General features: G+C 34.4%; 6 protein-coding genes and 10 pseudogenes across 14 annotated transcripts; 4 read left to right on the top strand and 12 right to left on the bottom strand.

Annotated features, from left to right (window-relative positions):
* Positions 1-6,823: 6,823 nt before the first annotated feature.
* LOC143593925 (uncharacterized) lies at positions 6,824-9,541 on the bottom strand. Its single transcript, XM_077073388.1, has one exon. The coding sequence runs from the start codon at positions 9,368-9,370 to the stop codon at positions 6,932-6,934; it is 2,439 nt and encodes an 812-aa protein (XP_076929503.1). The 5' UTR covers positions 9,371-9,541; the 3' UTR covers positions 6,824-6,931.
* Positions 9,542-11,842: 2,301 nt separating this feature from the next.
* LOC143593912 (putative serine/threonine-protein kinase PBL15) lies at positions 11,843-14,405 on the bottom strand (annotated as a pseudogene). Its single transcript, XR_013146221.1, has 5 exons — positions 13,498-14,405; positions 13,282-13,417; positions 13,065-13,201; positions 12,734-12,857; positions 11,843-12,613 (listed from the first exon to the last, which is right to left on the bottom strand). The product of XR_013146221.1 is annotated as a putative serine/threonine-protein kinase PBL15 (transcript).
* An 11,939-nt stretch (positions 14,406-26,344) lies between these two features.
* Positions 26,345-27,771, top strand: LOC143593911 (cadmium-induced protein AS8-like). Of its 4 annotated transcripts, none has more exons than XM_077073379.1 (3): positions 26,345-26,483; positions 26,991-27,237; positions 27,320-27,770. In XM_077073379.1, the coding sequence occupies exons 1-3, from the start codon at positions 26,481-26,483 to the stop codon at positions 27,562-27,564; spliced, it is 495 nt and encodes a 164-aa protein (XP_076929494.1). In that variant the 5' UTR covers positions 26,345-26,480; the 3' UTR covers positions 27,565-27,770. The 4 variants fall into 4 exon arrangements, with proteins under 4 accessions (XP_076929494.1, XP_076929493.1, XP_076929495.1 ...); XM_077073378.1 differs by having other exon boundaries at positions 26,357-26,483; positions 26,985-27,237; positions 27,320-27,771; XM_077073380.1 differs by having other exon boundaries at positions 26,357-26,483; positions 26,979-27,237.
* Positions 27,772-28,099: 328 nt separating this feature from the next.
* On the bottom strand, positions 28,100-32,238 carry LOC143593923 (growth-regulating factor 4-like). Its single transcript, XM_077073383.1, has 4 exons — positions 31,963-32,238; positions 29,724-30,120; positions 28,274-28,701; positions 28,100-28,192 (listed from the first exon to the last, which is right to left on the bottom strand). Exons 1-4 carry the CDS (start codon positions 32,156-32,158, stop codon positions 28,185-28,187), a joined length of 1,029 nt encoding a protein of 342 aa, XP_076929498.1. The 5' UTR covers positions 32,159-32,238; the 3' UTR covers positions 28,100-28,184.
* A 4,806-nt stretch (positions 32,239-37,044) lies between these two features.
* Positions 37,045-39,126, bottom strand: LOC143593917 (AAA-ATPase ASD, mitochondrial pseudogene; annotated as a pseudogene).
* Positions 39,127-44,906: 5,780 nt separating this feature from the next.
* LOC143593919 (AAA-ATPase ASD, mitochondrial pseudogene) lies at positions 44,907-46,544 on the bottom strand (annotated as a pseudogene).
* A 7,578-nt stretch (positions 46,545-54,122) lies between these two features.
* LOC143593920 (AAA-ATPase ASD, mitochondrial pseudogene) lies at positions 54,123-55,737 on the bottom strand (annotated as a pseudogene).
* A 7,550-nt stretch (positions 55,738-63,287) lies between these two features.
* On the bottom strand, positions 63,288-64,911 carry LOC143593921 (AAA-ATPase ASD, mitochondrial pseudogene; annotated as a pseudogene).
* A 6,326-nt stretch (positions 64,912-71,237) lies between these two features.
* On the bottom strand, positions 71,238-72,292 carry LOC143593913 (AAA-ATPase ASD, mitochondrial pseudogene; annotated as a pseudogene).
* Positions 72,293-81,322: 9,030 nt separating this feature from the next.
* On the top strand, positions 81,323-82,769 carry LOC143593924 (cadmium-induced protein AS8-like). Of its 4 annotated transcripts, none has more exons than XM_077073385.1 (3): positions 81,323-81,457; positions 82,012-82,258; positions 82,341-82,769. In XM_077073385.1, the coding sequence occupies exons 1-3, from the start codon at positions 81,455-81,457 to the stop codon at positions 82,583-82,585; spliced, it is 495 nt and encodes a 164-aa protein (XP_076929500.1). In that variant the 5' UTR covers positions 81,323-81,454; the 3' UTR covers positions 82,586-82,769. The 4 variants fall into 4 exon arrangements, with proteins under 4 accessions (XP_076929500.1, XP_076929499.1, XP_076929501.1 ...); XM_077073384.1 differs by having other exon boundaries at positions 81,326-81,457; positions 82,006-82,258; XM_077073386.1 differs by having other exon boundaries at positions 81,327-81,457; positions 82,000-82,258.
* A 351-nt stretch (positions 82,770-83,120) lies between these two features.
* On the bottom strand, positions 83,121-87,248 carry LOC143593922 (growth-regulating factor 4-like). Its single transcript, XM_077073382.1, has 4 exons — positions 86,984-87,248; positions 84,745-85,141; positions 83,295-83,722; positions 83,121-83,213 (listed from the first exon to the last, which is right to left on the bottom strand). The coding sequence occupies exons 1-4, from the start codon at positions 87,177-87,179 to the stop codon at positions 83,206-83,208; spliced, it is 1,029 nt and encodes a 342-aa protein (XP_076929497.1). The 5' UTR covers positions 87,180-87,248; the 3' UTR covers positions 83,121-83,205.
* A 3,429-nt stretch (positions 87,249-90,677) lies between these two features.
* Positions 90,678-92,705, bottom strand: LOC143593918 (AAA-ATPase ASD, mitochondrial pseudogene; annotated as a pseudogene).
* Positions 92,706-95,305: 2,600 nt separating this feature from the next.
* Positions 95,306-96,984, bottom strand: LOC143593916 (AAA-ATPase ASD, mitochondrial pseudogene; annotated as a pseudogene).
* Positions 96,985-111,796: 14,812 nt separating this feature from the next.
* Positions 111,797-113,333, bottom strand: LOC143593915 (AAA-ATPase ASD, mitochondrial pseudogene; annotated as a pseudogene).
* Positions 113,334-123,688: 10,355 nt separating this feature from the next.
* On the top strand, positions 123,689-125,594 carry LOC143593910 (protein NEN4-like). The gene is made up of 5 exons (XM_077073377.1): positions 123,689-124,246; positions 124,378-124,441; positions 124,550-124,636; positions 125,074-125,244; positions 125,327-125,594. The coding sequence occupies exons 1-5, from the start codon at positions 123,768-123,770 to the stop codon at positions 125,414-125,416; spliced, it is 891 nt and encodes a 296-aa protein (XP_076929492.1). The 5' UTR covers positions 123,689-123,767; the 3' UTR covers positions 125,417-125,594.
* A 9,344-nt stretch (positions 125,595-134,938) lies between these two features.
* LOC143593914 (protein ENHANCED DISEASE RESISTANCE 2-like) lies at positions 134,939-141,940 on the top strand (annotated as a pseudogene). Its single transcript, XR_013146222.1, has 25 exons — positions 134,939-135,107; positions 135,220-135,559; positions 135,642-135,716; positions 136,449-136,502; positions 136,649-136,714; positions 136,835-136,938; positions 137,020-137,087; positions 137,179-137,292; positions 137,395-137,435; positions 137,529-137,629; positions 137,718-137,813; positions 138,567-138,631; positions 138,722-138,793; positions 138,886-139,040; positions 139,141-139,352; positions 139,426-139,459; positions 139,538-139,691; positions 139,791-139,893; positions 139,959-140,003; positions 140,081-140,221; positions 140,318-140,413; positions 140,509-140,610; positions 141,297-141,420; positions 141,522-141,573; positions 141,656-141,940. The product of XR_013146222.1 is annotated as a protein ENHANCED DISEASE RESISTANCE 2-like (transcript).
* Positions 141,941-144,179: the final 2,239 nt, after the last annotated feature.

Raw genomic sequence — 144,179 nt, 5'->3', positions numbered from 1 at the left:
TGCTCATTCCTTCAGGTGACATTACTGAATTATTTTGAGAGCTAAGTGCCTTGTGCGTGTAGCCTTGCTGCGCGGGTGACCTTCCCTGATGGCTTGTATCCGCAGCTGCGGGAACAGGCGGAGTACTTCACCATTGGGAGGCATTTCCTGCGGGAACAGCTTGCGTACTGCGCGTAAGGACGTCACGTCTCTGAGCATGGTGGGTCCTGCGGATCCAGTTGGTTTCTGCGCAGACGTCTCTCTTCAATGTGAGTCCTGCGGGTCCAACTGGGCTCTGCTGGGACCTACCTCTTCACTATGAAATATGCAAGAATTTATGCTTTTAAATTGATGAGTGAATAAAACTCACCGCATAGTTATAAGATAAGTATGGAAAGACTCAGTAGATATTAGGCTAAACGTAGTGGGCGAGAAAGTGAAAGTGTTGGGGCGATTTTTTGGAGAACACCGCCGCCCCCCTCCTCCCCTGGGCGATAATTGGGCGGAAATGGGCGGGGGCGGCATATATTTGTCGCATGTGGGTGTTTGAAAATAATAATAAATTAATAAATGGACCGTTGTGAAACGGTCAAATTTAAAAAAAAATAAAAATAAATAAACAATATATATATATGTAAACATACACCCTTCTTCTCCATTTTATATCCATTTTATACACAAATCATACCCAATTTCTTACAAAAAATAAACAAAATGAATCCTAGAAACAACCCGAACCAACCGAACTACCAACTCCCTGCTTTCGGTCAAGCGTATGGTTCACAATCGAGCCAACCGAACCACCAATTCCCTGGTTTTGGTCAAACGTATGGTTCGCAATCGAGCCAACCGAAGCAACCGAACTACCAATTCCCTGCTTTCGGTTAAACGTATGGTTCGCAATCAAGCCAACCGAACCAACCGAACTTACAATGGAACCAACCGAGCCAACCGAATCAACCGAGCTATCCGTATCAATTTTCCGACCCGAACCTAAACATGTACGCCAACTTTCTCAGCCCACCGGAGTCGGAGCCGGTACCGGATACGCAAACGTTACGGGCCTCCGGTTCAAGCAAAAAGCCGACCCGTAAACACAAAAAAACAACAACCGGGGGAGACGATGTCGCAACATGATCCATACAAGCATTGGAACGAGGAGGAGGAGGTGGCCCTTACAAGGGCTTGGATTAACATTTCGGAGGATCCTGACGTCGGTAAGTTTTTTAATATTAAGTATTTATTAAAAATGTATTTAGTGTTTATTAAAATATATACTAATTGTTACAAATAAATTTAATTGTAGCTAACTTTCAAGCCACCGGGGTGTTTTGGAAGAAAATATTTGAAGCTTGGCTCGCGATAACCAGTAAACCCGAAGACTACCGGGGAAAAGAAGCAGTTCAAGCCCACTGGAAGGGGCTTAACGCCGATTGTCAGAAATTTGCCGGGATAATTAACCGGTTGAAGGATTCCGGCTAGCGTAGCGGAAATAACGACGTCGACATTATAGGTCAAGCCTTGAGCGACTTTCGAGCTCAGGGTCACACTGTTGAGCGGCCCGGGAAATCGTTCAAGTATTTGAGTTCTTGGGAAGAGCTGCGTCGTTGCTCGAAATGGAATGTGGTACCAACCGTTCCGGCCACCCGACGAGCCGGCTCATCCCGGCCTTCAAAAAGGTCGAAGACATCGTCGTCGACAAATCCGAGCACACCAAACACACCCTCCGATGCTCGTAGCTTCTTCCTCGACGACACGCTCAATTTAGCCGACGATGTTGATACCCCCCGACGACGAAGAGGTAGAGGAGTTGCCTCGACCACGCGGGAGATCGAGGAAAAATAAGGGGGAATGTTCGTCGTCAACACGATTCAATACGGAGCCCGTTGAAATAAACGAGTTGGTCGGTCGTTTGGAAACAAATGCCACCGTAATTGGAGCCGACATTCGAGCATCCAACAAACAACAAGAAAAGCTGAACCAGACGTTCGAATTAAAACAAATGAAAGAAGACTACGAATCCCTCAAAGCGGAGGGGTTTCACGAGGATGCCGCATTATTGATGCAACGCCGACGTGAAAAAATGCGAGAATATTACAAATATTAGTTTCTTTTTTTTAGTTATGTTTTGTTTTTATTTTTTTCTTTAGTTATGTTTTTTAATATTTTTAGTTATGTATTTTTTTTGTAGGTATGTTTTTTTTTTGTATTTTTTTTTTAATTTTAATGCATTTTTATTTAATTATTTAAATAAATTGGTTTTTATTTAATTAGTTTAATTATAAAAAGAAAATAATAAAAAAAGACACTGTGGGCCCAAATTGTAGCCCCTACACCATTATACCCCAAAAACAAATTTCCGCTTCATGCTGACTGGGCGCCACGTGTCACAATTCGCCCTCAATTGTAGCCCATCCACTACACATAGCCTTATATTATAACATTTAAGATTTTAAGAAACTTGATATTACACAAACCAAAACAATAATTTAATAATAATAATAATTTTAATAATTAAGAATGTAGGTAAGAATCTTGAGTTTCTCGATGGAGACTTAAATTCAAACCCTACTAATAACACTTTTGAGGGGCATGAGTTACTTAGTGAAGAAAGACTGAGATCTTTGTAACTTGTCGGGTGGATTTTCTCGGAACTGGAGATAACTTGGAGGCGCTTAAGTGGTTTTTTGCCATTAGGTCACCTCGTATGGAGTACCTAGACAATTTTGTGTGTTGGTCGTTCAAAAAAAAGGTAACATAAAAAATATTTAACCATTAACTTGATATAGCATGCCTTACAACCAAAAGATTATGAATTTTAGTCTTACTTGAAACATAAAATGAAAGATGGAAAAAGAATTAGTTGTTAAAAAAAATCATTTGTTCGATGGATTAACACTATGAAGAGAAGTAGGCATGTAGCAAACTCGAAGACTATACGCAAACACCATGTCTTTTAGGAAGTGTAAATCAAACTCTAGATTTTTGGCATGTTAGTGAGAAACTAAATTGGTTTCACACCATAGAGTGAGTGGACTAGGTAGGGTGAGGTTAACCTCTTGAAGTATAAACATAATCGCATGAAGCACCACTGCTATGTGTGCAAAGAGCACATTATATCGTGGTAGATTGATTATGTTATTTCTTGAAACTCCAATAGATAAGATCAGGCCCAAGAAAAACACACGTTATGCGGTGGTAGATGCGCGGTCATCTCAAATGCATTGCATTAATAAGTTTGAAATCCAAGTTACTTATCACATACACCGAAAGATTAAAAACTTTATATAATTTCATTACAAATTCTAAAACTTTCGAATTAATGAATTTCTACAACTTAGGATAGCCTAAAACTTTCTTCTCAGGTAAGGTATTCAAAGATGTCGTGCTTACTTGCTATTAAGCCTCATCATAAGACACGTACTCTCAATACAATGAAATTCTACCTCTCTAAACTAAAGAAATGTTTTGTTTTTTTGGTGTGTTTTCGAGTTATAAATATCTATTTAATTAGTGGCGGCCCTAAGAATTCACGTGCCTCGGCTGAGCCAGAAAATATGTCCCTTAAACCTTAACGAATTAAATAATGTAAACTACTTTTTTCTTCAAATGACGATCAAAGTTACAGCAATAAACATAGTTAGCAAAATCATGGTATTGCTATGACTTTATCACAGTCAGCTTATAAGTGTTCCGAGCATTTTAAATATATATATATATATATATATATATATATATATATATATATATATATATATATATATATATAACATAGGGAATTTTTTAAAATTTTTGTGCCCTCCAAAAAACGTGCCTCAACAGTCGCTCACATTGCCCCTTCTTGGGTCGGTCGTATACTTAGTATAGGTGATCATGATATATGTTGACATGTTGTCTATGTATATATGATTGTTTTTAATGGGACACGATTTAATGACACTATAGAGTTAGGTTTTATATACAAATAATTACATTGTGTGTTTTCAAATTGACTAGTTATGACACAGTTAGAACTACGGTTCCGAACTTCCAATCTTATATGGTAAGTTTTATTGAACACAGTAGCTCCGAAGATTAAAAGTGAAATGAGTCGATTAAATTTGGATAACAAACCAAAATGTCAGCAAGAATTTGAAAATAACACCAAAATATCACATATTAAAATGTCTGAACAAAGAGACAATATTTGCATATAAATATTTCTGTATTTTTTTTGGCTTTTAAGAACAAAAACTTTATTATTAGTAAAATCAGGTTTGCTAACTTAAATTTATTATTTATTTTTTTAAACCACTGATGTTTCCACAACCATGTAGTTGTAATAAAGTAGTTAATACCATACTAAACCAACCGAAAAAATAATAACAATATTATTATTGTAATATAACACTTACTCCGGTAACGATATTATTTATTATTATTATTATTATTTTTTTGGAAATGTTTGGCCTTGTGGAATGGTCAAACTATTTGAAGTGGGATTTTTATGGAATGGCTACCTCTGTGTTTGACCCACTTAGACATTATGATAGCATATTCTAAACACTATCAAACTCTTACAGAGTTACAGTTGCATATGTGAATAATAAACCTACCATAAATATACATGTATAGTTGAATGAGCTTACTATAAGTATATGTATGTAGTTGAATGAAGTTATTATATTCATATCTAGCTTAATTAATAACAAATCAAATTTATGCTGCCTCTCTACAAATCAATGTTAAAGCAATAGATAGAAAACCACAAAAAGACAAGGAAACGAAACTTGAAAGAGAAAAAAAAATAAAACCTTTGTTTATAAAAACATATAAAAACAATCTTTTTAAAAATAATTTCCCTTATAAAAAGCGAAACAAAAAAAAAAAGATACTTAAATAACACTTTAAGAATTTGACAACAAAACAGAAAAAACAAAAAATAAAACTCTGTCGATGATAAAAAACAATGAATTATTGTAAACAGAAAAAAAAGAAAAAAATAATTATTGTAAAAAAAATGAATTATTGAAAGCAAAAAAACAAAAAGAACACACTAATTGAATAGAAGTTTAACTAAATGAAAAAAAGTGCATAATGCCATAAACTAAGAAATTGGTGCAGGTACACTAGAGGTGCACAACAAAATCGGGTAATCCGACTTGTAGAAGTGAATTAGGGTTGGTGTATTTAGCCGGGTTGAGAGGGTAGTACATTTAGGCAGTTTACGTATCTATTTCTTTTAATCTGTTGCCAAAAAACCTACTAACTGGATACATTCAAATAAAAACCAATGTCATGTCTTTCATCTAACATGTCACTTGATGCATTAGAAAAAAGGTCAAGAAAACCTGGTACAAAACTTTAAAAGACCAATATATACAACAAAATGTGTAAAGCTGAATATATTTTGTTATAATTAACCTTTTGACTAGAAGTTGGACTGAGTAACTTGAATTTTTGACCAGAGACCAGACCGATTAAGCATACTTAGTTCAGTTCTCGGTCTTAATTTTAGTGGTGAATTTAGGTCAGGTCCAGTTAAGGTTAAATCCAAATAATGAAACACCTTAGCATAAAGAATTCATATTCTGTCCTGACTCAACCCGAAAAGACCGAGACTGGCAGGACCACATACTGGTCCAGTCTTCAGTTTTGATATTCCAGAAATTTTGGGTTCGGATCCAGTTTGGTTTCAACAGAAACACACCCGCATAGGCTCAAGCACAAGTGCACAACATGTTTTTTACTCCAATAATCTAAACAATGAAGCCTAATGTCTCAAACCATGATTTCAAGAACAAATTTATCACAATTTCCTGTAACTGCTTTGCAGTGATCTTTAACAAACATGAAAATAAATGGTGTTTCAGAACTAAAAAGATTTACATGTAAGTTTGAAAGGATCTATTTCCTCAACCCAAAGAATGAACGAAATACTGAATCTATTAACTACTTGAAAGATTAATCAATATTATGCACAGTTTAATCAAGGCCAGGTAAAACCGTAAAGTAATTATAATAAACCAGAACATCTGTTGGCCAGTTTGTGATGATGCTGATTCAAGGTCACAGAAGCAACTCAATACTCGAATTTCAACGCGTGCCTTAAGACTTCCTGGTTGAAGCAATGAACAATATTTGATTCTTCATGATCAATGATGTATAATGAAAGCGGAAACATACAAATATGCCAAATATGTGTGTGTGTGGGTGGGTGGATTCTTACTTGGAAAAGGAATAATCTTTACATCAATCAACCAGCAATAGCATCACTCTACATGTATATATCATGGATCTTGAATATTTGATATATCTCACCAAAAGCTTAATCCTGAATATTTACAAAGAAGAAACAAAAACATATATATTAATAGACACAAAATATCAAAGTTTCTTATATATAAGACCTTGGCTTATAGTCTGGCCCCAAAAGCCACGCGCGCAACACGCAAGTGAGACGAGCGTCTACAACCAAATAAGCTTTATTTACAACCAAAAATAGGACCACTCCGAACATATTCGAATTTCGAAATAGATCACAAGTTTGTGTAATTTCACATTTTTACCCTTTGTGTGCATGTGTGTAATCTCTCATTATCGGAATACAAATATTGCATTCAAAGTATTGAAGATGACTTACCGAGACAAAGAAACATGACCAATGCTGTACTTGTAGCACATTTATCATCACCAAAACATGTCATGTTACTGTCTTATTTCCTGTGAACATACAACAACTTGTTACCCTGTTTACAACAACAAATACCCAACATATAAACCCAAATGAATACGAATTTCATATCTTTCTAATCTTTTATACTCTTGTTCCAGAAGTACATTGCAATTAGCATGAAACAATCAGAAAGTGTGTATATATTTTCATCCACTTATGAACCAACTTACAAACTCAATATCAGTCTCAAAACCTCATCTACAAAAAATCAAAAACCTACCCTTTAAAATTCTTTAATCATTCTCGACTCTTCGCGTCCAATTTCTCGCCCCACCGATGAACTAAACTAGTATATGTTATTTCATCTAACTCCACGCCTCTTTGAGACATTTCATCAAACAGTTGGAGTGCATTCTCAACCTTCCCTTGTTTTGAGAACCCATCAGCCAGCGCGTTATAAGTAACAATATCGGGAACAACCCCCTTTCTTTCCATCTCATCGAAAATCTTGGCAGCCACTTCCGGTTGCCCAATTTTGCAATACCCGTCAATTATTGCCGTATACGTGATTTTATTAGGGTTTATACCGTATTTTTCCATTTCTTGCAATGTACTTACCGCTTTATCCATCTCACCCGTCTTACAATAACCCATGATTAACGCAGTATAGCATACGACATTTGGTGTTAAACCATCTTCCCTCATTTGATCCACAACAATCTTTGCATCTTCAACACGAGCATTGTTTGCATACGCGTGAATCAAAGAAGAAAATGTTTCACCAGTCGGCTGAATACCTATACTTTTCATTTCGTTAAAAAGCCTAACCGACTCTGCCACGTCACCTACTGTTGAATAACCCCTAATTAGCGTGTTGTAGATAAACGAGTTGACTTCCGTTTTCCCGTTGACCAGCTCGTTAAACAAATCTTTACCCTTTTGAACTTCATCATTCTTACAAAACCCTTCGATTAAAACTCCGTAAGTATGGAAGTCAGGAGTTAAACCTCGGGATTTTAACTTATTCAAAAGCATTACCGCTTCATCCATTTTACCCTTTTTGCATAGCCCGTTTATTAGTGACGTATAAGTCAAAGTATCGGGTGAAATCCCGTGTTTGACCATTTCTTCACTTAACTTTAAACCTTCCTCAAATCTTGCATCTTTACAATGCCATGATATCAATGTGTTGTATGTTATTCTATCCAAACAAAACCCTTTATTTATCATTTCTTTTAATATCTTTATCGTGTCCCCAATATTCCCGGACTCGCATAGACCGTGAATTAACGCGTTTGACGTCACAATATTGGGGTAAAATTGTCTTTCAACCAGCTTAAACCAAAGATTAACCGCTTCCGAATGCTTACCGTGCTTACAAAGCCCGGTCACAATCGTCGTTAACAAACTATCGTTCGGTCTTAAATCTCTTAACAACATTTCATTAATGTAATGAACCACTAAATCCATTTTTGAACACTTACATAACCAGTGGATAACGGTTGTAAACGAACCTGCGTTTATGGTTAAACCGAGTGATATCATTTCTTCTAGAAGCTTTTCAGCTCGACCCATTTGATTGGTGTTGCAGAAACCCTTTATAAGCGTGTTAAACGTGACCGAATTCGGAACCAATCCTTTTAATGACATGTCATCCCTAACATTTAAGGCTTTCTGCATATCGCCCGTTTTACAGTACCCGTTTATTAACGTGTTGTAAACAACCTCATTTGGGTCAAACCCATTGGCTGTCATCTCGATCAACACACTACCCGCTTCATCAAACTTTTCCATCTTCAAACAACCATTAATAAGCACGCTGTACGTAACAAGACTCGGTTTTACACCTTTCTTGATCATTTTCTCTTTAAAGGCGAAAGCTTTTTCCAAATCTCGAATCTTGCAAAGACCATGAATAACATTATTATACGTCACAACATTCGGCAACACACCAACTTCCTCCATTTCCGATAATACAGCCATCGCATCTTTAACCTTCCCTTCTTTACAAAACGCGTTAATTGCAGTCGTAAACATATAAACATCCGGTCGAACACCCTTACGCAAAAAGCTAAAAACTTGCAGACTTTCTCGAAACCGCTTCGACTTCACAAGCGAGCTCATAACAAAATTACAAGTACCCAAAGACGGAAACACATCCTTTTCCGTTATCAACCGAACCACATCGATCGCAAGATCAAGACCGAACCCTTTAAATTGCGTACAATAAACATGAACCAAAATATCCAACGACCGTACACCTAAACCCGAATCCGACATTAAACAAAAATCCAACAATCCATTGGCAATCTCTATATGTTTGTTTTCTAAATCTTGACCTAAAGCCGGGACCTTGTTATCAATCAACTGAATTAATAGTAACCTAGCGGGTGCTTCTAGCTTCGAACAAACGAGTATATGAATCAAAGAACAATAAGATTTGATGGTGAATTTGAATCCACAAGATTTGGAAGCATAATAAAAGAAAGTTAAAGCGGTCGTGGGCTTAACAGAGGACATAATATCTGAAAACAGAGTGTCAAATGCATGTGGGAATAGATGTGTGATAATATGTTTACATTGAGATGAATCTAGAGATGGGTTTGAGAGAACAGAAGTTACCGACTTGATAAAATCTTGGTGTTTTGGAGATGGGTTTGAATGGGTGGATGTTGATCGGAAATGGGTTGTTTTGAATGGTGAGAATTTGGGGAATTTGAGGGTTTTTAAATCCATTGATGAAAGGAGGTTAATTTGGGGGTGAATTGGTTATATGGAAGATTCATGATGATGATGTGGTGCCATGGGTTTTGTGGGTTTGAAAGAGGACACGAGATCTTAGATGGGTGTCTGGTTTTGGTGTTTGGGTTGAAAACCGCAAAACCCTGGTGTAGGGTTTGGGTGGAGGGAGAGTGTTTAGGGGTAAATGGTAACTAGGAAATATAAGATGTAGAAATTCTATAAATTTGGAGTGTTTTTTTATTGAGAACTACTAGGTGCGGTTTGTTTTTTTTTTTTAAGGTTTTGGTTTGTATCACGCAGACCCATTATAAACATTATCATTTACAGACTGTTTTTTGAAGCGTTTAATTAAAAAACGTCTGCACAAACTTTTTTTGATGCATACTTTGACTCATCCACTTCTAAGATCTTCTAAAGGTATGCATACTTTGACTCATCCACTTCTAAGATCTTCTAAAGGTATGCAAAGGGTTAAACACCACCAATCCACCATCTACAAACACTCAATGTCCACCACCGCCACCCAATCACCCATCGTCCGCTTCCACCACCACCATCACCGTCCACCACAACCACCCACCGTCTGCCACCACCACCACCACATTAAAGGTTTACAATATCTCATTAAGTGAAAAGGTTTACAAGAATCTAGGCAGAGGCTGAAACAAACCCAAACAAAAATGATTAAACGTATAAGAAAGGATAACAGAGAAAATAGAAAATGAGGGAATGTAGAATCATAAATCGTCTACATTAAAGTTAATAAGGGGTTATATAATAACTCTATTAAAGTTGATGGCAGGAAAAGAAAATTATTTAAATTCAGAAGGCATATGATAATTATATTAAAGTTTATGTGTTCAAACGTAAACTATAAAAAAATGAACCAATTACCACGTGTCATATGACAATTAAAAGCTATTCATCAGCTTAAACTTTAAGCCGTTATAAAACCGTAATATACAACCATATTCAATAATTAATTATAATATTTAGCAAAACCTGAAATTTATCATATAAGCATGCATTAGACGGTAGGCGTGTGCAAATTAACCGCCATAACCATTAACCGAACCATAACCGACAAAACCGAACCGATTTTAACCGATAACCGACATAACCAACGGGTCGGTTTAATGAATTTTTGAAAACCGCTAAATACGGGTGGGTTTTGGTTAAAGATAATTTCAAACCCGCCAAAATCGAACCGCCCCATTTACAAGATTCTCAACTTTATGGAGTATGATTAGACACACGGTTTATAATTTGGAGAAAATTAAAGAAGGTAATAAACGAATAACTCTCTCATTTATATACTATATGATTTAATTTAACTAAAGAGTTAATCCATTTATCGTTTGTTTGATGAATATATATTATTAATATTAAAAATTATATATTTTGTTGAACTATGTCATGTCGTTTTTATTTTTTTAGTACCAAAGTTTTAGGCTCAATTATATACATTGGTTTGTGATGGTTAACCGACCCATAACCGACTCGCTATAACCTTCAAAACCGATTAACCGAAACCGTCATAACGGATCGGTTATGGTTATGAATTAATCGACATATTGGTTATGGGTTTGACCTAAAACCGCCCCAATCCGACCCATGCACACCCCTATTAGACGGGATGGAGTGTTGTAGCATGTAGATCAATACTTGTGTAGATTGACGAAACATGTCCAATACATATTGGTTTAAATACTATACTATTTAAGTTTTTGAATTGAAGATACACTCTCAACATGTTTTATGGTAATTAATACATTGGGATCCAATGTGATAGAACCATATATTAATTGGAGTATTGAGAACAGCCGAACAAGAATACATATGGTCACTATGTTACTTCACCGCTAAACTACCCTATTAAAATTAGGATACATACATCGATGTATCATAATTTGGGTTATTCGGGTCAACTCGAATAAGGGTATTTCAACCGAAATACCGTCCCGAATATTTTATCTCGGGTTGGGGTTAGGAGTTTAATTGGTTCGGGTGAATTCGGATTAGGTTATTCGGGTCTCGGGCCGCTTCGGTTCGAGTTCCTTATTTGGGTACGGATAAAAAACACACCCTAGCTTAAAGTGTTTGTATAAATTTTTGTTTTGTTCCAATTAACTAATTAAGATCGGAATTTCCATAATACTAGTTATGGATACTTTTTGAAAAATGGCATATTAATGCCATGCAATATAACCTTTAAGTTAAGCTTAAAACTTTACTTGGTTCAAATTATTAACAAGTCGATTTTGAGTAGCTTTCGAGCAACTCAACTTGATTAAATTCTAGTTATTTCTAAAGGTAAGATATTCTCTCTTTTTCACGTTGACACGTCAAACTTTTACCTCCCTCTCCCTATGAACGTGTCTATGATCTCCTCCCTCTTACATAACCTGTTATGTCCACCCTTAGTTCACCCATTCTTTCTCCTTAACTTTCTTCTAATCCGCCGTCCCTCCTCCCTCGCTCTTAACTTCGGCCCACATATGCCAACAAAACACCCCCTTTGGGCATGCTCTAAAGTTAGCAAGGTGGTGCTGTGCTTTATCCAATCAAGTCATTAAATTAAAACTATAACTCCAAAAACAAGTTACAAATAACATATTCTGTAACTAAACAAACAAGAGAAAGGCCATGAAACAAAAGAAATGGGAGTGTACATATTTATACAATCACACATTTATCAAAATTTAAATGCATATAATATAGGTTTTTACAAATAAGTAGGAGCATACATATATATAGTTATTACTTATTGATTTACGTTTTATCCTTTCAACTTCAAGGTGTTAACAGGAGTTTGTTTCCAATATATGTGACCTCCATTCATTTGTCTTGTTCCTTTTGGAGTGAAAACTGCACCCCTTGTGGTCTTTTGTGAGCCTACAGGCCATTGCCCACAACTGATAGCCATGTCGTTCAAATTCTGTATCCTTTCAAGGGTCTCGATTATCTCCGTCATCTTTGGCCTGTCTTTAGGGTTCAAACTCACACAATTTAAGGCTAAAAGAGCCATCTCCTTGGATCCCCTGATCGAGTATTGACCCGCCAATTTCGGGTCAATGATGCAACGCAATCTTCGGCTACTAGTCAGGTACGGTTTTACCCAGTCCACGAGATAGTGTTCTTTCTTGGGCCTAGATTTGTCCATTTCCCTTTTGCCGGTTAGTAGTTCCAGCAAAACCACTCCAAAACTATAAATGTCACTCCTTGTGGTCAGATGACCTACAATAATACGTGCATTAGTACAATCATTAGCAAAACGCAAACATAATACTTATGTAGTGAACGATTTTTTTAATGACTATGTATATTGTGTGTGTTTGTATATATTGAGATAAGTACCGGTGTTGACATATTCAGGGGCTGCATAACCATAGGTACCCATAACTCTAGCGGTCACATGAGTGTTTGATCCCTCGGGACCCATTGTTGCCAACCCGAAGTCTGATAATTTTGCATTAAAATCCTGCGAGTATAAAAAGATCTAATTTAAATAAACCCAACTAATCAACTATATAGTATATATAGCGTAAATATAACGAAATGTGTAATGCTATCTTGTACGCTAAAAACCTATAATAGAGGTTATAGTAAACTATATATGACATCAAACTCAACAACTAAAGCAAAGTTTTTGTCTTGTAACGAACATTTATAAAGAAAATAAACATACCGAGTCAAGTAAAATATTAGAGGTCTTGAAATCACGATAAATGACTGGCTTGTCAGCACCATGCAAAAACGCGAGTCCTTTGGCTGCACCTATCGCTATCTTAATTCGGTTTCCCCATGGCAGGCAAACCGACATCCCTATATAACAACCAGACGTTCTTAACTTACAACATTATAAATTATTATGTCACACTTCAACAAATAAAATATAAACTTACTTTTAAACAAATGATTTTCCAAGCTTCCACGAGTCATGAACTCGTACACTAGCAACCTTTCTTCATCTTCACAACAATATCCAATCAATTTCACCAAGTTAGCATGCCTAAGTTGCCCCAGAAATATCACTTCAGCCTTCAATAATTTCCAACAACAATTATATAACATAATGTCATGTAATGTAACATATATATTTTATATTTATACAAACTTACAAGCCATTCACGATGTCCTTGCAAGCCTTCAATGTCAAGAAGCTTAACCGCAACGGCTTGAGCCTTCAATCCGGACCTCATGTTCTCATCAATGTAACCCTTATGAACCGTACCGAACCCACCTTCTCCAAGCAAGAAATCAGTTGAGAAGTTTTGAGTTATGGCTCGTAACTCGCTGAGTTTGAAATCAAACAAGTCAGGACCAAATGTTTGGGCTATGTCTTCGTGTATGCGTATAGACGAAGACTGGCTAATGTCCGAGAAAGATATGTGCCTAAAAGATGGCGATTGACTGACACTCTTTGAAAAATCGGACCTTGAAGTCCTACACCTACTAAAGTTGTCAAAGACCGTATGATCTTCGATCCGAACAGCAATTTGCGATAAAGGGTTGCCAAGATTTTGAAGATTTTGGTGAGTCTTTCATGATTAGTGAAGAGGATGATTTTGATGAGTCTTTCATGATTAGTGATGAAGATGATTTTGATGAGTCTTTCATGATTAAAGATGAAGGTGATCACATATTGAATGAGAGTGGATTGAAGGAGTATAAGTATTGGTCATGGGGATCTTTTGGTTACCATTTTCTTATTGTGTACCAATTCCTCAACCACTATGCCAAATTTGGGTGTTTTGTTACAAACCTTTAGGGGTACTTAATTTTGACATTAGGTGACCATGTATATTGTGTGTATATGACACTATTCAACTTATGTGACATAGTGGAGAAGATATGATGCTATTGGTTCATATTTGGGGTGGATCCTACCTCAAGAAATGTCCCCAAAATATGATCTCTCAAGATCTAAGTTTGCTAAAATAGTTGGAATTTGTTGAGAATGATATGATGATTTTTATGGCTAGATGTTATATTTTGTATATTTTGGATGATTCTAATTGCATAAGTGTGATTCAAAACTTATACTTCAACCTGTTAATTATCTATCATATTGCTATAGTTGAGACGAATAAAAAATTAACATTATAACCCAAGTTGAAAAGTTATAGTTTAAATTCAAGTAGCCTTTGATATGTGACTTTTGTTTGATAAATATGAATATACACTTGAAAATGGTTTTGATTACGAACACATATAACCAAGTAATTGATTTATAAAATTTTAAGAAACAGATGAAAATATGTTTTTGAATAAAACATATATGGGCCAATCAGAAATATAATATTGGGAAAAGGTATGTAGGAGTGGTTTGAATGGATTGGATCATAATGCTACAATGGATTAGGGAATCTTGATTCATTCCTACTCCACTTCCAACCTACAAATCTTGAATCTCATTTCCTTTTTTATGACAATAAAATTAATCACTAAATATCTTCTAAACATAATAACTTATTTTTTTCAGAAAACGAAACAAGTATACGTATTTTTATACATAAAGACATAAAGTTGAAAATGATCAAGTGTATTTGAAGTGAAGGATATTTTCATAAGAATGGATATCAATTACATCTTCTTAAAATAATTTATTAAGAAAGCTTTTAATCTTCAGGTTATTTATTTTTTGTAGTTTCAATGTCAAAAGCCATGAGATAGTTTTGTTGGCAACACAATTAACAATTTTAACTGGCATAATACAGTAGAAACTCGATAAATTAATACTCGATTATTTAATAAAATTTTTAAGATAATAATTTTTGCCGGTCCCGGCTCGGGGATAGGGTGCTAAATTAATAATTCGCTAAAATTATAAGATAATACATTTTTGATAATTTCTTTATACCCCATATAAAATATAAATTAATAATTCCTTATATATAGCATATTACATGAAAGATTTTTAAAGGTTTCTTGAAAAATGACTAATTGTCTTTTGTTTTTTGTTGAAATCAATTTCACATTGAATCTCGTCTCTAATTTTTCTTAGCATGGTAAGAACTTCTGATGTTGTTTTCTCATAGCTCAACAAGAAATTGTTCAATGTGATTGCCGCTTTAATAGCTTCGTTTCGCGAAGGGGGCTCCATTGTAGAACACAAGAAGCATAATAAGGTGGGAGATTGAAGGTTTCTTTCAAATTAGGTCGTTCATTTGATATACATGCATTGTATACAATAATTAAGTGGAAGCTTGAAAGATGTTTGTAAACTAAGTATTCTATGATAAATTATAAAATATTAATTAATATATAAATTATTAATTATTAATTTATCAATTAATTAATAACTTTTTTAATTAATAAATTTTGATGGTCTCAAGTGTATTATTTTATAGAGTTTCTACTGTATAGTCCGCCGATTGCAACAAGTTGTTTTTGATAATTGAAATGTAGATAAAGAAAACACTTCGTAACGATATATTTGGAAAGCACGTAACAAAAAATATCTAGATGCCATATTAAAATAAAACAAAGGACTAACAAAATATAATTATATATATATATATATATATTAAAAAGACAGATTTTATCACTCACAAAAATAACTATTCATCAAAATAATAAATCTCAACAACTTATTTCATCCTCTCATTAAATGACTATTAATCAAAGGATCAAATTCCAACCACTCATATTTTGTAGTTACAACTAGAGGTGCACAAATCGGGTTTTTTTATAATACCCGGGTTCGGGTATGGACCGGTTTTGGGTATGATCGAGTATTAAAAAATCGGGTATTGAGAGGAATCGGGTAGGGTTCGAGTAGGGTATTGAGGAGAAAAACTCAACCCTATGTATCCAAGTAGGGTATGATCGGGTTCGGGTATAACCGGGTATTGGAACCGAGTATGTGTCCGGGTATGACCGGATATTAATACCTGGTTTTGAATTTGTAACTTTTTTATTCATTTTTAAATTTGTTTAAAATTTATATTTGCTTTGTAATTTATAAAAACAATTAAAGTATATTACAAAAACTATAAATTCACTTAAATACAAATTATTTACTTAATAATATGCATTTTAAAAAAACTTTAACATAAAAGTTGTGAAGTAAACATAAAAATATATTATAAAAACTCATGTATTATTTCGGGTATTAGAAAACTGGTATCGGGTATCGGTTATAACCGGGTATGGGTATAGGGTATGACAGGTTCCGGGTATTTACGGGTATAAATCGGGTACGGTTCCGGTTCCGGGTATTGAGCTCAAAAAGCATACCCTATCCATACCCTACGGGTAGGGTCGGTTCCGGTTTTGGGTATAGAATACCCGGGTATAAAAAAACCGGTTCCGAGTATTTTTTTCGAGTCCGATTCTAGGTACGGGTTTTTTGTGCACCTCTAGTTACAACATAATTAAAAAGTTTGCACATTTTAGTTAAATAAATTTTGTTATATCCTTACCCATATGGTTAAAAGAAGATTTTAGATTATTAGTATAATATGTTTGATGTTGAAAATATAAGTGAAAGTATAACATGTGAGTCTTCTAACAATTTTTAAACATGTGTTATGCTATTTGTTAATTGCTTTCTGTAACAACTCGAATTTTTTTTCAGTTAAAGATATTATTCGAAACCGACCCTTTTTATATTCGGAAAATTTTATCAATTAAAATAGCGCATTTATCGAGTAAATTAACTATTATTATATTATTGTTTAATTATTTATATAATATATAATTACAACTTTCACATTATAACCCAAACTAAAACTATTAACTCAATACATTTTCATCTTTAATGTCCAAGGACTGATATGCAAATATTATTATCATTATTCATATTCCCAACCCATAACCTGAATTCCAAACCCAAACCCGTTTACCCGTTTAATGCCTTGGACCATAATCTTCGCCCTAATCATGGAATTGATTATTGGAGATTGTTTTTACGTGTAATCCGCACCACACCGACGTATCAATTAAAGAATATGATCACAAAACGATCGGGTTTACTTATTTATCAAACCGTCCTAACCCGTCAAGCATTATACCCTAAAAAGAACATCATAATGCAATTAACTGAGCCTGCACAAGACTCTACCCATCGCCAACTAAACCCCCAAACTTAATTATACTTTAACAGCCATTTGATCGTTGGGTTTGACCTGTTTTTAGCCGTGTGTTCTTGGGGCTGTTTATCAGCGATTATGCAGCAAATAAGGTAATTTTTTATACCATAGTGATCGTTTTTAGTCATAGATCGTTACCCCTATGGTTAATTTAACAAATATACTCAGGATTAATCGATTTGAAAGTTAGGGTTCTTATGGTTTGAATTGGGTTGGAGTTTGTCTGCTCATAAGTTTTCTGTTTCTGTCATTAATTGACAAGTTGGCCAGGGGATTGCGTTTAAGATTTGGAGTGGCTTGGGGCGTGGGTTCTAGCCACCTAGCGAGATGGTTTTTGGTTATTAAACTCATTCTTGTTTTATACAAACTCTTTTAACAATTGATATTATAAAAGTTATAAATATTAAAATAATCAATATATTTGCAAGACCGAGACAATAACTAGTCATTTTCCGAATCATGATTAATACCACATATATATAATTCCTTAATAACAATCAAAGTATTTAAAAGCATCATCCATATTTGATAAAACCTAAATGCAAACAATTACATATCTGCAAAATACATGTTTCATATGTGTAAAACAAAATTTATCAAAATGTACAGGCATCTTTGGCTAAGCTTATGGAGAGCTCCTTATAACGTATGGAGGGGTAAAAAGACAAAAATGCCCCTCCATAAGTCACTATAAGTAAATGCAAACAATTACATATATGCAAAATACATGTTCCATATGTGTAAAACAAAATTTATCAAAATGTACATGCATGTTTGGCTAAGCTTATGGAGAGCTCCTTATAACTTATGGAGAGGTAAAAAGACAAAAATGCCCCTCCATAAGTCACTATAAGTAGGTAAAAAGACAAAAATGCCCCTCCATAAGTCACTATAAGTATTACAGTGAAAATAACTTATATGATAACACAAATAACTTACTCTTCCGCATAAGTCGTGCCAAGGGGAAGGATAATGACAAGCTAGTTGTGACTAATGCAGAAGAGTAAGTTATTTGTGTTATCATATAAGTTATTCATGATGATAGTACAATTCTTAACAAGTAAACTATTTTGAATGTAGCGCGGAAAGGCAAAAGTTTTGGAAGATAAAATGGAGTCCGTTGAAGAACAAAAGTAAGTATTATACTGTTAATAAATTGTAGACTATTAGCTGTTAATGGTATGGATAAAACCATACATGTTAATGTTATGAGTTATGTAACCATGTAATAAAAGTGCGTAGATATGGTACATACGTGGTTCGTATTACATTTATAAGACATGTGTGGGATACATATGTGTATAATAGTATCTTATTGACTTAATTTGTAACATGATACATATAAGAACCATAATTTTGTAGTGTCAATGTAGGACACATATGTTGACCAAATAGGTGTTGCTCTATGTTTTTTTTGTTATGAGAGTTGTAACCATCATACGTATATGTAAAGTAAACATAATTATGTAATATTTGTTAGTAATGATATTTGCAATCACTTGTGCAGTAATGCAATTTTCTTGACAAAATTTGGGATATTTATACCTAAAAATGTTCTTAAAAGCCTATTACCTGGTGAGGAGGTATCTACTAGGGTAATTGATTGTTGGGCAGCAGTGTTATATCATGAGGAGAAACACTTCCCATTTGTAGTACATTCAGCCATTGTTCCACAAAAAAGAAGTATGAAATCAATTTTGAACATATTATCATTGTCATACCGATTATCCAATATTCTGTTTCTAATTTCCGCAGGAGTATACTTAACACTTACAAATACATATGCATGACAAAACAGTCGATAATACTTAACACTTACAAATACATATGCATGACAAAACAGTCGATGCTTCGAACTCTGGCTTTTGTATTTCTCCTCATGATATAACACTGCTGCCCAACAATCAATTACCCTAGTAGATACCTCCTCACCAGGTAATAGGCTTTTAAGAACATTTTTAGGTATAAATATCCCAAATTTTGTCAAGAAAATTGCATTACTGCACAAGTGATTGCAAATATCATTACTAACAAATATTACATAATTATGTTTACTTTACATATACGTATGATGGTTACAACTCTCATAACAAAAAAAACATAGAGCAACACCTATTTGGTCAACATATGTGTCCTACATTGACACTACAAAATTATGGTTCTTATATGTATCATGTTACAAATTAAGTCAATAAGATACTATTATACACATATGTATCCCACACATGTCTTATAAATGTAATACGAACCACGTATGTACCATATCTACGCACTTTTATTACATGGTTACATAACTCATAACATTAACATGTATGGTTTTATCCACACCATTAACAGCTAATAGTCTACAATTTATTAACAGTATAATACTTACTTTTGTTCTTCAACGGACTCCATTTTAGCAAGAAAGCAAAACTGAACATGTTAAGATAAAAATATGCAGCGGGGATCTTATCGTCAGAAGAAAATATTAACCTTGATAAAGTTATCATGGAGGCAGAACGATCGACACTGAAGTAGCACTTCGGATTCGTTGCATATATTATGAAGTTTAAGTTTTTTTTTGTGGCACTTTGAATTCGTTGTTTAGCTTTTTGTTTATTTTTTACTTGGAATATTATAAACTTGTATGGTTATTATTGGATGTTGAAATTGTTTAAACTTTTCTTTTAGGCTATTGTGTTTTTTTATGATGTGTTATGACCGTTTTTTTAATATGTAAAAAGTAATACTATATCGATTAAGTTTTTGCTCAATAATATCACAGAATAAACATATATATATATGTGCAACTGAACTAAAAATAAAGTATTACGTATCCTGGAACCCACTGCTCTCGTATGTCAAACATATTAGTTAACCAACTATTAAAAAAAGGATAAAAGCAATTACTTATGTGTCTGATATGTTGCATCAAAAGCCAAGACATCACTAAAAGCATCATAGTTACACTTTGAAACTCCATCAGCCCAGAACATCGCTATAAGCTCACCACGAACCACTTGGTGTAGAAATGTGAAGTTTTCCAAGCAACCCAGATTAGTTTTAACCGATCAAGACCCGGCTATGAAGCAGACGTTTAGTAGGGTTCTTGACAAGGCAACCCATCGTCTTTGTATGTGGCATATAATAAAGAAATTCTTGTTAATGGTATGCATATATGTATACATAGTATAGATATATGATAAATAAGTTTCACTTTACATATATGTTTAATAGCATATATGTAGGTCTGTAAATTCCATCTTTGTACCAAGACGGGATACATATGTGTAGTCATTAAATATTTGGTTTTGTGAATTTTTCCTTTTCAGATTTCAAGAGATTTGTTAAATAATACGAAACTTCGAAGGTCAATACATAAGTTGGTTTGGAATGTTTACATTAAGCCATCTACGTTCGAATCAAGATGGAATACACTAATGAATGAACATGGGTTAACCGAACATACATTTTATATATTTTACTTTTATTATATTTACTTTTGTTTTTTTATAGGTACAACATGATTTTTGTACCGTTCACTGGTGTTGATCACCACAAGAAATGTGTTACTTTTGGTGATGGGATATTGTATAGCGAAACAATTGAGTCATGCGAGTGGCTGCTGAAAGCATTCACGTTCCTTCATGTATGCTACAACCATTTCTGCGTCTTTCAAACCTATCGCCTGGTCTATATCCCTGGCCCAATTCTTGAATCCAGTTTTTGTACCTCAGACCATATGATGACCCCCTTTTAATACGGTCTGCAACCTAAATGCTTTTGTTGGGCCAACATTTTCCAAACGACATTTGGCAATATACTCCATTTCAGAGAAATTTAGCTTATTTCTCTTTTTGTCAAGTCTAAATTGTAGGAACTTACAAAACCATGGTTGTGATTCTCGATAAATCCATATAGTTCAAAGCGTGTGCCACCTTTTTCAAAGCCAAGTTTTATACGTGCCCTACAATTTGTAACTTTGAAATTGCTACGACGAACAGTCTAAATTTTGAAAGTTACAAAATTTTATGCTTCTGGTCAACAAATGTTTTATGTAATACATCACAACAAAATCAATAATAGCAAGGTCCCACCAAAATCCCTTATATGCTGCCAATGAAATATAAAAAAGAAAACATTTATTCACAATCATATATATCTTTTGTAATAATGTTTTATAATGAATTCAAACAAATATAATATCCATATTTTTTAATTAACAAAAATATACACTGCGTATTGAAGAAATCTGTTGACGCACATTCATGATTGTGAATATATTATGATGTATTATTTGATTGCCCATCTGAATACCAATAATGTTAATCGAGCATCGATTATCCATTGAATTGAAATCTCATTAACTGCAACATAGAGGTTTTTTGAACGATTAAATCAATTATTCTTAAAGGAAAATAGATAACATCACGTAATTCGTACCTGCGTCTTTAATCGGTTGTGGAATAGACTTTTTTGTGATTGCGAATATTTCAGCGTCTTGTATTTTAATGAACGTGAGAAATAGGATGTTGTCAAATTACAAAAATAACCTTATAGAAAAAAAGGAAAAATAAAAAGAAACTTTGTGATTGGTCCATAGAAGTTTTCATAGTTTTTAACTTAAGGGGTGGTTTTCATTTGAACCCTCCCCTATATATATATACGTATGTATGTATATAAATTAGATTATTAAAATTGATAAAAGTTTTAATATTAAAAGAAGGAGTTTTAATCTAAAATACTTATTGGATGTAATCTTGTTAGCTAACATATTAGAATCTAGTTACAAGTATTTTATAAAAGTTTATATTTTACAAGAATGTTATTATTTATTATCTATTATTTGCGAAGGTTAATTTAAAAAAAAAATTTATTAATAATTAATATATATATATATATATATATTAAATGTATTTTAGTTTAAAATAATTATTTAAAACAAATATTTTCATATAATTTATTGGAAAATTATAAATATTTATTTATTTAAGTATTTTGTTTGTTGTTATAACTTTATTAAGGATAAACTATTGATAAATAAAAGTAACAAAATTGATAATAAAATCACCATAACAGTAACCGTGGAGTTCAATCGATCAATCAAGAACCGTCCTAATCCCAACCAAACTTAAATCCATCGAGACTCTAAAATCCTTTATATGTAATATATAAGTTGCCATTAATTTATATTATATTATTTAACTATATGAATCCTTGATGGTGTATTCCGAAGGATTTATCTTTCTCACATTATCGCTTATAATTTCGTTAATCCGATCATGTGAGTATCACATTCCCCCTTTTAACTCATTTTTATCGTTTTGGGGGCGTATGCGTTACTATTTATTTCCTTACTATTTAATACACAAATTTACAACTGTTGTCACTTGTGTTTAACAATTTATACCTTACTTGTTATGTGTTTATATGCTTTATTTGAATCGCATTCGGAGAGGTCCAACATAATCTCATAATAGTATATGATCATACGACAGTCGTAATAGCCATCGTCCAGTTTATCTAGCATTGTGCTTATCGACAACTCATTTATTTACTCATTTGTTGAATTGGTTATCTCATTTGACTTTGTTGCATATTTATTTATTTATTATATGTACATCAAAACTGGTGTGTTACTCACCCAACCTCGTGTTGACAATTCTATTGTATTTTTAACGCATACGCATGTTATCGTGTGATGTGATGTTCAAACAAGTTTGGAAGAAAACTTAGGATTGCAAGATAGAGAAAAATAAACAAGACTTTTAATCTTTGATATATTTGTTTGCTGACTTATTTGATTATGAGATGTTGTATTGAATATTTTGGTTTTATTTGAATTTAAATTAACAGATACTGTCACATTTAATATTGCATGATAGTACCTTGAAAGCTGTGAGCAATTAGCTCACATCCTGACATTTTCACCGTAGGTTGGCGTGTGACACTTTCTTCAATTGAAAATTTTGTCAACCCACTAACAAAACAAACAAGAGTTCAAAACTCCCTAAATAGATTGCCACTAGTTAAATTTGTTGCTTCTTTTTCTTTGCCAAACAAAAAATTAAGAACCGGACATACACAAAAATAAAACGCAAAATATTAACTCCGCAACAAAACACGGGTAATTATACTAGTTAGCATTAAAACACAATAATGAATTAAAAAAAACGTGGGCTTTGTTTTTATAAAATAATTATTTTTGTGGTGTAAACAAATAAGAAGAAGTCTAAAATTCTAAATTTCTTGTTTAATATTTCAAGAATACTATATTTAACTAAAATATTAAATTTAGCATTTCAATATATTTTAAAATAACAATTACTTGCAGGGATTCCAATTAACTGATCTTAAAATTACCTTAAAAATTACTTCAAATTTCTAATACATAAACACATCTCTAAAAATCTATAATTTAGTAACCTATAAATTCTAATAATTTTGAAAACGATCTTTATATATTTTAAACTTTTTATAATAAATTAATTTAGTCGGTTTTAAAGCATGTAAATAGATACAAGAATAGTGCTAGATGTAGGATGGGCAAATTCAGTATTGGTATCGACTGGTAATCGGCATCGGTATCAAAATCGGTACCGCTTACCAAAGTTTTGAGTTTCGGTATCGGTACGGTACTGGTATGCTACGGTACGGTATCGGTATTTCCTGAATTTGACCTTCAATACCGGTACCAAACCAATACCATAACGAATATTTCGACACTGGTTCCGGTATCAAGAATTTGCAATTTTCAGGATCAGGATTTTCGGTACCTGTACCGGTATGATACCAATCTCGTCCCTAGCTAGATGTATGAATTTAGGAGTTGGTTTTGACTTTTGAGGTTTGTTAGTAGACCATCTCTATTGGTGGTTTTTGTATGGTTCAAACCAACCCAAAAACCAAATAACATTAGAGAGCTTGGTTTAAACCAAAAACCAATGTTTCAATTTTGGTTTTTTGAACTACCAAAAACCACAAATTGTGAGCCCTAACATCACATCTTTCAACCCCATACATATTTATATTTATAAACTATATTAAAATATTATACATATATACAAATATGTATTTTGTTTGTTTGTCTATTTTTTATGTAATTGCAAGTTTAACGATTACATTTTTTAACGGCTTCTTTTTTAACGATTTTATTATCTATTCACAACGTTTAAATTGAATAAAAAAACATTACAAGAAATCCTAGAAAAAAAATGTTACAAGAAGCCCTAAACATTACAGAGTCCTAGAAAAAAAACGTTACAAGAAATCCTAGAAAAATAGAACGTTAAAAGAAGTCCTACTTATCCAAATCAACGTCATCCAACCCGTGTTTCGCCATTATTTTGTCACATACTTTCCTAGTATCTTTGGGTCCATATGTGAACGATCCGCAAAAAGTATGTTCATATCTTAATTAAATATTTTATAGTATTGTGAAATTTTTATTTAAAAATAAATGATGTTGTGGAAATGTAAAAGTAAGTGATGTTGTGAAAATGTAAAGATGACTTGAGAATATGTATTGTTGGAGTTAAAATGTAACTTTTAAGAAAGCTCATGTGGCTGGTTTGAACAAAAACTGTTGAAGATGGTCTTAGTTTCCCGTTCAACATATAACATATAAGCTAGACCCATGAGAAGTTTTATAGCTAGTCTCATATACATCGGATTTTAAATTTGAGTTGTTCTTCCATAAAGTGATCTCTCTCTTAAATGCATAATAAATTTGAACTGTATAAACCCAACCATTTGTGAAGCATCTATTAACACTTTTGAGGCACATGTTAAATGCAAAACATGATATAAAAAGAGACAAAATAGGCATATACATCACTTGTATCATGTACTTGTTATCAAAATAATATCTCAAAATCCTTACCATGTTTTTCAGTATTTGTGTGCACGAACAATTTAATCTGCTTTACTTGTGATACTTGTTCAAAACCGGGTTAAGTAATTTCAAGGTGTTACGGATATAATTTTTTTACAAATCATTAGACACTAATCAATAAATCAAACTAGCACAAAACAAAAGGTCTTGTATATAGAACAAATCAGCAAAAAGTCAATAAACCAATTGATTTACATAAATTTGTTTGTTTAGTAAATGTCTTAATAATTAATTTCTAGAGCACTCGCTTCAAAACGAAAAATATGTTGAAAACTATAATAACTACATGATATACTTGTACGTAATGCTTTGAAGTTTGAATGTATCATATAAGATGACTACCCAACCGCCTTACTTTCTCTCCTGTTACTTTGGTTATATCTATTCAACATGTACTATGATAGCATGATGTGATTAATGTGATTTTCAACATATAATCTCCCTAGCAAATACACGATCTGCTTGTGGTGCGCGCATATAATGCATGTATATGTGGGCCCTCAGGTGCACAAAAGTGAAATTTCACTTTTTTTGACGTTATTTTACTAATTTTGTGAAAATAACATTAAAAGTGAAGGAAGGTCCGAAAGACAAGGGTGCATGTCCAATGCTTGATGCAAAACTACTATCGAGTCGGGAGTCTCATCGAAAGCAGTCTATCTATTCATACGTGGTAGAGGTAACTGGTAAGACTGCATACATCTTACCATTCTCAGACCCTATCATAACTTTTTTATTAATGAAATTTACTGAGTATGATAACGATGAATCTACCTGTTAAATAAATTAATTCGATGCTAATACGAGGATATTTAATAATTTTTCTTTATACCAAATGACCTTTGTCACAACGGGGTAAGATTATATCTTTTCTAGTGACAAATTATAAAATTTTGTTTGTTTAATTTAAAGTGTGAGCTTTTTTTTTTTTTTTTGGTTTTTAAATAATTGTAAATATTGTGACTTTATCTTGTAAATCTAAAAAACAATCAAATCCAAATCCTATGACCAAAACAAAGCCACGTTAGTGTGCTGTTTACTGCCGAAGCTACTTCGGTACCTCGTGATCTCCACACTCTTGTAAGTTGTGTCACCAGTTCATAACCAATCACCAGTTTCCTTCAATCTGTTAATGGTAATACTTTACTTTATTTTATGTTATTAATTAAAATCATCACTTATGTGCTACACTTATTGTGTTCTTCAAATTAATAATTTTATTATAAAAATATGTACTAGTTTGATAATATGGATAGTTGTTTGCAAATCGAAGTGTGTTTTAAAAATGTGCTTTCTGTGTTGGTTTATTTCACCTTTAAGCTTACCTGGAGCTAGGGCTGTAAATGAATTGAACGTTCGTGAACCATTTGGCTGAAAGTTCGTTTAATAAATGAACAAGGCCTTGTTCGGTTCAGTTTGTTTGCAGCCTGGATCAAATTTCAGTGTAAGATTGCCTGGTGAAATCTGTTTGAATCCTGATTGCTTTGTTCTTGTTGTTAACACCAATCTTTGTTAGATTCATTAAATTTTAATAGTTTCTGAACAAAGTGATATGTACAGTGTTTCATATTAACTCTGAACCTGATACAAACAACAGAACACATAGATCGCCAGTTAAACCATTAATTAGTTATAGTTTCAGGTACCAATGATTATAAAAGGGTTGTTCAGAAGATATGAGAGATGGAACCCTGTGCATCCTACATCTGGAGCCTTTTGGGGCATGGGCATAGGGTTCGGTTGTGGCATCGGGTGGGGTCCCGGGTTCGGGCCTGAAGTCATCGGTTATGTTGGTGCTGGTTGTGGTGTTGGATTTAGTGTCGGTATCACTCTTGCTGGTGTTGGCGTTGGTCTCCCTGCAAATCGCCTCCTTAAAGTTCCTTTTAGTGGTACATACACTTTTCTCCCTTTTCATTCCAACTCGATTTGGGTTATGTTTTGTTCTTAACGGGTTAATAAACTAAACTGCAGCTTTGATGGCTACAAGAAGTGGTGCAGTGGACTTTGCTCGATCTAGTGGTCTACTTGGCGCGAATGGTGTTAATGATGGAATGGATATAACGGGCGTGCAAAGATGGGTGTCAACTTTCAACCATGAACAGAGTGTAGACAAAAGAGTACATTTTTCGGGTGCGAGCAGATTCATGTCTTCTCAGGCAAAGTTAGTTTTGGATTATTTTGATGGACTTAAAAGTCGGGTTAACCATCCTCGTTGAGGTATGAAACACGAGTATCAAGATTCAATCCTCTTGTTAAGAATAAAATGGAGGTCATATTTTGTTTGAATCATTGTTAGAAGTTTTAGGAGATTTGTTTATATGTTCTTGTGTTGCTTTAGGTTACAAGTATTGAGTTTATGGTCTTTCTTAAAGCAGAAGATAAAATTGTTGGTTCATCACACTTTTAACTTTGAAGGGTGCAAGTTGTTGTATATTGAGCTTTTAAAGCGTTTTGAGGGTCTTATTCGGTCGGTTTTGATGAAAATTATGCATCAAACTATTAACTAGATTTTGCGAAACAAACCAAACCGGCTAGGTTGGATAGAAATGATAACCGTATTGTTAAACTGTCAAAATCGAACTGTGTATATTTTAATCAAGTTTTTTTAAATAACTATCTTACATGTTTTACAACTTAAAAATAAACAAAAATAACATATTAATGTGCAATTTAAAATAGTCCTCAACATTTATTGCTGAAAAGTTGCTCAAACAAGCATCAACATACATTAAATCAGTTACATCAACTTCATGTAATAATCCAACATCATACAAAACATAATCAAATACACACCACCTTTGGCCACAAACTTGCATCATGACTGCATCAGCCATTCTTAATCAGCTGCACAACATAAATTAAAAAGATTCAGTTTGTTTCCAAACTTACATAACCAACCACATACAGTTTTCAGTTTTCACACACCATTTGCAGTGCAGTTGTTTCGTGCAGAATATTCATGAACCGTAGACATGCATAACTGCGTTGTGGTGCCACTAGCGCCATCCAGACTCGACCATGGCTCCCTCGGTTCGGGCCACTCATCAAAAAACGGACGCATCATGTGTTGCTGCTCATGTTTGACTTTAACCGGTGACTCAATTTTGCTGCCAAATAAGCAATGTTGTTGTTGACTTGGCTTTGAGCCGGGTGTAGTAGCATCAATCACAGGCTCGAATGCATTAACCATGGTTAGCTGTGGAGATTTGGTTTGTAGATACGAGTCGGTTCTTGATTCCATTAAAGAAGTTGAAGACATTTGAGTAGGCACCAGACGCCACGAACTTTCTGCACTTGATGCTCCAGAAGAGTAATTTATATCATCCACATTGATAGTTAGCCCTTGATCATACCTGCATGTTATTATACGATGAACCAAATTTTGACACGTTTCCATTATAGCAAAAAAAAATTTTTTTAGATATTTTACCTATTAAGTATTAACAATAAAATACAACTAAAAGTATAGACGAGCCGAGGACAGAGCCCAAGGTTAACTAGGCTCAAGTCCAGCTTGTTTAACTTCCCATAGCTCAAGCTCGGCTCGTTTCAAGCTCTATTTCTAAAGCCAAAGCTTGACTCTTTTTAAGATCTATTTTTTATACTCGAGCTCCACTATTTTTGAGCTCTTTAAAAGCTCAAGCTCGGCTCCATTTTAGCGCTATTCTAAGGCTCGATCTCAGGCAGTGAGTAGTATTTCAAGCTCAAGCTCGGCTTGTTTAATATTTTATAATTAAGTTACATACATTTTTGTATTGTTTTATATATATTTTAACTATAATTCTTATTTTACAATAATTTAACTATATCTATAATTATTATACCTATATATATAATATATTAAATAAAAAATATAAATATATAAGTCCCGTTTAGGCTCGCAAGCCAGCTCATGCTAGATAAGTGAAGCTCAGGTTTGTTTATTGAACAAGCTTATTTCAGACTCGAGCTCAAGCTTGGGCTCGTTTACGCTCGCTCAATTCGAGCTTTAAACAAACCAATCGCAAGTAGCTCACGAGCGGCTTGGCTCGTTTACATCCCTAAATGTAACTTGACCCGTTTTATTATGTAAGTTTAATAAGGTTCTTTCAATGAGAAAATAAAACTCACATAAAAAGTGAAAGAAGCCATTCACATTATGACATTACTCTTCTTCCACATTAAATTACAACTAACTTTATAAATTCACAGTGTACTTGTGTTTAAATCATATGTATCGTATCATATAGTTTATGGGCCCATTTCAAAGGCTCTGAATGCATATAAATTAAGAAATTTGCATACTTTAGCGTGTATTTGGATGTATGTTTTAAAAGTGATTATGATATAGTGATATACTGAATAACCAGTAACAAATAATGTGGTGAAAAGGTACCTAAAATTGTTGTTGATACCATAGGGACTAGCATGCACCTGCAACTTTGATGCATTACTCCCAAAATCAATAGTCCCCGAGCTCGAGGTGGGATACAAGTGAGAGTTCTGGAAGCTTCCATTGCCAAGATTCTGGAAACTTCTATTGCTATTAGTACCACTGCCAGTGCTGCTGCTTACAGTGGTAACACGTGACACTGCAGTTGACAATGACTGAGAAGCAGACTGGGATTCCACAGGCTTTCTTGAACGGTTTCTGCCACGGTGCATGTGGCGCTCACAGTACTTGGAGTCCGGATACGCATCTTTGGCGCATCTCCACTTTTTGCCATCTGTCCTCCTGCACCTTCCCGGCTCCGGGTCAAACTTCTTCCCATAATATGAACAATATCCCAATGCTTTGAAAAATATCAAAATTACAGCATAAGATTAGTACAAAAGTAGAGAACAAACTGATAAATCCAGATGATAATCTATCAGCCATTGTAATGATGTTATCTGTGTGTGTGTATAATATAACACAAACCCAAAAACCGTGATAGTCAGAAAGTCACTCGAATCGTAACACAACATGAGTATTGCGGGGTGACACAGACACGATTTAACCGATTTTTTCCTCTAATCTGTTTTTGCATATTAACTCTATAAATTTACAACCAGATACACATGTATATAAGTTAAAATACAATTAAGTTTAAACTATAAAATACAGTGCTCATTTTTCTTTTACTAATATATATTGGCATAAAATTCTAACAAGTTTTAGTTATGACAAAACTACATTTTTAAAAAAGTTTAAAGCATAAAGAAGTTACTAAAAAACCCGCTAAGTCAACCCATAGTTGTCAAAGACACAAGGCGTACTCAACGCGTAAAGGGTGAGCTTTGGGCCTAGGTGCAAGGACTTAAAAAAGCGAGGGCCCGAGATAAGCAAAACACATAGCATAAACTTATCATTTGTGGGGTTTTAAACATGTGTTAGGCTTGTTTAGGGCTAGTTTAAACTGATTTTAGACCAATTTGGGATGTTTCAGACCAGTTTTGCCCGGAATTTACATAATTTTACCAGGATTTTCATGATTTCGAAAAAATCTGACCAAAATCAGGCTGGAATCTTGCCCAAATGGCAAGCGCCTCGCCTGAGAGCCTAGGCGTGCGCCCAAAGGGGTTTTGACAACATAGAGTCAACCTAAACAAGACCTACTTAACTAAACATGTATGCTGGTTCAATTCAAAACTATTTAGACTAAACCTTAAGTCCTGAAAAGTATGTTAGGTGTGCAAGTCTAAAATGAATTAAATAAATAAGAACCCAATGCATCATCATTCATGAATAAATTGACAAACACATGCTCAAAAATTAGAGTATGTGTTTATGTGTTTGTCAATTTAATAATGAATGCATTGGATTCTTGTCTATTTAATTCATTCTAATCTATCACACCTAACATACTGTTGACTGTTGAGGTGTAAGAAGTTCAATAAATTTATTGCTGTTCACTTCATTTCCATATCAAATTAATAATATGAGTCTCAAAATATTAACTTCATTGAACAATAAAGATTATTAATTGAGCAATAAAGATTATCAAAAAACCTAGCAGATAGGGCTTCCAAGTTCCTTCTAATGGGAACAACAAGATCATTTTTACTTACAGAAAAAAACACATTTTAAAAAACTAAGGGGTCACTAACTAACCCGTCAAGTCGACCAAGATACAACCCGCTTAGCAAAACAAGTATGTGGGCTCAAACGGAAACTGGCCCTAACCCGTTTAGACAAAACTCATAATAAAACAAATTTAATTCCTATCGTCTCGTAACTTCACATTTCAACAGTGTATCAGGTGTTCTAGATTAAAATGAATTAAACAGATTAAACCCTATGCATTGAAAATTTGAGTATGTGTTTGTCAATTTATTCATAAATGCATAAGATTCTTGTTTATTTAACTCGTTTTAATCTAGAATACCTAACACACTGTTGAGGTCACCTAACAAATTTATTGTTCATATCAAATTAATAATCTGAGTCTCATATTATTAACTAACTTGATATGAAATTGAAATGAACAATAACTTAATTGAAAAACACATCTAAAGATTATTAATTGAGCAAAAAAGATTGTTAACTTAACAAAAAAAATAATATCTTGAACAATAAAGATTACTAATTTCACAATAAAGATTGTTAATTTAACAATAAAGATAATAATAAGACAGTTTATAAAGACACTTACAGTTGGAATAATTAAAGAAGGTAGCAGATAAGGCTTCCAAGCTTCTTCTAATGGGAAGAACAAGATCATAAGGAACAGGAACACCTGCAACTAAGTATTTGTAAATGAGAGCTTGATGTTCCAACTCCTGCCACTGCACCGGCGTGAATGGCGGCCGGAATCCACTGCCACCGGCCACTGTGGTGCTGCCACTCATATCTTTCTCTTCTGGTGGGTGGGTCTTGTTGTTTAAACTGCAACACCAACACCAACAGCAACAGCAACAGATGATGAGACAAGTAACAGATAGATTTAAGGTTTGTTTGTTTTGTTTGGTTACCTTTGAAGAGGCGGGCAGATCTAGGGTTTGAACATGCTTGGTTGCAAAGGAATCCAGATGTGGGTGGGGATCAAATGTTTTGACAACTTATAGTATTTAACATTTTTGTTTTAAGTCTTATAAAATCTTTTCTATTATATCAAATATATAAGTTCAAAAATATAAAAGTTCAAATGACCAACCTAATTATCATTATCGACTGAACTGGAGTAAAATATATACCAGGTACGGTTACATGTTATTCTCAAAAGATAGAATATATGAGTATAGGATTTATATAAAGTTCTAATGAGCAACCTAATTATCATTATCAACTGAATCAGAGTATGTTATTCTCAAAAGATTGAGGATCACAAAATAGTGTAAGTGTATTGATAATGATAGGTTTACTAGTGGAGTATGCGATTGGTGGTGAATTATCATGCGCTCCACACAACTTGTCACATAGACGAAGTGAGGTGGGTGAACCTGGCATAATCTTAACCCAGAGGTCTAGATATCGTTGGTCAAACCAACCTGATATACCGGGTATAATATTATATCGTTTTGATATTGATTGGTTGAAATTGAGGAAACCGTTTTAAATGGGTAAGTTGTCTGATTTAGACTTTGTGTGGTTTAGTTTACGTTTTGGAACTCGAAATTGACCATATGAATCATTCAACTAGCTCTTTATCTTTATAATTTGTTTAATTTCCGGTTTTCGAAATATATTGTTATGCATGTGTATCCTATTCGTTAACTATAGTAAGATTTACAAAGAAAATGGATACAAACCAACAAAGTTCGGTTCAAATCAAATCACTCTCATTTTTATCGCGTGATAATGTTTAGAAACCATGAAAGCATCATGCCATAACATCTTTGGCATAAATCAAAATTGTGGATATGTGGTACATTTATAAACAACTATACTGACAAGCCCCAACTTTCTTTTAGGAGATAAAGCATAGTTTCGCGTGCAATTTTTGTGTGAAACAAAACTTTTGTGTGTAAACTAAAAACTTCATGTGAAAGTTTCAAACGAGACCAAACTTTCTTGTGAAAACAGGAAGTTGCGTGTGCAAAAATCTGTATGAAAATGTTTAAATCTTCAACAAAAGTGATAGTAAAATTGATCTTCAAAGCTTTAAAGGTGAATAGCAAAAATTAAATCGATCATAATTCGATGAAAATTGTGGAAACAACTAGAAGATAAGGTCTCTAATGCGAAAGGAAAACAAAGATTGAATAAACGATTGAAATACAAGAATCGATCACACAAAAGAATGAGTTCGATGTAGCATAGAAAAAACTACGAACAAAAGCAAAATTGAGAATCGAAATCACACAAACCAACAATTCATTATTTATTAAGCATCTAAATATGAAGTGTTTACATCAAAACAGAGGGCAAACGGGCAACAAGTTGCACCGCACACACTTTTTAAATAGCAAACAGTAACGCCATTGCTGGGGGATCCTTAGTTGATGTGGCACCAAATAATCAATGAACGAAATGAAAACCGATGATAAAATGATGAATTAATGCGGAATCAAATTAAGAATAAATTGAGTAATTCGCTCCGGCCCATATAAGAACAGAGACAAACACTTACAACATTTTCCAGTTGATTTTGATAACTTGAAACAAGCTTACAACGTTGTTTGTATACAAAATAGAAACATACGAAACTTTTCTAACTAAACGAAACTTGCAAACTAAATGTAACTACAATTCACATACACATTTTCGTTCGAAGGTTTCGATGACAAACTTAACGTTATTTATAAATACACATAGTAAGTGGTCTTTCTTATTGTTAGGATCATGGGTCATAAGAGGTTGGTCATGTTAGGATGGCAAACTAAACATTTTCGTTCGAAGGTTTTGATGACAAACTAAGAGCATTTCCAATACTTTGTGATGGTTTGAAATTCAACCATCTTAATCATCCACTCAAATTCTTTTTTATTTCATTCTCACTCCTTCATCCTCTCACACACATCTTACAAACCATATTGAAATTCCAAACTCTTTCCACTCTCTCTTCCACCTAGTATTCAAACCTCCCAACAACACACCATTAGAGATGCCCTAAACATTATTTATAGATACACAGCGTAAGTGGCCTTTCTTATTGTTAGGATCATGGGTCATAAGAGTTTGGTCTTGATTAATCAATCAAGACATCTGTCTAATATTGTTAGGGTCATGGGTCATAAGAGTTTGTGGAAAGTAAGCAACAAATTTAGATTAGGCATAGATAGAAATTTGTTGATTGGATTAATGTACACTAGTTCCAAATTAATTAGATCGTTGATTTTTCTTGAGTTTCCTTGAATACTTATAATGTTCAATGGCTTATGATTGCGATAAATTTAATTATATTCATTCTAATTTCTAAAATTGAGCATTCATTCCCCATGTTTATACTTATGAATGGATCAGGTTATGTTTATCTCAAATTATCAAATCGATAAAATAAAAATAATTCATGTAAAAATAATACACGCCAAGTGAGTAAACATGTAAAAAAATTTATCGTCTAGATTAATGTTGCAACATTTAGGTTTGATATGGTAATGACTTTGAGATTCCTAAATGTCTATTTAACATAATGCCAACAATGGTACTAGGACTACAATGGTGGTTTTATTTTAGTTGTTAACTAGATTTGAATCAAAAGAGTAGATTTTCAAAACGTTAGTAGTTTTCTTCAATCAGACGACAATTTCTTCAAGGCACGTTAATCGAGATATGTACAAGGACTGATAGTTACCTATAATTATGATTTATGACTATGCGTCTATAATATGTGTCATAATAAAATGTTAGTTTTATATGAAATGAAAGTTATGTAAAAGTAGCATTTTGTGAGTAACATAGTTCTTAGATTATAAATGATTAATGCATTCATTTTATATATAATTCTCGTTCATGCACATCCAAGATTAATGGAGATTCTAAAGTGTTCATAAATGCGGATTTTTTTTATTATTATTTTTGAAAGGCAAATCTACCATACTCCTACATGGCTACACCTATACTATCCAAACTAATATATCTCATGCCCGAGTTTGAATCCGAGACCTCCCAGAGTCCTATCTAAGAGACAAGAATCTCAATCAAGTGACGGGCTAATCCCACACGGCTTCTTATTATTATAAAGATGAAACTTTAAGGTATGGATACAGATGTGCTGATGCTGATTGTGTGCAAAGCAGCAGCTTCAAAACTACTATGTCGAGTGATTGGATCGAATTCCAACTGGACAAGGAATCCTCAAAAGCTTGGTTTACATATTGTCTTGTGGTGCCACGAAGAGTCAAAGATGCTTAAAAAAGCACATCACACACACCTGCTACATTTAATTATATTTTGGATGATAGTAAGCTAACGGATGATTCAATAAATCTTCAATAGTACTTTTTGACAATCAATATGAACACTCATGAGAATGACATCATGGTATATGCATAATTTATTTCTTCGAAATAACATTAAGTGGTCCATTTGATTGAGAAAGTTTTTTGTTAGTCTGGTTAAAAAAAATTAGATGTCCATAAATATTAGTTCACACTTGCTTTTTCTTTTAAAAAAAAAGTATTTAAGATTTTAAAGATATAATTTTATAGAAAAATTCCTAATAGATTCAACAATAGATGTGCCATGTTGAGGTTAGTGGGTTGGAGGGTTGAATTGTTCCTAACCACGAACCATTTTTTTATTTGTGTCAAAAATACAAGCCTTAACCCATAGACTTAAAATTGTGTAACTTGAACCCAATTTGTTTAATCTATTTGTTTAAATGCATCTAACAGGCTGACGATAATAGTCAAGATGTAATCTTTTTAAATTAGTTGATTTAAACGTATCAAATCGTTTCAAGGCGGAACAAACTGAACAAAAATCAGGACATGCCGCACACTACTAGTGTGATTCTCGTTCTTTTGTGTTGGTGATTTTAGTGTCATCAATAACACTTCAGTCTAGTTGGATTCGCTAAAGATCAAAGAGAAATGACGATAAACATTGTTACAAGTTAAGATATATGAAATACACATTTGTATAATTTTATGCTCATTTATAGCACTTCTAACTTGATTGTTTAAGGGGATAGTGACCAAGGGCGTTCCAAAGAGGCAACACCTCTTTTGGGTTTCAAAAGACCTATTACTTCGTATTTGTCTGACTGATGAAAAGTTACATAGAAAATGGTGGTTAGGGAGAACCGATAATCAATGGCAACCGAATATCAGTTCAACTTGATTATCAATTGCAACTATGCATCAGTGGTAAGTTGGAGCAGTGGGTTTGCCATCTATGTAACCGTCCTTGACTATTATAACCACCAAAGACATACATAACAAGTTTGTTAAGCTTTTTCTCTATAATCAAACCCAAACATATTATATAAATCTTATGTTTTAGATACACTTTTATCCTTTATATAAGATAGTTAAGTTATTACATTACTTTCTTTAATTTTTTCTTGTTCTTTATATTTTTCTTGAACGATAATCTAATCTGCTTCTAATAATACACTATGTACCATTGTCCACCAAATGACTTACTTTATATGATTATGATTATTTAATAACACTCATCAAAATCACATTGTTACTTAAGATTACTTACTCATCAAAATAACATCTTCACCAAAGCTAATTTAGTTAATATTATAATTTTCATTTGATAATGTTATTCACTCCTTTCTTAAAACCCCAAACCGATTAATATTTTCATACTTTAAGATCACACCTAGATTGGTAATAAAAATAAATAGATGCGCTCACCAACCCAGCATGTAAGGGCGAACATAAAGCCACTTGAAAGTTAAAAATTACACTGACTAACGAATCTTTTTTATATTACTTTTTGACTACCAAACACGTTATTAAAAGTTAAAACAATTAAAAAAGAAACATACTTGTAGCAAACACTAAAATTAATTTATTGGTAGCTTGGATTTTTAGTCAACTTTATAGCACTCATGCACACATCACACCGTTTTCTTTTGCATCACTAGCTTGTATCTCGTCGGCACTACTTTTACCACTCTTCTTTCCTTCATCAGTCGACTTTGCATCAATCTCTTGTTCCTTTTCGCCATTTTCTTCTTTCTTTTTACTCGCTTCCTCCTCGGCTTTGATCCTGGCATCTTCAAGAGCTTTGAGTCTCGCTTCTTCTTTTGCGTCCTCCAAAGATTTGATCAAGTTGTTCAAGCAAACCTCGGCGTTCTCTTCGTCTGACTTTGGCATTAAGTTTTCAGCAACATCTGCTGGAGTCATCTTCGTCTCCCCCAACATTCGGCCGATGGTTTCAAACAATTCGTGTGACTCAAGATCCAAGTAGTTCTTTGCAAGAACTTTAAATGTTTCAAAACAACAATACGACATCTCAATATGCTTATCCATCCGCCCTCGCCTAATGAGAGCTGGATCAAGCTTTTCAACGTAATTCGTGGTGAATACGATCAACCTCTCACTACCACATGCTGACCATAACCCGTCAACGAAGTTCAAAAGCCCGGATAAAGTCACTTCACTTCCTTTTTTCTTCTTATCCTCTTCCTCTTCAATCTCTTTCTCGATTGGGTCCTTTTTATCTTTATCTTTATCTTTACTCTCTTCCTTCTTCTTCTCCTTTCTCTGTCCCGTAAGATCAAGCGAACAATCGATGTCCTCAATCACGATTATCGACTTGCTTGAAGTCTCAATCAATAGCTTCCTCAAATCCGTATTATCTTTCACGGACGCTAATTCAAGATCATAGATATCATACTCAAGAAGGTTAGCCATGGCAGCAATCATGCTAGACTTTCCGGTTCCTGGTGGACCGTAAAGAAGATATCCTCGCTTCCATGACTTTCCCACCTTCTTGTAGTAGTCTTTAGACTTGCGGAACGTCATTAAATCATTCAAAATCTCCTTCTTCTTCTTGGGATCCATTGCAATAGTATCAAAGGTAGACGGGTGCTCGAATATGATGTGACTCCACACCGTCTTCTTGTAACCATGCCAGTTCTCGCTCTTGTTGTTGGTATAGAGCTTGCGTTGCCTTGCTCTTACCGCAATAGCCTTCCCCTCATCGAGCACATGTTTCAAGTAAACATTAGTGATGATATCACGATGTTCTCTTCTACAAATGAGCTTGTAGAACCGATTCCCTTCTTCAGAACGATACGAGATGAGAGCTCGTTGTTGGGGGATTTTTCTACTCGATGTCCACCAGATTTTGATGCCGTTGAACTCGTCTATGACTTCTTCATTCTCATCCATGCTCAGCACAACGGATTCGGAATCCTTGACCACTTTTGCTTTAAGCCTGTTAGCATTTTTGGAAGAGTTGCTACTAAGGTACCGTTCAATGGATTTAAAAGCTTCACTTAGTTCGAACCAACCGTCTGTTTGGTACTCATGAAATGTGATCTCCACATAAGGGTACACATAACTGACGAACTTATTACCATATTTTCTAACATCCCTATAGAGCTCGTCTGGAAAAAAATGCCGGAATATGGCCCAAACGAACATAACTACGCCAATCATCGACCCTAAGTGAGTCATTTCCCCAATTATCATCTTCTTATTGCTCACAACTCACACAATGTTTTAGTTAGAAAGTTGTTTGTAATGAAGAATAGATGAGCTGAAGTGCAAGTTTAACATCTTAATATATAGTACTAAGTCAAGTGGCATTTAGCATGCGTCAAGTCTTTGTATGGTATATGGTTCCTGTCACGGTGTCGTGTGAATGCCCATTTTGACACATTAAATGACAAAAGAGGCTGCCGACCATTTTGTGTCCATAAATTAATATGAAAGGTCCATCCGACATGAAGCTTCCCTGGAAGAGACCCGTGAGTTAGTCGTGATAATATGATATCATAGTACATACGTACGTATATCGATTGGTATTATATTGCCTTGTTTCTTAAGCAAATGACAAAGACAATTTTTTATTGACCTCTGACTTCCTACTGCAATGTGAGAGGTTGATTACAAATGTCAAATTTATAGTATTATTATTGGTTTAACTTAATAAAACATAATTCAATCCAAATCTTAAAATTCTATTATTAACTTGTTATTAAGTTCAATACTTAAGCTATATCATTTCTTTATTAACTTAAATAATTGAAAAATAATGTTAAACAGTTGTATAATAAATCAATAGTTACACATCTTATAGCTTGAAAATCGGGTTGACGTATCGCATATACCCGTACACGATAAGACACGAACATGAATCACGTATGCCTGTACACGACACGAAAATTAATCGTGTATTGTTTCCCAAATACGAACCTGTTAATACCAGGTTTACACGATAAGCAACGATAAGAGCTATACTCAAATCAGAAGAAGGTTTGATTTAAAACCTTAAGAGACAACTGGTTGTAGGTAGAGGTGCACAAATCGGTTTTTTTGAAAAAACCGGTTCGGTTTTTAACCGGACCGGTTTTTTTTATCCAGAAAAAAACCGGTTCGGTTAATAACCGGACCGGTTATTAACCGGTTATTATTGCTGAAAACTCAAACCGGCCAAACCGGTTTGGACCGGTTTAGAAACCGGTTATTAAACCGGTTTTTTTATAACCGGTTTTTAAAAACCGGTCTAACCGGTTAACCGGTTTTTTTTTTTTTTTTTTTTTTTTTTTTTTTTTTTTGCTTTAGGGTTTAGGGTTTCGTTGTTAGCATTCTTTGCTTGGAAGATTAAAAACACATAACTTTCATTTATAGCTTTTACATTAAAAATACAAACATTAAATCGTTATCGCATATTCGTAACTCAAAAATACAAACATTAAAGAATGTTTAGACACGATTACATTAACAAGTTGATGTTTGTTACTCATTTTCTTCGCTACCCGATCCCGAGCTATTCCTTAGGTAATCGTCGTACGCGGCTTCTTCATCGGTCATTGGTTGAGTGTGTCCTTGATTGACCTCGTCTTCATACAAGGCCGCCTCATAGTCCATTTCCCCCTCGAGTGAGCGTTGATGTTGTGCCCTGTCTAAAGAGTCCAAGTAATCCTTGTAGCAAATCGACATCTCTACAGCTGGTGGAGTGAGTCGAGTCCTCCTAATCGATATAACCCTGCCAGAAACAGAAAAAGCAGACTCCGAAGCTACCGTGGAAGCTTGGACCGTTAGTAAATCTTTGGCCATGGCGGCGAGGATCGGAAACTCATCCTCCTTACCTCTCCACCAAGCCAGCAAATCAAGACTTCTAAATTCATCCGGAGTCATGTGTTTCACAAAGTTGGTACCACCATACCTTCCAAGTTCACTGCTTGGGGTGTTTACCCTTTGACGTTTACCGGCGTCTTCCCAAATCATGTAGTACATCCCCATTTCAAGGTCGGTTTGGGATTGGGATTGGGCAACAGCTCTTAACGAGTCATGAATTTGGGAAGACGACCCGTATCTTGTAAGGTAAACATCATACATGTTTGCCAAGGTGGTGTTGAAATCATTCTTTAAAGTTTGGCTATAATAGGGGTTTTGATCGTCGTTTAACCCTAGCTCATCACAAATTTTTTCTATTAAAGCTTCAACACCACCAACATTGATGCAAGGGTTTAACGCAGCAGCACAGGTCAAAACAGCGGGTAGTTCTTGAAAATATTTTTTAAATTTTTCTTTCATTTTTACACCCATATCAAAATAAGGTGCACCCCTACAATGAAGGTCACTCAACTTTGTGCACATGACAGCAATTTTTGGTAAAGCAATGGGGCTTGTTGGATAGTAAACCCCGGATAAACTACTTGTGCAAGATTTAAAAATTTGAAGAACCTCCGTAACGATCTCAATCAATAACCAGTTTCTAGGATCGTACGGTGCACATTTACCCCTATTTGACAAAATTTGATGAAACGCAATTAACGATTGTTTTTGTTGGATGGCTTTCTCAAACATTTCACAAGTCGAGTTCCATCTTGTTGGACAATCCCAGTTAGGCCCCAACCATTGACAGTTAGCTTCTTCACAAAATTTTTTGTATCTTGAAAATGTTGAATTGTTGCTAAAAACATCTCGTAACATTCTTTTAAAATTGTTTCTTTGCGTTTCGATCACGTTTAACCCATCTTGCACGGCCAAGTTGATAATATGTGCAATGCATCGGCTATGAAAAAACGCTCCATCACAGATAGGTTTATACTTTAATTTTAAATGGCCAACCGCGGCCGTATTGTTGGACGCGTTATCAAACGATATTGAAAAGATTTTATCTTCAATCTTGTATTGTCGAATGACTTTATCCAAGAGTTTAAAAATATTTCTACCCGTGTGCGGGTAATCAAACAATTGAAACGCAACGGTTCGTTTCATCATTTGCCACGACCGGGGGTCAACCCAATGAGCCGTCACACAAATGTATGAGTCGGGCGAACCATTAGGTACCGACCACACATCCGTGGTTAAGTTCACACCAGTTTGTAAGTTTGAAAAGTATGAAATTAGTTCGGATTTAGCGTTTTTCCATGCTTTAAGCATATCTCTTCTAAGGGTCGAACGACTTACGTGTTGGTAGCGTGGTTGAACATACGTTTGCATCATCTGCGTGAATTGAGGGTTGTCGAAGTGGTTGAAAGGAAGTGATTGTTGAATCACAAAGTTGCCAAACTGTTGACGTACCGCTTCAAGGTCGTACGTAAACACCGTTCCTTGATTCGTCATCTCCGGCTGCGAACTACTTCCGGATTCGTCCTTCAAGACCTTGCAAGAGGGCTTTTCTACATGAGCTCTTAAACTGGAGTTTGCTTCTTTGTTATAAAACTTCAAACAATGTTTGCATCTAGCTTTTTGGGTTCCGTTAGACATTTCGCATAGGTCGAAATGTTGCCAAATATCTTGGTTTCGTTTCGTGGGGATGACCCGAACGACGGTTTCTCCCGTGTTCGAGGCACCCATGTTGACCGATGAAGCAGCACTTTGGGAGGCCATGATAATCGACTACGAATTAAGAGTGGTATACTCGAGTATGAAATAAACGACTACGAAAGAAGAGCGTTTGGAGTTGTATAATCGCGTATGAAATAAACGTTTAGAGCTTTTGGAGTTGTATAATCAAGTGTGATCTAACCAATACCCAACCTAAACTATATATAGATGTTTGTGGGGGTAAAATGGTAAAAAAACCAAAAAAAAACGGCTAAAAAACGGTCAAAAACACAAAAAAACGGCTATAAGGCCGTTTGGTAACGTTCGAAAACCGGTTAAACCGGTTAACCGGTTATTAAAAAACCGGTTAACCGGTTTTTTTTATAACGGTAATAACCGGTTATTTTAAAAACCGGTTAACCGGTTTTTTAATAACCGGTTATTAAAAAAAACCGGTTTTTTTTATAACCGGTTATAAAACCGGTTTTGGGTCCAAAACTTATAACCGATACGTAAACCGGTTACGTAAACCGGTCAAACCGGTTTTTAAAAAAACCGGTTTTTAAAAAACCGGTTTTCGGTTAAACCGGCCAAACCGGTTCCGTAACCGGTTTTTTTGACCACCTCTAGTTGTAGGCGAGGGCATCTAATGGGGAGATCAACTGATGGTAAGGCGGTGGTGCTACTGCCGAGTGTGCAAGCAGGGAGACTGGAGATATGGGCTGCGAGGAGGAAGAGCTGAGATATGGGCTGAGAGGAGGTATATCGGAGATGTGGGTGCGTCGTTGCAGTTGTTGATGGACGGGCAATAGTATCGTATGGGTGTAAAAGAATTAGGGTTAAGTAGTTCGGGTATAGTACATAAGGTAAAGTTAAAATACAAAGGGAGACAAAAATGAGAAGTGTGAGAAGGATTTGTAAGCATACAAAAATCCCCTTAAAAATAAATTCAAAAAAAATAATAAAAAAATCATAACTCAAAATATATAAAAAAAACTAAAAAAATTAAAAAAACTAAAATGTTTCTGCCATCATTCCCGTTCAATATATATATATATATATATATATACAAAAATAATAAAAAAAATTGACGAAAAGACACAATGCCAAGATGAAAGACACAATGACGAAAATGAACAAAAGACACAATTATAACTAAAAAAGACAAAATAGATCGCAAAATATAATATAATAGCGAACAAAATATAGCACAATGTTGAGTAATATAACATAATATAAAAAAGACACAATTTTAAGAAAAAAGACACAATCAATTACGAAAATAAACACAAAACACAATGATAAACAAAAAGACACGACTTTTTTTACTTACCATTGTGTTTTTTTTATGAGAACGAGAAAGACAGTGGAAACATTTTTGTGTTTTATTTTTTTTTTGTTTTTTTATTAAATTTTGAGTTATGATTTATTTATTTATTTTTTTAAATTTTTTTTGAGGGATTTTTTTGTATGGCTATAAATCCTTCTCATTTTTGTTCCCCTTTGTATAATAACTTGACCCATAGTACATATTATATTATTGTTTTTTTGTTTTAAAAAAAATTAATCAGGTACTAACATGTATTTAACAGTTAAAAGTGTATATTGCTTGTTTAGACACGAAAATTAACAGGTCGATTTGTGTATACATGTTTATTACACGAAACCTATTAAGGTCATACACGATCCATGTTAAGATCGTGTAGGTTTGTGTCTTATATTCATGTACCTGTTTAAATTGCCAGCTCTATTTGAAAATATCTGATATTTGTTTCAACTGATTATACACAAACTCTCTAACGAAGAACAACATAAACATGAAGTCTGTAAAAACTTCAAATATAATTTAAAAGTTATCAAGAACTTCTTGATCTTCCCTTGACAACCAAACAAATTTATTTGTTTAAATGTATCAAACGGGTTGACAACAATAGTTGATATGCAAATGTGCTAAATGAGTTGATTAAACATATCAAATCGTTTCAAGGCGGAACCAACTGACCAAAATCAGGGCATTGATGTAGATCTCGTACTCTAATAAGAAATAAGTATTTATAAAGTTTAAATACATATAACTAGTACGTGTAAGTAATGTCATCTCCACAAGAAATCAGTGGAAAGCGCAGTTCACATTCATGATTTACTATTTAATTCTACTATAACGGACATATGACGTAAAGCTATTTCAAAGATTTGATTATAAAGTTAATTTCAGAAAACACTTTAATGTAACTTGTAAAATTAATTTGAGAAAGGATGACCACACTTTAATATCTGAATTAATTACATTAATTCAGATAATGTAATGAACTGAACAATTATAATATCAAATGGTACCTTGGGTTATTTAATAATTTAATCCCACTTCTTGTTTGATATGAGAAAGGTTGACCATACTTCAATCATTTAATATGTTAATCCCACTTCTTGTTTAAATGTTTAATATAATTTGTAGTACCCTGGCGGTCTGGTCATTTGTGGATAGCCCACTTAACAAGTCTTTAACCCACATGATCATTTCATTTACTCCATTTAGTAGTCAATCTAACAATTAATCAGCCCATTTATCCTTTAGTTACACCAACAGTATTTCAATATCATATATCACACACAAAATATACAGATTTTATTTATTTATTTATTTTACAAATAAACATTCTACAGACATTTACATCACAGATGAATCTTTTAATATTACATTTTTGACTACCAATGTACGTAAATAATGAAAAAAAAAAAACACACCTTAAACCCTATACACAATTTAAATTTACATGTAGCTAGCATGGTTTTTGGTAAACTTTGTAGTACTTATGCACACAACACACCGTTTTCTTTAGCGCCATTAGCTTGTATCTCATCGGCACTTTTACTAGTCTTCTTTACTTCTTCGCCATTTTCTTCAATCTTTTTATTTGCTTCCTCTTCAGCTTTCATCCTCGCATCTTCAAGAGCTTTGAGTCGTGCTTCTTCTTTTGCGCCCTCCAAAGATTTGATCAACTTCTTCAAGCAAATCTCAGCATTCTCTTCATCTGACTTTGGCATCAGGTTTTCAGCAACATCTGCCGGAGTCATCTTCGTCTCCCCCAACATTTGACCGATGGTTTCAAACAATTCGTGTGACTCAAGATCCAAGTAGTTCTTTTCAAGAACTTTAAACGTTTCAAAACAACAGTACGGCATCTCAATATGTTTATCCATACGCCCTCGCCTAATGAGAGCTGGATCAAGCTTCTCAACATAATTTGTGGTGAATATGATCAACCTCTCGCTACCACAAGCTGACCATAACCCATCAATGAAGTTCAAAAGCCCGGATAAAGTCAAGTCACTTCCCTTTTTCTTCTTATCCTCTTCTTCTTTTTCCTTCTTTTCAATTGGATCCTTCTCATCTTCTTCACTCTTTTCCTTCTTCTCCTTTCTCTGTCCAGTGAGGTTAAGCGAACAATCGATATCCTCAATCACAATTATCGACTTACTCGATGTATCAATCAGTAGCTTCCTCAAATCTGTGTTATCTTTCACGGATGCTAACTCAAGATCATAGATATCATAGTCGAGAAGGTTAGCCATGGCAGCAATCATACTAGACTTTCCGGTTCCTGGTGGACCATAAAGAAGATATCCTCGCTTCCATGACTTGCCCACCTTCTTGTAGTAGTCTTTTGACTTGCTGAACGTTATTAAATCGTTCAAAATCTCCTTCTTCCTTTTGGGATCCATTGCAAGAGTATCAAAGGTAGAAGGATGGTCGAATACGATGTGACTCCACAAACTCCTCTTGTAACCGTACCAATTTTCACTCTTGTTGTTGGTATAGAGCTTGCGTTTCCTTGTTCTTACCGCAATAGCCTTCCCTTCATCAAGCACATGTTTCAAGTAAACATTAGTGATGATATCACGATGTTCTCTTCTACAAATAAGCTTGTAGAACCGATTCTCTTCATCACCACGATATGAAAAGAAAGCTCGTTGCTCGGGGACCTTTTTGCACGAAATCCACCAGATATGATGCCGTTGAACTCGTCTATGACTTCTTCGTTCTCGTCCATGCTTAGGACAACAGATTCGCTGTCCTGACTACATTTGCTTTGAGCTTTTTAGCTCTTTTGGAAGAGTTGCTACTAAGGTACAGTTCAATGGATGTAAAAGCTTCACTTCGTTCGAACCAAGTGTCTACTTGGTATTCATTAAAAGTGATCTCGACATAAGGGTACACATAACTAATAGCTTTATCAACAATCTTTCTAAGATCCTTTCGAAGCTCGTTGGGAACTAGTTGCCTGAATATCGCCAAAGCGCCCATGATCATGGCCATCAAAGTCATTTCGCCCATCATTGTTGTCTTGTTTTCCCTCACAACTCACACAATACTTTTGTTAGAATGGTGTATGTAGTAAGAGGTAGATGAGCTTTGGAGTGTTAAAGTATAATCCGTATTTATAGCACTGAGTAAAGTGGCATTTAGCACCAGAAAGTCTTTTTTTAATTTGTTTAATTTTAATCTCTTGACAAACAAAATGCCAAAAGAGGTGGCCAACCGCCTTCATTGGTCTCTAAATTAATATATGAAAGGTTAATTCAAAATGACAGCAAACTGATCTAGAGCAAATCCTAGGAAAAGATTTTCTTTAAAAACAAAGCACTACACGGTGAAAATATAAAATTTAAATATATGTTAAGGGACATACCAAGAAAAAAAGGGGAAATTTCCGAGAGAAAAAAATGTGCAGGACAAATAATGAAAAAATCTTAGGATATTTTCCACATAATTCCGACAAAAGTTAATTGTTAAATATAATATTTTCTCATAAATCCCCTTTTCTTTTTTATTCTATTAGTAAAGCGCTGATGCGTTGGAAGTTTTTATATCATTACGGCATAGATGATTATTTTATTTTCGATCACTTATTAACTTCATATTTGTTAATATTATTATAATAAATTTGTTATTTTTATTTTTATTGTAACCCCTCTCTATAGCGACGACACGTCGTCGCCGTAGCCTTTAGTGCGACGACGCTTCGTCACCAAAAGTGGCATTAGCAAGCGTAGTCCTAAAGGTCCAAGTTATTATAGGGTGATATATAGCGACGACATGTTGTTGCCTTAGAGTTTGTCACTAATATTTCTGTTGAAAACAATAAATATTTATGGAAATTGCAAACATGATTTGATAAATGTATTGGTGTTTGTGGTTGAACACTTGAACCTGTAAACATAATTTAATTAATTTTTTACCCGCACGTGATTTAATAATTATATTCCATTTAAGCTACATTTTGAGCAGAAAATAATTACATTTTTTGGTGTCATTTTGATATTTAAACCCGAATTTCGTTGCAATTGCATAGGGAATTTAGAAACCAAAATTATGGCTCTTATATTAAAATGAAATTTTGCTTGCTTTTCAAAAGTACTCCCCTTAATTGGATACGTCACATTTTGGTTCACGGTGTCGTCTTCAATTCTGGTTTAGTAGAAGACCAAACGTTATTTACACGAGACAAAGAGTTGTAACCTCATATCTACAATTTTGGCTATTTGTAAAATTATGTTTAATTTTTGCCTTTTATATATATGTTTATACTTTTTTGTTTTGAACGACAGATTACACTATTTTTCCTAACTAATGCCATGGCCACGTATTTATGTTTTTCAATATATTTGCAAATTAAAAACTTCAAATTTTATAAAGTGATTTGTTTTTAGATTTTTGCGACTTGTTTGTGGCCTAGTCGCAAATCAGTTGCAAAAGGTGAAAGTTGCAGTCGCAAAAGAAGCGCTCGCATCCTGGTCACAAAACTAATTAGCATCGCAACTCGGTTGCAATATTTGCGACGGAAAGTGGTTGCTAACTTCTGTTGCAACTTCCGGCCACATAAGGAGATTAGCAACCCGTTTTGCGACCGAATGACAAGAGCAAATACCTAGTTTACTAGCGGTGTGCTTGAAATCCCAACCAGATGTTGAATTCATATTTCCCCAAAAAGCTCGATTATATATCTTGTTTTCACTTGTACCACCTTCCTAAAACCTTAAAAGTTTATTCCTTTACAAATTAATGTTCAATATAAAAAATCTGTTCTTATATTAATTTATTGTGTTTTTACTATATTATTTCAGCCAAATGATGCATAAGTCTGATATGCAAACATTTAAAATTTATCAGATGTGTTACAAGCTAGTTATGCCTTTATTTAATAATTAGTTACTTAATATTAATCATTTAAACCTTAAAATATAAAAATTTTATTTCATCCTGAATATTTAGTTTACATTCTTTTTGAAAATAATAACATAAACAGCTAGACGCAGCAAGTCAAGCCAGCACCATTGGAATTTATACACTATATAAAGATGCTTAAAGGGCTAAAAGCCTAAAACGCACCTCTCACATACCTGCTACACTTAGAATTGTAATTTGGATGATTGTTCTTATAGTGTGAATGTGAAAACTCGTGAGTGTGACATATATCACACTATATGGATAATTATTTTCTTGCTTCCCAAGGAAAGGATATTGAGTGGTGGGTTTACTTAAAAACGACTTTCGTTTATTGACTTTGACTATCAAAGTCTGTGTAAACCGTTGGTTTTGATGTGTCCAAACATTATTAGCTGTCAACTAATACTGTTTCATATTAGATTTCTTACAATGGCTTAAAAGTGTTAATCCCTTAGAAAACTTTTTATTTAACATATTTGAAACTACCATTAATATCTAATTAATTTAATAAATTTTAATAGATTTTAACATTTTAGGCCTGACTCATCTAACAACACTATAAAAAACACATAATAGTGGGAAAACCTCATTGAGTTATATTTCAAAATTGAGAACATAAGATCCCAAACCATTGCCCCATGTCATTATACTAGAAGAGCAAGACTTGCCCCTTCAAAAACTATTTAACTACTTATTATATTATCTATCTCCTATGCCCACTAATCAAGTAGCATATGGGGTGTCACGTGACTGACACGTTCAACCTCAGTTTTTCCATGCTTCTCTCGATTATTCTCTCTTCTCTCCCTCCCTCTCCCTCTCTTTCTTCAGTGACAACCCAAATTAATTCTAAATTAGACTGTTTTTCTTAAACTAACGTCATACCCAATGATATGAGCTCTCCCAAAAGACATAAGGCTCTACCACTGGTCTAACTACCCAAGTTACTATACGCTCTCTATTATATACACACATACATACAACTTACAAGATTAGGATAATAAGAACCATTGTGCATATATTTACATTATCATTTACATCGCAAGTTACATAATGCATATATATGCACATCATCATTTTTCTTTTCATTTACATAATTTGTAATTTGTATATATACATATATTATCGTTTCCCTATTCATTCACATAATTTGTACATATATGTATAATACTTATTCTTCAATTTTAAACAGGTATGTACATAAATGCACACATGTTCCTTTTTATACATATATAATATTATAAAAAAACTCCTCGAAAAAATTCATAAAAAAATCTGCTTGAAGAGAAATGAGTGGTTCATAATGGTTATCACTTTTCAAGCAGATCTCTTATGGTCCCTACCATATATACAATGGCGAAGCTTGAAGCCTGTTTTAGAAGGCCGGAAGTCAAGGACCCTTTTTCGGGGATGGGGTGACCACGGGGTCCCTATGTAAGGCCCCGTTACCGGTAGCCCTACTTTCGTGTTGGATTTACTCATAAACGCAGTTCTAAGTATCAGAGTTAATTAAACATTCGCGGAACATTAAAAACATTCAAACCATTACATTCCATAACCATAATTCTTGTCTTATCGAGCATTCATATTCATTTAAAAACAAAACATAGTCTTTTAAAATAAAACATCATAGCAAAATCTTCAGAGGCCAGCTTCGTCCAACTCTGCCATGTATCCTCCTCAAGCTACCTGCCTCATTCTACTCACATGCGTGCATACTAAAAGTCAGCTACGCTGAGTGAGTTCTAGTTAATCACATAATCATACAATACCTTCTTACATTTCATACTTAACCTCTTAACTTTCTTTCATATACACATAAGTGCATATACTTTCATTCTTACCTTCATACTTTCTTTACATAGATAATCATACGTTTTAAAGAGCCTTTCACCCTATAACCTCACAGATATTATAAGGGTCTGGTCCCTAACATCACAGATATTATAAGGGTCTGGTCCCTAACATCACATATATTATTAGGGTCTGGACCCTAACATCACAGATATTACAAGGGTCTGGTCCCTAACATCACAGATATTATTAGGGTCTGGTCCCTAACATCACAGATATTATTAGGGTCTGGTCCCTCTTCGTTACCATACAACCATGCCTTTCCTTCGTTTATTAACTTTATCGCATTCATACATATAAGCAAATACATTACACTTACCTTATACGTAACACTACAACCTGACAGTACGTGCAATATCCGAAGATCGTTCACGTACTAACAAGCAATCATTCATACATTTCACATCATTCATATAAGGCATACACTTATCACTTAGGATAAGTGTATTAAAAAAATATCGAGTATGCACACAGCCCCGAAAACATAACACAGAAGTGGGGCTAGAAACTCACCTGAATCCTGTTACGCTCTCCGTTAATCGTTATTCCCTTCTTGAGCTGTGCACGGCTAACTGTATAATATTTACATGTATCAATTAACTACTACTACTCATGTTGTATTTCTATCTTTATATAACCCACAACGAACGGGGGTTCGGGGGCAGCGCCCCTGGCAGCGGGGTCTAGGGGCGGCAGCCCCTGGCTGGGGTCGAGCTGCCAGGTCAGCTTGGAAAAATTTTATTTCCATTAACTGTCTTAACACATTTTTCATTAGATTTTTATTTTTTTTTCCAATTTGCTAACTCCAGCGAACTTATCATTAAGCGAACTTAACAATAAACGAACTTAATATTAAGCGAACTTACTGTAAGCGAACTTAGTGTTAAGCGAACTTAACATTAAGCGAACTTAACATTAAGCGAACATACTGTAAGCGAAGTTGGTGTTAAGCGAACTTAACATTAAACGAACTTATCACCAGGCGAAGTTAGTTGCAGGCGAAGTTACAGTTTGGCGAACTTGGCCTTTGGTGAAGTTAACCTTGCAGGCGAAGTTAAGCTTGCAGGCGAAGTTGCCCAGCTGCCGTCTCTGTTCAATCTTAATCCCCCACAATCCTATCTGTTTTAACGTGAAACTCTTGGATACGATATTTAACCAACTCGCGATCAATCCTATGGTCGTTTTTGGATATGTTTGACCCGAAAACACGTAAAGTTTGGACCTTTAAGTTCAAAAACGTTCATCAAGTTTACAACTTTATGTTTCGTTTATATCCGATCTATACTCGTTCTAAGTTTCAAGACTAAACGTCTATAAAAACGTAATCTTTAGGATCAAAACATACCTTTTATACGTTATGTTGGTCGCGTTTTGCTTGGTTATCTTGTATCTAGCTCGTATATGAGAGATCTATTGCTATTCGATGTTCGTTGGTCGTTTCACCCTCTTCCTCTCTCTCGGCCGTAAATAGTAATAAGGAAGTGTGTGTGTTTTTGAGTGTGTAGAGATTAGGATGGATATAAACGAGGGTTTAGGGTTTTAGGTTGGTTTAAGAGGGTATTTATACCTCTTGAAGCCCATGGACCTAAAGCCCATCACCACTTAATCCACCTTAATTAATCTAAGTCCATGATCCGTTCCTTACTCGATATTAATTAATTAATGACGCGAAATCACTAAACGTAACTTTCTTTATTTAACATTATAATATTTAGGATGTTACACCCTATGAAGCTTCGTCCATACTTATATATAGTTGTTCTAAAGGGTTTCTTAACAAATTAAAATTGTAATTTATTTTCCAATTTTCAGAATTATATTTTTTATATCATTAATTTCAGTAACTCATTTATTCAAAATCTTTAAATATAAATTTTTGAATTATTTTATACTAGTTAAATCTCTAAATTTCAAAATTTATTACTCTAACTCGTGTAACATGTGGGATCTAGTCTAGTTTAACAACATATCACGAACCCTAACCCTAGCTAGCTAGGCCCGTAAGGGGTGGCCAACGGGCATCCATCCAAACCAACTACATATCTTAGGATTATAGTTGCGCCACTAATCCGTGGTAATACTAGATGCGCATAAAAGCAGTCACCAATGGATTTTACCATGAATCAACGGGTTTGCTCAATTAATTTGAAAATATGCAAACCCATCGTAATCAAAGTTCATGTATATATAGTATCTTTACTCTTAGGCTTTATATGGACTTTTTATTTTATTAGAACAACTTCTACAGAAAAGAATTTCAAAATTAGTAGGAGAAGAACTCTCGGTAAAGTGTCAGTCCATGAATCCGTTGGAAACGTTGGTGTTCCATTGGAAAGAGCATCATCCACGGACAAGATATTGATATCGAAGGATTGTACTCGTAGATGATGAGTTTCACCGACGATGTTCCAACGAATCCTTCCGTCAGTGAAGCCCCTCTTTTTAATCAAATTTCTTAAGTGATATATCTTTGTTAATCATATGCACCCGCTAGCTCTAACGTCACGAAGGAGTGTGAGGGGAGTATGAGGGTCGTGAAAAACAACATTTAATCTTTACTGGATGTATACTAAGGCCATGAGGTATACTCTAACCCATCTTAACTCCACATAAGCTCCACATCACTCATTTTTTTCTCTTTCACTCCATGTCATCTAAAGGAAATGGTTTAATTCATTTAACTCCATCTATCTCCTATCAATATTTAATTTAAAATCAATCATTTAGTTTAATTACAAAAATAAATAATAATAATCTTTCATTAATTTCTTATTTAGAAAAAATCAATTCGACCTCTCGCATCATACCCTTGTCGGAACCATGGGTTCACTCTTTCCACATCTTCAAGTATTCTTAAGAATAGTGGTCGGTGCACACGAAAACTACGCTTAAATATATCGCTCGTATATGTGGGATCCACTTCTTTAAATAGTCAACATTAAGCATTGAATTAGCGCGTAGCCGATTGCGATTGAGTGCAGCTTTCCAGGTTCGTGGCGGTGCTTGTGGTTGTTGAAGAAAAGATTGGGCCGCGACTGTTAGAAAAAAAACCTCATCCGCGGTGTCGGAGTCGGATGATGATGATGATGATGATGATGATGATGATGAAGATGAAGAAGACGTTGTTTAAAAATTTTAGAGAGTATTGATGACGATAAAGATTATTTGGTTTGAAACCATAATAAAATGTGAGTTTATATAATACTAAATTTTTAATTTAAAAAAAAAAAGAAAAAAATAAGCAAAACAGCCGTTAAAGACAAATCATTACAATTAATACATATATAAACTAACAAATCAATTAATATTTAATACATAATTAATGCATATGGTTCCTTTTAACCCATTAAAAGCATAACCCATGGGCATTTTTAACACACTTAACACAAGTGGGGAGTGGTTTAATCCACCTTTAAAGTGTCATGCCACTTTAACCTATGCAAGGGTTAGGCCATGTGGTATACTTTAACACATCTTAATTCCACATAAGCTTCACATCACTTATTTTTCTCTCTTTCACTCTATGTCATCCAAAGGAAATGGTTTAACCCCCATTTAACACATAATTAATACAACAAATCAATTAGTAATTAATACATAACTAATGCATATTGTTCATTTTAACCCGTTAAAAGCATAACACATGAGCCATTTTAATACACTTAACACAAGTGGGAAGTGGTTTAATCCATCTTTAAAGTGTCATGTCACTTTAACCTATGCATGGGTTAGAGTATACCCCATGGTTTTAGAGTATACCCCATGACCTAATGGATTTGCTTGATTTTATTCAATAATTAAATATCACGAGTTTTGAATATTCAGATGTCACATTTAATAACAATATTTTTGGCATAGCATGGTTTTTTGGTAAACTTTGTAGTACTTATGCACACAACACACCGTTTTCTTTAGCGCCATTAGCTTGTATCTCATCGGCACTTTTACTAGTCTTCTTTACTTCTTCGCCATTTTCTTCAATCTTTTTATTTGCTTCCTCTTCAGCTTTCATCCTCGCATCTTCAAGAGCTTTGAGTCGTGCTTCTTCTTTTGCGCCCTCCAAAGATTTGATCAACTTCTTCAAGCAAATCTCAGCATTCTCTTCATCTGACTTTGGCATCAGGTTTTCAGCAACATCTGCCGGAGTCATCTTCGTCTCCCCCAACATTTGACCGATGGTTTCAAACAATTCGTGTGACTCAAGATCCAAGTAGTTCTCTGCAAGAACTTTAAACGTTTCAAAACAACAGTACGGCATCTCAATATGTTTATCCATACGCCCTCGCCTAATGAGAGCTGGATCAAGCTTCTCAACATAATTTGTGGTGAATATGATCAACCTCTCGCTACCACAAGCTGACCATAACCCATCAATGAAGTTCAAAAGCCCGGATAAAGTCACTTCACTTCCCTTTTTCTTCTTATCCTCTTCTTCTTTTTCCTTCTTTTCAATTGGATCCTTCTCATCTTCTTCACTCTTTTCCTTCTTCTCCTTTCTCTGTCCGGTGAGGTTAAGCGAACAATCGATATCCTCAATCACAATTATCGACTTACTCGATGTATCAATCAGTAGCTTCCTCAAATCTGTGTTATCTTTCACGGATGCTAACTCAAGATCATAGATATCATAGTCGAGAAGGTTAGCCATGGCAGCAATCATACTAGACTTTCCGGTTCCTGGTGGACCATAAAGAAGATATCCTCGCTTCCATGACTTGCCCACCTTCTTGTAGTAGTCTTTTGACTTGCTGAACGTTATTAAATCGTTCAAAATATCCTTCTTCCTTTTGGGATCCATTGCAAGAGTATCAAAGGTAGAAGGATGGTCGAATACGATGTGACTCCACAAACTCCTCTTGTAACCGTACCAATTTTCACTCTTGTTATTGGTATAGAGCTTGCGTTTCCTTGTTCTTACCGCAATAGCCTTCCCTTCATCAAGCACATGTTTCAAGTAAACATTAGTGATGATATCACGATGTTCTCTTCTACAAATAAGCTTGTAGAACCGATTCTCTTCATCACCACGATATGAAAAGAAAGCTCGTTGCTCGGGGACCTTTTTGCACGAAATCCACCAGATTTTGATGTCGTTGAACTCGTCTATGACTTCTTCGTTCTCGTCCATGCTTAGGACAACAGATTCGCTGTCCTTGACTACATTTGCTTTGAGCTTTTTAGCTCTTTTGGAAGAGTTGCTACTAAGGTACAGTTCAATGGATGTAAAAGCTTCACTTCGTTCGAACCAAGTGTCTACTTGGTATTCATTAAAAGTGATCTCGACATAAGGGTACACATAACTAATAGCTTTATCAACAATCTTTCTAAGATCCCTTCGAAGCTCGTTGGGAACTAGTTGCCTGAATATCGCCAAAGCGCCCATGATCATGGCCATCAAAGTCATTTCGCCCATCATTGTTGTCTTGTTTTCCCTCACAACTCACACAATACTTTTGTTAGAATGGTGTATGTAGTAAGAGGTAGATGAGCTTTGGAGTGTTAAAGTATAATCCGTATTTATAGCACTGAGTAAAGTGGCATTTAGCACCAGAAAGTCTTTTTTTAATTTGTTTAATTTTAATCTCTTGACAAACAAAATGCCAAAAGAGGTGGCCAGCCGCCTTCATTGGTCTCTAAATTAATATATGAAAGGTTAATTCGAAATGACAGCAAACTGATCTAGAGCAAATCCTAGGAAAAGATTTTCTTTAAAAACAAAGCACTACACGGTGAAAATATAAAATTTAAATATATGTTAAGGGACATACCAAGAAAAAAAGGGGAAATTTCCGAGAGAAAAAAATGTGCAGGACAAATAATGAAAAAATCTTAGGATATTTTCCACATAATTCCGACAAAAGTTAATTGTTAAATATAATATTTTCTCATAAATCCCCTTTTCTTTTTTATTCTATTAGTAAAGCGCTGATGCGTTGGAAGTTTTTATATCATTACGGCATAGATGATTATTTTATTTTCGATCACTTATTAACTTCATATTTGTTAATATTATTATAATAAATTTGTTATTTTTATTTTTATTGTAACCCCTCTCTATAGCGACGACACGTCGTCGCCGTAGCCTTTAGTGCGACGACGCTTCGTCACCAAAAGTGGCATTAGCAAGCGTAGTCCTAAAGGTCCAAGTTATTATAGGGTGATATATAGCGACGACATGTTGTTGCCTTAGAGTTTGTCACTAATATTTCTGTTGAAAACAATAAATATTTATGGAAATTGCAAACATGATTTGATAAATGTATTGGTGTTTGTGGTTGAACACTTGAACCTGTAAACATAATTTAATTAATTTTTTACCCGCACGTGATTTAATAATTATATTCCATTTAAGCTACATTTTGAGCAGAAAATAATTACATTTTTTGGTGTCATTTTGATATTTAAACCCGAATTTCGTTGCAATTGCATAGGGAATTTAGAAACCAAAATTATGGCTCTTATATTAAAATCAAATTTAGCTTGCTTTTCAAAAGTACTCCCCTTAATTGGATACGTCACATTTTGGTTCACGGTGTCGTCTTCAATTCTGGTTTAGTAGAAGACCAAACGTTATTTACACGAGACAAAGAGTTGTAACCTCATATCTACAATTTTGGCTATTTGTAAAATTATGTTTAATTTTTGCCTTTTATATATATGTTTATACTTTTTTGTTTTGAACGACAGATTACACTATTTTTCCTAACTAATGCCATGGCCACGTATTTATGTTTTTCAATATATTTGCAAATTAAAAACTTCAAATTTTATAAAGTGATTTGTTTTTAGATTTTTGCGACTTGTTTGTGGCCTAGTCGCAAATCAGTTGCAAAAGGTGAAAGTTGCGACTGTCGCAAAAGAAGCGCTCGCATCCTGGTCACAAAACTAATTAGCATCGCAACTCGGTTGCAATATTTGCGACGGAAAGTGGTTGCTAACTTCTGTTGCAACTTCCGGCCACATAAGGAGATTAGCAACCCGTTTTGCGACCGAATGACAAGAGCAAATACCTAGTTTACTAGCGGTGTGCTTGAAATCCCAACCAGATGTTGAATTCATATTTCCCCAAAAAGCTCGATTATATATCTTGTTTTCACTTGTACCACCTTCCTAAAACCTTAAAAGTTTATTCCTTTACAAATTAATGTTCAATATAAAAAATCTGTTCTTATATTAATTTATTGTGTTTTTACTATATTATTTCAGCCAAATGATGCATAAGTCTGATATGCAAACATTTAAAATTTATCAGATGTGTTACAAGCTAGTTATGCCTTTATTTAATAATTAGTTACTTAATATTAATCATTTAAACCTTAAAATATAAAAATTTTATTTCATCCTGAATATTTAGTTTACATTCTTTTTGAAAATAATAACATAAACAGCTAGACGCAGCAAGTCAAGCCAGCACCATTGGAATTTATACACTATATAAAGATGCTTAAAGGGCTAAAAGCCTAAAACGCACCTCTCACATACCTGCTACACTTAGAATTGTAATTTGGATGATTGTTCTTATAGTGTGAATGCGAAAACTCGTGAGTGTGACATATATCACACTATATGGATAATTATTTTCTTGCTTCCCAAGGAAAGGATATTGAGTGGTGGGTTTACTTAAAAACGACTTTCGTTTATTGACTTTGACTATCAAAGTCTGTGTAAACCGTTGGTTTTGATGTGTCCAAACATTATTAGCTGTCAACTAATACTGTTTCATATTAGATTTCTTATAATGGCTTAAAAGTGTTAATCCCTTAGAAAACTTTTTATTTAACATATTTGAAACTACCATTAATATCTAATTAATTTAATAAATTTTAATAGATTTTAACATTTTAGACCTGACTCATCTAACAACACTATAAAAAACACATAATAGTGGGAAAACCTCATTGAGTTATATTTCAAAATTGAGAACATAAGATCCCAAACCATTGCCCCATGTCATTATACTAGAAGAGCAAGACTTGCCCCTTCAAAAACTATTTAACTACTTATTATATTATCTATCTCCTATGCCCACTAATCAAGTAGCATATGGGGTGTCACGTGACTGACACGTTCAACCTCAGTTTTTCCATGCTTCTCTCGATTATTCTCTCTTCTCTCCCTCCCTCTCCCTCTCTTTCTTCAGTGACAACCCAAATTAATTCTAAATTAGACTGTTTTTCTTAAACTAACGTCATACCCAATGATATGAGCTCTCCCAAAAGACATAAGGCTCTACCACTGGTCTAACTACCCAAGTTACTATACGCTCTCTATTATATACACACATACATACAACTTACAAGATTAGGATAATAAGAACCGTTGTGCATATATTTACATTATCATTTACATCGCAAGTTACATAATGCATATATATGCACATCATCATTTTTCTTTTCATTTACATAATTTGTAATTTGTATATATACATATATTATCGTTTCCCTATTCATTCACATAATTTGTACATATATGTATAATACTTATTCTTCAATTTTAAACAGGTATGTACATAAATGCACACATGTTCCTTTTTATACATATATAATATTATAAAAAAACTCCTCGAAAAAATTCATAAAAAAATCTGCTTGAAGAGAAATGAGTGGTTCATAATGGTTATCACTTTTCAAGCAGATCTCTTATGGTCCCTACCATATATACAATGGCGAAGCTTGAAGCCTGTTTTAGAAGGCCGGAAGTCAAGGACCCTTTTTCGGGGATGGGGTGACCACGGGGTCCCTATGTAAGGCCCCGTTACCGGTAGCCCTACTTTCGTGTTGGATTTACTCATAAACGCAGTTCTAAGTATCAGAGTTAATTAAACATTCGCGGAACATTAAAAACATTCAAACCATTACATTCCATAACCATAATTCTTGTCTTATCGAGCATTCATATTCATTTAAAAACAAAACATAGTCTTTTAAAATAAAACATCATAGCAAAATCTTCAGAGGCCAGCTTCGTCCAACTCTGCCATGTATCCTCCTCAAGCTACCTGCCTCATTCTACTCACATGCGTGCATACTAAAAGTCAGCTACGCTGAGTGAGTTCTAGTTAATCACATAATCATACAATACCTTCTTACATTTCATACTTAACCTCTTAACTTTCTTTCATATACACATAAGTGCATATACTTTCATTCTTACCTTCATACTTTCTTTACATAGATAATCATACGTTTTAAAGAGCCTTTCACCCTATAACCTCACAGATATTATAAGGGTCTGGTCCCTAACATCACAGATATTATAAGGGTCTGGTCCCTAACATCACATATATTATTAGGGTCTGGACCCTAACATCACAGATATTACAAGGGTCTGGTCCCTAACATCACAGATATTATTAGGGTCTGGTCCCTAACATCACAGATATTATTAGGGTCTGGTCCCTCTTCGTTACCATACAACCATGCCTTTCCTTCGTTTATTAACTTTATCGCATTCATACATATAAGCAAATACATTACACTTACCTTATACGTAACACTACAACCTGACAGTACGTGCAATATCCGAAGATCGTTCACGTACTAACAAGCAATCATTCATACATTTCACATCATTCATATAAGGCATACACTTATCACTTAGGATAAGTGTATTAAAAAAATATCGAGTATGCACACAGCCCCGAAAACATAACACAGAAGTGGGGCTAGAAACTCACCTGAATCCTGTTACGCTCTCCGTTAATCGTTATTCCCTTCTTGAGCTGTGCACGGCTAACTGTATAATATTTACATGTATCAATTAACTACTACTACTCATGTTGTATTTCTATCTTTATATAACCCACAACGAACGGGGGTTCGGGGGCAGCGCCCCTGGCAGCGGGGTCTAGGGGCGGCAGCCCCTGGCTGGGGTCGAGCTGCCAGGTCAGCTTGGAAAAATTTTATTTCCATTAACTGTCTTAACACATTTTTCATTAGATTTTTATTTTTTTTTTCCAATTTGCTAACTCCAGCGAACTTATCATTAAGCGAACTTAACAATAAACGAACTTAATATTAAGCGAACTTACTGTAAGCGAACTTAGTGTTAAGCGAACTTAACATTAAGCGAACTTAACATTAAGCGAACATACTGTAAGCGAAGTTGGTGTTAAGCGAACTTAACATTAAACGAACTTATCACCAGGCGAAGTTAGTTGCAGGCGAAGTTACAGTTTGGCGAACTTGGCCTTTGGTGAAGTTAACCTTGCAGGCGAAGTTAAGCTTGCAGGCGAAGTTGCCCAGCTGCCGTCTCTGTTCAATCTTAATCCCCCACAATCCTATCTGTTTTAACGTGAAACTCTTGGATACGATATTTAACCAACTCGCGATCAATCCTATGGTCGTTTTTGGATATGTTTGACCCGAAAACACGTAAAGTTTGGACCTTTAAGTTCAAAAACGTTCATCAAGTTTACAACTTTATGTTTCGTTTATATCCGATCTATACTCGTTCTAAGTTTCAAGACTAAACGTCTATAAAAACGTAATCTTTAGGATCAAAACATACCTTTTATACGTTATGTTGGTCGCGTTTTGCTTGGTTATCTTGTATCTAGCTCGTATATGAGAGATCTATTGCTATTCGATGTTCGTTGGTCGTTTCACCCTCTTCCTCTCTCTCGGCCGTAAATAGTAATAAGGAAGTGTGTGTGTTTTTGAGTGTGTAGAGATTAGGATGGATATAAACGAGGGTTTAGGGTTTTAGGTTGGTTTAAGAGGGTATTTATACCTCTTGAAGCCCATGGACCTAAAGCCCATCACCACTTAATCCACCTTAATTAATCTAAGTCCATGATCCGTTCCTTACTCGATATTAATTAATTAATGACGCGAAATCACTAAACGTAACTTTCTTTATTTAACATTATAATATTTAGGATGTTACACCCTATGAAGCTTCGTCCATACTTATATATAGTTGTTCTAAAGGGTTTCTTAACAAATTAAAATTGTAATTTATTTTCCAATTTTCAGAATTATATTTTTTATATCATTAATTTCAGTAACTCATTTATTCAAAATCTTTAAATATAAATTTTTGAATTATTTTATACTAGTTAAATCTCTAAATTTCAAAATTTATTACTCTAACTCGTGTAACATGTGGGATCTAGTCTAGTTTAACAACATATCACGAACCCTAACCCTAGCTAGCTAGGCCCGTAAGGGGTGGCCAACGGGCATCCATCCAAACCAACTACATATCTTAGGATTATAGTTGCGCCACTAATCCGTGGTAATACTAGATGCGCATAAAAGCAGTCACCAATGGATTTTACCATGAATCAACGGGTTTGCTCAATTAATTTGAAAATATGCAAACCCATCGTAATCAAAGTTCATGTATATATAGTATCTTTACTCTTAGGCTTTATATGGACTTTTTATTTTATTAGAACAACTTCTACAGAAAAGAATTTCAAAATTAGTAGGAGAAGAACTCTCGGTAAAGTGTCAGTCCATGAATCCGTTGGAAACGTTGGTGTTCCATTGGAAAGAGCATCATCCACGGACAAGATATTGATATCGAAGGATTGTACTCGTAGATGATGAGTTTCACCGACGATGTTCCAACGAATCCTTCCGTCAGTGAAGCCCCTCTTTTTAATCAAATTTCTTAAGTGATATATCTTTGTTAATCATATGCACCCGCTAGCTCTAACGTCACGAAGGAGTGTGAGGGGAGTATGAGGGTCGTGAAAAACAACATTTAATCTTTACTGGATGTATACTAAGGCCATGAGGTATACTCTAACCCATCTTAACTCCACATAAGCTCCACATCACTCATTTTTTTCTCTTTCACTCCATGTCATCTAAAGGAAATGGTTTAATTCATTTAACTCCATCTATCTCCTATCAATATTTAATTTAAAATCAATCATTTAGTTTAATTACAAAAATAAATAATAATAATCTTTCATTAATTTCTTATTTAGAAAAAATCAATTCGACCTCTCGCATCATACCCTTGTCGGAACCATGGGTTCACTCTTTCCACATCTTCAAGTATTCTTAAGAATAGTGGTCGGTGCACACGAAAACTACGCTTAAATATATCGCTCGTATATGTGGGATCCACTTCTTTAAATAGTCAACATTAAGCATTGAATTAGCGCGTAGCCGATTGCGATTGAGTGCAGCTTTCCAGGTTCGTGGCGGTGCTTGTGGTTGTTGAAGAAAAGATTGGGCCGCGACTGTTAGAAAAAAAACCTCATCCGCGGTGTCGGAGTCGGATGATGATGATGATGATGATGATGATGATGAAGATGAAGAAGACGTTGTTTAAAAATTTTAGAGAGTATTGATGACGATAAAGATTATTTGGTTTGAAACCATAATAAAATGTGAGTTTATATAATACTAAATTTTTAATTTAAAAAAAAAAAGAAAAAAATAAGCAAAACAGCCGTTAAAGACAAATCATTACAATTAATACATATATAAACTAACAAATCAATTAATATTTAATACATAATTAATGCATATGGTTCCTTTTAACCCATTAAAAGCATAACCCATGGGCATTTTTAACACACTTAACACAAGTGGGGAGTGGTTTAATCCACCTTTAAAGTGTCATGCCACTTTAACCTATGCAAGGGTTAGGCCATGTGGTATACTTTAACACATCTTAATTCCACATAAGCTTCACATCACTTATTTTTCTCTCTTTCACTCTATGTCATCCAAAGGAAATGGTTTAACCCCCATTTAACACATAATTAATACAACAAATCAATTAGTAATTAATACATAACTAATGCATATTGTTCATTTTAACCCGTTAAAAGCATAACACATGAGCCATTTTAATACACTTAACACAAGTGGGAAGTGGTTTAATCCATCTTTAAAGTGTCATGTCACTTTAACCTATGCATGGGTTAGAGTATACCCCATGGTTTTAGAGTATACCCCATGACCTAATGGATTTGCTTGATTTTATTCAATAATTAAATATCACGAGTTTTGAATATTCAGATGTCACATTTAATAACAATATTTTTGGCATAGCATGGTTTTTTGGTAAACTTTGTAGTACTTATGCACACAACACACCGTCTTCTTTAGCGCCATTAGCTTGTATCTCATCGGCACTTTTACTAGTCTTCTTTACTTCTTCGCCATTTTCTTCAATCTTTTTATTTGCTTCCTCTTCAGCTTTCATCCTCGCATCTTCAAGAGCTTTGAGTCGTGCTTCTTCTTTTGCGCCCTCCAAAGATTTGATCAACTTCTTCAAGCAAATCTCAGCATTCTCTTCATCTGACTTTGGCATCAGGTTTTCAGCAACATCTGCCGGAGTCATCTTCGTCTCCCCCAACATTTGACCGATGGTTTCAAACAATTCGTGTGACTCAAGATCCAAGTAGTTCTCTGCAAGAACTTTAAACGTTTCAAAACAACAGTACGGCATCTCAATATGTTTATCCATACGCCCTCGCCTAATGAGAGCTGGATCAAGCTTCTCAACATAATTTGTGGTGAATATGATCAACCTCTCGCTACCACAAGCTGACCATAACCCATCAATGAAGTTCAAAAGCCCGGATAAAGTCACTTCACTTCCCTTTTTCTTCTTATCCTCTTCTTCTTTTTCCTTCTTTTCAATTGGATCCTTCTCATCTTCTTCACTCTTTTCCTTCTTCTCCTTTCTCTGTCCGGTGAGGTTAAGCGAACAATCGATATCCTCAATCACAATTATCGACTTACTCGATGTATCAATCAGTAGCTTCCTCAAATCTGTGTTATCTTTCACGGATGCTAACTCAAGATCATAGATATCATAGTCGAGAAGGTTAGCCATGGCAGCAATCATACTAGACTTTCCGGTTCCTGGTGGACCATAAAGAAGATATCCTCGCTTCCATGACTTGCCCACCTTCTTGTAGTAGTCTTTTGACTTGCTGAACGTTATTAAATCGTTCAAAATATCCTTCTTCCTTTTGGGATCCATTGCAAGAGTATCAAAGGTAGAAGGATGGTCGAATACGATGTGACTCCACAAACTCCTCTTGTAACCGTACCAATTTTCACTCTTGTTATTGGTATAGAGCTTGCGTTTCCTTGTTCTTACCGCAATAGCCTTCCCTTCATCAAGCACATGTTTCAAGTAAACATTAGTGATGATATCACGATGTTCTCTTCTACAAATAAGCTTGTAGAACCGATTCTCTTCATCACCACGATATGAAAAGAAAGCTCGTTGCTCGGGGACCTTTTTGCACGAAATCCACCAGATTTTGATGTCGTTGAACTCGTCTATGACTTCTTCGTTCTCGTCCATGCTTAGGACAACAGATTCGCTGTCCTTGACTACATTTGCTTTGAGCTTTTTAGCTCTTTTGGAAGAGTTGCTACTAAGGTACAGTTCAATGGATGTAAAAGCTTCACTTCGTTCGAACCAAGTGTCTACTTGGTATTCATTAAAAGTGATCTCGACATAAGGGTACACATAACTAATAGCTTTATCAACAATCTTTCTAAGATCCCTTCGAAGCTCGTTGGGAACTAGTTGCCTGAATATCGCCAAAGCGCCCATGATCATGGCCATCAAAGTCATTTCGCCCATCATTGTTGTCTTGTTTTCCCTCACAACTCACACAATACTTTTGTTAGAATGGTGTATGTAGTAAGAGGTAGATGAGCTTTGGAGTGTTAAAGTATAATCCGTATTTATAGCACTGAGTAAAGTGGCATTTAGCACCAGAAAGTCTTTTTTTAATTTGTTTAATTTTAATCTCTTGACAAACAAAATGCCAAAAGAGGTGGCCAGCCGCCTTCATTGGTCTCTAAATTAATATATGAAAGGTTAATTCGAAATGACAGCAAACTGATCTAGAGCAAATCCTAGGAAAAGATTTTCTTTAAAAACAAAGCACTACACGGTGAAAATATAAAATTTAAATATATGTTAAGGGACATACCAAGAAAAAAAGGGGAAATTTCCGAGAGAAAAAAATGTGCAGGACAAATAATGAAAAAATCTTAGGATATTTTCCACATAATTCCGACAAAAGTTAATTGTTAAATATAATATTTTCTCATAAATCCCCTTTTCTTTTTTATTCTATTAGTAAAGCGCTGATGCGTTGGAAGTTTTTATATCATTACGGCATAGATGATTATTTTATTTTCGATCACTTATTAACTTCATATTTGTTAATATTATTATAATAAATTTGTTATTTTTATTTTTATTGTAACCCCTCTCTATAGCGACGACACGTCGTCGCCGTAGCCTTTAGTGCGACGACGCTTCGTCACCAAAAGTGGCATTAGCAAGCGTAGTCCTAAAGGTCCAAGTTATTATAGGGTGATATATAGCGACGACATGTTGTTGCCTTAGAGTTTGTCACTAATATTTCTGTTGAAAACAATAAATATTTATGGAAATTGCAAACATGATTTGATAAATGTATTGGTGTTTGTGGTTGAACACTTGAACCTGTAAACATAATTTAATTAATTTTTTACCCGCACGTGATTTAATAATTATATTCCATTTAAGCTACATTTTGAGCAGAAAATAATTACATTTTTTGGTGTCATTTTGATATTTAAACCCGAATTTCGTTGCAATTGCATAGGGAATTTAGAAACCAAAATTATGGCTCTTATATTAAAATGAAATTTAGCTTGCTTTTCAAAAGTACTCCCCTTAATTGGATACGTCACATTTTGGTTCACGGTGTCGTCTTCAATTCTGGTTTAGTAGAAGACCAAACGTTATTTACACGAGACAAAGAGTTGTAACCTCATATCTACAATTTTGGCTATTTGTAAAATTATGTTTAATTTTTGCCTTTTATATATATGTTTATACTTTTTTGTTTTGAACGACAGATTACACTATTTTTCCTAACTAATGCCATGGCCACGTATTTATGTTTTTCAATATATTTGCAAATTAAAAACTTCAAATTTTATAAAGTGATTTGTTTTTAGATTTTTGCGACTTGTTTGTGGCCTAGTCGCAAATCAGTTGCAAAAGGTGAAAGTTGCGACTGTCGCAAAAGAAGCGCTCGCATCCTGGTCACAAAACTAATTAGCATCGCAACTCGGTTGCAATATTTGCGACGGAAAGTGGTTGCTAACTTCTGTTGCAACTTCCGGCCACATAAGGAGATTAGCAACCCGTTTTGCGACCGAATGACAAGAGCAAATACCTAGTTTACTAGCGGTGTGCTTGAAATCCCAACCAGATGTTGAATTCATATTTCCCCAAAAAGCTCGATTATATATCTTGTTTTCACTTGTACCACCTTCCTAAAACCTTAAAAGTTTATTCCTTTACAAATTAATGTTCAATATAAAAAATCTGTTCTTATATTAATTTATTGTGTTTTTACTATATTATTTCAGCCAAATGATGCATAAGTCTGATATGCAAACATTTAAAATTTATCAGATGTGTTACAAGCTAGTTATGCCTTTATTTAATAATTAGTTACTTAATATTAATCATTTAAACCTTAAAATATAAAAATTTTATTTCATCCTGAATATTTAGTTTACATTCTTTTTGAAAATAATAACATAAACAGCTAGACGCAGCAAGTCAAGCCAGCACCATTGGAATTTATACACTATATAAAGATGCTTAAAGGGCTAAAAGCCTAAAACGCACCTCTCACATACCTGCTACACTTAGAATTGTAATTTGGATGATTGTTCTTATAGTGTGAATGTGAAAACTCGTGAGTGTGACATATATCACACTATATGGATAATTATTTTCTTGCTTCCCAAGGAAAGGATATTGAGTGGTGGGTTTACTTAAAAACGACTTTCGTTTATTGACTTTGACTATCAAAGTCTGTGTAAACCGTTGGTTTTGATGTGTCCAAACATTATTAGCTGTCAACTAATACTGTTTCATATTAGATTTCTTATAATGGCTTAAAAGTGTTAATCCCTTAGAAAACTTTTTATTTAACATATTTGAAACTACCATTAATATCTAATTAATTTAATAAATTTTAATAGATTTTAACATTTTAGGCCTGACTCATCTAACAACACTATAAAAAACACATAATAGTGGGAAAACCTCATTGAGTTATATTTCAAAATTGAGAACATAAGATCCCAAACCATTGCCCCATGTCATTATACTAGAAGAGCAAGACTTGCCCCTTCAAAAACTATTTAACTACTTATTATATTATCTATCTCCTATGCCCACTAATCAAGTAGCATATGGGGTGTCACGTGACTGACACGTTCAACCTCAGTTTTTCCATGCTTCTCTCGATTATTCTCTCTTCTCTCCCTCCCTCTCCCTCTCTTTCTTCAGTGACAACCCAAATTAATTCTAAATTAGATTGTTTTTCTTAAACTAACGTCATACCCAATGATATGAGCTCTCCCAAAAGACATAAGGCTCTACCACTGGTCTAACTACCCAAGTTACTATACGCTCTCTATTATATACACACATACATACAACTTACAAGATTAGGATAATAAGAACCGTTGTGCATATATTTACATTATCATTTACATCGCAAGTTACATAATGCATATATATGCACATCATCATTTTTCTTTTCATTTACATAATTTGTAATTTGTATATATACATATATTATCGTTTCCCTATTCATTCACATAATTTGTACATATATGTATAATACTTATTCTTCAATTTTAAACAGGTATGTACATAAATGCACACATGTTCCTTTTTATACATATATAATATTATAAAAAAACTCCTCGAAAAAATTCATAAAAAAATCTGCTTGAAGAGAAATGAGTGGTTCATAATGGTTATCACTTTTCAAGCAGATCTCTTATGGTCCCTACCATATATACAATGGCGAAGCTTGAAGCCTGTTTTAGAAGGCCGGAAGTCAAGGACCCTTTTTCGGGGATGGGGTGACCACGGGGTCCCTATGTAAGGCCCCGTTACCGGTAGCCCTACTTTCGTGTTGGATTTACTCATAAACGCAGTTCTAAGTATCAGAGTTAATTAAACATTCGCGGAACATTAAAAACATTCAAACCATTACATTCCATAACCATAATTCTTGTCTTATCGAGCATTCATATTCATTTAAAAACAAAACATAGTCTTTTAAAATAAAACATCATAGCAAAATCTTCAGAGGCCAGCTTCGTCCAACTCTGCCATGTATCCTCCTCAAGCTACCTGCCTCATTCTACTCACATGCGTGCATACTAAAAGTCAGCTACGCTGAGTGAGTTCTAGTTAATCACATAATCATACAATACCTTCTTACATTTCATACTTAACCTCTTAACTTTCTTTCATATACACATAAGTGCATATACTTTCATTCTTACCTTCATACTTTCTTTACATAGATAATCATACGTTTTAAAGAGCCTTTCACCCTATAACCTCACAGATATTATAAGGGTCTGGTCCCTAACATCACAGATATTATAAGGGTCTGGTCCCTAACATCACATATATTATTAGGGTCTGGACCCTAACATCACAGATATTACAAGGGTCTGGTCCCTAACATCACAGATATTATTAGGGTCTGGTCCCTAACATCACAGATATTATTAGGGTCTGGTCCCTCTTCGTTACCATACAACCATGCCTTTCCTTCGTTTATTAACTTTATCGCATTCATACATATAAGCAAATACATTACACTTACCTTATACGTAACACTACAACCTGACAGTACGTGCAATATCCGAAGATCGTTCACGTACTAACAAGCAATCATTCATACATTTCACATCATTCATATAAGGCATACACTTATCACTTAGGATAAGTGTATTAAAAAAATATCGAGTATGCACACAGCCCCGAAAACATAACACAGAAGTGGGGCTAGAAACTCACCTGAATCCTGTTACGCTCTCCGTTAATCGTTATTCCCTTCTTGAGCTGTGCACGGCTAACTGTATAATATTTACATGTATCAATTAACTACTACTACTCATGTTGTATTTCTATCTTTATATAACCCACAACGAACGGGGGTTCGGGGGCAGCGCCCCTGGCAGCGGGGTCTAGGGGCGGCAGCCCCTGGCTGGGGTCGAGCTGCCAGGTCAGCTTGGAAAAATTTTATTTCCATTAACTGTCTTAACACATTTTTCATTAGATTTTTAATTTTTTTTCCAATTTGCTAACTCCAGCGAACTTATCATTAAGCGAACTTAACAATAAACGAACTTAATATTAAGCGAACTTACTGTAAGCGAACTTAGTGTTAAGCGAACTTAACATTAAGCGAACTTAACATTAAGCGAACATACTGTAAGCGAAGTTGGTGTTAAGCGAACTTAACATTAAACGAACTTATCACCAGGCGAAGTTAGTTGCAGGCGAAGTTACAGTTTGGCGAACTTGGCCTTTGGTGAAGTTAACCTTGCAGGCGAAGTTAAGCTTGCAGGCGAAGTTGCCCAGCTGCCGTCTCTGTTCAATCTTAATCCCCCACAATCCTATCTGTTTTAACGTGAAACTCTTGGATACGATATTTAACCAACTCGCGATCAATCCTATGGTCGTTTTTGGATATGTTTGACCCGAAAACACGTAAAGTTTGGACCTTTAAGTTCAAAAACGTTCATCAAGTTTACAACTTTATGTTTCGTTTATATCCGATCTATACTCGTTCTAAGTTTCAAGACTAAACGTCTATAAAAACGTAATCTTTAGGATCAAAACATACCTTTTATACGTTCTGTTGGTCGCGTTTTGCTTGGTTATCTTGTATCTAGCTCGTATATGAGAGATCTATTGCTATTCGATGTTCGTTGGTCGTTTCACCCTCTTCCTCTCTCTCGGCCGTAAATAGTAATAAGGAAGTGTGTGTGTTTTTGAGTGTGTAGAGATTAGGATGGATATAAACGAGGGTTTAGGGTTTTAGGTTGGTTTAAGAGGGTATTTATACCTCTTGAAGCCCATGGACCTAAAGCCCATCACCACTTAATCCACCTTAATTAATCTAAGTCCATGATCCGTTCCTTACTCGATATTAATTAATTAATGACGCGAAATCACTAAACGTAACTTTCTTTATTTAACATTATAATACTTAGGATGTTACACCCTATGAAGCTTCGTCCATACTTATATATAGTTGTTCTAAAGGGTTTCTTAACAAATTAAAATTGTAATTTATTTTCCAATTTTCAGAATTATATTTTTTATATCATTAATTTCAGTAACTCATTTATTCAAAATCTTTAAATATAAATTTTTGAATTATTTTATACTAGTTAAATCTCTAAACTTCAAAATTTATTACTCTAACTCGTGTAACATGTGGGATCTAGTCTAGTTTAACAACATATCACGAACCCTAACCCTAGCTAGCTAGGCCCGTAAGGGGTGGCCAACGGGCATCCATCCAAACCAACTACATATCTTAGGATTATAGTTGCGCCACTAATCCGTGGTAATACTAGATGCGCATAAAAGCAGTCACCAACGGATTTTACCATGAATCAACGGGTTTGCTCAATTAATTTGAAAATATGCAAACCCATCGTAATCAAAGTTCATGTATATATAGTATCTTTACTCTTAGGCTTTATATGGACTTTTTATTTTATTAGAACAACTTCTACAGAAAAGAATTTCAAAATTAGTAGGAGAAGAACTCTCGGTAAAGTGTCAGTCCATGAATCCGTTGGAAACGTTGGTGTTCCATTGGAAAGAGCATCATCCACGGACAAGATATTGATATCGAAGGATTGTACTCGTAGGTGATGAGTTTCACCGACGATGTTCCAACGAATCCTTCCGTCAGTGAAGCCCCTCTTTTTAATCAAATTTCTTAAGTGATATATCTTTGTTAATCATATGCACCTGCTAGCTCTAACGTCACGAAGGAGTGTGAGGGGAGTATGAGGGTCGTGAAAAACAACATTTAATCTTTACTGGATGTATACTAAGGCCATGAGGTATACTCTAACCCATCTTAACTCCACATAAGCTCCACATCACTCATTTTTTTCTCTTTCACTCCATGTCATCTAAAGGAAATGGTTTAATTCATTTAACTCCATCTATCTCCTATCAATATTTAATTTAAAATCAATCATTTAGTTTAATTACAAAAATAAAGAATAATAATCTTTCATTAATTTCTTATTTAGAAAAAATCAATTCGACCTCTCGCATCATACCCTTGTCGGAACCATGGGTTCACTCTTTCCACATCTTCAAGTATTCTTAAGAATAGTGGTCGGTGCACACGAAAACTACGCTTAAATATATCGCTCGTATATGTGGGATCCACTTCTTTAAATAGTCAACATTAAGCATTGAATTAGCGCGTAGCCGATTGCGATTGAGTGCAGCTTTCCAGGTTCGTGGCGGTGCTTGTGGTTGTTGAAGAAAAGATTGGGCCGCGACTGTTAGAAAAAAAACCTCATCCGCGGTGTCGGAGTCGGATGATGATGATGATGATGATGATGATGATGATGATGATGAAGAGTATCAAAGGTAGAAGGATGGTCGAATACGATGTGACTCCACAAACTCCTCTTGTAACCGTACCAATTTTCACTCTTGTTATTGGTATAGAGCTTGCGTTTCCTTGTTCTTACCGCAATAGCCTTCCCTTCATCAAGCACATGTTTCAAGTAAACATTAGTGATGATATCACGATGTTCTCTTCTACAAATAAGCTTGTAGAACCGATTCTCTTCATCACCACGATATGAAAAGAAAGCTCGCTGCTCGGGGACCTTTTTGCACGAAATCCACCAGATTTTGATGCCGTTGAACTCGTCTATGACTTCTTCGTTCTCGTCCATGCTTAGGACAACAGATTCGCTGTCCTTGACTACATTTGCTTTGAGCTTTTTAGCTCTTTTGGAAGAGTTGCTACTAAGGTACAGTTCAATGGATGTAAAAGCTTCACTTCGTTCGAACCAAGTGTCTACTTGGTATTCATTAAAAGTGATCTCGACATAAGGGTACACATAACTAATAGCTTTATCAACAATCTTTCTAAGATCCCTTCGAAGCTCGTTGGGAACTAGTTGCCTGAATATCGCCAAAGCGCCCATGATCATGGCCATCAAAGTCATTTCGCCCATCATTGTTGTCTTGTTTTTCCCTCACAACTCACACAATACTTTTGTTAGAATGGTGTATGTAGTAAGAGGTAGATGAGCTTTGGAGTGTTAAAGTATAATCCGTATTTATAGCACTGAGTAAAGTGGCATTTAGCACCAGAAAGTCTTTTTTTAATTTGTTTAATTTTAATCTCTTGACAAACAAAATGCCAAATGGTCTCTAAATTAATATATGAAAGGTTAATTCGAAATGACAGCAAACTGATCTAGAGCAAATCCTAGGAAAAGATTTTCTTTAAAAACAAAGCACTACACGGTGAAAATATAAAATTTAAAATATATGTTAAGGGACATACCAAGAAAAAAAGGGGAAATTTCCAAGAGAAAAAAATGTGCAAGACAAATAATGAAAAAATCTTAGGATATTTTCCACATAATTCCGACAAAAGTTAATTGTTAAATATAATATTTTCTCATAAATCCCCTTTTCTTTTTTATTCTATTAGTAAAGCGCTGATGCGTTGGAAGTTTTTATATCATTACGGCATAGATGATTATTTTATTTTCGATCACTTATTAACTTCATATTTGTTAATATTATTATAATAAATTTGTTATTTTTATTTTTATTGTAACCCCTCTCTATAGTGACGACACGTCGTCGCCGTAGCCTTTAGTGCGACGACGCTTCGTCACCAAAAGTGGCATTAGCAAGCGTAGTCCTAAAGGTCCAAGTTATTATAGGGTGATATATAGCGACGACATGTTGTTGCCTTAGAGTTTGTCACTAATATTTCTGTTGAAAACAATAAATATTTATGGAAATTGCAAACATGATTTGATAAATGTGTTGGTGTTTGTGGTTGAACACTTGAACCTGTAAACATAATTTAATTAATTTTTTTACCTGCACATGATTTAATAATAATATTCCATTTAAGCTACATTTTGAGCAGAAAATAATTACATTTTTTGGTGTCATTTTGATATTTAAACCCGAATTTCGTTGCAATTGCATAGGGAATTTAGAAACCAAAATTATGGCTCTTATATTAAAATGAAATTTAGCTTGCTTTTCAAAAGTACTCCCCTTAATTGGATACGTCACATTTTGGTTCACGGTGTCGTCTTCAATTCTGGTTTAGTAGAAGACCAAACGTTATTTACACGAGACAAAGAGTTGTAACCTCATATCTACAATTTTGGCTATTTGTAAAATTATGTTTAATTTTTGCCTTTTATATATATGTTTATACTTTTTTGTTTTGAACGACAGATTACACTATTTTTCCTAACTAATGCCATGGCCACGTATTTATGTTTTTCAATATATTACACTATTAAAAAATTGTTTACAAATGGTTCCAACATTGAACGTATGTTTATCCGGCATTCCTACACTAAGACCATCCTCTATGGTGGTGGTGGGGGGAGGGGGCATCAAAGCCCCTCCACCGTGCCACGTCGGCGCCACGTAAGCACCGGGGGCTTCGAAGCCCCAACCAATATACATATATATGTACGTGTGTGTGAGAGTGATATGAGCTAAATTATATATAAATGCAACAACTATTTCCTATACTTTTGAGTATAGTTAGGGTTGTTTTTATTAAGTTATGCTCGTTCATAGTTCATGTTTCTAATTTAAAGGGTTTTAGAAATAACAAGCTAATATATATTAAAATTGAAATAACGAGTAAAACTTTAAGCAAGTTATATAAAGTTAAAATAAGACTTTTAATATATTTATATTATCATATAATGTTGATTGATTTTGTGGTGTAACAAACTGATGTAGGCCACGTGAGTAAAGCCTCCAAATATATCATGTTAAACTTAAACCCACATGGATTTGAGGATACATAATAAGTTCGTAGCGGCCCAGCAAAAACATGCGCAGCCCACAAAGAAAGAAATTGTTTCTTTTGACACTAAGTTAATGATAAAAAGAATATAATAACAAGAAAAAAGAAGACATAGGGGAGATAATTAATTAACGACAGCAACTACAAGGCCTGTTGGTCAGAACCCTATGCACAAGAAAAAGTATATATATCAACGGGTTTCAATAAGGCAATAATTGGTGGCAGACGCAAAAGGGAGATTACAGAGATTGTGGGGGCTGCCCCCGTGACTGAGAGAGAAGGGAGAGCAAGCCATTGGTTCAAGCATAAAGCGTTTTTGTTCAACACCTACTCAATCAAGCTTCATCACTATTCGGTTTAAATTTATTATTTTACTTATGAGCTTGGTTGTTGAACTTAATTATTTTTGTTTCTTTGATTTTAAGATGCTAGGCTAAACTTATTAGACTGCCTAGGCTTGTGATGAACCATTGTTTGAAGTTTTATTTTATTTGGAACTTGCTTTTCGTTATGGTTTTATGATTTAGTAAATTATTTGGTTTATTTGATTGATGCGTATGTGTACTTGGTTTTGGTTGTTCTAGTTTTATTATTCCACGAAATTCTTGGTGATTGTTTCATATAATAGGATTTTGTTAGGTCATCTACTGTGTGTTTTTGACTAGTTTATGATTGAATTCGAATAAGATCAATAGGAATAATATTATTAGTCAAACGAATAAAAGTGTGCTGCTAACCTAGAAAGCTGTAAGGTGATAGGTTACTGCTAGATCTTTGTTGATTGAGATTGCCAGATTTAGTTCTTCGTAAGGAGTCCGTCTAGGTTTGATTAATTAATATTGTCTAGCGAGTCAATTAAGTTCGTCAATAGTACTATTCGTATATTCCTGTGGCTAACTACGTTAGCTAATGGTTATAGTATGCAAGCAAGGGACTTATAGCACTACATAGTTCAACTCATGTTCGCATAAGGATTGTGTGTTTTGTTTCTAATTATCGTATATAAAAGCAGTTATGTATGTTTTCCACCCCCGGATAAATAAAACAGTAAAACCGTAAAAAGGGGGTAGTGAAACTCACCTCATGAGTTCAGTGTTTAGTTCGCTAGAAAATTTCAATTTAGACCCGAGGTCCGCTGCCTTAACACGTCCTAAACGAGTAAGGTCAGTTAGTTCGTTATCGACTCGCAAGTCGGTTTATGCTAGTCATTTTCACCCAACTAATATTCGTGCCGGTTTTTTTCACCAACCAGGCGTTTCGATTATTGTGTCGGTTGCTTTCACCAACCGATCGTTTCGTTTAAGGCGTCGGTTGCTTTCACCAACTGATCGTTTCGTTTATTGTGTCGGTTGCTTTCACTCAACCGATCGTTCCGTTTATTTTATAAATAATGTTTCACACGCTAGTATTGGACGACCCGTTGGTGATAAATTTTCATATTCATGAAAATAAATATTTATTTACTTATATAAATATTAAGAATATGATTCTTATTAGTGTTGGTTTTATTTATATATGAATGTTTTTCTTGGTCGAGTAATGGATAAATATATATTAAAACTATATATATGTTTATTTTATCACAAAAGATTCATTTAATTACGACCGAGATATATTTTTACTTGACAATCTCAAAATCGGAATTTAAGATCGTGTAACTCGTTTTATTTCTACATTCAAATCATACATATATTTTCAAAATATATTCGCGTAATAAATAATATTTTGTCATAAGATATAATATGTTGTCATAAGATAAGATGTTAAATTTATCCAACTATAAATATTTGAAACTATGTTTTTCTTATATATACATAGTACTTTTCAGTACATCCCGTTTCACACAAAAAAATCACCAAATATCTATATTTATTAAAAGAAGTCCATCCAACTTATTAAGTCATGCGAGTGGCTGCTAAAAGCATTCACGTTCCTTCATGTATGCTACAACCATTTCTGCGTCTTTCAAACCTATCGCCTGGTCTATATCCCTGGCCCAATTCTTGAATCCAGTTTTTGTACCTCAGACCATATGATGACCCCCTTTTAATACGGTCTGCAACCTAAATGCTTTTGTTGGGCCAACATTTTCCAAACGACATTTGGCAATATACTCCATTTCAGAGAAATTTAGCTTATTTCTTTTTTTGTCAAGTCTAAATTGTAGGAACTTACAAAACCATGGTTGTGATTCTCGATAAATCCATATAGTTCAAAGCGTGTGCCACCTTTTTGAACGCCAAGTTTTATACGTGCCCTACAATTTGTAACTTTGAAATTGCTACGACGAACGGTCTAAATTTTGAAAGTTACAAAATTTTATGCTTCTGGTCAACAAATGTTTTATATAATACATCACAACAAAATCAATAATAGCAAGGTCCCACCAAAATCCCTTATATGCTGCCAATGAAATATAAAAAAGAAAACATTTATTCACAATCATATATATCTTTTGTAATAATGTTTTATAATGAATTCAAACAAATATAATATCCATATTTTTTAATTAACAAAAATATACACTGCGTATTGAAGAAATCTGTTGACGCACATTCATGATTGTGAATATATTATGATGTATTATTTGATTGCCCATCTGAATACCAATAATGTTAATCGAGCATCGATTATCCATTGAATTGAAATCTCATTAACTGCAACATAGAGGTTTTTTGAACGATTAAATCAATTATTCTTATAGGAAAATAGATAACATCACGTAATTCGTACCTGCGTCTTCAATCAGTTGTGGAATAGACTTTTTTGTGATTGCGAATATTTCAGCGTCTTGTATTTTAATGAACGTGAGAAATAGGATGTTGTCAAATTACAAAAATAACCTTATAGAAAAAAAGGAAAATAAAAAGAAACTTTGTGATTGGTCCATAGAAGTTTTCATAGTTTTTAACTTAAGGGGTGGTTTTCATTTGAACCCTCCCCTATATATATATGTATGTATGTATATAAATTAGATTATTAAAATTGATAAAAATTTTAATATTAAAAGAAGGAGTTTTAATCTAAAATACTTATTGGATGTAATCTTGTTAGCTAACATATTAGAATCTAGTTACAAGTATTTTATAAAAGTTCATATTTTACAAGAATGTTATTATTTATTATCTATTATTTGCGAAGGTTAATTTAAAAAAACAAATTTATTAATAATTAATATATATATATATATATTAAATAATTATTTAAAACAAATCTTTTCATATAATTTATTGGAAAATTATAAATATTTATTTATTTAAGTATTTTGTTTGTTGTTATAACTTTATTAAGGATAAACTATTGATAAATAAAAGTAACAAAATTGATAATAAAATCACCATAACAGTAACCGTGGAGTTCAATCGATTAATCAAGAACCGTCCTAATCCCAACCAAACTTAAATCCATCGAGACTCTAAAATCCTTTATATGTAATATATAAGTTGCCATTAATTTATATTATATTATTTAACTATATGAATCCTTGATGGTGTATTCCGAAGGATTTATCTTTCTCACATTATCGCTTATAATTTCGTTAATCCGATCATGTGAGTATCACATTCCCCCTTTTAACTCATTTTTATCGTTTTGGAGGCGTATGCGTTACTATTTATTTCCTTACTATTTAATACACAAATTTACAACTGTTGTCACTTGTGTTTAACAATTTATACCTTACTTGTTATGTGTTTATATGCTTTATTTGAATCGCATTTGGAGAGGTCCAACATAATCTCATAATAGTATATGATCATACGACAGTCGTAATAGCCATCGTCCAGTTTATCTAGCATTGTGCTTATCGACAACTCATTTATTTACTCGTTTGTTGAATTGGTTATCTCATTTGACTTTGTTGCATATTTATTTATTTATTATATGTACATCAAAACTGGTGTGTTACTCACCCAACCTCGTGTTGACAAATCTATTGTATTTTTAACGCATACGCATGTTATCGTGTGATGTGATGTTCAAACAAGTTTGGAAGAAAACTTAGGATTGCAAGATAGAGAAAAATAAACAAGACTTTTAATCTTTGATATATTTGTTTGCTGACTTATTTGATTATGAGATGTTGTATTGAATATTTTGGTTTTATTTGAATTTAAATTAACAGATACTGTCACATTTAATATTGCATAATAGTACCTTGAAAGCTGTGAGCAATCAACTCACATCCTGACATTTTCACCGTAGGTTGGGGTGTGACACTTTCTTTAATTGAAAATTTTGTCAACCCACTAACAAAACAAACTAGAGTTCAAAACTCCCTAAATAGATTGCCACTAATTAAATTTGTTGCTTCTTTTTCTTTGCCAAACAAAAAATTAAGAACCGGACATAGACAAAAATAAAACGCAAAATATTAACTCCACAACAAAACACGGGTAATTATACTAGTTAGCATTAAAACACAATAATGAATTAAAAAAAATGGGGGCTTTGTTTTTATAAAATAATTATTTTTGTGTGTAAACAAATAAGAAGAAGTCTAAAATTCTAAATTTCTTGTTTAATATTTCAAGAATACTATATTTAACTAAAATATTAAATTTAGCATTTCAATATATTTTAAAATAACAATTACTTGCAGGGATTCCAATTAACTGATCTTAAAATTACCTTAAAAATTACTTCAAATTTCTAATACATAAACACATCTCTAAAAATCTATAATTTAGTAACCTATAAATTCTAATAATTTTGAAAACGATCTTTATATATTTTAAACTTTTTATAATAAATTAATTTAGTCGGTTTTAAAGCATGTAAATAGATACAAGAATAGTGCTAGATGTTGGATGGGCAAATTCAGTATTGGTATCGACTGGTAATCGGCATCGGTATCAAAATCGGTACCGCTTACCAAAGTTTTGAGTTTCGGTATCGGTACGGTACTGGTATGCTACGGTACGGTATCGATATTTCCTGAATTTGACCTTCAATACCGGTACCAAACCAATACCATAACGAATATTTCGACACTGGTTCCGGTATCAAGAATTTGCAATTTTCAGGATCAGGATTTTCGGTACCTGTACCGGTATGATACCAATCTCGTCCCTAGCTAGATGTATGAATTTAGGAGTTGGTTTTGACTTTTGAGGTTTGTTAGTAGACCATCTCTATTGGTGGTTTTTGTATGGTTCAAACCAACCCAAAAACCAAATAACCATTAGAGAGCTTGGTTTAAATCAAAAACCAATGTTTCAAGTTTGGTTTTTTGAACTACCAAAAACCACAAATTGTGAGCCCTAACATCACATCTTTCAATCCCTCTCCCCCCACCCACCAACCCACACACATACATATTTATATTTATAAACTATATTAAAATATTATACATATATACAAATAAGTATTTTGTTTGTTTGTCGATTTTTTATGTAATTGCAAGTTTAACGATTACATTTTTTAACGGCTTCTTTTTTAACGATTTTATTATCTATTTCACAACGTTTAAATTGAATAAAAAAACATTACAAGAAATCCTAGAAAAAAAATGTTACAAGAAGTCCTAAACATTACAGAGTCCTAGAAAAAAAACGTTACAAGAAATCCTAGAAAAATAGAACGTTAAAAGAAGTCCTACTTATCCAAATCAACGTCATCCAACCCGTGTTTCGCCATTATTTTGTCACATACTTTCCTAGTATCTTTGGGTCCATATGTGAACGATCCGCAAAAAGTATGTTCATATCTTAATTAAATATTTTATAGTATTGTGAAATTCTTATTTAAAAATAAATGATGTTGTGGAAATGTAAAAGTAAGTGATGTTGTGAAAATGTAAAGATGACTTGAGAATATGTATTGTTGGAGTTAAAATGTAACTTTTAAGAAAGCTCATGTGGCTGGTTTGAACAAAAACTGTTGAAGATGGTCTTAGTTTCCCGTTCAACATATAACATATAAGCTAGACCCATGAGAAGTTTTATAGCTAGTCTCATATACATCGGATTTTAAATTTGAGTTGTTCTTCCATAAAGTGATCTCTCTCTTAAATGCATAATAAATTTGAACTGTATAAACCCAACCATTTGTGAAGCATCTATTAACACTTTTGAGGCACATGTTAAATGCAAAACATGATATAAAAAGAGACAAAATAGGCATATACATCACTTGTATCATGTACTTGTTATCAAAATAATATCTCAAAATCCTTACCATGTTTTTCAGTATTTGTGTGCACGAACAATTTAATCTGCTTTACTTGTGATACTTGTTCAAAACCGGGTTAAGTAATTTCAAGGTGTTACGGATATAATTTTTTTACAAATCATTAGACACTAATCAATAAATCAAACTAGCACAAAACAAAAGGTCTTGTATATAGAACAAATCAGCAAAAAGTCAATAAACCAATTGATTTACATAAATTTGTTTGTTTAGTAAATGTCCTAATAATTAATTTCTAGAGCACTCGCTTCAAAACGAAAAATATGTTGAAAACTATAATAACTACATAATATACTTGTACGTAATGCTTTGAAGTTTGAATGTATCATATAAGATGACTACCCAACCGCCTTACTTTCTCTCCTGTTACTTTGGTTATATCTATTCAACATGTACTATGATAGCATGATGTGATTAATGTGATTTTCAACATATAATCTCCCTAGCAAATACACGATCTGCTTGTGGTGCGCGCATATAATGCATGTATATGTGGGCCCTCAGGTGCACAAAAGTGAAATTTCACTTTTTTTGACGTTATTTTACTAATTTTGTGAAAATAACATTAAAAGTGAAGGAAGGTCCGAAAGACAAGGGTGCATGTCCAATGCTTGATGCAAAACTACTATCGAGTCGGGAGTCTCATCGAAAGCAGTCTATCTATTCATACGTGGTAGAGGTAACTGGTAAGACTGCATACATCTTACCATTCTCAGACCCTATCATAACTTTTTTATTAATGAAATTTACTGAGTATGATAACGATGAATCTACCTGTTAAATAAATTAATTCGATGCTAATACGAGGATATTTAATAATTTTTCTTTATACCAAATGACCTTTGTCACAACGGGGTAAGATTATATCTTTTCTAGTGACAAATTATAAAATTTTGTTTGTTTAATTTAAAGTGTGAGCTTTTTTTTTTTTTTTTGGTTTTTAAATAATTGTAAATATTGTGACTTTATCTTGTAAATCTAAAAAACAATCAAATCCAAATCCTATGACCAAAACAAAGCCACGTTAGTGTGCTGTTTACTGCCGAAGCTACTTCGGTACCTCGTGATCTCCACACTCTTGTAAGTTGTGTCACCAGTTCATAACCAATCACCAGTTTCCTTCAATCTGTTAATGGTAATACTTTACTTTATTTTATGTTATTAATTAAAATCATCACTTATGTGCTACACTTATTGTGTTCTTCAAATTAATAATTTTATTATAAAAATATGTACTAGTTTGATAACATTTCTTCTGGCCAATTGAGAGAGAATATGGATAGTTGTTTGCAAATCGAAGTGTGTTTTAAAAATGTGCTTTCTGTGTTGGTTTATTTCACCTTTAAGCTTACCTGGAGCTAGGGCTGTAAATGAATTGAACGTTCGTGAACCATTTGGCTGAAAGTTCGTTTAATAAATGAACAAGGCCTTGTTCGGTTCAGTTTGTTTGCAGCCTGGACCAAATTTCAGTGTAACACCAATCTTTGTTCAGTTTGATTGCCTGGTGAAATCTGTTTGAATCCTGATTGCTTTGTTCTTGTTGTTAACACCAATCTTTGTTAGATTCATTAAATTTTAATAGTTTCTGAACAAAGTGATATGTACAGTGTTTCATATTAACTCTGAACCTGATACAAACAACAGAACACATAGATCGCCAGTTAAACCATTAATTAGTTATAGTTTCAGGTACCAATGATTATAAAAGGGTTGTTCAGAAGATATGAGAGATGGAACCCTGTGCATCCTACATCTGGAGCCTTTTGGGGCATGGGCATAGGGTTCGGTTGTGGCATCGGGTGGGGTCCCGGGTTCGGGCCTGAAGTCATCGGTTATGTTGGTGCTGGTTGTGGTGTTGGATTTAGTGTCGGTATCACTCTTGCTGGTGTTGGCGTTGGTCTCCCTGCAAATCGCCTCCTTAAAGTTCCTTTTAGTGGTACATACACTTTTCTCCCTTTTCATTCCAACTCGATTTGGGTTATGTTTTGTTCTTAACGGGTTAATAAACTAAACTGCAGCTTTGATGGCTACAAGAAGTGGTGCAGTGGACTTTGCTCGATCTAGTGGTCTACTTGGCGCGAATGGTGTTAATGATGGAATGGATATAACGGGCGTGCAAAGATGGGTGTCAACTTTCAACCATGAACAGAGTGTAGACAAAAGAGTACATTTTTCGGGTGCGAACAGATTCATGTCTTCTCAGGCAAAGTTAGTTTTGGATTATTTTGATGGACTTAAAAGTCGGGTTAACCATCCTCGTTGAGGTATGAAACACGAGTATCAAGATTCAATCCTCTTGTTAAGAATAAAATGGAGGTCATATTTTGTTTGAATCATTGTTAGAAGTTTTAGGAGATTTGTTTATATGTTCTTGTGTTGCTTTAGGTTACAAGTATTGAGTTTATGGTCTTTCTTAAAGCAGAAGATAAAATTGTTGGTTCATCACACTTTTAACTTTGAAGGGTGCAAGTTGTTGTATATTGAGCTTTTAAAGCGTTTTGAGGGTCTTATTCGGTCGGTTTTGATGAAAATTATGCATCAAACTATTAACTAGATTTTGCGAAACAAACCAAACCGGCTAGGTTGGATAGAAATGATAACCGTATTGTTAAACTGTCAAAATCGAACTGTGTATATTTTAATCGAGTTTTTTTAAATAACTATCTTACATGTTTTACAACTTAAAAATAAACAAAAATAACATATTAATGTGCAATTTAAAATAGTCCTCAACATTTATTGCTGAAAAGTTGCTCAAACAAGCATCAACATACATTAAATCAGTTACATCAACTTCATGTAATAATCCAACATCATACAAAACATAATCAAATACACACCACCTTTGGCCACAAACTTGCATCATGACTGCATCAGCCATTCTTAATCAGCTGCACAACATAAATTAAAAAGATTCAGTTTGTTTCCAAACTTACATAACCAACCACATACAGTTTTCAGTTTTCACACACCATTTGCAGTGCAGTTGTTTCGTGCAGAATATTCATGAACCGTAGACATGCATAACTGCGTTGTGGTGCCACTAGCGCCATCCAGACTCGACCATGGCTCCCTCGGTTCGGGCCACTCATCAAAAAACGGACGCATCATGTGTTGCTGCTCATGTTTGACTTTAACCGGTGACTCAATTTTGCTGCCAAATAAGCAATGTTGTTGTTGACTTGGCTTTGAGCCGGGTGTAGTAGCATCAATCACAGGCTCGAATGCATTAACCATGGTTAGCTGTGGAGATTTGGTTTGTAGATACGAGTCGGTTCTTGATTCCATTAAAGAAGTTGAAGACATTTGAGTAGGCACCAGACGCCACGAACTTTCTGCACTTGATGCTCCAGAAGAGTAATTTATATCATCCACATTGATAGTTAGCCCTTGATCATACCTGCATGTTATTATACGATGAACCAAATTTTGACACGTTTCCATTATAGCAAAAAATTTTTTTTTTAGATATTTTACCTATTAAGTATTAACAATAAAATACAACTAAAAGTATAGACGAGCCGAGGACAGAGCCCAAGGTTAACTAGGCTCAAGTCCAGCTTGTTTAACTTCCCATAGCTCAAGCTCGGCTAGTTTTAAGCTCTATTTCTAAAGCCAAAGCTTGACTCTTTTTAAGATCTATTTTTTATACTCGAGCTCCACTATTTTTGAGCTCTTTAAAAGCTCAAGCTCGGCTCCATTTTAGCGCTATTCTAAGGCTCGATCTCAGGCAGTGAGTAGTATTTCAAGCTCAAGCTCGGCTTGTTTAATATTTTATAATTAAGTTACATACATTTTTGTATTGTTTTATATATATTTTAACTATAATTCTTATTTTACAATAATTTAACTATATCTATAATTATTATACCTATATATATAATATATTAAATAAAAAATATAAATATATAAGTCCCGTTTAGGCTCGCAAGCCAGCTCATGCTAGATAAGTGAAGCTCAGGTTTGTTTATTGAACAAGCTTATTTCAGACTCGAGATCAAGCTTGGGCTCGTTTACGCTCGCTCAATTCGAGCTTTAAACAAACCAATCGCAAGTAGCTCACGAGCGGCTTGGCTCGTTTACATCCCTAAATGTAACTTGACCCGTTTTATTATGTAAGTTTAATAAGGTTCTTTCAATGAGAAAATAAAACTCACCTAAAAAGTGAAAGAAGCCATTCACATTATGACATTACTCTTCTTCCACATTAAATTACAACTAACTTTATAAATTCACAGTGTACTTGTGTTTAAATCATATGTATCGTATCATATAGTTTATGGGCCCATTTCAAAGGCTCTGAATGCATATAAATTAAGAAATTTGCATACTTTAGCGTGTATTTGGATGTATGTTTTAAAAGTGATTATGATATAGTGATATACTGAATAACCAGTAACAAATAATGTGGTGAAAAGGTACCTAAAATTGTTGTTGATACCATAGGGACTAGCATGCACCTGCAACTTTGATGCATTACTCCCAAAATCAATAGTCCCCGAGCTCGAGGTGGGATACAAGTGAGAGTTCTGGAAGCTTCCATTGCCAAGATTCTGGAAACTTCTATTGCTATTAGTACCACTGCCAGTGCTGCTGCTTACAGTGGTGACACGTGACACTGCAGTTGACAATGACTGAGAAGCAGACTGGGATTCCACAGGCTTTCTTGAACGGTTTCTGCCACGGTGCATGTGGCGCTCACAGTACTTGGAGTCCGGATACGCATCTTTGGCGCATCTCCACTTTTTGCCATCTGTCCTCCTGCACCTTCCCGGCTCCGGGTCAAACTTCTTCCCATAATATGAACAATATCCCAATGCTTTGAAAAATATCAAAATTACAGCATAAGATTAGTACAAAAGTAGAGAACAAACTGATAAATCCAGATGATAATCTATCAGCCATTGTAATGATGTTATCTGTGTGTGTGTATAATATAACACAAACCCAAAAACCGTGATAGTCAGAAAGTCACTCGAATCGTAACACAACATGAGTATTGCGGGGTGACAGAGACACGATTTAACCGATTTTTTCCTCTAATCTGTTTTTGCATATTAACTCTATAAATTTACAACCAGATACACATGTATATAAGTTAAAATACAATTAAGTTTAAACTATAAAATACAGTGCTCATTTTTCTTTTACTAATATATATTGGCATAAAATTCTAACAAGTTTTAGTTATGACAAAACTACGTTTTTAAAAGAGTTTAAAGCATAAAGAAGTTACTAAAAAACCCGCTAAGTCAACCCATAGTTGTCAAAGACACAAGGCGTACTCAACGCGTAAAGGGTGAGCTTTGGGCCTAGGTGCAAGGACTTAAAAAAGCGAGGGCCCGAGATAAGCAAAAAACATAGCATAAACTTATCATTTGTGGGGTTTTAAACATGTGTTAGGCTTGTTTAGGGCTAGTTTAAACTGATTTTAGACCAATTTGGGATGTTTCAGACCAGTTTTGCCCGGAATTTACATAATTTTACCAGGATTTTCATGATTTCGAAAAAATCTGACCAAAATCAGGCTGGAATCTTGCCCAAATGGCAAGCGCCTCGCCTGAGAGCCTAGGCGTGCGCCCAAAGGGGTTTTGACAACATAGAGTCAACCTAAACAAGACCTACTTAACTAAACATGTATGCTGGTTCAATTCAAAACTATTTAGACTAAACCTTAAGTCCTGAAAAGTATGTTAGGTGTGCAAGTCTAAAATGAATTAAATAAATAAGAACCCAATGCATCATCATTCATGAATAAATTGACAAACACATGCTCAAAAATTAGAGTATGTGTTTATGTGTTTGTCAATTTAATAATGAATGCATTGGATTCTTGTCTATTTAATTCATTCTAATCTATCACACCTAACATACTGTTGACTGTTGAGGTGTAAGAAGTTCAATAAATTTATTGCTGTTCACTTCATTTCCATATCAAATTAATAATATGAGTCTCAAAATATTAACTTCATTGAACAATAAAGATTATTAATTGAGCAATAAAGATTATCAAAAAACCTAGCAGATAGGGCTTCCAAGTTCCTTCTAATGGGAACAACAAGATCATTTTTACTTACAGAAAAAAACACATTTTAAAAAACTAAGGGGTCACTAACTAACCCGTCAAGTCGACCAAGATACAACCCGCTTAGCAAAACAAGTATGTGGGCTCAAACGGAAACTGGCCCTAACCCGTTTAGACAAAACTCATAATAAAACAAATTTAATTCCTATCGTCTCGTAACTTCACATTTCAACAGTGTATCAGGTGTTCTAGATTAAAATGAATTAAACAGATTAAACCCTATGCATTGAAAATTTGAGTATGTGTTTGTCAATTTATTCATAAATGCATAAGATTCTTGTTTATTTAACTCGTTTTAATCTAGAATACCTAACACACTGTTGAGGTCACCTAACAAATTTATTGTTCATATCAAATTAATAATCTGAGTCTCATATTATTAACTAACTTGATATGAAATTGAAATGAACAATAACTTAATTGAAAAACACATCTAAAGATTATTAATTGAGCAAAAAAGATTGTTAACTTAACAAAAAAAATAATATCTTGAACAATAAAGATTACTAATTTCACAATAAAGATTGTTAATTTAACAATAAAGATAATAATAAGACAGTTTATAAAGACACTTACAGTTGGAATAATTAAAGAAGGTAGCAGATAAGGCTTCCAAGCTTCTTCTAATGGGAAGAACAAGATCATAAGGAACAGGAACACCTGCAACTAAGTATTTGTAAATGAGAGCTTGATGTTCCAACTCCTGCCACTGCACCGGCGTGAATGGCGGCCGGAATCCACTGCCACCGGCCACTGTGGTGCTGCCACTCATATCTTTCTCTTCTGGTGGGTGGGTCTTGTTGTTTAAACTGCAACACCAACACCAACAGCAACAGCAACAGATGATGAGACAAGTAACAGATAGATTTAAGGTTTGTTTGTTTTGTTTGGTTACCTTTGAAGAGGCGGGCAGATCTAGGGTTTGAACATGCTTGGTTGCAAAGGAATCCAGATGTGGGTGGGGATCAAATGTTTTGACAACTTATAGTATTTAACATTTTTGTTTTAAGTCTTATAAAATCTTTTCTATTATATCAAATATATAAGTTCAAAAATATAAAAGTTCAAATGAGCAACCTAATTATCATTATCGACTGAACTGGAGTAAAATATATACCAGGTACGGTTACATGTTATTCTCAAAAGATAGAATATATGAGTATAGGATTTATATAAAGTTCTAATGAGCAACCTAATTATCATTATCAACTGAATCAGAGTATGTTATTCTCAAAAGATTGAGGATCACAAAATAGTGTAAGTGTATTGATAATGATAGGTTTACTAGTGAAGTATGCGATTGGTGGTGAATTATCATGCGCTCCACACAACTTGTCACATAGACGAAGTGAGGTGGGTGAACCTGGCATAATCTTAACCCAGAGGTCTAGATATCGTTGGTCAAACCAACCTGATATACCGGGTATAATATTATATCGTTTTGATATTGATTGGTTGAAATTGAGGAAGCCGTTTTAAATGGGTAAGTTGTCTGATTTAGACTTTGTGTGGTTTAGTTTACGTTTTGGAACTCGAAATTGACCATATGAATCATTCAACTAGCTCTTTATCTTTATAATTTGTTTAATTTCCGGTTTTCGAAATATATTGTTATGCATGTGTATCCTATTCGTTAACTATAGTAAGATTTACAAAGAAAATGGATACAAACCAACAAAGTTCGGTTCAAATCAAATCACTCTCATTTTTATCGCGTGATAATGTTTAGAAACCATGAAAGCATCATGCCATAACATCTTTGGCATAAATCAAAATTGTGGATATGCGGTACATTTATAAACAACTATACTGACAAGCCCCAACTTTCTTTTAGGAGATAAAGCAATAAATATTGCTCGTTTCCATGAATCAAAAGTTTAACTATGAAACATCTTTGACAGGTAATAATCCGGGCTGATAAAATGGATGTAAAAATAATGGATTAAAGGAATCCATTGGCAAGTTGGAAGAGGTATTCACATAATCAGAACTGTCTGACATGATTTAGGTTTGATATGGTAATGACTTTGAGATTCCTAAATGTCTATTTAACATAATGCCAACAATGGTACTAGGACTACAGTGGTGGTTTTATTTTAGTTGTTAACTAGATTTGAATCAAAAGAGTAGATTTTCAAAACGTTAGTAGTTTTCTTCAATCAGACGACAATTTCTTCAAGGCACGTTAATCGAGATATGTACAAGGACTGATAGTTACCTATAATTATGATTTATGACTATGCGTCTATAATATGTGTCATAATAAAATGTTAGTTTTATATGAAATGAAAGTTATGTAAAAGTAGCATTTTGTGAGTAACATAGTTCTTAGATTATAAATGATTAATGCATTCATTTTATATATAATTCTCGTTCATGCACATCCAAGATTAATGGAGATTCTAAAGTGTTCATAAATGCGGATTTTTTTTATTATTATTTTTGAAAGGCAAATCTACCATACTCCTACATGGCTACACCTATACTATCCAAACTAATATATCTCATGCCCGAGTTTGAATCCGAGACCTCCCAGAGTCCTATCTAAGAGACAAGAATCTCAATCAAGTGACGGGCTAATCCCACACGGCTTCTTATTATTATAAAGATGAAACTTTAAGGTATGGATACAGATGTGCTGATGCTGATTGTGTGCAAAGCAGCAGCTTCAAAACTACTATGTCGAGTGATTGGATCGAATTCCAACTGGACAAGGAATCCTCAAAAGCTTGGTTTACATATTGTCTTGTGGTGCCACGAAGAGTCAAAGATGCTTAAAAAAGCACATCACACACACCTGCTACATTTAATTATATTTTGGATGATAGTAAGCTAACGGATGATTCAATAAATCTTCAATAGTACTTTTTGACAATCAATATGAAAACTCATGAGAATGACATCATGGTATATGCATAATTTATTTCTTCGAAATAACATTAAGTGGTCCATTTGATTGAGAAAGTTTTTTGTTAGTCTGGTTAAAAAAAATTAGATGTCCATAAATATTAGTTCACACTTGCTTTTTCTTTAAAAAAAAAGTATTTAAGATTTTAAAGATATAATTTTATAGAAAAATTCCTAATAGATTCAACAATAGATGTGCCATGTTGAGGTTAGTGGGTTGGAGGGTTGAATTGTTCCTAACCACGAACCATTTTTTTATTTGTGTCAAAAATACAAGCCTTAACCCATAGACTTAAAATTGTGTAACTTGAACCCAATTTGTTTAATCTATTTGTTTAAATGCATCTAACAGGCTGACGATAATAGTCAAGATTTAATCTTTTTAAATTAGTTGATTTAAACGTATCAAATCGTTTCAAGGCGGAACAAACTGAACAAAAATCAGGACATGCCGCACACTACTAGTGTGATTCTCGTTCTTTTGTGTTGGTGATTTTAGTGTCATCAATAACACTTCAGTCTAGTTGGATTCGCTAAAGATCAAAGAGAAATGACGATAAACATTGTTACAAGTTAAGATATATGAAATACACATTTGTATAATTTTATGCTCATTTATAGCACTTCTAACTTGATTGTTTAAGGGGATAGTGACCAAGGGCGTTCCAAAGAGGCAACACCTCTTTTGGGTTTCAAAAGACCTATTACTTCGTATTTGTCTGACTGATGAAAAGTTACATAGAAAATGGTGGTTAGGGAGAACCGATAATCAATGGCAACCGAATATCAGTTCAACTTGATTATCAATTGCAACTATGCATCAGTGGTAAGTTGGAGCAGTGGGTTTGCCATCTATGTAACCGTCCTTGACTATTATAACCACCAAAGACATACATAACAAGTTTGTTAAGCTTTTTCTCTATAATCAAACCCAAACATATTATATAAATCTTATGTTTTAGATACACTTTTATCCTTTATATAAGATAGTTAAGTTATTACATTACTTTCTTTAATTTTTTCTTGTTCTTTATATTTTTCTTGAACGATAATCTAATCTGCTTCTAATAATACACTATGTACCATTGTCCACCAAATGACTTAGTTTATATGATTATGATTATTTAATAACACTCATCAAAATCACATTGTTACTTAAGATTACTTACTCATCAAAATAACATCTTCACCAAAGCTAATTTAGTTAATATTATAATTTTCATTTGATAATGTTATTCACTCCTTTCTTAAAACCCCAAACCGATTAATATTTTCATACTTTAAGATCACACCTAGATTGGTAATAAAAATAAATAGATGCGCTCACCAACCCAGCATGTAAGGGCGAACATAAAGCCACTTGAAAGTTAAAAATTACACTGACTAACGAATCTTTTTTATATTACTTTTTGACTACCAAACACGTTATTAAAAGTTAAAACAATTAAAAAAGAAACATACTTGTAGCAAACACTAAAATTAATTTATTGGTAGCTTGGATTTTTAGTCAACTTTATAGCACTCATGCACACATCACACCGTTTTCTTTTGCATCACTAGCTTGTATCTCGTCGGCACTACTTTTACCACTCTTCTTTCCTTCATCAGTCGACTTTGCATCAATCTCTTGTTCCTTTTCGCCATTTTCTTCTTTCTTTTTACTCGCTTCCTCCTCGGCTTTGATCCTGGCATCTTCAAGAGCTTTGAGTCTCGCTTCTTCTTTTGCGTCCTCCAAAGATTTGATCAAGTTGTTCAAGCAAACCTCGGCGTTCTCTTCGTCTGACTTTGGCATTAAGTTTTCAGCAACATCTGCTGGAGTCATCTTCGTCTCCCCCAACATTCGGCCGATGGTTTCAAACAATTCGTGTGACTCAAGATCCAAGTAGTTCTTTGCAAGAACTTTAAATGTTTCAAAACAACAATACGACATCTCAATATGCTTATCCATCCGCCCTCGCCTAATGAGAGCTGGATCAAGCTTTTCAACGTAATTCGTGGTGAATACAATCAACCTCTCACTACCACATGCTGACCATAACCCGTCAATGAAGTTCAAAAGCCCGGATAAAGTCACTTCACTTCCTTTTTTCTTCTTATCCTCTTTCTCGATTGGGTCCTTTTTATCTTTATCTTTATCTTTACTCTCTTCCTTCTTCTTCTCCTTTCTCTGTCCCGTAAGATCAAGCGAACAATCGATGTCCTCAATCACGATTATCGACTTGCTTGAAGTCTCAATCAATAGCTTCCTCAAATCCGTATTATCTTTCACGGACGCTAATTCAAGATCATAGATATCATACTCAAGAAGGTTAGCCATGGCAGCAATCATGCTAGACTTTCCGGTTCCTGGTGGACCGTAAAGAAGATATCCTCGCTTCCATGACTTTCCCACCTTCTTGTAGTAGTCTTTAGACTTGCGGAACGTCATTAAATCATTCAAAATCTCCTTCTTCTTCTTGGGATCCATTGCAATAGTATCAAAGGTAGACGGGTGCTCGAATATGATGTGACTCCACACCGTCTTCTTGTAACCATGCCAGTTCTCGCTCTTGTTGTTGGTATAGAGCTTGCGTTGCCTTGCTCTTACCGCAATAGCCTTCCCCTCATCGAGCACATGTTTCAAGTAAACATTAGTGATGATATCACGATGTTCTCTTCTACAAATGAGCTTGTAGAACCGATTCTCTTCTTCAGAACGATACGAGATGAGAGCTCGTTGTTGGGGGATTTTTCTACTCGATGTCCACCAGATTTTGATGCCGTTGAACTCGTCTATGACTTCTTCATTCTCATCCATGCTCAGCACAACGGATTCGGAATCCTTGACCACTTTTGCTTTAAGCCTGTTAGCATTTTTGGAAGAGTTGCTACTAAGGTACCGTTCAATGGATTTAAAAGCTTCACTTCGTTCGAACCAACCGTCTGTTTGGTACTCATGAAATGTGATCTCCACATAAGGGTACACATAACTGACGAACTTATTACCATATTTTCTAACATCCCTATAGAGCTCGTCTGGAAAAAATTGCCGGAATATGGCCCAAACGAACATAACTACGCCAATCATCGACCCTAAGTGAGTCATTTCCCCAATTATCATCTTCTTATTGCTCACAACTCACACAATGTTTTAGTTAGAAAGTTGTTTGTAATGAAGAATAGATGAGCTGAAGTGCAAGTTTAACATCTTAATATATAGTACTAAGTCAAGTGGCATTTAGCATGCGTCAAGTCTTTGTATGGTATATGGTTCCTGTCACGGTGTCGTGTGAATGCCCATTTTGACACATTAAATGACAAAAGAGGCTGCCGACCATTTTGTGTCCATAAATTAATATGAAAGGTCCATCCGACATGAAGCTTCCCTGGAAGAGACCCGTGAGTTAGTCGTGATAATATGATATCATAGTACATACGTACGTATATCGATTGGTATTATATTGCCTTGTTTCTTAAGCAAATGACAAAGACAATTTTTTATTGACCTCTGACTTCCTACTGCAATGTGAGAGGTTGATTACAAATGTCAAATTTATAGTATTATTATTGGTTTAACTTAATAAAACATAATTCAATCCAAATCTTAAAATTCTATTATTAACTTGTTATTAAGTTCAATACTTAAGCTATATCATTTCTTTATTAACTTAAATAATTGAAAAATAATGTTAAACAGTTGTATAATAAATCAATAGTTACACATCTTATAGCTTGAAAATCGGGTTGACGTATCGCATGTACCCGTACACGATAAGACACGAACATGAATCATGTATGCCTGTACACGACACGAAAATTAATCGTGTATTGTTTCCCAAATACGAACCTGTTAATACCAGGTTTACACGATAAGCAACGATAAGAGCTATACTCAAATCAGAAGAAGGTTTGATTTAAAACCTTAAGAGACAACTGGTTGTAGGCGAGGGCATCTAATGGGGAGATCAACTGATGGTAAGGCGGTGGTGCTACTGCCGAGTGTGCAAGCAGGGAGACTGGAGATATGGGCTGCGAGGAGGAAGAGCTGAGATATGGGCTGAGAGGAGGTATATCGGAGATGTGGGTGCGTCGTTGCAGTTGTTGATGGACGGGCAATAGTATCGTATGGGTGTAAAAGAATTAGGGTCAAGTAGTTCGGGTATAGTACATAAGGTAAAGTTAAAATACAAAGGGAGACAAAAATGAGAAGTGTGAGAAGGATTTGTAAGCACACAAAAATCCCCTTAAAAATAAATTCAAAAAAAATAATAAAAAAATCATAACTCAAAATATATAAAAAAAACTAAAAAAATTAAAAAACTAAAATGTTTCTGCCATCATTCCCGTTCAATATATATATATATATATATATATATATATATATATATATACAAAAATAAAAAAAAAATTGACGAAAAGACACAATGCCAAGATGAAAGACACAATGACGAAAATGAACAAAAGACACAATTATAACTAAAAAAGACAAAATAGATCGCAAAATATAATATAATAGCGAACAAAATATAGCACAATGTTGAGTAATATAACATAATATAAAAAAAGACACAATTTTAAGAAAAAAGACACAATCAATTACGAAAATAAACACAAAACACAATGATAAACAAAAAGACACGACTTTTTTTACTTACCATTGTGTTTTTTTTATGAGAACGAGAAAGACAGTGGAAACATTTTTGTGTTTTATTTTTTTTTTTGTTTTTTTATTAAATTTTGAGTTATGATTTATTTATTTATTTTTTTAAATTTTTTTTGAGGGATTTTTTTGTATGGCTATAAATCCTTCTCATTTTTGTTCCCCTTTGTATAATAACTTGACCCATAGTACATATTATATTATTGTTTTTTTGTTTTAAAAAAAATTAATCAGGTACTAACATGTATTTAACAGTTAAAAGTGTATATTGCTTGTTTAGACACGAAAATTAACAGGTCGATTTGCGTATACATGTTTATTACACGAAACCTATTAAGGCCATACACGATCCATGTTAAGATCGTGTAGGTTTGTGTCTTATATTCATGTACCTGTTTAAATTGCCAGCTCTATTTGAAAATATCTGATATTTGTTTCAACTGATTATACACAAACTCTCTAACGAAGAACAACATAAACATGAAGTCTGTAAAAACTTCAAATATAATTTAAAAGTTATCAAGAACTTCTTGATCTTCCCTTGACAACCAAACAAATTTATTTGTTTAAATGTATCAAACGGGTTGACAACAATAGTTGATATGCAAATGTGCAAAATGAGTTGATTAAACATATCAAATCGTTTCAAGGCGGAACCAACTGACCAAAATCAGGGCATTGATGTAGATCTCGTACTCTAATAAGAAATAAGTATTTATAAAGTTTAAATACATATAACTAGTACGTGTAAGTAATGTCATCACCACAAGAAATCAGTGGAAAGCGCAGTTCACATTCATGATTTACAATTTAATTCTACTATAACGGACATATGACGTAAAGCTATTTCAAAGATTTGATTATAAAGTTAATTTCAGAAAACACTTTAATGTAACTTGTAAAATTAATTTGAGAAATGATGACCACACTTTAAGTTCAGATTCAGATAATGTAATGAACTGAACAATTATAATATCAAATGGTACCTTGGGTTATTTAATAATTTAATCCCACTCCTTGTTTGATATGAGAAAGGTTGACCATACTTCAATCATTTAATATGTTAATCCCACTTCTTGTTTAAATGTTTAATATAATTTGTAGTACCCTGGCGGTCTGGTCATTTGTGGATAGCCCACTTAACAAGTCTTTAACCCACATGATCATTTCATTTACTCCATTTAGAAGTCAATCTAACAATTAATCAGCCCATTTATCCTTTAGTTACACCAACAGTATTTCAATATCATATATCACACACAAAATATACAGATTTTATTTATTTATTTATTTTACAAATAAACATTCTACAGACATTTACATCACAGATGAATCTTTTAATATTATATTTTTGACTACCAATGTACGTAAATAATGAAAAAAAAAACACACCTTAAACCCTATACACAATTTAAATTTACATGTAGCTAGCATGGTTTTTGGTAAACTTTGTAGTACTTATGCACACAACACACCGTTTTCTTTAGCGCCATTAGCTTGTATCTCATCGGCACTTTTACTAGTCTTCTTTACTTCTTCGCCATTTTCTTCAATCTTTTTATTTGCTTCCTCTTCAGCTCTCATCCTCGCATCTTCAAGAGCTTTGAGTCGTGCTTCTTCTTTTGCGCCCTCCAAAGATTTGATCAACTTCTTCAAGCAAATCTCAGCATTCTCTTCATCTGACTTTGGCATCAGGTTTTCAGCAACATCTGCCGGAGTCATCTTCGTCTCCCCCAACATTTGACCGATGGTTTCAAACAATTCGTGTGACTCAAGATCCAAGTAGTTCTCTGCAAGAACTTTAAACGTTTCAAAACAACAGTACGGCATCTCAATATGTTTATCCATACGCCCTCGCCTAATGAGAGCTGGATCAAGCTTCAAAACATAATTTGTAGTGAATATGATCAACCTCTCGCTACCACAAGCTGACCATAACCCATCAATGAAGTTCAAAAGCCCGGATAAAGTCACTTCACTTCCCTTTTTCTTCTTATCCTCTTCTTCTTTTTCCTTCTTTTCAATTGGATCCTTCTCATCTTCTTCACTCTTTTCCTTCTTCTCCTTTCTCTGTCCGGTGAGGTTAAGCGAACAATCGATATCCTCAATCACAATTATCGACTTACTCGATGTATCAATCAGTAGCTTCCTCAAATCTGTGTTATCTTTCACGGATGCTAACTCAAGATCATAGATATCATAGTCGAGAAGGTTAGCCATGGCAGCAATCATACTAGACTTTCCGGTTCCTGGTGGACCATAAAGAAGATATCCTCGCTTCCATGACTTGCCCACCTTCTTGTAGTAGTCTTTTGACTTGCTGAACGTTATTAAATCGTTCAAAATCTCCTTCTTCCTTTTGGGATCCATTGCAAGAGTATCAAAGGTAGAAGGATGGTCGAATACGATGTGACTCCACAAACTCCTCTTGTAACCGTACCAATTTTCACTCTTGTTGTTGGTATAGAGCTTGCGTTTCCTTGTTCTTACCGCAATAGCCTTCCCTTCATCAAGCACATGTTTCAAGTAAACATTAGTGATGATATCACGATGTTCTCTTCTACAAATAAGCTTGTAGAACCGATTCTCTTCATCACCACGATATGAAAAGAAAGCTCGTTGTTCGGGGACCTTTTTGCACGAAATCCACCAGATTTTGATGCCGTTGAACTCGTCTATGACTTCTTCGTTCTCGTCCATGCTTAGGACAACAGATTCGCTGTCCTTGACTACATTTGCTTTGAGCTTTTTAGCTCTTTTGGAAGAGTTGCTACTAAGGTACAGTTCAATGGATGTAAAAGCTTCACTTTGTTCGAACCAAGTGTCTACTTGGTATTCATTAAAAGTGATCTCGACATAAGGGTACACATAACTAATAGCTTTATCAACAATCTTTCTAAGATCCCTTCGAAGCTCGTTGGGAACTAGTTGCCTGAATATCGCCAAAGCGCCCATGATCATGGCCATCAAAGTCATTTCGCCCATCATTGTTGTCTTGTTTTCCCTCACAACTCACACAATACTTTTGTTAGAATGGTGTATGTAGTAAGAGGTAGATGAGCTTTTATAATCCGTATTTATAGCACTGAGTAAAGTGGCATTTAGCACCAGAAAGTCTTTTTTTAATTTGTTTAATTTTAATCTCTTGACAAACAAAATGCCAAAAGAGGTGGCCAGCCGCCTTCATTGGTCTCTAAATTAATATATGAAAGGTTAATTCGAAATGACAGCAAACTGATCTAGAGCAAATCCTAGGAAAAGATTTTCTTTAAAAACAAAGCACTACACGGTGAAAATATAAAATTTAAATATATGTTAAGGGACATACCAAGAAAAAAAGGGGAAATTTCCGAGAGAAAAAAATGTGCAGGACAAATAATGAAAAAATCTTAGGATATTTTCCACATAATTCCGACAAAAGTTAATTGTTAAATATAATATTTTCTCATAAATCCCCTTTTCTTTTTTATTCTATTAGTAAAGCGCTGATGCGTTGGAAGTTTTTATATCATTACGGCATAGATGATTATTTTATTTTCGATCACTTATTAACTTCATATTTGTTAATATTATTATAATAAATTTGTTATTTTTATTTTTATTGTAACCCCTCTCTATAGCGACGACACGTCGTCGCCGTAGCCTTTAGTGCGACGACGCTTCGTCACCAAAAGTGGCATTAGCAAGCGTAGTCCTAAAGGTCCAAGTTATTATAGGGTGATATATAGCGACGACATGTTGTTGCCTTAGAGTTTGTCACTAATATTTCTGTTGAAAACAATAAATATTTATGGAAATTGCAAACATTATTTGATAAATGTATTGGTGTTTGTGGTTGAACACTTGAACCTGTAAACATAATTTAATTAATTTTTTTACCCGCACATGATTTAATAATTATATTCCATTTAAGCTACATTTTGAGCAGAAAATAATTACATTTTTTGGTGTCATTTTGATATTTAAACCCGAATTTCGTTGCAATTGCATAGGGAATTTAGAAACCAAAATTATGGCTCTTATATTAAAATGAAATTTAGCTTGCTTTTCAAAAGTACTCCCCTTAATTGGATACGTCACATTTTGGTTCACGGTGTCGTCTTCAATTCTGGTTTAGTAGAAGACCAAACGTTATTTACACGAGACAAAGAGTTGTAACCTCATATCTACAATTTTGGCTATTTGTAAAATTATGTTTAATTTTTGCCTTTTATATATATGTTTATACTTTTTTGTTTTGAAAGACAGATTACACTATTTTTCCTAACTAATGCCATGGCCACGTATTTATGTTTTTCAATATATTTGCAAATTAAAAACTTCAAATTTTATAAAGTGATTTGTTTTTAGATTTTTGCGACTTGTTTGTGGCCTAGTCGCAAATCAGTTGCAAAAGGTGAAAGTTGCAGTCGCAAAAGAAGCGCTCGCATCCTGGTCACAAAACTAATTAGCATCGCAACTCGGTTGCAATATTTGCGACGGAAAGTGGTTGCTAACTTCTGTTGCAACTTCCGGCCACATAAGGAGATTAGCAACCCGTTTTGCGACCGAATGACGAGCAAATACCTAGTTTACTAGCGGTGTGCTTGAAATCCCAACCAGATGTTGAATTCATATTTCCCCAAAAAGCTCGATTATATATCTTGTTTTCACTTGTACCACCTTCCTTTACAAGTTTATTCCTTTACAAATTAATGTTCAATATAAAAAATCTGTTCTTATATTAATTTATTGTGTTTTTACTATATTATTTCAGCCAAATGATGCATAAGTCTGATATGCAAACATTTAAAATTTATCAGATGAGTTACAAGCTAGTTATGCCTTTATTTAATAATTAGTTACTTAATATTAATCATTTAAACCTTAAAATATAAAAATTTTATTTCATCCTGAATATTTAGTTTACATTCTTTTTGAAAATAATAACATAAACAGCTAGACGCAGCAAGTCAAGCCAGCACCATTGGAATTTATACACTATATAAAGATGCTTAAAGGGCTAAAAGCCTAAAACGCACCTCTCACATACCTGCTACACTTAGAATTGTAATTTGGATGATTGTTCTTATAGTGTGAATGTGAAAACTCGTGAGTGTGACATATATCACACTATATGGATAATTATTTTCTTGCTTCCCTAGGAAAGGATATTGAGTGGTGGGTTTACTTAAAAACGATTTTCGTTTATTGACTTTGACTATCAAAGTCTGTGTAAACCGTTGGTTTTGATGTGTCCAAACATTATTAGCTGTCAACTAATACTGTTTCATATTAGATTTCTTATAATGGCTTAAAAGTGTTAATCCCTTAGAAAACTTTTTATTTAACATATTTGAAACTACCATTAATATCTAATTAATTTAATAAATTTTAATAGATTTTAACATTTTAGGCCTGACTAATCTAACAACACTATAAAAAACACATAATAGTGGGAAAACCTCATTGAGTTATATTTCAAAATTGAGAACATAAGATCCCAAACCATTGCCCCATGTCATTATACTAGAAGAGCAAGACTTGCCCCTTCAAAAACTATTTAACTACTTATTATATTATCTATCTCCTATGCCCACTAATCAAGTAGCATATGGGGTGTCACGTGACTGACACGTTCAACCTCAGTTTTTCCATGCTTCTCTCGATTATTCTCTCTTCTCTCCCTCCCTCTCCCTCTCTTTCTTCAGTGACAACCCAAATTAATTCTAAATTAGACTGTTTTCTTAAACTAACGTCATACCCAATGATATGAGCTCTCCCAAAAGATATAAGGCTCTACCACTAGTCTAACTACCCAAGTTACTATACGCTCTCTATTATATACACACATACATACAACTTACAAGATTAGGATAATAAGAACCGTTGTGCATATATTTACATTATCATTTACATCACAAGTTACATAATGCATATATATGCACATCATCATTTTTCTTTTCATTTACATAATTTGTAATTTGTATATATACATATATTATCGTTTCCCTATTCATGCACATAATTTGTACATATATGTATAATACTTATTCTTCAATTTTAAACAGGTATGTACATAAATGCACACATGTTCCTTTTTATACATATATAATATTATAAAAAAACTCCTCGAAAAAATTCATAAAAAAATCTGCTTGAAGAGAAATGAGTGGTTCATAACGGTTCTCACTTTTCAAGCAGATCTCTTGTGGTCCCTACCATATATACAATGGCGAAGCTTGAAGCCTGTTTTAGAAGGCCGGAAGTCAAGGACCCTTTTTCGGGGATGGGTTGACCACGGGGTCCCTATGTAAGGCCCCGTTACCGGTATCCCTACTTTCGTGTTGGATTTACTCATAAACGCAGTTCTAAATATCAGAGTTAATTAAACATTCGCGGAACATTAAAAACATTCAAACCATTACATTCCATAACCATAATTCTTGTCTTATCGAGCATTCATAGTCATTTAAAAACAAAACATAGTCTTTTAAAATAAAACATCATAGCAAAATCTTCAGAGGCCAGCTTCGTCCAACTCTGCCATGTATCCTCCTCAAGCTACCTGCCTCATTCTACTCACATGCGTGCATACTAAAAGTCAGCTACGCTGAGTGAGTTCTAAGTTAATCACATAATCATACAATACCTTCTTACATTTCATACTTAACCTCTTAACTTTCTTTCATATACACATAAGTGCATATACTTTCATTCTTACCTTCATACTTTCTTTACATACATAATCATACGTTTTAAAGAGCCTTTCACCCTATAACCTCACAGATATTATAAGGGTCTGGTCCCTAACATCACAGATATTATAAGGGTTTGGTCTCTAACATCACAGATATTATTACGGTCTGGTCCCTAACATCACAGATATTACAAGGGTCTGGTCCCTAACATCACATATATTATTAGGGTCTGGTCCCTAACATCACATATATTACTAGGGTCTGTTCCCTCTTCGTTACCATACAACCATGCCTTTCCTTCGTTTATTAACTTTATCGCATTCATACATATAAGCAAATACATTACACTTACCTTATACGTAACACTACAACCTGACAGTACGTGCAATATTCGAAGATCGTTCACGTACTAACAAGCAATCATTCATACATTTCACATCATTCATATAAGGCATACACTTATCACTTAGGATAAGTGTATTAAAAAACATATCGAGTATGCACACAGCCCCGAAAACATAACACAGAAGTGGGGCTATAAACTCACCTGAATCCTGTTACGCTCTCCGTTAATCGTTATTCCCTTCTTGAGCTGTGCACGGCTAACTGTATAATATTTACATGTATCAATTAACTACTACTACTCATGTTGTATTTCTATCTTTATATAACCCATAACGAACGGGGGTTCGGGGGCAGCGCCCCTGGCAGCTGGGTCTAGGGGCGGCAGCCCCTGGCTGGGGTCGAGCTGCCAGGTCAGCTTGGAAAATTTTATTTCCATTAACTGTCTTAACACATTTTTCATTAGATTTTTAATTTTTTTTCCAATTTGCTAACTCCAGCGAACTTATCATTAAGCGAACTTAACAATAAACGAACTTAATATTAAGCGAACTTACTGTAAGCGAACTTAGTGTTAAGCGAACTTAACATTAAGCGAACTTACTGTAAGCGAACTTGGTGTTAAGCGAACTTAACATTAAACGAACTTATCACCAGGCGAAGTTAGTTGCAGGCGAAGTTAGTTGCAGTTTGGCGAACTTGGCCTTAGGCGAAGTTAACCTTGCAGGAGAAGTTAAGCTTGCAAACGAAGTTGCCCAGCTGCCGTCTCTGTTCAATCTTAATCCCCCACAATCCTATCTGTTTTAACGTGAAACTCTTGGATACGATATTTAACCAACTCGCGATCAATCCTATGGTCGTTTTTGGATATGTTTGACCCGAAAACACGTAAAGTTTGGACCTTTAAGTTCAAAAACGTTCAATACTAGTGTTAAGGGTTCATTAATCGAGCCGTTTCCATTTTCGGGTTCATTACACTCGTATTTATCATCAAATTTACAACTTTATGTTTCGTTTATATCCGATCTATACTCGTTCTAAGTTTCAAGACTAAACGTCTATAAAAACGTAATCTTTAGGATCAAAACATACCTTTTATACGTTCGGTTGGTCGCGTTTTGCTTGGTTATCTTGTATCTAGCTCGTATATGAGAGATCTATTGCTATTCGATGTTCGTTGGTCGTTTCACCCTCTTCCTCTCTCTCGGCCGTAAATAGTAATAAGGAAGTGTGTGTGTGTTTTTGAGTGTGTAGAGATTAGGATGGATATAAATGAGGGTTTAGGGTTTTAGGTTGGTTTAAGAGGGTATTTATACCTCTTGAAGCCCATGGACCTAAAGCCCATCACCACTTAATCCACCTTAATTAATCTAAGTCCATGATCCGTTCCTTACTCGATATTAATTAATTAATGACGCGAAATCACTAAACGTAACTTTCTTTATTTAACATTATAATATTTAGGATGTTACACCCTATGAAGCTTCGTCCATACTTATATATAGTTGTTCTAAAGGGTTTCTTAACAAATTAAAATTGTAATTTATTTTCCAATTTTCAGAATTATATTTTTTATATCATTAATTTCAGTAACTCATTTATTCAAAATCTTTAAATATAAATTTTTGAATTATTTTATACTAGTTAAATCTCTAAATTTCAAAATTTATTACTCTAACTCGTGTAACATGTGGGATCTAGTCTAGTTTAACAACATATCACGAACCCTAACCCTAGCTAGCTAGGCCCGTAAGGGGTGGCCAACGGGCATCCATCCAAACCAACTACATATCTTAGGATTATAGTTGCGCCACTAATCCGTGTTAATACTAGATGCGCATAAAAGCAGTCACCAACGGATTTTACCATGAATCAACGGGTTTGCTCAATTAATTTGAAAATATGCAAACCCATCGTAATCAAAGTTCATGTATATATAGTATCTTTACTCTTAGGCTTTATATGGACTTTTTATTTTATTAGAACAACTTCTACAGAAAAGAATTTGAAAATTAGTAGGAGAAGAACTCTCGGTAAAGTGTCAGTCCATGAATCCGTTGGAAACGTTGGTGTTCCATTGGAAGGAGCATCATCCACGGACAAGATATTGATATCGAAGGATTGTACTCGTAGGTGATGAGTTTCACCGACGATGTTCCAACGAATCCTTCCGTCAGTGAAGCCCCTCTTTTTAATCAAATTTCTTAATTGATATATCTTTGTTAATCATATGCACCCGCTAGCTCTAACGTCACGAAGGAGTGTGAGGGGAGTATGAGGGACGTGAAAACCAACATTTAATCTTTACTGGATGTATACTAAGGCCATGAGGTATACTCTAACCCATCTTAACTCCACATAAGCTCCACATCACTCATTTTTTTCTCTTTCACTCCATGTCATCTAAAGGAAATGGTTTAATTCATTTAACTCCATCTATCTCCTATCAATATTTAATTTAAAATCAATCATTTAGTTTAATTACAAAAATAAAGAATAATAATCTTTCATTAATTTCTTATTTAGAAAAAATCAATTCGACCTCTCGCATCATACCCTTGTCGGAACCATGGGTTCACTCTTTCCACATCTTCAAGTATTCTTAAGAATAGTGGTCGGTACACACGAAAACTACGCTTAAATATATCGCTCGTATATGTGGGATCCACTTCTTTAAATAGTCAACATTAAGCATTGAATTAGCGCGTAGCCGATTGCGATTGAGTGCAGCTTTCCAGGTTCGTGGCGGTGCTTGTGGTTGTTGAAGAAAAGATTGGGCCGCGACTGTTAGAAAAAAAACCTCATCCGCGGTGTCGGAGTCGGATGATGATGATGATGATGATGATGATGATGATGAAGATGAAGAAGACGTTGTTTAAAAATTTTAGAGAGTATTGATGACGATAAAGATTATTTGGTTTGAAACCATAATAAAATGTGAGTTTATATAATACTAAATTTTTAATTTAAAAAAAAAAGAAAAAAATAAGCAAAACAGCCGTTAAAGACAAATCAATTACAATTAATACATATATAAACTAACAAATCAATTAATATTTAATACATAATTAATGCATATGGTTCCTTTTAACCCATTAAAAGCATAACCCATGGGCATTTTTAACACACTTAACACAAGTGGGGAGTGGTTTAATCCACCTTTAAAGTGTCATGCCACTTTAACCTATGCAAGGGTTAGGCCATGTGGTATACTTTAACACATCTTAATTCCACATAAGCTTCACATCACTTATTTTTCTCTCTTTCACTCTATGTCATCCAAAGGAAATGGTTTAACCCCCATTTAACACATAATTAATACAACAAATCAATTAGTAATTAATACATAATTAATGCATATTGTTCTTTTTAACCCGTTAAAAGCATAACACATGGGCCATTTTAATACACTTAACACAAGTGGGAAGTGGTTTAATCCATCTTTAAAGTGTCATGTCACTTTAACCTATGCATGGGTTAGAGTATACCCCATGGTTTTAGAGTATACCCCATGACCTAATGGATTTGCTTGATTTTATTCAATAATTAAATATCACGAGTTTTGAATGTTCAGATGTCACATTTAATAACAATATTTTTGGCATAGAATATGCGGCAAGAGGCAGCCGGCCTTCTTTATGCTTATAAATAAACATGAAAGGTTAATCCAACATGTAGCTTCCCAGGTACAGGCAACAAATGACAGCAAATTCACAGTAAAATGAGAACAAATCATAGGAAAAGGTTAATTAAGGATAAAAGCACACAAGGAACTGAGGGAAGATATTTAAACTCAAATATATATAGTATTGAATTCATATTCAAACAGAAGTGTTTTGGAAAAATATTATAAAATTACAGTATAATTTGTACATATTACTATTAATCATATTTATATCATTTTTATGTTAAAGTTAAGTTTGATAGTGCATCATACCTTTAAGTAATATAACAAAACCATTACCTCAACAAATTTGATTTAACCAATTGCAAACACTACTAAAAATGAGTCATTTCCTACGAAGGATTTAATTTGCAGGAAATTAGTTGGAAAAATCATTTCTAATGGTTCTCCAAAAAAAACTGCCTAGAAAAAAACATGTTAGAAATGATTTCCAGCCATTTCCAACTGCTTTTCCAACGAGAAATCATATTGTCGCTATTTATTGCAATAATGTAGCAAATTTAGGTTGTGTTTGTTTTTTCTTATAAGGTCTTTCAGAAGCCTATGTTTGCGGGCGCGCAGACATAAGAGGGTATTTATACCTCTTGAAGCCCATGGTCGAGTGTGTAGAGATTATATTCATTATTGGTTTAACTTAATAAAACATAATTCAATCCAAATCTTAAAATTCTATTATTAACTTGTTATTAAGTTCAATACTTAAGCTATATCATTTCTTTATTAACTTAAATAATTGAAAAATAATGTTAAACAGTTGTATAATAAATCAATAGTTACACATCTTATAGCTTGAAAATCGGGTTGACGTATCGCATGTACCCGTACACGATAAGACACGAACATGAATCATGTATGCCTGTACACGACACGAAAATTAATCGTGTATTGTTTCCCAAATACGAACCTGTTAATACCAGGTTTACACGATAAGCAACGATAAGAGCTATACTCAAATCAGAAGAAGGTTTGATTTAAAACCTTAAGAGACAACTGGTTGTAGGCGAGGGCATCTAATGGGGAGATCAACTGATGGTAAGGCGGTGGTGCTACTGCCGAGTGTGCAAGCAGGGAGACTGGAGATATGGGCTGCGAGGAGGAAGAGCTGAGATATGGGCTAAGAGGAGGTATATCGGGGATGTGGGTGCGTCGTTGCAGTTGTTGATGGACGGGCAATAGTATCGTATGGGTGTAAAAGAATTAGGGTTAAGTAGTTCGGATATAGTACATAAGGTAAAGTTAAAATGCAAAGGGAGACAAAAATGAGAAGTGTGAGAAGGATTTGTAAGCACACAAAAATCCCCTTAAAAATAAATTCAAAAAAAATAATAAAAAAATCATAACTCAAAATATATAAAAAAAACTAAAAAAATTAAAAAACTAAAATGTTTCTGCCATCATTCCCGTTCAATATATATATATATACAAAAATAATAAAAAAAATTGACGAAAAGACACAATGCCAAGATGAAAGACACAATGACGAAAATGAACAAAAGACACAATTATAACTAAAAAAGACAAAATAGATCGCAAAATATAATATAATAGCGAACAAAATATAGCACAATGTTGAGTAATATAACATAATATAAAAAAAGACACAATTTTAAGAAAAAAGACACAATCAATTACGAAAATAAACACAAAACACAATGATAAACAAAAAGACACGACTTTTTTCACTTACCATTGTGTTTTTTTTATGAGAACGAGAAAGACAGTGGAAACATTTTTGTGTTTTATTTTTTTTGTTTTTTTATTAAATTTTGAGTTATGATTTATTTATTTATTTTTTTAAATTTTTTTTGAGGGATTTTTTCGTATGGCTATAAATCCCTCTCATTTTTGTTCCCCTTTGTATAATAACTTGACCCATAGTACATATTATATTATTGTTTTTTTGTTTTAAAAAAAAATTAATCAGGTACTAACATGTATTTAACAGTTAAAAGTGTATATTGCTTGTTTAGACACGAAAATTAACAGGTCGATTTGTGTATACATGTTTATTACACGAAACCTATTAAGGCCATACACGATCCATGTTAAGATCGTGTAGGTTTGTGTCTTATATTCATGTACCTGTTTAAATTGCCAGCTCTATTTGAAAATATCTGATATTTGTTTCAACTGATTATACACAAACTCTCTAACGAAGAACAACATAAACATGAAGTCTGTAAAAACTTCAAATATAATTTAAAAGTTATCAAGAACTTCTTGATCTTCCCTTGACAACCAAACAAATTTATTTGTTTAAATGTATCAAACGGGTTGACAACAATAGTTGATATGCAAATGTGCTAAATGAGTTGATTAAACATATCAAATCATTTCAAGGCGGAACCAACTGACCAAAATCAGGGCATTGATGTAGATCTCGTACTCTAATAAGAAATAAGTATTTATAAAGTTTAAATACATATAACTAGTACGTGTAAGTAATGTCATCTCCACAAGAAATCAGTGGAAAGCGCAGTTCACATTCATGATTTACTATTTAATTCTACTATAACGGACATATGACGTAAAGCTATTTCAAAGATTTGATTATAAAGTTAATTTCAGAAAACACTTTAATGTAACTTGTAAAATTAATTTGAGAAAGGATGACCACACTTTAAGTTCAGATTCAGATAATGTAATGAACTGAACAATTATAATATCAAATGGTACCTTGGGTTATTTAATAATTTAATCCCACTCCTTGTTTGATATGAGAAAGGTTGACCATACTTCAATCATTTAATATGTTAATCCCACTTCTTGTTTAAATGTTTAATATAATTTGTAGTACCCTGGCGGTCTGGTCATTTGTGGATAGCCCACTTAACAAGTCTTTAACCCACATGATCATTTCATTTACTCCATTTAGTAGTCAATCTAACAATTAATCAGCCCATTTATCCTTTAGTTACACCAACAGTATTTCAATATCATATATCACACACAAAATATACAGATTTTATTTATTTATTTATTTTACAAATAAACATTCTACAGACATTTACATCACAGATGAATCTTTTAATATTACATTTTTGACTACCAATGTACGTAAATAATGAAAAAAAAAACACACCTTAAACCCTATACACAATTTAAATTTACATGTAGCTAGCATGGTTTTTGGTAAACTTTGTAGTACTTATGCACACAACACACCGTTTTCTTAAGCGCCATTAGCTTGTATCTCATCGGCACTTTTACTAGTCTTCTTTACTTCTTCGCCATTTTCTTCAATCTTTTTATTTGCTTCCTCTTCAGCTTTCATCCTCGCATCTTCAAGATTTGTTCATATTATAAGGGTATGGTCCCTAACATCACAGATATTATAAGGGTCTGGTCCCTAACATCACAGATATTATTAGGGTCTGGTCCCTAACATCACAGATATTACAAGGGTCTGGTCCCTAACATCACAGATATTATTAGGGTCTGGTCCCTAACATCACAGATATTATTAGGGTCTGGTCCCTCTTCGTTACCATACAACCATGCCTTTCCTTCGTTTATTAACTTTATCGCGTTCATACATATAAGCAAATACATTACACTTACCTTATACGTAACACTACAACCTGACAGTACGTGCAATATCCGAAGATCGTTCACGTACTAACAAGCAATCATTCATACATTTCACATCATTCATATAAGGAATACACTTATCACTTAGGATAAGTGTATTAAAAAACATATCGAGTATGCACACAGCCCCGAAAACATAACACAGAAGTGGGGCTAGAAACTCACCTGAATCCTGTTACGCTCTCCGTTAATCGTTATTCCCTTCTTGAGCTGTGCACGGCTAACTGTATAATATTTACATGTATCAATTAACTACTACTACTCATGTTGTATTTCTATCTTTATATAACCCACAACGAACGGGGGTTCGGGGGCAGCGCCCCTGGCAACGGGGTCTATGGGCGGCAGCCCCTGGCTGGGGTCGAGCTGCCAGGTCAGCTTGGAAAAAATTTATTTCCATTAACTGTCTTAACACATTTTTCATTAGATTTTTAATTTTTTTTCCAATTTCCTAACTCCAGCGAACTTATCATTAAGCGAACTTAACAATAAACGAACTTAATATTAAGCGAACTTACTGTAAGCGAACTTAGTGTTAAGCGAACTTAACATTAAGCGAACTTACTGTAAGCGAACTTGGTGTTAAGCGAACTTAACATTAAACGAACTTATCACCATGAGAAGTTAGTTGCTGGCGAAGTTACAGTTTGGCGAACTTGGCCTTTGGCGAAGTTAACCTTGCAGGCGAAGTTAAGCTCCCACAATCCTATCGGTTTTAACGTGAAACTCTTGGATACGATATTTAACCAACTCGCGATCAATCCTATGGTCGTTTTTGGATATGTTTGACCCGAAAACACGTAAAGTTTGGACCTTTAAGTTCAAAAACGTTCAATACTAGTGTTAAGGGTTCATTAACCATTTTCGGGTTCATTACACTCGTATTTATCATCAAGTTTACAACTTTATGTTTCGTTTATATCCGATCTATACTCGTTCTAAGTTTCAAGACTAAACGTCTATAAAAACGTAATCTTTAGGATCAAAACATACCTTTTATACGTTCGGTTGGTCGCGTTTTGCTTGGTTATCTTGTATCTAGCTCGTATATGAGAGATCTATTGCTATTCGATGTTCGTTGGTCGTTTCAGCCTCTTCCTCTCTCTCGGCCGTAAATAGTAATAAGGAAGTGTGTGTGTGTTTTTGAGTGTGTAGAGATTAGGATGGATATAAATGAGGGTTTAGGGTTTTAGGTTGGTTTAAGAGGGTATTTATACCTCTTGAAGCCCATGGACCTAAAGCCCATCACCACTTAATCCACCTTAATTAATCTAAGTCCATGATCCGTTCCTTACTCGATATTAATTAATTAATGACGCGAAATCACTAAACGTAACTTTCTTTATTTAACATTATAATATTTAGGATGTTACACCCTATGAAGCTTCGTCCATACTTATATATAGTTGTTCTAAAGGGTTTCTTAACAAATTAAAATTGTAATTTATTTTCCAATTTTCAGAATTATATTTTTTATATCATTAATTTCAGTAACTCATTTATTCAAAATCTTTAAATATAAATTTTTGAATTATTTTATACTAGTTAAATCTCTAAATTTCAAAATTTATTACTCTAACTCGTGTAACATGTGGGATCTAGTATAGTTTAACAACATATCACGAACCCTAACCCTAGCTAGCTAGGCCCGTAAGGGGTGGCCAACGGGCATCCATCCAAACCAACTACATATCTTAGGATTATAGTTGCGCCACTAATCCGTGGTAATACTAGATGCGCATAAAAGCAGTCACCAACGGATTTTACCATGAATCAACGGGTTTGCTCAATTAATTTGAAAATATGCAAACCCATCGTAATCAAAGTTCATGTATATATAGTATCTTTACTCTTAGGCTTTATATGGACTTTTTATTTTATTAGAACAACTTCTACAGAAAAGAATTTGAAAATTAGTAGGAGAAGAACTCTCGGTAAAGTGTCAGTCCATGAATCCGTTGGAAACGTTGGTGTTCCATTGGAAGGAGCATCATCCACGGACAAGATATTGATATCGAAGGATTGTACTCGTAGGTGATGAGTTTCACCGACGATGTTCCAACGAATCCTTCCGTCAGTGAAGCCCCTCTTTTTAATCAAATTTCTTAAGTGATATATCTTTGTTAATCATATGCACCCGCTAGCTCTAACGTCACGAAGGAGTGTGAGGGGAGTATGAGGGACGTGAAAACCAACATTTAATCTTTACTGGATGTATACTAAGGCCATGAGGTATACTCTAACCCATCTTAACTCCACATAAGCTCCACATCACTCATTTTTTTCTCTTTCACTCCATGTCATCTAAAGGAAATGGTTTAATTCATTTAACTCCATCTATCTCCTATCAATATTTAATTTAAAATCAATCATTTAGTTTAATTACAAAAATAAAGAATAATAATCTTTCATTAATTTCTTATTTAGAAAAAATCAATTCGACCTCTCGCATCATACCTTTGTCGGAACCATGGGTTCACTCTTTCCACATCTTCAAGTATTCTTAAGAATAGTGGTCGGTGCACACGAAAACTACGCTTAAATATATCGCTCGTATATGTGGGATCCACTTCTTTAAATAGTCAACATTAAGCATTGAATTAGCGCGTAGCCGATTGCGATTGAGTGCAGCTTTCCAGGTTCGTGGCGGTGCTTGTGGTTGTTGAAGAAAAGATTGGGCCGCGACTGTTAGAAAAAAAACCTCATCCGCGGTGTCGGAGTCGGATGATGATGATGATGATGATGATGATGATGATGATGATGATGATGATGATGAAGATGAAGAAGACGTTGTTTAAAAATTTTAGAGAGTATTGATGACGATAAAGATTATTTGGTTTGAAACCATAATAAAATGTGAGTTTATATAATACTAAATTTTTAATTTAAAAAAAAAGAAAAAAATAAGCAAAACAGCCGTTAAAGACAAATCAATTACAATTAATACATATATAAACTAACAAATCAATTAATATTTAATACATAATTAATGCATATGGTTCCTTTTAACCCATTAAAAGCATAACCCATGGGCATTTTTAACACACTTAACACAAGTGGGGAGTGGTTTAATCCACCTTTAAAGTGTCATGCCACTTTAACCTATGCAAGGGTTAGGCCATGTGGTATACTTTAACACATCTTAATTCCACATAAGCTTCACATCACTTATTTTTCTCTCTTTCACTCTATGTCATCCAAAGGAAATGGTTTAACCCCCATTTAACACATAATTAATACAACAAATCAATTAGTAATTAATACATAATTAATGCATATTGTTCTTTTTAACCCGTTAAAAGCATAACACATGGGCCATTTTAATACACTTAACACAAGTGGGAAGTGGTTTAATCCATATTTAAAGTGTCATGTCACTTTAACCTATGCATGGGTTAGAGTATACCCCATGGTTTTAGAGTATACCCGATGACCTAATGGATTTGCTTGATTTTATTCAATAATTAAATATCACAAGTTTTGAATATTCAGATGTCACATTTAATAACAATATTTTTGGCATAGCATGGTTTTTGGTAAACTTTGTAGTACTTATGCACACAACACACCGTTTTCTTTAGCGCCATTAGCTTGTATCTCATCGGCACTTTTACTAGTCTTCTTTACTTCTTCGCCATTTTCTTCAATCTTTTTATTTGCTTCCTCTTCAGCTTTCATCCTCGCATCTTCAAGAGCTTTGAGTCGTGCTTCTTCTTTTGCGCCCTCCAAAGATTTGATCAACTTCTTCAAGCAAATCTCAGCATTCTCTTCATCTGACTTTGGCATCAGGTTTTCAGCAACATCTGCCGGAGTCATCTTCGTCTCCCCCAACATTTGACCGATGGTTTCAAACAATTCGTGTGACTCAAGATCCAAGTAGTTCTCTGCAAGAACTTTAAACGTTTCAAAACAACAGTACGGCATCTCAATATGTTTATCCATACGCCCTCGCCTAATGAGAGCTGGATCAAGCTTCTCAACATAATTTGTGGTGAATATGATCAACCTCTCGCTACCACAAGCTGACCATAACCCATCAATGAAGTTCAAAAGCCCGGATAAAGTCACTTCACTTCCCTTTTTCTTCTTATCCTCTTCTTCTTTTTCCTTCTTTTCAATTGGATCCTTCTCATCTTCTTCACTCTTTTCCTTCTTCTCCTTTCTCTGTCCGGTGAGGTTAAGCGAACAATCGATATCCTCAATCACAATTATCGACTTACTCGATGTATCAATCAGTAGCTTCCTCAAATCTGTGTTATCTTTCACGGATGCTAACTCAAGATCATAGATATCATAGTCGAGAAGGTTAGCCATGGCAGCAATCATACTAGACTTTCCGGTTCCTGGTGGACCATAAAGAAGATATCCTCGCTTCCATGACTTGCCCACCTTCTTGTAGTAGTCTTTTGACTTGCTGAACGTTATTAAATCGTTCAAAATCTCCTTCTTCCTTTTGGGATCCATTGCAAGAGTATCAAAGGTAGAAGGATGGTCGAATACGATGTGACTCCACAAACTCCTCTTGTAACCGTACCAATTTTCACTCTTGTTGTTGGTATAGAGCTTGCGTTTCCTTGTTCTTACCGCAATAGCCTTCCCTTCATCAAGCACATGTTTCAAGTAAACATTAGTGATGATATCACGATGTTCTCTTCTACAAATAAGCTTGTAGAACCGATTCTCTTCATCACCACGATATGAAAAGAAAGCTCGTTGTTCGGGGACCTTTTTGCACGAAATCCACCAGATTTTGATGCCGTTGAACTCGTCTATGACTTCTTCGTTCTCGTCCATGCTTAGGACAACAGATTCGCTGTCCTTGACTACATTTGCTTTGAGCTTTTTAGCTCTTTTGGAAGAGTTGCTACTAAGGTACAGTTCAATGGATGTAAAAGCTTCACTTCGTTCGAACCAAGTGTCTACTTGGTATTCATTAAAAGTGATCTCGACATAAGGGTACACATAACTAATAGCTTTATCAACAATCTTTCTAAGATCCCTTCGAAGCTCGTTGGGAACTAGTTGCCTGAATATCGCCAAAGCGCCCATGATCATGGCCATCAAAGTCATTTCGCCCATCATTTTTGTCTTGTTTTCCCTCACAACTCACACAATACTTTTGTTAGAATGGTGTATGTAGTAAGAGGTAGATGAGCTTTTATAATCCGTATTTATAGCACTGAGTAAAGTGGCATTTAGCACCAGAAAGTCTTTTTTTAATTTGTTTAATTTTAATCTCTTGACAAACAAAATGCCAAAAGAGGTGGCCAGCCGCCTTCATTGGTCTCTAAATTAATATATAAAAGGTTAATTCGAAATGACAGCAAACTGATCTAGAGCAAATCCTAGGAAAAGATTTTCTTTAAAAACAAAGCACTACACGGTGAAAATATAAAATTTAAATATATGTTAAGGGACATACCAAGAAAAAAAGGGGAAATTTCCGAGAGAAAAAAATGTGCAGGACAAATAATGAAAAAATCTTAGGATATTTTCCACATAATTCCGACAAAAGTTAATTGTTAAATATAATATTTTCTCATAAATCCCCTTTTCTTTTTTATTCTATTAGTAAAGCGCTGATGCGTTGGAAGTTTTTATATCATTACGGCATAGATGATTATTTTATTTTCGATCACTTATTAACTTCATATTTGTTAATATTATTATAATAAATTTGTTATTTTTATTTTTATTGTAACCCCTCTCTATAGCGACGACACGTCGTCGTCGTAGCCTTTAGTGCGACGACGCTTCGTCACCAAAAGTGGCATTAGCAAGCGTAGTCCTAAAGGTCCAAGTTATTATAGGGTGATATATAGCGACGACATGTTGTTGCCTTAGAGTTTGTCACTAATATTTCTGTTGAAAACAATAAATATTTATGGAAATTGCAAACATTATTTGATAAATGTATTGGTGTTTGTGGTTGAACACTTGAACCTGTAAACATAATTTAATTAATTTTTTTACCCGCACATGATTTAATAATTATATTCCATTTAAGCTACATTTTGAGCAGAAAATAATTACATTTTTTGGTGTCATTTTGATATTTAAACCCGAATTTCGTTGCAATTGCATAGGGAATTTAGAAACCAAAATTATGGCTCTTATATTAAAATGAAATTTAGCTTGCTTTTCAAAAGTACTCCCCTTAATTGGATACGTCACATTTTGGTTCACGGTGTCGTCTTCAATTCTGGTTTAGTAGAGGACCAAACGTTATTTACACGAGACAAAGAGTTGTAACCTCATATCTACAATTTTGGCTATTTGTAAAATTATGTTTAATTTTTGCCTTTTATATATATGTTTATACTTTTTTGTTTTGAACGACAGATTACACTATTTTTCCTAACTAATGCCATGGCCACGTATTTATGTTTTTCAATATATTTGCAAATTAAAAACTTCAAATTTTATAAAGTGATTTGTTTTTAGATTTTTGCGACTTGTTTGTGGCCTAGTCGCAAATCAGTTGCAAAAGGTGAAAGTTGCAGTCGCAAAAGAAGCGCTCGCATCCTGGTCACAAAACTAATTAGCATCGCAACTCGGTTGCAATATTTGCGACGGAAAGTGGTTGCTAACTTCTGTTGCAACTTCCGGCCACATAAGGAGATTAGCAACCCGTTTTGCTACCGAATGACAAGAGCAAATACCTAGTTTACTAGCGGTGTGCTTGAAATCCCAACCAGATGTTGAATTCATATTTCCCCAAAAAGCTCGATTATATATCTTGTTTTCACTTGTACCACCTTCCTAAAACCTTAAAAGTTTATTCCTTTACAAATTAATGTTCAATATAAAAAATCTGTTCTTATATTAATTTATTGTGTTTTTACTATATTATTTCAGCCAAATGATGCATAAGTCTGATATGCAAACATTTAAAATTTATCAGATGTGTTACAAGCTAGTTATGCCTTTATTTAATAATTAGTTACTTAATATTAATCATTTAAACCTTAAAATATAAAAATTTTATTTCATCCTGAATATTTAGTTTACATTCTTTTTGAAAATAATAACATAAACAGCTAGACGCAGCAAGTCAAGCCAGCACCATTGGAATTTATACACTATATAAAGATGCTTAAAGGGCTAAAAGCCTAAAACGCACCTCTCACATACCTGCTACACTTAGAATTGTAATTTGGATGATTGTTCTTATAGTGTGAATGTGAAAACTCGTGAGTGTGACATATATCACACTATATGGATAATTATTTTCTTGCTTCCCAAGGAAAGGATATTGAGTGGTGGGTTTACTTAAAAACGACTTTCGTTTATTGACTTTGACTATCAAAGTCTGTGTAAACCGTTGGTTTTGATGTGTCCAAACATTATTAGCTGTCAACTAATACTGTTTCATATTAGATTTCTTAGAATGGCTTAAAAGTGTTAATCCCTTAGAAAACTTTTTATTTAACATATTTGAAACTACCATTAATATCTAATTAATTTAATAAATTTTAATAGATTTTAACATTTTAGGCCTGACTCATCTAACAACACTATAAAAAACACATAATAGTGGGAAAACCTCATTGAGTTATATTTCAAAATTGAGAACATAAGATCCCAAACCATTGCCCCATGTCATTATACTAGAAGAGCAAGACTTGCCCCTTCAAAAACTATTTAACTACTTATTATATTATCTATCTCCTATGCCCACTAATCAAGTAGCATATGGGGTGTCACGTGACTGACACGTTCAACCTCAGTTTTTCCATGCTTCTCTCGATTATTCTCTCTTCTCTCCCTCCCTCTCCCTCTCTTTCTTCAGTGACAACCCAAATTAATTATAAATTAGACTGTTTTTCTTAAACTAACGTCATACCCAATGATATGAGCTCTCCCAAAAGACATAAGGCTCTACCACTGGTCTAACTACCCAAGTTACTATACGCTCTCTATTATATACACACATACATACAACTTACAAGATTAGGATAATAAGAACCGTTGTGCATATATTTACATTATCATTTACATCGCAAGTTACATAATGCATATATATGCACATCATCATTTTTCTTTTCATTTACATAATTTGTAATTTGTATATATACATATATTATCGTTTCCCTATTCATTCACATAATTTGTACATATATGTATAATACTTATTCTTCAATTTTAAACAGGTATGTACATAAATGCACACATGTTCCTTTTTATACATATATAATATTATAAAAAAACTCCTCGAAAAAAATCATAAAAAAATCTGCTTGAAGAGAAATGAGTGGTTCATAATGGTTCTCACTTTTCAAGCAGATCTCTTATGGTCCCTATCATATATACAATGGCGAAGCTTGAAGCCTGTTTTAGAAGGCCGGAAGTCAAGGACCCTTTTTCGGGGAAGGGGTGACCACGAGGTCCTTATGTAAGGCCCCGTTACCGGTAGCCCTACTTTCGTGTTGGATTTACTCATAAAAGCAGTTCTAAATATCAGAGTTAATTAAACATTCGCGGAACATTAAAAACATTCAAACCATTACATTCCATAACCATAATTCTTGTCTTATCGAGCATTCATAGTCATTTAAAAACAAAACATAGTCTTTTAAAATAAAACATCATAGCAAAATCTTCAGAGGCCAGCTTCGTCCAACTCTGCCATGTGTCCTCCTCAAGCTACCTGCCTCATTCTACTCACATGCGTGCATACTAAAAGTCAGCTACACTGAGTGAGTTCTAGTTAATCACATAATCATACAATACCTTCTTACATTTCATACTTAACCTCTTAACTTTCTTTCATATACACATAAGTGCATATACTTTCATTCTTACCTTCATACTTTCTTTACATACATAATCATACGTTTTAAAGAGCCTTTCATCATATAACCTCACAGATATTATAAGGGTCTGGTCCCTAACATCACAGATATTATAACATCACAGATATTATTAGGGTCTGGTCCCTAACATCACAGATATTACAAGGGTCTGGTCCCTAACATCACAGATATTATTAGGGTCTGGTCCCTAACATCACAGATATTATTAGGGTCTGGTCCCTCTTCGTTACCATACAACCATGCCTTTCCTTCGTTTATTAACTTTATCGCATTCATACATATAAGCAAATACATTACACTTACCTTATACGTAACACTACAACCTGACAGTACGTGCAATATCCGAAGATCGTTCACGTACTAACAAGCAATCATTCATACATTTCACATCATTCATATAAGGCATACACTTATCACTTAGGATAAGTGTATTAAAAAACATATCGAGTATGCACACAGCCCCGAAAACATAACACAGAAGTGGGGCTAGAAACTCACCTGAATCCTGTTACGCTCTCCGTTAATCGTTATTCCCTTCTTGAGCTGTGCACGGCTAACTGTATAATATTTACATGTATCAATTAACTACTACTACTCATGTTGTATTTCTATCTTTATATAACCCACAACGAACGGGGGTTCGGGGGCAGCGCCCCTGGCAGCGGGGTCTAGGGGCGGCAGCCCCTGGCTGGGGTCGAGCTGCCAGGTCAGCTTGGAAAAATTTTATTTCCATTAACTGTCTTAACACATTTTTCATTAGATTTTTAATTTTTTTTCCAATTTGCTAACTCCAGCGAACTTATCATTAAGCGAACTTATCAATAAACGAACTTAATATTAAGCGAACTTACTGTAAGCGAACTTAGTGTTAAGCGAACTTAACATTAAGCGAACTTAACATTAAGCGAACATACTGTAAGCGAACTTGGTGTTAAGCGAACTTAACATTAAACGAACTTATCACCAGGCGAAGTTAGTTGCAGGCGAAGTTACAGTTTGGCGAACTTGGCCTTAGGCGAAGTTAACCTTGCAGGCGAAGTTAAGCTTGCAGGCAAAGTTGCCCAGCTGCCGTCTCTGTTCAATCTTAATCCCCCACAATCCTATCTGTTTTAACGTGAAACTCTCGGATACGATATTTAACCAACTCACGATCAATCCTATGGTCGTTTTTGGATATGTTTGACCCGAAAACACGTAAAGTTTGGACCTTTAAGTTCAAAAACGTTCAATACTAGTGTTAAGGGTTCATTAATCGAGCCGTTTCCATTTTCGGGTTCATTACACTCGTATTTATCATCAAGTTTACAACTTTATGTTTCGTTTATATCCGATCTATACTCGTTCTAAGTTTCAAGACTAAACGTCTATAAAAACGTAATCTTTAGGATCAAAACATACCTTTTATACGTTCGGTTGGTCGCGTTTTGCTTGGTTATCTTGTATCTAGCTCGTATATGAGAGATCTATTGCTATTCGATATTCGTTGGTCGTTTCACCCTCTTCCTCTCTCTCGGCCGTAAATAGTAATAAGGAAGTGTGTGTGTTTTTGAGTGTGTAGAGATTAGGATGGATATAAATGAGGGTTTAGGGTTTTAGGTTGGTTTAAGAGGGTATTTATACCTCTTGAAGCCCATGGACCTAAAGCCCATCACCACTTAATCCACCTTAATTAATCTAAGTCCATGATCCGTTCCTTACTCGATATTAATTAATTAATGACGCGAAATCACTAAACGTAACTTTTTTTATTTAACATTATAATATTTAGGATGTTACACCCTATGAAGCTTCGTCCATACTTATATATAGTTGTTCTAAAGGGTTTCTTAACAAATTAAAATTGTAATTTATTTTCCAATTTTCAGAATTATATTTTTTATATCATTAATTTCAGTAACTCATTTATTCAAAATCTTTAAATATAAATTTTTGAATTATTTTATACTAGTTAAATCTCTAAATTTCAAAATTTATTACTCTAACTCGTGTAACATGTGGGATCTAGTCTAGTTTAACAACATATCACGAACCCTAACCCTAGCTAGCTAGGCCCGTAAGGGGTGGCCAACGGGCATCCATCCAAACCAACTACATATCTTAGGATTATAGTTGCGCCACTAATCCGTGGTAATACTAGATGCGCATAAAAGCAGTCACCAACGGATTTTACCATGAATCAACGGGTTTGCTCAATTAATTTGAAAATATGCAAACCCATCGTAATCAAAGTTCATGTATATATAGTATCTTTACTCTTAGGCTTTATATGGACTTTTTATTTTATTAGAACAACTTCTACAGAAAAGAATTTGAAAATTAGTAAGAGAAGAACTCTCGGTAAAGTGTCAGTCCATGAATCCGTTGGAAACGTTGGTGTTCCATTGGAAAGAGCATCATCCACGGACAAGATATTGATATCGAAGGATTGTACTCGTAGGTGATGAGTTTCACCGACGATGTTCCAACGAATCCTTCCGTCAGTGAAGCCCCTCTTTTTAATCAAATTTCTTAAGTGATATATCTTTGTTAATCATATGCACCCGCTAGCTCTAACGTCACGAAGGAGTGTGAGGGGAGTATGAGGGACGTGAAAAACAACATTTAATCTTTACTGGATGTATACTAAGTCCATGAGGTATACTCTAACCCATCTTAACTCCACATAAGCTCCACATCACTCATTTTTTTCTCTTTCACTCCATGTCATCTAAAGGAAATGGTTTAATTCATCTAACTCCATCTATCTCCTATCAATATTTAATTTAAAATCAATCATTTAGTTTAATTACAAAAATAAAGAATAATAATCTTCATTAATTTCTTATTTAGAAAAAATCAATTCGACCTCTCGCATCATACCCTTGTCGGAACCATGGGTTCACTCTTTCCACATCTTCAAGTATTCTTAAGAATAGTGGTCGGTGCACACGAAAACTACGCTTAAATATATTGCTCGTATATGTGGGATCCACTTCTTTAAATAGTCAACATTAAGCATTGAATTAGCGCGTAGCCGATTGCGATTGAGTGCAGCTTTCCAAGTTCGTGGCGGTGCTTGGGGTTGTTGAAGAAAAGATTGGGCCGCGACTGTTAGAAAAAAAACCTCATCCGCGGTGTCGGAGTCGGATGATGATGATGAAGATGAAGAAGACGTTGTTTAAAAATTTTAGAGAGTATTGATGACGATAAAGATTATTTGGTTTGAAACCATAATAAAATGTGAGTTTATATAATACTAAATTTTTAATTTAAACAAAAAAGAAAAAAAATAAGCAAAACAGCCGTTAAAGACAAATCAATTACAATTAATACATATATAAACTAACAAATCAATTTATATTTAATACATAATTAATGCATATGGTTGCTTTTAACCCATTAAAAGCATAACCCATATGCATTTTTAACACACTTAACACAAGTGGGGAGTGGTTTAATCCACCTTTAAAGTGTCATGCCACTTTAACCTATGCAAGGGTTAGGCCATGTGGTATACTCTAACACATCTTAATTCCACATAAGCTTCACATCACTTATTTTTCTCTCTTTCACTCTATGTCATCCAAAGGAAATGGTTTAACCCCCATTTAACACATAATTAATACAACAAATCAATTAGTAATTAATACATAATTAATGCATATTGTTCCTTTTAACCCGTTAAAAGCATAACACATGGGCCATTTTAATACACTTAACACAAGTGGGAAGTGGTTTAATCCATCTTTAAAGTGTCATGTCACTTTAACCTATGCATGGGTTAGAGTATACCCCATGGTTTTAGAGTATACCCCATGACCTAATGGATTTGCTTGATTTTATTCAATAATTAAATATCACGAGTTTTGAATATTCAGATGTCACATTTAATAACAATATTTTTGGCATAGAATATGCGGCAAGAGGCAGCCGGCCTTCTTTATGCTTATAAATAAACATGAAAGGTTAATCCAACATGAAGCTTCCCAGGTACAGGCAACAAATGACAGCAAATTCACAGTAAAATGAGAACAAATCATAGGAAAAGGTTAATTAAGGATAAAAGCACACAAGGAACTGAGGGAAGATATTTAAACTCAAATATATATAGTATTGAATTCATATTCAAACAGAAGTGTTTTGGAAAAATATTATAAAATTACAGTATAATTTGTACATATTACTATTAATCATATTTATCTCATTTTTATGTTAAAGTTAAGTTTGATAGTGCATCATACCTTTAAGTAATATAACAAAACCATTACCTCAACAAATTTGATTTAACCAATTGCAAACACTACTAAAAATGAGTCATTTCCTGCGAAGGATTATTTGCAGGAAATTAGTTGGAAAAATCATTTCTAATGGTTGTCCAAAAAAAACTGCCTAGAAAAAAACATGTTAGAAATGATTTCCAGCCATTTCCAACTGCTTTTCCAACGAGAAATCATATTGTCGCTATTTATTGCAATAATGTAGCAAATTTAGGTTGTGTTTGTTTTTGCTTATAAGGTCTTTCAGAAGCCCATGTTTGCGGGCGCGCAGACATAAGCTCTTGAATACTGTTTGTTTTAAAAAAAAACGATCTGAAAACTGCTTTTATGATCTTAAAAAATAAGTTTTTTTCACACTTCTTCACATCATACCAAGTATCAACACCTTATGTCCAACACCACCACCACCCGCCGTCCAGCACCACCGCCAGCACCCATCGTCCGCCGCCACCACCACCCACCACCACCGTCCGGCGCCACCACCACCATCCGCCGCCACCACCACCCACCACCACCGTCTGCTGCCACCACCACCGCCACCACCCATCGTCCGCCGCCACCACCACCCACCACCACCGTCCAGCGCCACCACCACCCACCACCACCGTCCGCCGCCACCACCACCCACCGTCCGCCACCACCACCGTCAACCACTCACCACCACCACCATCGTTAACCACCCACCACCACCACCGTTAACCACCCACCACCACCACCGTCCATCACCACCACCACCCACGTCGGCCACAACCACCGTCCACTACCACCACCACCCATTGTCCGTCGCCACCACTACTCGCCACCACCACCCGCCACCGCCACCACCCACCGTCCGCCGCCACCACCATCCACCACCCCGCCGCCACAACCATCCACCACCCACCACCACCGTTCATCACCACCATCACGGCCCACCACCCACCACCACAACCGTCCATCACCACCACCCACCGTTCACCGCCTACCACAATTGTCTACCACCACCCACTTCCATAGTTCGTACACCACTAACAATTATTTTAGCAGTTTACAAACGTTAAATGACTTTTATCTACTGTAATATATATGATAAGTAACTATTTTTCAGCTTATGCAGACGATATCCAGTTTATAAAACAAACAGTATTATATTTTCAGATTGCAGACCTTCAGACCACATCTTCAGTTGCAGACATTAAATCAGATGAAATGAGATTGCAAACAATTTTTGTCTTAAAAAACAAACAACCTTAGTGTGAGTTCAAGTTTAATGCTAGATTTAATAGAGAAATGATGATTGTATTTTATTCAATGGGTGGTTATATATACACACCAGCCCCCTAGTGTGTGAACAAGGCTATACGGCTTGTATAGGGCCTATACAAGTCGCATAGCCCTAATTTATTGACATGCGTGCGAAGGTGACGGTGTGGCAGCTTTTTGCAGTCTATACGAGCCGTATAGACCCTATACGAGCCGTGTAAGTTTTTTAGCTCGTATAACCCACGTAACGCATCTAACCTATACGAGCCGTATAGACACTATACGACTCGTGTAGGCTTTCCTGGTGTATGAATAACCTACCTGGTGTACGTATAAATATACCTCTCCAGCCCTACTTAAATTTTAAACAAATACAACTTGAAAACGTCAGTCTTAAACAAACATTAATACACTACTACAAAAATCATTAACGTCACCAAAAGATCACTAGCTTACATATATGCTGGTAATAGAACTATAGAAAAAGAAAAAAGAAAAGGTAAATGTAGCTTTTAGAAACAGTTGGTAATTCGTCGCTGATTACGAATGAGCACCCTAAACTGTAGAAGACCGACAATGATCAACGAATCTGACAGACACCGGACACAGATAAGCCTGGATTGCCCATGATTTTGTTGATAGGATAATGGTCCTTAATTATCTTATATAAAAAAATAGCTCTTTTGATTTGATTTTCGTCTAAGTTGATTTATGAAATTTGATTGTTCTTTTATTAGTTTGACCATTTCCTTAAGGGTTTAAGAATGTTTGAAAGCAACATAACAAACGTGAGCCACTTTTCTGGATAAACCAATACCCTTGAATATTACGTAAACCAAAAGCTAACCAGTTTCTTGCATGAATACACTTTGCTTCCATTAAAGGCTACTTTTGTAAATTTAGAAAACATTCTTCCTCATCATTATTACACACACACATATATATATCACCATTAATGGAGGTTTTCTATTTCTTCTTACCTGGAATTGCTTTACTTTCCCATAAGGACTTCCTCTAAACCCTAATCTCTAAAAACCTACATTGTTTCAAACTATTGTTTAACTTGAACTACAAGTCAATCAACCATATATATGTATATATATGTATGCATGCATATGTATCCTTTATACTGCATGCATTTCATATCTTAATATTAATATTTATAAGAGTTCATAAGTTTAGAATATAGAATATATCATTTAATGCTAGAAATGTCGAAGGAAGTCGTGTTCTTCGATTTGGAAACAAACGTACCAAACAAACCCGGGCAAAAGTTTTGGGTGCTAGAGTTTGGAGCAATGGTGGTTTGTCCAAGAAAGCTAGTCGAGATCGAGAGTTATTGCACGTTGATACGACCAGGTGACTTGTCGGCTGTCGGGTTGAATCCTGCTCGGTGTCATGGGATTTCACGAGGGACAGTTATAGATGCTCCGTCTTTTGAAGAAGTTGCTGATAAAATATTTAATATTTTGGATGGAAGGATATGGGCTGGACATAATATTAGAAGATTTGATTGTGTTAGGATTAAGGAAGCGTTTAAGGAGATTGGTCGGCCTGCGCCCGAGCCTGTAGCGTTGATCGATTCGTTAGGAGTTTTGTCGGAGAAATTTGGGAAACGAGCGGGTGATATGAAGATGGCTTCATTGGCTGCTTATTTTGGGCTTGGTGAACAAAAACACAGGTACAAGATTATCATTATTATTATATCATGTTCATATAATCATATTCGTACATGAGATCTAGGCGATAACGAAAGAGTTAATAAAGATGAACAATTTGTTTACATATATATATATATATATATATATACAGGAGTCTAGATGATGTTCGAATGAATCTTGAAGTTCTCAAGCATTGTGCCACGGTGTTGTTTCTGGTAATTAACATCTTAATACAAGTGATCGATCAGTTTAACGTGTTATTTGAATGTCCGATTAATTTAATGTTGTTTAATCATGTGTTTCCCATAACCAAAAATATCAAGGAATCAGCGGTTCCGGGTGTTCTTGAGGATCAATGGCAATACAACTCATCACCTAGCATCACAACCAGAAGCAGAAGTAATGTTATGGTATTAACTATTAACTTATAACTATTCAATTTAGGGTTGTTCTATAGCTACACCATCCCCATTTGATTTCACAACATCAAATGGTCGTCCATAAAAGACTCAAACAGTCTTTTTGACAAAAAAAAAGGGTTAAACTTTGAAAATATTGGTCAAAGCCGTCATTTAACCGATATCAGGGCGGTCGTTATGACCACTGGGGGGGGGGATTTTGAACATTGTTAGTCATGACGGTCGTTTGTGCAGTATCTGGACGGTCGTTATGACCATAAAAAACTTTAAAAATTGTTTTCAAAATAGTCGTTCGACCTCTATCCGGACAGCCGTTTGTAACGGTGTGAGATTAGATCTCAAGCGGTTTGAGTAGAGATGCACCCCTTAAGTTTATTACATTTTTTACATATCATGGATCGATGTTGATTAGAATATGTTGTGGTTAGATTAAGGAACCGAGTTTATCAAACACGGTGACTAAGTTACAAACACCAACACCAATGATGACAACAAGAAGTAGGAGCAAACTGAATGGCAAAGAAACAAACAGGAAATCGCCTCCTTCAGTACTCAATCGTCGACGAGTGGTCCCCTATCCTACAGGAAGCCTTGGACAGGTTCAATTAACCTTATGATCATCAAGAAAACAAGATTCATGCTTTTTTGTACTTACTTTTCATTGCTCGTTGCTAGAAGCAGATAACGGAAAAGGTGAAGAACATATTGCAAAATGCACGAAACACGCCATTAAACGGTCTTCTCAAGCATTCTCATAGGCTTCTCAGATGAAACGAGATGAAAATTGATTGATTGAACTGGATTTTGTTTGAACTTCATCCATGGTGTTGAAGCTTTGATTCATTGAAATTCTTTGATTGATTTATTTATTATTGTACATATAAATTAATTATATAATCTATGTAAAACATGACAGTATATAAAGGAAATTTAAGATTCATTTGTTGTTTATAAGACTTGACTACAGTGTCATATGGTGGTTTTGGTCCCAAAGTTTCTTTAGTTACAAAGTTAGTCCAATAGCATGCTAAAATGTAACACACTTAATCGAAAATTTTCATAAATTACTATTTGTGTTACTTTTTTAACAGATTATTAAACTAAAAATGTAATTAATGAAACTTTGTAATAAAACCATAGTATCATATTGTAGAGACCAACCATTCGTGGAATTAATACCATTTACAAAAATGAGAGTAAATTACAAATTTTGTTCTTTATATGTTACCCAAATTACGAAACATGTCACTTAAGCGCAAAAAATACACAAACTTTCATTTGTTTTAAACATATGGTTTTTCCAGTAACAAAAGTTAGCTTATGTTACTAAAAATGACAGAAAACATTATAACTTTAAAAAGTAAAGGACACTCAGTGTGATTTGCGAACTTAAAAAAAATGTTAGGTAACTTAGGTGATACATATATTAGAAAATTTGTAATTTACTCTAGAAAGTAAAAAACAAAATGTGAGAATCTGTTTGTAACTTGTAAGTTGTAACTTGTAAGTATGATGTTTATTTTGGGCCCAGACCATCGACGAATCCATTTTTGGGTTACTTAGGCTAATTCTATCAAGCCCAAATAAACTATGACCCAAATTTACTAACTTGTTGCTATTTAGCGGTTGGTTTTCTGGTCCAATAACATAAGATGATGGTCAAGACTTGAGAGCTTATCGTCTCATGTTTAAAATCCGACTCAATGGGGTTTTCATACATTTGTGGGTTTCCTTTTTAGTGATGTTTCTATGTGAGTCAGGCTCGATGATGCAAAAACAGTATGAACGGTTGACATCTCATCTCAAGAAGATCCAGTTAAACCGTCAAGAAAGAAGCTTGATGTCATTTATTCATGATTGCTCTCGACCAAACTGTTTGCAGTTTTCCACTTGTCCTTCAAACTCCCACCCACTTTATTGAACAATGTAAAACACCTTTTTACTATGTCTTTAATCTCCCCGGCAACTTGGACTCAATAACAAGAGAGGTACCATGGTTTTTCAAATAAATAAAGTAAAATAATGTAAAGGTACAATTTTTCTTTTTTAAAGTATGATTATAATAATATAACTTGCGTCTTATATTTGTCATCGACCTTTTTCGTATCATCGACCTTTTTCGTACCCTTGAGATCCATCAATTATTATTTATTTATTTATTTCTGACATTCACAAGTGTATTTCTTTTGCTATAAAACCATCACTCAAATAGCATATATTTACTTTTATAAGGGTCATACTAGGGACACCCAGACACCCCTATAAGGGATTTTTTAGTAAAAAGGGTGAGTGTCCATAGAAAATCCCTTTTATAAGCTTCATTAAAAACCAATGTGGTTGGTAGCCCATTACCAAAAGCAAAACTTCTAAAACATCAAAAAGTTAAAAAGTTTTGAGTTCAAATGTTTCAGATGGCAGAAATTCGTTGTTGTGCTTGCATTAATAGATATGAAACATGTATCATTAATTTTGTGATGAGTTATTTCTTTATTTCATAGTTAATCAAACGGGGCCGGGTAAATTTGAGTTTGAGATTAGTTGTATGATATTTGTAATAAAACTTAACAATTAATAGTAAGCATGAGAATATTTGGATGTGTTTTTATAGTTTGAAGTTGTAGTAATCATATAATTAGTAACCAGGTTAGAAACTCGTATGTAACACATGTTAAATTTATTTTAACATCTATATATAATAAAACAATTTATAGAAATTTTCAAATTGTTAAATAATATACTACAAAGGAATGAATGAAAGGCTAATAAAGCAAGCAGAAAAAGTATGTTAAACTCATAGAATTATAAGATTGTTGGATATGGGCATGGAAGACCCTTGAAAGGTCATACGTGGACAATCCCTCCTTCAACGGTGAAGGAGGAACACAACACTGCCCCCAAATGGCCATGTGTGAAATGAGGAGAATGAGGGTCGTCATATAGATCACTCCTCCAAGGGTCTAGTTGGATTTTTTTTTCTTTTCCTTTTCATTTATTTATATTATTAAATAATATAATGGTGGATTTTATTATTTATTTATTTTTGGGGGTGTGGGGGAGGGGGGGGGGGGGGGGGAGGGTGAACCATAAATATAATGGTTGAGTGATGATATTGAATGATGGAGGAAAAACTGAGTTGGAACTGAGGTGACACAAACATCGTAAATGATGGAGAATAATGAAAATGAACCATATCACATGGCTAGCACATGAAAAGTGACAATGGATAATTACTTATATACAGGTATAAATTCAAGTATCGTTAACGATCATAAACAACATATGAATATATACTATGCATTCTAAAAAGAGTTGTCTAGGGGTTGTAGGGTGGTTTGTGTGGATACAGGATGCCTCGACAACTAACACCAAAGGAAGGGGGCCGACGTCCCCGCTCGTCCAAAATGCCACATAAACTCTTCATCCAATGCCTCACTCCCGCTTTGTTTTCCCATTCTCTGTTTCTTCTCCCTTCTTGCATTACGACCCCAGTTCACCACCTCGTCCCACCATCTCTCATCTTCCACATCAACTTATCTCACTATCATGACACACCATCCTACCCCTATCGAATCAGCTCCCCTCACCCTAATATTTAATAATTGTGATTGAATGTGATCTTACGTTTTTCTTAATTGCATTTATGATGTAGGAGTAAAGTCTTAAGTTGATTTTCCGATTTGTGCTATATATGTGAAGGTCCGTTTTTTTCTCTCTGGTTTTTACTCCTATTGAATTTGAATAAATTGTGAAAAGGACTAATACTTATTGTAGTATTGTTCAAGAATAATAAATAAGTAAATAAATAAATATAAATAAATAAAGTGATAGTTTAAAAGTTAAACCCTTGATATATAAATATACTAGTTTTTATCCCCTATCAGGCCCGGCTCCAAGAAAGTGAAAAAAAAATTTGGGCCGAATGCGATTTTTTTAGGGCCTTAATTAAAAATGAGTATTTTGTTGGTTTAAACAATTAAATTTTTATATAGGTTTACTTGGTTATAATTTGGTTGTGTAAAAATTTTTTGTATAAAAATAAGATTATAAATAATATATATCTTTTTTCAAATAAATAAGATATTAATTATTAGTATATCCCTACTTTATATGATTTTTATATCAAATATTTGGTGAGATCGGATTTTAATTTAATGAGATGTTATAACCCGTTTAAGAAATATATGGGTTTGATAAGACTCATACCCGTGAATTCAGGTCAAATGAATGGGAAACATCCATTTAAAAATCAAGCAAATTTAGTGACTCTAAAAAAAGGGGGAGCAACCACATCACGGCACGTAAGATTTTTATGGTTTCGTTTATATATATTATAGATTATAGATAATGGCCGAGACCAAACGATTCGTATTTTTTTTATCACAGAGAAAAAATTTTTAAGACTAACTGTGATGCAACATTATTGCCATCTAAAGATGAAGTTGTGCAACTTAAGTTGTGCCGTCTAAAGATTCGTAATACGAGGAAATTAAACTAGTATATATATATATATATATATATATATAATAGATGGATCTATGAGACATTTATTTTTTTATTTTTTAATAATCTTAATTTTCACTTATTGTCCGTAATAATTTCTAACTAAAAAATTGTTTACAAATGGTTCCAACATTGAACGTATGTTTATCCGGCATTCCTACACTAAGACCATCCTCTTTGGTGGTGGTGGGGGGAGGGGGCATCAAAGCCCCTCCACCGTGCCACGTCGGCGCCACGTAAGCACCGGGGGCTTCGAAGCCCCAACCAATATACATATATATGTATGTGTGTGTGAGAGTGATATGAGCTAAATTATATATAAATGCAACAACTATTTCCTATACTTTTGAGTATAGTTAGGGTTGTTTTTATTAAGTTATGCTCGTTCATAGTTCATGTTTCTAATTTAAAGGGTTTTAGAAATAACAAGCTAATATATATTAAAATTGAAATAACGAGTAAAACTTTAAGCAAGTTATATAAAGTTAAAATAAGACTTTTAATATATTTATATTATCATATAATGTTGATTGATTTTGTGGTGTAACAAACTGATGTAGGCCACGTGAGTAAAGCCTCCAAATATATCATGTTAAACTTAAACCCACATGGATTTGAGGATACATAATAAGTTCGTAGCGGCCCAGCAAAAACATGCGCAGCCCACAAAGAAAGAAATTGTTTCTTTTGACACTAAGTTAATGATAAAAAGAATATAATAACAAGAAAAAAGAAGGCATAGGGGAGATAATTAATTAACGACAGCAACTACAAGGCCTGTTGGTCAGAACCCTATGCACAAGAAAAAGTATATATATCAAGGGGTTTCAATAAGGCAATAATTGGTGGCAGACGCAAAAGGGAGATTACAGAGATTGTGGGGGCTGCCCCCGTGACTGAGAGAGAAGAGAGAGCAAGCCATTGGTTTAAGCATAAAGCGTTTTTGTTCAACACCTACTCAATCAAGCTTCATCAGTATTCGGTTTAAATTTATTATTTTACTTATGAGCTTGGTTGTTGAACTTAATTATTTTTGTTTCTTTGATTTTAAGATGCTAGGCTAAACTTATTAGACTGCCTAGGCTTGTGATGAACCATTGTTTGAAGTTTTATTTTATTTGGAACTTGCTTTTCGTTATGGTTTTATGATTTAGTAAATTATTTGGTTTATTTGATTGATGCGTATGTGTACTTGGTTTTGGTTGTTCTAGTTTTATTATTCCACGAAATTCTTGGTGATTGTTTCATACAATAGGATTTTGTTAGGTCATCTACTGTGTGTTTTTGACTAGTTTATGATTGAATTCGAATAAGATCAATAGGAATAATATTATTGGTCAAACGAATAAAAGTGTGCTGCTAACCTAGAAAGCTGTAAGGTGATAGGTAATTGCTAGATCTTTGTTGATTGAGATTGCCAGATTTAGTTCTTCGTAAGGAGTCCGTCTAGGTTTGATTAATTAATATTGTCTAGCGAGTCAATTAAGTTCGTCAAATTACCTTTGATTTCCGCGCTGTAAGGTAGGATTTCACTATAAAGGTACTATATCATAATTATTTAGATAACCGTAAGAAAGTCTAATATTAAAATTGGCGTTTTTAAGAACTTAAAAGAAATCCATAGGTGTCTTCTTGAGAAGGGTCGGGGGTCCTGTTCGGGTTTTCTTTTAAGTGACTATTTTATGATCTCGGTTCCATAACAAGCATTTTCCAATTAATTAATAACTGAAACTTTGGGGATTCTAGCCTGAGTGGTTTTTCATCGTCATCTTATTTAAATCAATTAAAAATATTATTTTCGTTTTTACTTGTTTTTTTATTAATTAGATTTTAATATTAGTTTAATTAATAGTATTATAATAAACCCCCTTAATATATAAAATAAATAGCCGCGTCAGTTAGTAGAGTATAATTTAGCTAGTTACGTAATTTAAAGAGTTTCGTAGGTTCGATATCCGGACTTACTTAGCTGTAATAGAGTCGACCGGTTCACTTGCCGGTTAGTAGTTTTAGTTAAGTTAAGAGTCTAGATTTATTACTTAGTGTCTAGATTAGCTTATTTTTAGTTATTAAATATTAGACTACTTTTAACACATTAGAGAGGTTGAGAGAGCAATGGCGCCGGCCGTTGGGACGCTGGGCCGGACGACGCCCCACCACCAAGGACGCCCCTTGGTGGTGTTGAGCGCCCAAACGGCGCCCGACAACTCCCAAACCCCGCCCATAACGAGGGGTCTAACTAAAAACAAACCTCGTTAGATTTTGTTGACTTGAATTTGAAACTAGAAAAGAAAACACACTTACCACCCATATTTGTATATGCTTGTTTTATTTGCACTTGTCGTTTATAACTAAGATTTTGTGAATAGGAATCTCCTCCACATATATAGCTTTTTTATGATTAATTAATACCAAAATTATTCATATGCCATTACGAGTGGTGGATACTGGAGAATGTGAAGGGTTTCTTTTATCGTGATTGGCACTTTGTTTTAGATTCCCTTTCTTAATTTAGAATGGATTGGCTGCAATAAAAGATGATGTTGGATTCGAATATTAATTAGGTTTTTTTGGGACCGCAAGAACATAGATACCCTTCAAAGAAAATATATATTGATGAGAAGGGGCGGAAATATATACCCCCCACCCCACCACTAATTCTGCCCTGTCATCTTATTTATCTCTTTAAATACACACAAACCTCAAAATTACTGGCAACGAATACCCATAAATACCCTAGAACTTTTTTGTTTGTTTTCTAGTTATCTAAGTAGAATAAATTCCAAAAATGAATAAGTTTTATGTGGCAAACTTTTGCTATGAAATAAAGCCATGAACCCTACCCACATAAAGTGGCAGAGGTGTTGCCATGTGGTTTGGAAGTCATATATTCTATCCATATTGGTGCCCCGTACGGTTGTCGTTGGTGTCGTCATCGACAAAATGATATGATGTAGGGTTAAGGGTCGATAAAGGAAAGATCGTTCATCAAATATGACGTTATGAGAGAGAATGACTTTGGCAGGAAAATGATCTAAGCATCCCTACCCCCATAGATTGTTGTGGTAGAGAAACATGCAACATGGGTGCGGGTAAAGGTTATGAGGTTATGTAACAGATGTGTTTGGGTAACATCGAAAACTCCTAAATGATCGTAAGTTGGGTGAGATGGGAGATAAAGGTAATAAAAAGCAGGAGTATGAAAATCAAGGTGTTTTATAGGTTATATAGTATGGAGATAAAGGTCGTATAGGAGTATGGAAGTTAAGGTGCTTGTCGAATGTGTTGAAGTCATTGTTATCAATCCCTCCCCCCTTTTCGAAAAAAATTATTCACATTGAATAGACTTGATTTTACAATTAACTTGAGTTAGGATAAGCAGATAAAGTTCGGTAAAAGTGGTACATGTATCGGATTTACCATGTAATGGAATTTGAATCATAAAACGGTAGCTCTTTTTCCGAAGGTTGACAAAAATGACAAATTAAAGAACTTAAACTTTATTATATATAACACCTACTAACAAGATCTAAATTGGAGTGTTAGAGGGATCGAGGCGGTTGTATAGGTGGTCGATTAAAGAGGTGGCGTGGAGGTATGTTTGGATTGAGTACATGGATATATGTATTATGGCGTGAAAAAGTCCTTCCAGTCTTGAACTCCTTCACAAAAAAAACTCATGGGTCAAATTCAATAGTATAAGTAAGTTTGCGAACAAAAAGTAGGTTTTAATGATATATGAGGTTTATAGAATATTCTGTACGAGTCTAAAAGATGTGTTTTAAACCACAACACTCTCTTTTTTAGACCAAGGCGTCACCCACCTCCCCTTCTTACACAGGCGAGTAATGCTTAAGGGGTTAAAAAAGATATGGTCCACTCTTTCAAAGACTGTGTGTTATCGCTTAAGTTTGGCTCCGAATTCATCCAATAATATTGTGTCATGCAGTGTTGACTGGATGTTGACTGGACACTCGCTGTAGCCACTGCAGAAGCCGCCTAGCCTGTTGTGGTCCAGGCGAGCGGTGACTTCAGCGAATTATCTGATTTTTTATTAATATAAAATAATAATATGACTACAAAACTAATTTATATAATAAAAAACGTTAAATATCCTAATAACATTAAAAAATAAAAATTAAAAAAAAATATCCTAAAAATATAAAAAATTACAAATTTAAGAATAAAAATACAAATTTATTCCCGATCTCCGCCGCCTCCAACTCTTCGCCTTCATTCTTGATCTGCTTTGATTTCCTTAATAACAAGCGCTTGTTCTTATTCAAATATCTCTCGGCGCATGGGGTTGAGGTTGCTAAAGTCGTTGGTAAGAAAGTCTAACGTCATAAATCTGTCTTTTGAAACTTTCACCCCGGCCGCCACATCGATACTTGTCGATATTTTGTTTACATCTTCGACAAATGCTGGATCGACCTCGGTACCTGTGGTTGATCTTTTTTCCCGGTTCATTCCAGGTGACGTAGGACTTGTTCTTGATCTTCTTGCCTGGACTGTTTGGGTCGATCCCTACATTAGCATCCGAGCTACTAGATGAGACATATGCATCAGACGAAGTAGTTTTCGTGCGCTTTGGTATTGAGTCACCATCAATGTCTAGTATAACTAACTCGATCTATTTCGAGCACGGCTTGAGTATTTGTCGCAACTCGTCCTCGTCCCACTTTTTTACCATTCCATACTTGTTGAATACTTCGGCTTTCCACTCGTCGCATGTAAATCTGTAGACTTGAAGATCATCGCTCTCGCTCGGCCACATTCGACGACTGTTTCTGTTATGCAAATTTGTGAAAAGTCCGACAAATTTGCGAGTTTTGGACCATCTTCCCGATATCATATTGTCGGTACGGTCCGTACTTCCCACCAACCTATAGAACAACTCTTTTACTTTTGCCCAAAATATACGATGCGTTTGATAGTCCACTACAATTAAATAAAGATAACTCATAAACAAATTTTTAAAATTTTATCCAAAACCCAAAAAAAATAATTTAAAAATACCCGCTTTTCGATCTTCAGATATTTCAACCCAGGCACGACACAAAGCCTTTTTCTCATATTTTGTCCAAGGAGTTGTTTTTCTTTTTGGAACGACTTCCTCGGCCGCTCGGCTCGAGCCTCCCACCCCTCCTTGGTTCTTCTTTTTTTTTTGGGCTCGTTTGCCCTTAGCGGTCTGGGTACGAACCTCTTGGGTCTCCGGAACAAAAAAGTCGGGAGACGGTGGTGGCATTTGACTCAAGTTTTGTTCCATCTCAGTAGCGTCAAACACGTTATCGTCGTCTTGATCATAAGGCATTTCCGGTCGATAACAACCACCCCATGGTTCCATACTTTTTAAAAAATGTTGATGAGAATATGAAATATATTATTTTTGAAGTAGTGTAGAGAGAGTTGAGAGTGTCGATAACAACCACCCCATGCCCAACGGTCGCTTCATCCACCGCTACCTGGCTTGCGGCCGCTCGCTTGCGAGACTGTTGGCGGCTAGCCGTTATGGTGTGCGCAAGTGAGGTGGTCGTGGCTGGCCACTTGCGAGTTTAGTGAAGCTACCGCAACAGACAGTCTAGCAAAGATCTGCAAAGTGGTCAGTCAATGATCAAAAAGACAATAACAACAATAATATTAACAAATTATATTACAATAATATCAAAGTTAGTGTTAAAAAGAAAAGAAAAGAAAATTGAAAGAAAGACGACCCATAGTTTTCTTCTTCTAATTTCTTTTTCTTTTCTTTTTCCAGTTGGCCTACACAAATCATCTTTCAAATTTAATTAATTATTTATTTTTTCATTTTTTAGTAATTAAATAATAATAAATATTATTATTTCAATTTAGTAAGTCAGAATTCTCCTGCCGTTGATGATCCCACTGTCTTCATTCATCCTCTCTCTCTCCACCACCCGCCGGCCAACCATCTCCGGTCACCGGAATATTCTCACAGATCGTATGCTCATTCTCATTTCACTTCATCCTCATATTATTATTAGTTATTACTCTTCACTTCATCATTTTTTAATTTATTCATTTTTACTTTTATTTCAACTTCAATTATGCAGGATCGTGTTGAATTGATCTTCCCGTGGTCAATCTCGTCAATCTGGTCAACCGAATCTGTGAAGTTTGGATTCGATTTGACGATTGACGGACTGAATTTGACTTTTGGAAGTGTAGGGTTAGGTTTGTGGTTTTGGATTGGCTTAGTTAGGGTTTTTAGAGTAATGAGTAATTAGGATTTGATTTAGTGAAATCGAGATGTCGAATCCGAAGGTAGTGTATGAAGGATGGATGGTGAGGTATGGGAGGAGGAAGATTGGGAGATCTTTTATACATATGAGGTATTTCGTTCTCGAGTCCAGGCTGCTTGCTTATTACAAGAGGAAGCCGCAAGATAATGTGGTAATTGTTGCTTATTGGTAGTGTAATTTGGTTATTTATGAATTTGTGAGGGTGTGTTGATGTGTTGTTTGGTTTCGGTTAGGTTCCGATTAAAACGCTGGTTATTGATGGTAACTGTAGAGTTGAGGACAGAGGGTTGAAAACTCAGCATGGACATGTGAGTTTGTTTTTATTCAGTTTTGTTGCTTGGTTTATAATTCGTATGGTGTTTGGAAGTTGAAAGTGTAATGTACTTATTTACATCACTGATATCGGTTTTAAATTCTGATCGGAAAGTGGTTTTGGTCGATATTCATGAATTAATGGTCACTAGATGTCTTTTTGCTGTCAGTTGTCATAATAAGTACCGGTTTTTGTGAATTTTGACCGGAAATTTACAAGTTTTGGGAATCTAAAAGCATATTTCTTCACAATTTATGATCCAAAAGGCTTAAATTATGATCAGAACTCTACGGTCTACGCACAGACAATTTTTGGTTTTCTTGTTAATTTCAGTAACTAGAGTTCGGATGCATACATATGTGTGTTTGTTTATGTATGCATAACCTTGATGGCAAAAATATTGCACACGTATGCGGAATCTCCATTTTCAGAAAAGCCAAAAGTATAAACATAAACAATTGTAGGCAATATCTTTGGGCATCAAGATTGTGCACACATAAACAGACGCATATGTATGCATCAATGTTACACTCTCCTTAAGTCCACTTGATATTGTTAATTGGTTAAATATATTCTCTTATGAAGTTTGCTTATATTCTTAGTATAACGTGATTACTATCTGTTTTTGCAATTTGCACTCTCTTTAACTGATGGAACATGTAAAACCTTCTTTCTGCTTTATTGGCATATTATGGTGATGTTAGTTAACATATTCTTTTTGCTACAGATGGTTTATGTTTTATCGATTTACAACAAGAGGGAGAAATACCATCGGATTACGGTACATGAACTTTACTTGCCTTTTAAATTAAGTATCGATTTACAACTAGTATTTTGTTGGTTTTAGAATTGAACTATTAAAGGATGCAGAATAAATTTTGTTTGTGTTCAAAGTTACATAAAAAAAAATTGTTCTTCCTGTTTTAGATGGCAGCTTTTAACATCCAGGAGGCACTTATCTGGAAAGAAAAAATTGAGTCTGTTATTGATCAGGTATATCATTTCACAATCTAATATTATTGTGAACACACGTTTTGTCTCATCTTTTGTCAAATGTTTGTAATCTTTTACCTATATTCCTGTAAAAACTAATGTCTTCTCAACAATTTTCAGCATCAAGAGTCACTAGCTGCCAATGGGAATAAATACCTTTCTTTCAAATACAAGTCTGGGATGGATAATGGAAGGAATGCTTCTTCATCAGATCAAGAAAGCCAGTAAGTAACATTCATATATAGTTTGCACCTTATCACTTAGGTTAATTTTAATTATTTTATGTATTACTTCTTGATGTGTAGGTACAGTGCAGCTGAAGATGAAGAAGATTCACGACCAAGTTTGATGCGAAGAACAACCATTGGAAATGGTGATTGGTTATCGTCCTTGTCTTACATTTATTTTACTTGTTTCCCCTCTGTTTTGCCATCTTTTTTATTCTGTTTATTATGTTTTGATAGGCCCTCCTGAATCTATATTGGATTGGACCCAAGAAAGCTCAACATTGGCAAGCCAGAATGCCAACAATCAAGCATTTTCAAGGAAACATTGGCGGCTTCTTCAATGCCAAAATGGTATTTTGTTGTTTTTTTTTTGAAGAAATTAAAAACTTAAATATTGACTATAATGGGAAATCTAAATCATTGTTTATTTTTATGATGTGAAATTTGTTGCAGGACTTCGTATCTTCGAAGAGCTTCTAGAAGTGGACTTCCTTGTATGATTTATTTCTTATTCATCCCACCTTTTGTAGGATGATAGCTACACAAGTAACTGAGTAAATGTTTACATTTTATTGTTGTCATTGTAGCCTAAGAGCTGTAGTAGGGCTATGAAGGCTGTTGGTGTTGTGGAAGCCAGCTGTGAAGAAATATTTGAGCTTATAATGGGCATGGATGGAACTCGCTCCGAGTAAGCTTTCTTTTCTAAGAACTCAAGTTTTGTGTCTTGTTTTCTTGTTTCTTGATTCCATGCTATATTGGATTGATGAAATGTGCAGGTGGGATTGTAGTTTTCAAGATGGTAGCTTGGTTGAAGAGGTTGATGGACATACGGCAATTCTATATCACAGGCTTCAGCTAGATTGGTTTTCCACGTAATACATTCTTGTCCTTAGTGTGTACATGTTTTTCTAGGTTATATATATTACAAAAGAAGCACTTACACATGTTCCAGATTTCATCAATGTAACTAGGGGTGTGTATGGGTGGGTGGGTTTGGGCTAAAACTGAAACAAAAACCGAAAATTCGGTTCTTGATTTTTTTAAAACCGTTTGGTTTCGATTTTTTTGGTTTGGGTTCTGTTTGGTTTTTTTGATTTTGGGCTGAAAAAAATCATCCAAAACAATGAATTTGAGCTTAAATCTTTTTATTAATTGATGTTTAATTAATTATTATATATTTAGGCTAAAATATTTGGGCTACACTATAAATAAAATTCTTATAAGTTACTTAACATTTAAAAGTAAAAATGAAAATAAACGAATTTGGTTCAGTTCGATTTTTTAGTTTTAATTACGCTTGAAACCAAAATCGAACCGAAATTTTCGTTTAATGAAAACATAAAACCATACCGTCGGTTCTAAGTTTGGGTTCGGTTATTTCGGTTATGAATCTGTTTCTTTGGTTTCATGCACACCCCTATAACTGATGACGAGTTAAATAAATAACTTCTAAAAATATCTAGCTCAATCTTATGCATATTATTAAACCATCAATATGTCTTCACATAATTAAGTTCATTTATCAATAAATATGGCTATTGGCTTTGACAACACTAAAAATCAACGGTCAACTCTTAACTACTTGAAGTCCGAAATAACACTCTATATGTTGGTTTCTGTTTCAGATTTGTGTGGCCACGCGACCTTTGTTATGTTCGGTATTGGCGCCGAAATGATGATGGGAGTTATGGTGAGTGCATGCTTATTCTAAGTATATATTACTGAGTTTTTTCAAGTTTATCTATCCTTTAAATGTTTTGCTATATTTTTCTATCTGCAGTTGTACTATTTTGCTCAAGGGAGCATGAGAACTGTGGTCCACAACCCGGATTTGTGCGCGCTCATATTGAGAGTAAAGTCTTTCTCTTTTGTAGCTAAATAATGATTTTAAGTTCTTCATATCGATGCCATAATAAATATATAATTCTATTTTTTGTAATTTAGGTGGAGGGTTTAATATTTCCCCATTGAAACCCCGAAATGGACGGCCAGATCACAAGTCCAGCATCTTATGCAAATTGATTTGAAGGGATGGGGTGTCGGTTATATTTCATCGTTTCAGCAACATTGCCTGCTTCAAATGTTAAATAGTGTTGCTGGTGAGTTGCAAATATATTATATAAGTAACTAACACGGAGTCTTTTAAACGGGTTAGTCGTTTGCTTGTTCATTTAAATTTAATTTGGTTGTTGATAATAGGCCTGCGGGAATATTTTGCTCAAACTGATGAAAGAACTGCTCCACGGATTCCTGTTATGGTTAATATGGCATCTGTTTCTGTTCCTACAAAAAAGTCACAAAAGATCCAGTTGACTTCTGGTCATAATCGAAATCAATCTCTTGATAATGCTGCAAAATTGATGGATGAATACTCAGATGAAGATGAAGATTTCCAAATCCCTGATGAAGAGGTGATAACGGGTTATAACATTTTTATTATGTTTTAATATCATTACATTTTCTTATTTTGTTAAACATTTTCAGGCGTATACCATTGAGAAGGAGACCAAACGAACTGGTACATTATGAATATTAAAAATATATAAAACATTATATGTTTTGATTTTTACTTATGATGAAAATTACATATTTGCAGCCTTTGAAGAAGAACCTGTTGTTGAAATTGATTTGTCTCTTTTTTCGGGTAATCTTCGCCGAGATGATAATGAAAATGCTCGTGACTGTTGGAGAATATCTGATGGAAACAATTTTAACTTCGTAGCAAGCGTTTTTGCTATGATAAATCAAAGGTCTATCTGCCTGATTCCATCACATTATTGTTTTTATTAGGGCTTATGGTATTTTATTTAATATCTCATGCTTCATTTAATTCCTTCTTAACATTACAGATGCCTGGTGGCAAACCTCTTATGGATCTTGTTGCTGTTGACTGGTTCAAAGACGCCAAAACGAATGGACCATGTTGCTAGACGCCCGGGTTGTGCCGCACAAGTAGGTTTTTAAATTTTTGTATGGTTTTTTCTTCTTATACTTATATATTTGTCATTTCTGTATAGGTTGCTTCTCAAAAGGGACATTTTTGCTTAGTATTCAATGTTCAAGTAAGCTGTCTAGAAATGTCTAGATTTAAATAATTTTTATGTTGTATTGTTAAAATAATAGCATTCTGTTACTGAAGGTACCTGGTTCAACCAACTATAGCATGGTTTTCTACTTTGTGACCAAGGAATTACAAGAGGGCTCTCTTTTGCAACGGTTTGTTGATGGTGACGATGAGTTTCGCAATAGTAGGATGAAACTTATACCATCAGTGCCTAAGGTATTGTTTGATAAATTGTTTTAATCGTTTTTCTCGAAGATCTACAATATTATCGTAGTAATCGTTTTCTGACATGTCACATAATCAATATGTTAGGGGTCGTGGATAGTGAGGCAGAGTGTTGGAAGCACTCCTTGTCTTTTGGGAAAAGCGGTTGACTGCAACTATATTCGCGGTGCCAATTACTTAGAAGTAATCTTTCTTTTTCTGTTATATATTGATGTGTATTGACGTACAGACATATACATGTGTTTGATGATGTGGAATTTGTTTTTTCCATTTGGCAGGTTGATGTGGACATTGGTTCTTCTACTGTGGCTAATGGAGTCTTGGGTCTTGTAGTTGGTGTTATCACTAGCCTCGTGGTTGACATGGCTTTCCTTGTACAGGTATGTGTAACACCCTAAATTTTTGCATCATTTTTGTTTTTAAATATAACAGGTAAGTGTTATATTACACCATACTAATGATCAAATACGATTATTTTCATCAAATTACAATAATGCAAATATAAACATCCAAAACATGCTCATGTTTAAGCATTAATTTGGTGTCTTGCTCACAAATTTCTCAAATTTGCATATTGGGGTTGTTCTTGACCCTTTATTGCCCCAATCCACCAACATGTTACATGCACATACCATACTCGTTAAATTTCACGTAAATCCAACAAGTTCTAAACGTCAAATATAGCATTTCTAATCTACAGGAAGTGATAAAACAAATCTAGCATAAAAAATCTCCATGTGTGAGTCAAAACCCCAATTTTATACAAATGATGAACACTTACAAATGGTGTGTGATGCTTTCCAAGACTTCAATAACCTCCTCTGTTTTGTATCACACAAAGTGAATTAACTTTATGACAATAAATTATTGAGATTGTTTTATGCTTTATTTTCTCCTATTGGTCATATCACCCAAAACTAGACGATGTATTTAGCAAATTTTCCAATCAAAGCAAATAGTAGTAATCAATACCTATATTCATTTGCAAGGCAGGATTAATGGAAAATATGATCCTATTGTAAGCGGTAAATTAAGCCCTCCGTTTTCATTTCCTTTTTTCTTTCAGGCGAACACAACCGATGAGTTGCCAGAACGACTTATAGGTGCTGTTAGGGTTTCCCATCTAGAGCTGAAGTCTGCCATTGTTCCTAACTTGGATCCAGAACCATAGATTGTTTTACGTTTACGTGGTTTGTTCCCATTCTAGCTTCAAATTAATTGGGGTTTTTTTCATCCCAGTTCAGTTACTTCATAATCAGTGTGGTAACTTTATTGTTTATCCAACTTTTAGGTACATAAAGATTGTTTTCAAATCTAGCATCAAGATACTTGCAGGCCAGCAGGTAGAGTCGAGTTCAGTTAAATTTTAGAAACTTTCTTTTCATGTCGTTTTTATAACCTGTTTTTGTTTGGTTCCATTGGCAGCAATCGGAGTGGACAATGTAAAGTAGCATCTTAACATCAGAAGCTGGAATGTGACTTTCTGCTTTCGTAGACCAAATTCATTTCAATACTTTCAAAATATACCCATGAGTGACCCCCCGACCCCACCCACAACACACACACCCCTGAAAAAGTTGTCTTTTGAACTTTATAGGTTTTGATCTATTTCTGTATGAAAAGAATAAGAACCCGAAATTTGTAGTTATTTATACCACACTCGGTACATAATTGTGGGAAAGTTGAAATTGATCAAAAGTTCTTGACTCATTATGATCTTGAGAAAGTTCATTGTTTTAAGTTAATATATGTTTTAAACTGAAGCTTAAACCTGATTTGCTATGCTAATCGTGTAAGAAGGATGACTGATTTGCTATGTTGATCTTGCAAGAAATCAGTTCTTGGTCTGGCCTGGCCCAAATAGCATGAAGTTTGGGACTGTACCGGATATTAGACAGTCATGAATATGAATAGATTGTAGGTTATGTAGGTTATGGAGTTGAATAGACTCTAGATTTAATGCTTATGGTTCTATATATTTTTCTTGTAATCAGTATGTTGAGATATATAAAACAATCTACAATTACCAAGTTTATCTTGGTATCAGAGCCTTCATCACAATCCATCAGCCGCCATCTGATCGGCTCATCCTTCTTCAAGTCATAATCCTTTCTTCAATCAAACATATGGCGCTACTTCCTGCCTTCACCACAGTGGAGAAAACCAATCACAACTCTCATAAATTCGGTTTTACCCTAAACCCTACAAACTATGGATATTGGAAAACCATGATCCAACCATTCCTTGTTACCAACAATCTTTTTGGCTACGTCGATGGCACCATTCCTTGTCCATCACCAACTGTTGAATCCTCATCCTCCAACAAGGAAATAACTACACAATCAAACCCTAATCATGCTACATGGGTTTCTAATGATGCACACGTTCGCATGCTATTGCTTTCAACAATTTCAGAAACCTCTTTTAAACACGTACAAGGTGATACTTCTCGTGATTTGTGGATCGCCTTAGAACGTGCTTATGCCCCACACACCTCTTCCCGTGAGTATACTCTCAAAACTCAGTTGCTAAAGATTGAGATGAAGCCTGATGAGACATCTGCTGCATACCTTTCAAGGGCACAGGAATATTCAGATTCCTTAGCTAACATTGGTGAACCCATTAAAGAAAAAGATCTAGTTATGTTAGTCATCTCAGGCCTTAGAGAGGAGTACAATGGTTTGAAATCTACATTGTTAGGAAGGCAGTTTCCTACAGCCTTCTCGGAGCTTCACGGCCTGCTTTCTGATTATGATTTTATGGTCAGAAAGCCGTCGGGTATCTCTGCTGTCCCTGCTCAGGCCTTCTTGGCCACTAACAGCCCCTTACATGCTCCCACCACCGGTCCTCAACTCCCTTCTGAAACATTGCAGTCTGTGCAACAATTGCTGTCACAATTTGGTATGCAAATTCAGCCTGCACAACAGCAAACACAGCAAACCCAGGCTTTCTATGCTAACCGTGGACCAAGCAATAGTCACTACACTAACGGGGGTCTTCTAGTCGACGTTGTCGCGGGAACTACAACAACAACCAGCACAACCGAAATTCTGGAAATAACACAGGTAACAGAAATAGATTTGCTTGGGCTTCAAATCAGAACACAGTCTATGGTTCTTGTAATAGGTGTGGTGTTGCACACATTCCATCAGAATGTCCGAACCGTGATCCTGCAACTATTCGGCCATCAAGACAGCCTTCACAAGCAAATTATGCAGATTTTCGCTCACAAACATCAACTTCTTGGCTGCCGGACACTGGTGCTAACAGTCATGTTGCTCCGGATCTTAATAGCCTGGACAACTCTGAACCTTATTATGGTAAGGATACAATTCATGTTGGCAACGGTACAGGTTTACCCATTCTTCATATCGGTTCTACTAATTTTTACTCTAACCGCAAAACCCTTTCTATCAACGATATTCTTCATGTTCCACAAATCAAAAGAAATCTTCTTTCCGTACAAAAATTTTGTCATGACAATAACGTATTCTTTGAATTTCACTCTACCTTTTTTTGTGTGAAGGACAAGGCTACACGCAATACCCTTCTCACGAGTCCAAGTGAAGGAGGGCTCTATTCCTTTAGTTTGCCTCAACTTCATTCTATCTCCAAGGTTGCTTTCTCCACAGTTCGTGCTTCTCCAACTATTTGGCACCAACGGCTTGGACACCCTCATCCTCAGCTTTTACAATCTATGCTATCAAAATATTGCCTTCCTGTTTTTAATAAAACTTCAGTCTCTTTTTGTAATTCATGTTCAGTTGGAAAATCCTCCAAATTACATTTGTCATCTTCAAATTATAAAAGTAATCATGTTTTAGATCTAGTGGTTTGTGATGTTTGGGGACCCGCTCCTACTTCATTTGATGGACACCATTATTTTTTACTTTGTGTAGACCATTATTCTAGATACATGTGGTTCTTTCCCTTAAAACAAAAATCTGAT

The sequence above is a fragment of the Bidens hawaiensis genome, unplaced genomic scaffold (assembly GCF_021521415.1).
Source record: "Bidens hawaiensis isolate Kalapana, Puna unplaced genomic scaffold, B.hawaiensis_p1.1 tig00042926_1, whole genome shotgun sequence".
In the NCBI taxonomy this organism is placed as follows: Eukaryota; Viridiplantae; Streptophyta; class Magnoliopsida; order Asterales; family Asteraceae; genus Bidens; species Bidens hawaiensis.
This window is presented reverse-complemented; position numbering and strand designations above follow the sequence as displayed.

What these genes read in the sequence shown, in the direction of transcription:
- LOC143593925 (XM_077073388.1), bottom strand. Translation starts at nt 9,370, where the DNA reads ATGGATTTAAAAACCCTCAAATTCCCCAAATTCTCACCATTCAAAACA.
- LOC143593911 (XM_077073378.1), top strand. An exon ending in CCTTAAAGTTCCTTTTAGTG is followed by an intron (nt 27,238 to 27,319) that starts GTACATACACTT and finishes ACTAAACTGCAG; the next exon opens with CTTTGATGGCTACAAGAAGT.
- LOC143593923 (XM_077073383.1), bottom strand. Translation starts at nt 32,158, where the DNA reads ATGAGTGGCAGCACCACAGTGGCCGGTGGCAGTGGATTCCGGCCGCCA. An exon ending in CTTCTTTAATTATTCCAACT is followed by an intron (nt 30,121 to 31,962) that starts GTAAGTGTCTTT and finishes TATTTTTCAAAG; the next exon opens with CATTGGGATATTGTTCATAT. An exon ending in GGTATCAACAACAATTTTAG is followed by an intron (nt 28,702 to 29,723) that starts GTACCTTTTCAC and finishes AATAACATGCAG; the next exon opens with GTATGATCAAGGGCTAACTA.
- LOC143593924 (XM_077073384.1), top strand. An exon ending in CCTTAAAGTTCCTTTTAGTG is followed by an intron (nt 82,259 to 82,340) that starts GTACATACACTT and finishes ACTAAACTGCAG; the next exon opens with CTTTGATGGCTACAAGAAGT.
- LOC143593922 (XM_077073382.1), bottom strand. Translation starts at nt 87,179, where the DNA reads ATGAGTGGCAGCACCACAGTGGCCGGTGGCAGTGGATTCCGGCCGCCA. An exon ending in CTTCTTTAATTATTCCAACT is followed by an intron (nt 85,142 to 86,983) that starts GTAAGTGTCTTT and finishes TATTTTTCAAAG; the next exon opens with CATTGGGATATTGTTCATAT. An exon ending in GGTATCAACAACAATTTTAG is followed by an intron (nt 83,723 to 84,744) that starts GTACCTTTTCAC and finishes AATAACATGCAG; the next exon opens with GTATGATCAAGGGCTAACTA.
- LOC143593910 (XM_077073377.1), top strand. Translation starts at nt 123,768, where the DNA reads ATGCTAGAAATGTCGAAGGAAGTCGTGTTCTTCGATTTGGAAACAAAC. An exon ending in CTTGGTGAACAAAAACACAG is followed by an intron (nt 124,247 to 124,377) that starts GTACAAGATTAT and finishes ATATATATACAG; the next exon opens with GAGTCTAGATGATGTTCGAA. An exon ending in GAAGCAGAAGTAATGTTATG is followed by an intron (nt 124,637 to 125,073) that starts GTATTAACTATT and finishes TGTTGTGGTTAG; the next exon opens with ATTAAGGAACCGAGTTTATC.